This window comes from Mesoplodon densirostris, chromosome X (assembly GCF_025265405.1).
Source record: "Mesoplodon densirostris isolate mMesDen1 chromosome X, mMesDen1 primary haplotype, whole genome shotgun sequence".
Taxonomy (NCBI): Eukaryota; Metazoa; Chordata; class Mammalia; order Artiodactyla; family Ziphiidae; genus Mesoplodon; species Mesoplodon densirostris.
In genome coordinates, this window is record NC_082681.1 from 48,593,849 (window position 1) to 48,732,367 (window position 138,519).

At 40.5% G+C, this 138,519-nt stretch overlaps 2 protein-coding genes and 1 pseudogene across 2 annotated transcripts; 1 reads left to right on the forward strand and 2 right to left on the reverse strand.

Moving 5' to 3' along the window:
* Positions 1-12,860: 12,860 nt before the first annotated feature.
* Positions 12,861-15,166, reverse strand: LOC132481926 (small ribosomal subunit protein uS2-like; annotated as a pseudogene).
* Positions 15,167-30,157: 14,991 nt separating this feature from the next.
* LOC132481443 (nuclear RNA export factor 3-like) lies at positions 30,158-61,857 on the forward strand. The gene is made up of 20 exons (XM_060086308.1): positions 30,158-30,240; positions 32,541-32,715; positions 32,934-33,087; positions 33,709-33,792; positions 33,900-34,004; positions 34,129-34,209; positions 34,316-34,414; positions 34,751-34,858; positions 35,023-35,132; positions 36,009-36,045; positions 36,411-36,479; positions 36,565-36,620; positions 36,761-36,868; positions 36,975-37,033; positions 37,142-37,257; positions 37,353-37,395; positions 58,401-58,473; positions 59,015-59,182; positions 61,588-61,648; positions 61,784-61,857. The coding sequence occupies exons 1-20, from the start codon at positions 30,237-30,239 to the stop codon at positions 61,826-61,828; spliced, it is 1,755 nt and encodes a 584-aa protein (XP_059942291.1). The 5' UTR covers positions 30,158-30,236; the 3' UTR covers positions 61,829-61,857.
* Positions 61,858-79,153: 17,296 nt separating this feature from the next.
* Positions 79,154-81,837, reverse strand: LOC132481564 (melanoma antigen preferentially expressed in tumors-like). The gene is made up of 3 exons (XM_060086430.1): positions 81,548-81,837; positions 80,491-80,817; positions 79,154-79,661 (listed from the first exon to the last, which is right to left on the reverse strand). The coding sequence occupies exons 1-3, from the start codon at positions 81,835-81,837 to the stop codon at positions 79,154-79,156; spliced, it is 1,125 nt and encodes a 374-aa protein (XP_059942413.1).
* Positions 81,838-138,519: the final 56,682 nt, after the last annotated feature.

A 138,519-nucleotide genomic window follows, 5' to 3' on the forward strand; every position in this document is an offset into this window, starting at 1 on the left:
CCACAACATCCCCAGTGAAATGAGGGGATCTCCCATCTCATCTGTGGCCTACATGAGTCAGCCACTTCAGAACACTTCGAAGATGAAGATGCCCTCCGCACTAATGTGTTTCTCAGTGCTGTGGGGAAGGGAGCCTCCTCTGAGTCCCTAACAACATATGTTTGGTGCATGGACACATTGACTTCAAAGGCATTTCATTCAAGTGACCACAGGCAACAACTCCTGCAACTGTTTCACCATTGTGTGCCATGGGACACCAATATTTCATCCTCTAATGTCAGTTGGATCCTTACTGTCTTCAGATGCACCTAAGCCAAATAACTTTTCTCAGCTTCCCACTTCCTCCAGGGCTCTTGGCTTGAACCAATTTTGGTGTCAAGGACTCTATCAATCAAAGTTCCCACTTGCCTATGCCAGCTATTCATTCTAATAGCTATTTCATAAAAATAAGATGTTGTTAATAAAATATATTACATAGCTGACAAAAACTCTGTGAGGGCCAGAAAAGCCGGCTTGGATGCTGTGCAGCCAGGGGAAGTCCACTCACGCTTTGGGACTGCTATAGCTGATACACCACTGCTGCCTGTGTGCTATCTGATATGTATGTATTCCAGGCACTCTGATGTGACTGCTCCATAAGAACCAGAGACCCCTCCCATCATACACAGCTAATCAAGTCACTGAGCCATACGTGGCTCCCATGTCATTCAGTTACACCTCCAATTCTCAGGATGGTGCATATGCTTGATACAACCGAGATCCCACTTGGAATCCAAGCTGTAAGGGGTTCTGCTTAATGTGTACACACACACGCACACACACACACACACAGACACTGGTTTCACGTCTTTAGCTTTTTGTACACTAAAGAACAGGAAAGCATATGAGTGTTCAGGTATGTCTGAAGAGTTGCCAATGGAATCCGATTCATCGTTGATTTTATAGAACGTTATAATTTTTGCTTCTGTAAATGGTACATTCAAAATGGAAACGGGACTTTGTACTTGTCACAATTATTTTGTGTATATTTGTCTTATACTCAACAAACTTATTAATCTCTATCGTTAATCTTAATTTCCTTAGCCTCTCTTGAATTTGCATGAAGGTAACTGTGTTATCTTGACAGCTTTATTTTCCCTTGTACACATTTATTAATTCACATGTGTATAGATGCATATATACATTCTGGCTCACTGTACTGCCTAGTAGATGTAGTGTGATGCTAAAACAAAGTGGTCATGTAAGTCATCTTTGTCTGTCTTCTGATTTTAAAGGGAATGCTTCCAACGTTTCGCTCTTGTGTATGATGTTTGATGTAGTTTACTCTTTTTTAAATAATTGTTGTCAGTCTAAAGAAACATCTTTCAATTTATGAGTTGCTGAGAATTCCCTTTATTGTCAGTTTTAGTGCTGATTGGCTGTTTCAATTTTTGTAGGCCTTTTTTTTTACTGAATATTTAGTGATAATCTTCCTTTCCTCCTTCCTTTATTTCACTAATGGGCTAAATTAACTTCACAGATCTCCTAATGTTGAACCAACGTGGCATGCTTGGGGTTAAACACGACTTTGTCATCCTGTGTTTCCTGTCTTGGCCGTGGCAGGATTTAGCTTGCTATTCATTTATGTATACTTTTTGCATATGTGTAACTATCTGAGGTTGGCTAATCATTTTGCCTTCTCGTGTATTCTTTGTCAAGAATACTTTTAATAATATTAAGATTTTCTGTTTCTTTAGCATTGAAAATCGTGTTTTTCCCTGGGATTTTCCTGTTTTCTGTAAATTTTAAATTTATCAGCATATCTTTTCCATAACACTGTTGTATCTTTTGAATCTTTGCTGAAACTGAAAGTGTGACAGCTTTTCTCATTTCAGAGTGGCTTCTCCATGCCTTATCTCTAATTTTCTTGAGCCTTGTTGCCAGATGTATCCTTATTTTCTTATCTCTCTAAACTGTTTGCAGCTAGCATTTTGTTGTTGTTGTTGAACTCTGTCATATCTCCTATCAGTTCCGTTAATTTCTGTTCTTATTTTTATTATTTTTCCTTGACAAGAGTGGAAAGACATGAGATTAATTTTTATACATTAAATGATCCATGAACAGGCTTTGCATCTAACTCCAGGTTTTATTTTCTAAGTTTTATGTTTGAATATAATGAACACACAAATATCCAATCCATTCATCTGTTTGGAGGAGGCCCAAAGCTTTGCAATGCTGCCACTGCCACGACGTCTATTCAGTTCCACTGTTGGCACATCAGATGATTGAGGAAGAGGGAACTGGAGCACTGAAGTAATAGGCTCTCTACTCTAAGTACAGCTGACCCTGGAACAACAGGGTTTGACCTGTGTGGGTCTGCTTATATGTGCATTTTTTTTCAACAAATATATAAAACAATACACGTGTAGAACATCGTGTACAAGACAGGTATTGAAGTGGATAGCCTATCCTAACACAGTCATAAGGTGAGGGATATTTAATAAAAAATTAATGACGTGTTAGTTTTCTTAATGTTTTACAACTTTGCTTTCAAAGAATTACATACCCATTCAGTACGTCTCTCTGTCTCTCTCTGTCTCTGTCTCTCTCATAATTGGAGAAACTACGCATCAGCCTATCATCACCACAGGTATGTGCTTTTTTTAGTATAACAATGTTTCCATGTTATATTATGCATATGACTGTGATATTGTATGCCATAAAAGTTTTATAATGATTCATTCATCTGTTTGTTCATTCATGCATATATTCACTCATCTAGTAGAAAGAGGAATATTGCTGGCTCAAGGGAAAATGGGGATAATCACACAATCAGAGTCCTGGAGTAGGTGATCCATTGCAAGGAGAAGGGCTACCATAGGAAGATTTGTCACTGCAGGGAAAGTAGGGAGCATAGGTGCTGAGGCAGGTAAATTGGTATGGGGGACATATAGACAATCTCTTCTGTGATAGCATGTATTTTTCCAAAGAAGCAAGAAGCCAAAAGAGCAGTTGAGAATGTTGGGGAGTGAGAGAGTGTTGAAGGTTTGTGCACAGAATAGATGTTGTGCCCCAGTGGTCTCAGATATTGAAAAAGTATACTGACTATGGAAATGTGGTAAAATTGCCTGCTAGGCCTGAGTTTTTTTCCAGATCTTACAATAGCTATCTTTCTGCTTTGTCTCTCACAACTCTCCCCAATTTTCCCACCAGGCTCCCACACTGGTTTTTGTCTTTTTCTGGAACAAGTCATACTCACTCCCACTTCAGAGTGTGCTGTTCCTTAGGCTAATATTAAAGGTTCTTCACACACACAGTCAGCTCATTCTTATCATCCAAGTCTCAGCTGAAAAGTCACATCCATAGCATGACCTTCTCTAGTAACAAAGCATGGCACAGCCCCAGGGATCATCATGTACGGTGTAGTCAAAGTAAGTGATGGTCTTTGAAGTTGTCAAACTGGGTGGCCCTGGAAATCCTTGACTGCCTTCTCCATAAATGTTGTTTTTGATCCCATTTCTCTTTTTTATTTTCTTCATGGCATTCTTCACCCACTGAAATTACATTAGTTATTTTTTTTATGTTATGTGTATCCAAAAGAGAATGTAAACCCCATGAGGGGAAGGGCCTTTCTTGCTTAAGGACTCAGTAAACAAGTGCTGCAAGTCTCAATTGTTATCTACCAGATACACCAAAACAGAAACATAATTAAAGTTGAATGGCAAAACCAATTGACATTGGAATCAGAGATCACAGTATGCAAAATATTTAAAGAAATCTTGGACATTTGCTATCCAGCAGTTCTCAAACTATAGTGAACATCAGAATCTACCAGAGAAATTGTTCAAAATACAGATTCCTGAGCCTCAAACTCCAGGGAAAGTTCTAGGGTAAGGTCTTAAAAGTTGCGATTTTAACAAGAGCCCAGATGACTCTTATAAAAGTGGCCTGTACTTCATGCTTAGACCAACAAATACCTTTTAAAATGCTGTTTTCCTCATTCTCAGACATAAGTCGTAGCAATATTTTCTTAGGTCAGTCTCCCAAGGCAAAAGAAATAAAAGCAAAAATAAACAAATGGGACCTAATCAAACATAAACTTTTGCACAGCAAAGGAAACCATAAACAAAATGAAAAGACAACCTACAGACTGGGAGAAAATATTTGCAAATGATGCAACCAACAAGGGATTAATTTCCAAGATATGCTAACAGCTCATACAACTCAATATCAAAACAAACAGCCCAATCAAAAAATGGGTAGACGACCTAAATAGACATTTCTCTAAAGAAGACATACAGATGGCCAACAGGCACATGAAAAGATGCTCAATATTGCTAATCATTAGAGAAATGTAAATCAAAACTACAACGAGGTATCACCTCACACTGGTTAGAATGGCCATAATCAAAAAGTCTACAAATAATAAATGCTGGAGAGGCTGTGGAGAAAAGGGAACCCTCCTACACTGTTGGTAGGAATGTAAATTGGTGCAGCCACTATGGAGGTTCCTTAAAAAACGATAAATAGAGTTATCATATGATCCAGCAATTCCACTCTTGGATATATATCCGGAAAAGATGAAAACTCTAATTCAAAAAGATACGTGCACCCGAATGTTCATAGCAGCACTATTTACAACAGTCAAGACATGGAAGCAACCTAAATGTCCATCAACAGATGAATGGATAAAGAAGATGTGATATATATATATATATATATATATATATATATATATATATACACATATATATGTATATATATGTGTGTATATATATATATATATAATGGAATATTACTCAGCCATAAAATGAATGAAATAATGCCATTTGCAGCAACATGGATGGACCTAGAGATTATCATACTAAGTGAAGTAAGTCAGACAGAGAAAGACATATATTGTCTGATATCACTTACATGTGGAATCTAAAAAATAGTACAAATGAACTTATTTACAAAACAGAAACAGACTCACAGACATAGAAGACAAACTTGTGGATACCAAAGGGGAAAGCGGGGGAAGGGATAAATTGGGAGTATAGGATTAACAGATGCAAACTACCATATATAAAATAGGTAAGCAACAAGGATGTACTGTATAGCACAGGGAACTATATTCAATATCTTGTAATAAACTATAATGGAAAAGAATCTGAAAAAGAATATATATATATATATATATGTACATATATAATGGAATCACTTTGCTGTACACCTGAAACTAACACAATATTGTAAATCAACTATACTTCAATTTTAAAAATGGTATTTTCCTAGGGGAAATTGCTTCTATACCATTAGTCTGTTACCTATTATGCAGAGTTCTATGATATCTTCAGTTTGACTGCTGGTGTAATTACTGGGAAGCACAGTGTTCATCTAGAACCTCAGATTGCTTTTTCAGATGGGATTTCATTTAACTCTTGGTAAACTATCAGGGTCCACTGCACCCAATTTTTGTTTTTGAGCTTTTCTTTGAGCATTTCTAAGTATTTTAAAGGATTGCTATTTTATGTTTTCTATCCTTTCTTAGAAATCTTCCTAAGAATGAGGAGAATATTATCTCTTATTTTTAAATAGAGATAATAATAATAGAGATGGTGTGTGCATTCTACCTTGCACAATCACGTGGGACAATTGGGCCCTTTTGTAAAATTAACATGTGGGATCTTATTGATCTCATTTTTTCTATATCTTGAGACATTTTGCTATTCATCATCCTAAGAATTCTTTTATTATTAGCTAATTATTCCCAGGTATACTAAAAAGACTAAAAAAATTGAGATAATGCAAGAATGATGGACTAGCTTACATTAAGAATGACACAATGCTGAAACAAGTCATATCACATCACCATTTAGTTTTTTACTGCATTGTCCAAAGTATTACACTATCTCTCAAGAAGGTATAAAAGAAGTCAAAAGACTCCATTTTTGCATTTATTTAATCCAGCTTTCACTGAACACAGGTGAGATTTTTTTTTCCATTTTCTTCCCATACGGACGGAAATTGAGAGAGGAATTCATTTTATGGTTATTAGACAGATCAGAAGATGAAAGTACAGTGACAGCAATATCAAACTGTGAGTCTTCAAACGACAGTATCTTAGATGAACTTTCTCAAACTCAAAAATCAACCAGTGAATAATGTACTTCTAAGGACCAAAATGATAAATGGTGTTCTCAATCAGTTTGACACTAGTCATACAATATGTTGTGACAAGAACTAGAAATGCCGTGTTTTGCTCAAAGGATATGGGGAAACTTTCTGTCATCTTTATGATATTGTATATTTAATATATGTCCAACATTTAATCAGTAATTTTCTAAGTAGACAAATGCTGAAATCAAGTAATTAGAAGGAAATAGAGCATGTATAATTGGAAAAAAGTCATTGGATTCATCATTCTAATTGGTGTTCATCAATCTAAAAATGAAAATGTTTTGCAACTATGGAGCAGGACAATGGCTGTCTTCCCTTAAATGAAATTATGAGCTGTCAAAGTTTTGAAAAATTTTGTTTTGATGATTTAAGTACAAGATGAACCAGAAGTATGATAAGACAGAATTTATTGGGGATGTAAGTGAGATAGAAGTGAAGAATCGGTATCTACAAGATGTATATATTCCAGATTCAGGCATGAGAGTTGATGAGTAAGTTACATTCACAGGATGATGGCTATTTTGTGTATACCTATCTTCAAAGCCAGGAAAGTGAGGAATAAAATTTGGGTTTGATATGTTTAAATTCTTGTTAAATGTTCTGATTTAGTTGTCCTCTGTTATCCCTTTTCTTTCACTCTTGTAAATTATTCATAAATTGACTTAATACACAAAACATCAAATGAGTATTTTGTATCCAGAAGGTGATGATGATTTTGTCTTGGTATTCTTCTTTTTTTAATATATTTACTTATTTGGCTGCTCCAGGTTTTAGTTGTGGCATGCGGGATCTAGTTCCCAGACTAGGGACCAAACCTGGGCCTCCTGCATTGGGAGCACAGAGTCTTAATCGCTGGACCACCAGGGAAGTCCCTTGTCCTGGTATTCTGAGTGGTAATATTCCTGAGTGTCTAGGAGAACTCAATATTTTTATCTTGTTTAATCAATGCGGCTGGTGGGAGTGACCTCTCCAGAGTGCCTTTATGATGGGAACCCCTGACTCTCATTTCAGTGTTCTACTTAGCCAAGTCAGTAACACACCGTGTGCTTCCTTATCAGCTTCTGTGCCTCAAGATCAAAGTTCACAAACTTTTCTGATGTTAAATCTAGAAGTCAAAATAAGACAACTGGAGAGCTTATGAAATGGGGGGGGGGAGATTTTCTTCTCCTATCCTAGACTTGACTGGAGATCCTTCAATTAAATGGAAAAGATATAATGACATTCCTTTTTTAAAATTTATTTTATTTATTTATTTTTATTTTTTTTGTCTGTGTTGGGTCTTTGTTTCTGCGCACAGCTTTCTCTAGTTGCGGCGAGCTGGGGCTGCTCTTCATTGCGGTGCGCAGTTTTCTCATTGCAGTGGCTTCTCTTGTTGCAGAGCACAGGCTCTAGGCGCACGGGCTTCAGTAGTTGTGACACTCGGGCTCAGCAGTTGTGGCTCACGGGCTCTAGAGCGCAGGCTCAGTAGCTGTGGCAAACGGGCTTAGTTGCTCCGTGATATGTGGGATCTTCCCGGACCAGGGATCGAACCCATATACACTGCATTGGCAGGCGGATTCTTAACCACTGCACCACCAGGGAAGTCCCTATAATAACATTCTTTCTCCAGGACTCCATCAGGCAGCCAATTCTGACATAACAAATTGGCACAGAAACTCATGTGGGCAGGTAATGAATTTGTATGCATATCCCTTTATTGTTACATTTTCAAGTATTCCCTCTAGTAGTCAAGCTTTTCAGTTCATGTCCAGGACACCTCTTCTAAGAAGGGAAGAGTCAAAGTGGGAAGCAAATTGGCATCTCCTGAAGTGCCCTACTAGGTGCCCAACACTGGTGGTTTAAAAATGAGGAAGGCTGCGGGTCAGAGCAGTTAAATATCATTCCCAAGCCCCACAATTAGTAAAAGGCTGAGGAGATCTTCTCACCAAGGGTTGTCTGACTCTGGTGACCATAGTCTCGCCACTCTCCCACTTGGACTTCTCTTTTAGATGGTAGCCTTGCAAGGATGAGGAATGCTTGAGTTTATGCTTTTTTAGGTAGGGGAATCCGTGCTGAGTGGTACAGGTTACCAGGGGATTTGTACTAATATTTATCTTCCTCCAGTTGAAGATTTCTGATAGATACACAGGATTAGAGCTCATGTAAGAAGTCTGGAATGAAATGTGAATTGGAGCCTGCGTACCTTGATCCCATTAGGTGCCTAATACATGCATGGTGACCATGTTCTACTTTACTCTTTCTGAGTCTCATTACTCTCTCTGCAAACTGAAGTTGCTGGACTAGGTAACTGCTAAGGTCCCTTTCTGCTCTGTTTTCATAAGGGCTAAAGATGACCAGTTAGTAGTTTTTTGATGCTGCAAAGTGAGTCAGAGTTCCTCATCAACTGCCCCATCCCTCCTTGTAGGCTGCACTTCAGCCATATCAGACTGTCTCCTGGATGTGTACCCCAAGCACATTGGGTACATTTCCTCTTCCATGCCCTGTGCATAGCCAGGAATGTCCATATATGTATTCCACTTCCTCTCACAATCCTACTCTTCCTGTACGATTTAGCTCAAAGCCCATCTCCTTCTCTGATGATTTTGACTGGCATTGCCTGGCACACAATATTTTCTCAAGAAGGGCATGACAAAAGAATGAGGCCATTAACCAGTGAAGGTTTAATATTCTTAATGCATAAAAAACAATAAATATCAGAAAAGGTGGTTAATTGTATCAGTAATTAGGCAAATGGAGGTGAAAACAACAGAAAGCAATATTTCAGAGTCATCAGTTGCAGAAGACTTATTTTACAATTCTCTAAATACCAAAGTTCTGGTTTGTTTTTGGTTTTATTTTTTTGTTAGGAGTATGATGTATAAATTGAGAATTTTCACCCCCTGCTGGTGGCAGTTTAAAAAGGTGCAAACATTTGGGGGAACAAATTTATAATTTCAAGTAGAGCTTGTTCATATCCTAAGACTCAGACATTTCATGGTTAGGCACATAACAGCTGGAAACTCATACATACATACATACATATATTCATAAAACACTATACCATTTAAGGAATAGTGCAAGTATTTCGTAACAATTTTCAAGGCCACATAGCTTGGTAAGAGGCATTACAGGGATTCTAACCCTGATTTTTCTCACTCTACACGAGCACGCTGACTCCCCCGCAGTCAGTCACCTTCTAGGGCTCAGTGTCGGGTTCGTGTAAACTTATTCGATGTGAAAACTCTGCTAGAATCTTGCAGTTGTAAAGGACAGGGCCACTAATTAGGCAGTTGTATGGACAAGTTTAGGGCTGAACAGAGAGAGAGAGAGGTGTGAAATAGGAGTTTGAATACAGGTTGCCAGTGCCTGGCACATAGAGGTTGCTCAAAAATATGTAGTGAAAGGATGAATGAAATGTCAGTTTTGGAACGATCAGCCTCTGGCAGTGATCATACATCTTTACGACCTTTTCCTAATTGTATATGAGATAGAGGCTTGTTTCATACTTCCAGTTTTATAACCTGCTTTGTAAAAATTATTTTTTAAAATCTTTATACTTTTGACAACGTGAAATATGGACTTTGGGTGATAAAGTGTGTATAGATATAGGTTTATTGATTGTGACAAATGTAACACTCTGAGGTGGGATATTGACAGTGGGGGGGGATTGTGTGGGTTTGTGGGAGCAAGGGGTACATGGGAACTCTCTGTACTTTCTGCTCAATTTTTCCTTGAACCTAAAACTGCTCTACAAAATAAAGCCTATTTAAACAAACAAAAATCTTTATTGCTTTGGTTTTCTTTCCTTGCTAAAAATTATTATATGCTTGGGGAAAATTTAGAAAGTAGAGGTCTTCACCAGCTAGTGAGGAGAACTGAAATTGCAACTTGAACCTCACAGTTGAGGAAAACAGAATAGGTGGGGAGGAGGGAGGACCAGGGGTTCCCTTAAACCTACTTGATGGACTTTTCTAGATGTGAAATGTGGCACAAGACCCTGTGCTTCCACTGCTATTACCTGTGCAGTCTCTGAGCCTCATGACAGACGGATCCTGTCTGATGAGTAAAATTTGGGATGATGCTATATATAGTTTCTAATTTGCTTCCTCCCCAGCCCCTTCACTATTAATTATGGACATATTTTCAGAAAAGTAAATCTCTCTGTACAACAAAAAATTTGCAAATAAATTTAAGACCAAATTCAAACCTCCTGTTTTAAAATGTTATTTTTATTATAATTACATAAGTAGTAAATCTTGGATGTAAGGTAAATTCAAACAACACAGAAGTGTATATAACATCTATATTTCGCCACAACCCTGGAAATATCCATTACTGTAATTTGGTGTATGTATAATTTATATATATTATACGTTATTTGAAGAGCTTTATAGAAAGACCTTTTTGTAGGAGAACATCCTCCACACCCAGCCACCTGAAAATACTGAATTCAGTGTTTGTACACTGTCCTGGCAATGCAGAAGAGTCATAAAAACTAAAGGCTGAGCATTTCTTATCTTCATCAACTTTTAGACCTTGAACCCTCTATTTTCTTTACAAGGCCTTTCCTTTTCAACATTAATACGAACTGGCTTATGCTTCTCCTTCCAATGAATAGCTAAACGAATATACCCAAAATCCTTCCCTACAAATCAATATTCCTAAGCCACATCCTCCCCTCTCTCCTCTCATTTTCATAAACAACAAACTTCTCAAAGCAGGGGGAACTGTATTCACTGTCTCCACTTTCTAACCTCCCTGTCATTCCTCAACCCACCCCTGTCTATTGCCTCTCCATTCAGCTGAAGCTGCTCTCAACAAGGTCACCAATAGCATCATTGTTATAAAACCCAAAGGAGTTCCTTTCAGCCCTTACCTATATAAATGAGCCCATGTTTCGGATGAAAACAATACATGCTCCTTGTTTTTGGTTGTTGTTAAAAACAAATCACAAACTTACAGAAAATTTGCTGATATAAAACAAAGAATCCCCTGTCCCACCCCCTTCCCTGGACCATATGAGAGCAAGTTGCCAACACGATGCCCCATAGCTCCCAAATACTTTAGAGTGTATGTCTTACAGACAAGACCATTCTCCTGTATAACCAGAAGACAACCATCAAAATCAGGAAATTATCATTAATAAAATTTATCACAAGCTAATCCTCAGATCCTGTTCAAGTTTTGCCAGTTGTCTTAACGATGTCCTTCATAGCAAAAGGATCCAGGACAGAATCTTGTACTGTGGTGTCTCTTTAGTTTTCCACAGTCTAGAAAAGTTCCTCCATTTTGTCTTGACTTTCATGACCTCGACATTTTTGAAGACTGTGGGCCGGTTATTTCGTACCCTCTTCTCCCTCCCTTCCCCTTCCATTGCCCGCTGCCCTGAGACTTTCAGAGCTACAGTTCTAGATCTGACCACCAGGGGAGTATCTATCAACATTGACTACATTTTACAAAGGAAAAGCCATGATTCTGTTTTTTTTCCTACTCTTATTACAGTGACTCACCAAACTGTTTGCTAATTCCTTTCTACTTTCCAGGTCTGTTTTGTGTATGAGCTCTCTGGCATGTGACTGATTTGAACCAACACTTCACCTAAGAAATTATATAAATGGCAAATTGGTACATGAAAAGGTGATCAACATTATTCGTCAATATGGAAATGTAAATTAAAATTACAGTGAGATATCACTACACCCCTATGAGAATGGCCAAAATTAAAAATGCTGACCATACTAAGCACTGACGATATTCTGGAGGATCAAACCCTCATACACTGCTGATGGGAATGAAAAATGGTATAACCACTTCAGAACCAGTTTGGTAATTTCTTACAACATTAATCTTACATCTACCCTATGCTCCAGCCATTGAACCCCTAAGTATTTACCCTACAGAAAGAAAGCATGTGTCCCTGTAAAGACTTAAACCCAAATGTTCATACCAGTTTTATTTAAAAGAGCTTCATGTTGGAAACAACCTCATATCCCTCACCAGGTTAATGGATAATACAAACTGTGATATATCTGTATAATAGAATACTACTCAGCAATAAAAAGAAACTATCTATACAGGCAGCAAATGGATAAATCTAGAAATAGGCTGAATGAAAGAAGCTAGGGAAAAAGTACATTCTATACAATTCTATTTACATAAAATCACAAACAATGAAATTAATTAATAGTGACAGAAGTTCAGTGGTTGCCTGGGAACAGGAAAGGTCCAGGGGAGGAAGTTGGAGGCCAGAGGCAGGTGAGTGGGAGATTACAAAGGGGCATATTATCTCCACTGTAGTGTTGGTTTCATGATGTAGACATATACAAAACCTTATTAAAGCATACACTTCAAATGTGTGCAATGTATTGTATGTCAATCATAGGTCAATAAAGCATTTAAAATATATTTTTCTAAGTCTTTGATGCAATTAGAATAACCAGGAGAACAATACCCATCAATATGCTCTTATCATATTAATAGGTCAACACCATGTCTCACCAAAATTCGTCTACACCACATATTACCAAAATACAAATCATCTTTTGCAATGAGGTATGTTGAAATATTTAGTGAAAGTTGATGAACATGTCCTTCTGACGTACAGACTAAAAATATTATTTCTTGGAAAATAATCATAAAGATATTTTAGAATATCTGGTTATTTTAGGGGACATGGCTGAATATTATTATAATAGGGAAGCTCTAGAGTAATTATTATTTTTCAAAATACTAAATCCTCATAACTGACATTTTATACTAACAGTTGGAAACTTTTGGGCATTTAAACATTTCGTTATGCAATGGATAAAAATGTGGTGAGTAGGGAAGACTCCATGGTACAATCACAGATTGCTAGGAAAAACAATGTAGCATATTTCTTTTGTTTTTTCTTTGTTTTTTTAAGAAACTGTTTATTTTCCATCAACCTATTTCCATTTTGAGTTTATGGAAGAACAGTTTAAGACCACTCAGTGGTTGTTCCTACCCACTCAATGGCCTGAGCAGTGGGAGCTGCAGACCAGTCTTCAGTGGCAGGCTGAGCAGTCCAGTCTTCAGTGGGGAACTGCTGAATAGGCACAGAGGGCACCTGCACACCTTCAGACCAGTCCACCACCTCAGGCTGAGTAGCAGTGAACTCAGGAGCTGGAGCAGTCCATTCACCCTGAAATTCCTCCTTGGCCACAGCCTTCTCAGCTGCCGCCTGCTCTTCCTTTTCAATCTCTTCAGGATCTCTGTAGAAGTAGAGATCAGGCATGACCTCCCATGGGTGTTCATGGGAGATGGTGCCACACATGTGCAGAACTTCCCGGGCAAGCATCCACCACATCAGACCCACTGAGTGAGCTCCCTTGTTGTTGCATGGGATGGCAATGTCCACATACCTCAGAGGAGAGTCTGCGTTACACAGAGCAATGGTAGGCAGGTTAGCGTAAGAGGCCCCAGTGAGAGGCTGGTGGTCAGCCCTGGGATCAGTAACCACTAGAAGTCTTGGCTCCCAGAACGCTGCCTGGATCTGGTTAGTGAAGGTTCCAGAAGTGAAGCAGCCAGGAATAGGAGTGGCTCCAGCAGCAGGAGCAAACTTCAGGCCAGCTCACTGGCCAGTATTCCTGGAGGATATGAAACTGACATCAGCTGGGTTTTCAATGGCAACAATGGCACGAGCTTCCAACAGAAGCTTCTCCCAGGTTCCCTTCAGATTTATGATGTAGATGTCATCACTTTTCCTTTTGTAGATGTACTGTTCCATTTGGAAGTCAAGGTTGGTGCCACCTAAGTGGGTTTCTGCTGCAAGGAATTTCAGGACATCCTTCTCCTTCATTTGCAGAACTTCAAGGGCTCCAGACATTGTGAAAGTTTCCCTTTAAGTTCCGGTGGGAATACAGAACAATGCCGTATGGACCCCTGTCTGGCTGGCACGGAAAAGGCAATTGCATATTTCAATACCCATCTGAGACATACGTGAGAATCACTGACTATTATTTACACAGTTAGAAAATATATATGTAAACTTATTGCATATGCATATTAAACATCAAGCAGCTCCCTCAAGCTATAGAATTCATTGCTTTTGCACAAATAAGGCATTTCTAAGATGGGCCTCAGGACTACTACAAAGCAAGTAGCTGCTGATGGAATGACATTCCACCTGCTAAACCTCTTTCCCATGATGAGATCAAAGTAGCTTCTCTACTTTTAGGCTAGAATCTCACAGGAGCTATTTCATAACATGCTTTTGTCCAGATCTATGAACTCACTAGAGCCAGGCGTCATATTCCACCAGGAAGTGAAGTGTTGTGGTTTCCTGAGGACTGCTGACCTTGAATCTGGAGTAGAAGCTCCAGCAGCCATCAGGACACATGCTCAGAACCTGCCCCCTTCAGACACCTGATATGACCAAGGCCACCGGCATGAGAAGCTGCACAGGGAGAGACAGATCCAGCAATTACCATCCTTTACTGGTAACTGTGTGCCCTGCACCATGCTAGGCACTGGGTTAGTGACATAGACAGTGAAACAACTGGGCAGTGATCCAAACTACCAGATGTTACAGTGGGTTTCTCACCAGGGCCTTTTTATTTTCCTTTCCTCATCTCTCCCCCAACAACGAAGTTGATAATAAATAAGAAGTGGCCAAACATTCATGATCCCACAGTAACCACAGGACTATAGGCTTACTCATGTGTTATCACTGAATGTTCACAGCGATCCTGTGGGGAAAGCATTCTTATCCCCATTTTACAGAGGGGAAAGCTGAGGCTTAGAGTCGTTACCTGTGTCACCTCCCGCGCCCCTGCCTTTAGAAGGAAAGTAGCTCCAGGACATTCCTGGAGCAGGACACCGCACCCACTGGGGCCGGGCGGGACCCCAATGGCTTTACCTACGAGACAGCGGAGGCACCTAGCCCCAAAGCGGGAAACAGGCGACATGGAAGCGGACCCCTTTGTCTCCCCACACCCTAGGGCGGTCCAGCCGCCACCGCCGGGACGCACACCCTCAGCTGAGTCCCAAACACCTGAAGGCGGGACCTGTGCTACTTGTCAGGTCACGTCAGTCATGCAGAAAAGTCGTCACGGTCGCCTTATTGACGTCAGGTTTCCATGGCAACCGCGAGGCGCAGACTACTCCCCCACACCGGAAATGCCTCTTGCACACTCCTCCACTCCCTGGATTTCGGTGAAAGCAGAGGACCTTAGTTAGCTCTGGCTACCACCAGAGAAAGCATACTAATTAGAGGCACTAGACTGGGATCCGGAAAATTGGCGAACTCTGCCCAGGCTGATGGAAAAAATAGTCCCTGTTGTCAGGAATATGTTTGCTTTAAAGAGACAAGAGCGGAGTTATTCTCAGTATACAGAGACCCAGGGAAGTATCCTAGGATTCTTGGAGATGAGCTAGCCCTCAGAGGGCTAACAGAAGTTCGTCATCTGTGGTAGAACATTAACAGAATGTCTATAATCGTGGGATTGAATGATCTAGGAAGTCGGAAAAAAGTCATTTATTTATTTATATATTTATTAAGTAATTTAAAGAAACATTCAGAGGTGCTTCAGGGAGGCAGGCCTAGAAAAATATAATCATTTAATAGGCAGAAAGAAACCTAGTCAATTCCCCATACAATTGGCTTCTGTTGGGGAAATTCTTATTCTCCATTCCTGATATTTTCTTCCATGAGGAGGGACATCCATGACCAAAATACTTCTAGCCTCTCTGTAATTCACTTCTCTATTGTGGGAATCACTTATCTGATGAGTGACTTTGGAAGGAGGAACACACAGCCCAGACCCTTTCCCTTCAAAATTCTTGAAGCAAGCTGCCTTTATAGAACACATGTTTACTCTGCTCTCAGGGGTGGGTCTAACAATAGATCCACAGCTCTTCTCCCCTTTTCTGAGTCCTGCTGGCTCCCCAACTTTTCCCATGATCCATTACAAAACGCTTGTGTCTTTAAGGGGTCCCCCAAACACACCCTTTATCCACATCTGGGCTCTAACTCAAGAACTATGACAAAAGAATAAAAAGAACAAAACATCAATTCTATTACTTATAAAGGTGATATTGGAGAAAATGACTTAGATTTGCAGGCAATTGGGCTTCTTTTTTAATGAACCCCAGAATCATACTGACTTGACCAACTAAAAGTGCTTCATGAGGCAGTCATAAAGGCCAAAGACTACAATGCAGAGCTATTTACTGCTGGTGAAGAAGCTCTGTCTATATGTGCTCAAGGAAAGTAACTTCCTTGCCAAAGGTTATCCCTGTAGCAGGAGAGTGTTTCAGGAAACAATCTGAGAATCACTTTTCAAAGTGAGTAAACACCCCCTTGTTCTATTACTCACCAAGCAACGTTCTCAGGGTATGGTGTTCCATGTGGTTCATGGAGCCAATTGTAGCAACAACCTCTCAGTTCCTTAACACAGGAGATTGCATTGGAGACTCCCCTTGTGGAGGGGGATTGGAATTAGGTTCTAAATTCCAAAAGTAGGGTGAAAATCATATGTCATGAAAATTTCCTGTGGAAATCCCTTCAAGAAGGAATAGAAATGTTCAGAAATCGATACTCACATATAAAGCTATATGCAATCTATAGCCGAAACTATAATGAAGTCCTACCAAGGCTTCAGGAATCAGTGAATCCCTATCCTTTCCAATGATTACAGACCACAGAAAAAAAGTACACCCCAAATGCATGTTTTGGATATCCATTTCTACTTAATAAAGTCCCCCAAATAATAGTCATTTATTATCTCTCAGGATTCAGTATGTTGACTCAGCTCAGTTGAGTGTTTTTCTGCTCCACATGGTCTCTGTCACTTTAGGTCACAGTCATCTGGAGGCTTAATTCAGCTAGGACATCCAAGAAGGTGTACTCACATGGATGATTGGTGCTGATTGGGGGGCTCAACTGGGGCTGTTAAACTTAGATTCACAGTCTCCTACCCCAGCGTGTCCAGATTTAGCAAATAAAAATAAAAGACACCAGGTTAAATTTCAATTTCAGATAAACAAAATCACATTGCATTTGACATACTTATGCTAAAAATTATCCCTTAGTTCTCTGGAATTCAAATTTAATTGGGTGTCCTGATTTCATCAGGCAACCCAACACAAAGAAAGCTTTGTGGAGGAGAACCAAGGTGCTGGTGGTGAGGTATGGCTGTCTTGTCTTCACGATGTATGTGACGAAAAAGCATGGGCTCCTACCAGAAACAGGTGGCAAAGAGGCTTCTCCCCAAGCCCACTGCCGTAACTATGGATATAACCAGCAGCCTGGGCACCTTTCGTTGCTGGTGACAGATCTGTACAAAATGTATCAGGACACATACTGCTGGGGTGGTCATCTCTGTTCTTCCTGTGTTTACCTTCCCTGCAGCAGGGAGCCAGGCTTGATGCCCCTTCCCCTTGCCTCCAGGGAAGTTTGTGACAGGGTTTGGAGCAGGAGCTGTCTGACACCTGTGTTTCTTCCATCTTTTGTAAAACCTTAAACTTACAGTAAGGATTGGGCTGTTTCTACATGCTAGAGTGGAAGGCTTCTGAGAGCCTGGAGAGGGAGAAGAAGGGAGATTTCTCCCACACTGGGATGAGGTCAGAGATCTACATGTCCCTCCAGGAGCAGGGACGTCCCTAGCACTGCTCCATATCAATGCTTGTGGTGGTTCTGTGGATGGTTCATCAAGTCTGGGCAGCCAGCAGTAAGAGAGAGTTTCTCCTTTGAATCAAGGAGTCAGGGGGTCTGAAGACATTGAGTCATCTGTGTTGATGGTTCAACCCTGAACAGTGTGGACAGATGGGTCATGATGGCAGGGGTCTCACCTGGCTGCCTCAGGAAGACAAGATCCCACAAGTGGGACTTCTTTGTCAAAGAGTATGGACATTGAATATTTTTAATATTTACTGTTTAGTTGACCTTTATAATCTTATTAGTATTTAACACAAACAACCACAAGACAAGAGCACCTGTTTTTGCAGATCTGAGTTCATGATGGGTTTTACGTTTTTGTTATTTGCTAATCTGATATCCTGGTACTAGAACGTTAGATCATTTTAATCTGTCTTTGTTATATTTTCCTATAAATGGCATATTTCACATTTGTGCCTCAGAATATATCCTGAAATAATTCCAGAATTTGAAAAGAAAATCTGATCAGTGACTTTATGTTTATGCTGCATCCTCTTTAAGTGGAAAATGTGGGGCTACAATAACTCCATTCATTGCTGGTGGAGGACAGATTGGTACAACTTCTTTGCAAAGACATTGGCAATATCTATGAGAGAAGAAACAGTGAGGTCCCCATCAGCTGCTGCACTCTTGGACACTGGCTACAGAACTTCTTGGGCACCTGTGTCCCAGGAAATATGTGAAAGAACGGTCAGGGCAGCATGGAATCATATCAAAGCAACCCCACAGTCACCTTACTAGAGAAATCTAAAAAAAACCCCACTATTTTCAGATTTTAAAAAGGTTGCTAAAGGGAACTAGCTCTATGATAGTACTTATATATTTATAGCTGAAACATGCACACAATTATATACCTTACATTATTCTCACAACAACTCTGGGAGGATGGCATCATTATTCCCATTGACAGATGACAGATTCATTCACTAATGGAAGATCAATCTTCCAGAGGCATCTTTTAAGGAACAGGAATGGGATCTACCTCCTACCCTCCCCAAAGGGCAGCCAACAGTCTCCTTGACAGATGATGCCCTTCTAGAACTTAAAACTTGTAGTTTTACATGTTCCTAAACTGTGCCCACTGAGGTAATACTCGCTCCCCATCCCCTCTCTTTGAAGAAGCTGATGGTGCAGATGAAATCCTAGTGCATGGTCCTGTAGAGGGTAATGGGTCTGATGTCAAAGTCAAGGGTTTGTGATTCATGCCTCCCCTTTATCTGCACTCTCTTCATCTAAGGGCTCAATGGGAAACTGTTTTTCCAATATCAATCTAAAGGGTAAAATAAAGGGACATAAAATAATGGGGAATTAAAGAGAATGGTTTGATGATCTTCTTACCTCACCCTGGATTCCTCAGCAAAGCCATCCTGCAACACAGAAATGGCCCCAAACCTCCTTTATTACGGAAGTGTGAATATGTGTTATTTCTGACTGCCATGTTTCCAGGTGATTTCTATGGCAGATATGTCTCAGGGTCTCTCACAAGGCTGCAGTCAAGGCAAAGGTAATGGCTACAGCTACCTGAAGGCTAAACAGGGGGAGGCTTAGATAACAGTCATCACTTTCTAGGAGGGAGGAGAAAAGTGGGCCATGTCTCACATTTCTTGAAGTCCTACAATGTGCCATATACTCTGTGGAGGGTTCCCCATTTACTCCTCCTTATAGTCCTGTAAGGAAAGCATCATGGGTGCCCTTTTACAGATGAAAAATGGCAGGCTAACAGAGGCTAAGCAAGCATTCCTGAAAGACACACCACATAATGGGCAGGGATTGCGTTCCAGGTTTTGTCTCCATCACAATTTTCCATTCATCCTCAGTGAAGCCAATATGGCCTCCCACCAAGAATCTGAAAATTGGTTCTTGAGAATAGGGGAAGGAAGTAGACATTACAATGGTTTTGGGACCTCCAAAGGTCCACAGTACATAAACAGATATAAACTATATCTATGGTATTAAAATTTCACATTCTATGCAGTAAAGTGTTGGCAAAGAAAAACTGTCTAAAGAGCCTCCTTGAGGGAGTAATAATGAAAGTAAGTTGAGATACATTGTGTATACCCAGGGATCTCTTATGTAGGTGACAGGGCTTAAGGATTGGTCATTTTACACTCCCCTATGGGCACTCACTCAAACACCCCTCTTGGGGATGATGATGACGATGACAGAAATGAAATCCTGTCCCTGGGGCCAAGACACCTGTGAATGGGGACCAAGTGAATTGACTGGTTTTAAGGTGGTAGACAAGGTCTCAGTCAGAACAGGTGCTTCCTCTAGCATAGGTGGTCTGAAGAGTAGGATATTAATGTTGACAAAACTATTTTATGCAAGTGGAACTCTAAATTGTATATCCTTTAATCTTTACATTTATTTGAGTAAACTATTATTAAATCCACTGTTTACATCAGAGTATAGGAAGTTTGGAGAAGTTAGATAAAAGGGGGAAACTGCTTTGTTAATGCCTGCTTAGTAGTGTAACCTGGACTTCACTAAAGCTTCTCCTACTGTGTATTGAAGTCACCAGGACATGTCCTAATCCTAATTCTTTCAGTGCTCATATTTCATGCTGCCTAGGCTATCAATTTTTTAAATATAATGAGCCATATTACTTTTAAATTATAATATTAAAATTTAAAAGACTGTATTACAAAATAATCATTAAAACTTGCTTGACAAGGCTGGAGTAAATACTTGAAAATTATATGAAGTGAATTCTCATGATACTGAAGCATTCCCAGGAACAAATATAAACAGATAATCTAATGATGTTGTGGTAGGCAGCCCCTAAAACAGTCTCTAATAATCTTCGCCTCCTGGCATTCACTTCCTTATATAATTTGGCCTATTGTGTGTGGGCTGGAGTTAGTGACTTCCTTTAATGGCTGGAATATATGAGAAGAGATGGGGTTCAATTTTGAGACAAGGTTACAAAGAGGCTGTGTCTTCCTTGTTGGTCTCATGCTCATTCTGAGAGAAGCCAGCTGCCATGTTGTGAGCTACCCAAGTAACAAGGAACCCAGGTCTCTGGCCAGAAGTAGTGAGGCCCTGAGACCTGCCAGTAACCAGCTACCTTTGCCTTGATTGCAGCCTTGTGAGAAACCCTGAGCCAGAGCCTTCCACTTTAGCTTCTCCCTGATTCTTGATCCAAAGAAATGGTGTAGTATTATATATTTGTTATTTTAAACATCTAAATTTTTGAGTAATTTATTTTTCACCAATAGATAACTAATATAAATTAAACAGAATTCATTCAAAGAGCAATATACATGTCTTAGAAACATTTAAAAACACAGCTAATGAAATAAAAATGAAAACATAAAGAGATACTATTTTTGATGCAATAAAGCAAGTTGCAAAATATGAATAAGGTGATTCCAATATTGAAAAAATCTATGTATGAATAAATATTTTTGTGTATCTGTGATTACGATAATAATTCACCTATAGAGAAACACATCTGGAGAACATGCACCCGCCTGTTGATAATAGACACCTTTGGATCAGGAGACAGGAGTCAGGCAGGAGGGAGATTCAGGGTAATTTAATTTTATACATGTACAGTTCTATATCGCTTGAAATTCTATAAACAGAAAAATTTATTGATAAAAATTTGAAAACACAAAATACTTTCACAGATAAAGTAGTTATGGTTTTATTGTTTTGGAAATGTATTCAAAGAATACTGATTTATACAGAAAAGAATCTGATTACAATTTTTGACAATGGATCTGTACACGTAAGTGTGTGTCAGTGTGGGTTTCTCTGGCTGAAACTTGATAATATCTGTGTGCTTCCATGTCTCAAATTCTATCAGCTTATATATTCATGGGCTGTGGATCCTTGTTATTTGGATTCAAAATCCTTGATGGGTCCCTTTTTAAGTTTGCGAGCTTACGCAAAGTACTTAACCTCTTAGTTTCTTGTCTATTTCATCGATACAATAGGGATGAAAATGTCACATAATAGTTTTATGAATAAATGTTGCCTGGGCCAAAACAAATGTTACCTAATTTTGATATTGTGATATGTTTAAAGGCCACTAGTATTTTTGCAAGCATAATAATATAGTTGATTTATATCAGTTTCAGGTGTACAGCATAGTGATTCAACATTTTTATAGATTATATTCCATTTAAAGTTATTATAAAATAATGGCTATGTTTCCCTGTGCTGTACAATATACCCTCGTAGCTTTTTTATTGTATACATAGTATTTTGTACCTCTTAACTCCCTACCCCTATCTTGCCCCTCCTCCCTTCCCTCTGCCCACTTAGTGAGCAAAATTGGGCACCACTGTGCTATAAGGTAATGGTTACCCACTGGTAACCACTAGTTTGTTCTCTGTATATGTGAGTCTGTTTCTTTTTTGTTAAATTCACTAGTTCATTTTATATTTTAGATTCCACACATAAGTGATATCATACAGTATTTGTCTTTGTCTAATTTACGATGATAAGCATAATATGTTCCGAGTCCATCTATGTTGTTGCAAATGGCAAAATTTTATTATTTTTTATGGCTGAATGACATTCCATTATATATATACCACATCTTCAATAACCATTCAGCTGTTGATGGACACTTAGGTTGCTTCCATATCTTGACTATTATAAATAAGGCTGCTATGAACATTGGGGTGCACGTATCTTTTCCAATAAGTGTTTTTGTTTTCTTTGGAGATAGACCCAGGAGTGGAATTGCTAGATCATATGGGAGTTCTATTTTTAGTTATTTGAGGAGCCTCCATACTGCTTTCCATAGTGTCTGCACTAATTTACATTCCCAAAAACAGTGTACAAGTGTTCCCTTTTCTTTACATCCTTGCCATTTGTTATTTGTAGAATTTTTGATGATAGCCATTCTGACAAGTGTGAGGTGATATCTCATTGTGGTTTTGATGTTCATTTCTCTGATGATTAGCAACGTTGGGCATCTTTCCATGACCTGTTGGCTATCTGTATGTCTTCTCTGGAAACAAGTCTATTCAGGTCTTCTGCCCATTTTGTAATCAGTTTGTTTGGTTTTTTGCTATTGAGTTGTATGAGCTGTTTATGTTTTGGATATTAACCCTTTATTGGTCATATCATTTGCAAATATTTTTCTCCCACTCAGTAGGTTATCTTTTTGTCAAACTGGGTTTTGATGCACCACCAAATTAATCAAATTCAAGGGTTTTGCTCAAAGTATCCATGAGTATGAATGAAAGCATCTTAATTCTGACCTCAATTACTATAGTTTGTTACCTATTAGCAAACACGTTGTAATGCAGATTTTAATTGTAATGATTTAAAAGGAAACTCTCTAATTTTGAGAATATAAATTATTTTTGAGAAACGTGTATTTCTACTTGGTTTTGCCAATGATATTCTTACAGCTGTTAATTCATTTCCATTGAGAAATGATATATAGCTTTTCTGTTAAAAGAAATATCTGGGTGATATGGTTTTTGTGTGTGTGTGGGGGGGGTCTATAGGTATAATTTGCTACAAATTGTAACAATTTAAAATTATTATAAATTGGAGGAATAGTCTCCCGTGATCTGAAACTATTATACAGTTCAGCAAAGAAATCACTAGTCATTGAAAAACTAGTGAACATAGTAGTTTGCAACATACATCTTTATTGTTTCACTTTTATAAAACTAATTAACATAAACAAAAATACCAATCAGCATTCATGTAGGAATTATACTTGATCATCACTGTCTGTTTATGGATACAAACATTGCACCAAAATCAATGAAAGCCTTTTGTGAGAATCAATTGGCTATACGAATTTATAATAAAGAAGATTTTATATTGCATTATTTGTAAGTAGAATGCTGCATATCTTTTTATCAGTGAATTTATAATACATATATGAGTGTGTGTGTGTGTATGTGCATGCACATATTTTTTCAGAGAACATATTGTTAAGCTAAACACACCACTGTGTACCTAAATGCTATAATTTCAAATAATCTCTTCTAAATTTCCTGCCACTTACCTATTCTAGGCCTCAAATTTACTCCATTAAAGATTATCCCATTAGCTTAAAATGTTGAGCCCTTTCAAAAGGCAACTATTTCTCAACAGGGTATTGATGGAAGCTCAATTATATATACTTTTTTAAACATCTTTATTGGAGTATAATTACTTCACAATGGTGTGTTAGTTTCTGCTTTATAACAAAGTGAATCAGTTATACATATACATATATCCCCATATCTCTTCCCTCGTGCGTCTCCCTCCCTCCCACCCTCCCTCTTCCACCCCTCTAGGTGGTCAGAAAGCACCGAGCTGATCTCCCTGTGCTATGCGGCTGCTTCCCACTAGCTATGCAGCTCAATATCAAAAAAACAAACAACCCAATCCAAAAATGGGCAGATGACCTAAATAGACACTTCTCCAAAGAAGATATACAGACTGCCAACAAACACATGAAAGAATGCTCAACATCATTAATCATTAGAGAAATGTAAATCTAAACTACAACAAGATATCATCTCACACCGGTCAGAATGGCCATCATCAAAAAATCTACACAGTAAATGCTGGAGAGGGTGTGGAGGAAAGGGAACCCTCTTGCACTGTTGGTGGGAATGTAAATTGATACAGCCACTATGGAGAACAGTATGGAGGTTACTTAAAAAACTAAAACTAGAACTACCATACGACCCAGCAATCCCACTACTGGGCATATACCCTGAGAAAACCATAATTCAAAAAGAGTCACACAACAAAATGTTCATTGCAGCTCTATTTACAACAGCCAGGACATGGAGACAACATAAGTGTCCATCAACAGATGAATGGATAAAGAAGATGTGGCACATATATACAATGGAATATTAGCCATAAAAAGAAACGAAACTGAGTTATTTGTAGTGAGGTGGATGGACCTAGAGTCTGTCAAACAGAGTGAAGTAAGTCAGAAAGAGAAAAACAAATACCGTATGCTATCACATATATATGGAATCTAAAAAAAAAAAAAAAGGTCATGAGGAACCTAGGGGCAAGATGGGAATAAAGAGGCAGACCTACTAGAGAATGGACTTGAGGATACGGGGAGGGGGAAGGGTAAGCTGGGACAAAGTGAGAGAGTGACATGGGTGATATGGTTTTAAAGCAGTGGAAATAAAAACAAAACTTGTCTCAAATCGTCACAGTAAACTGAAACTAGCTTTTATATTGTTTTCAGTTGTCAACAAGGAAAACCATAAAGTTAACTATGTATGTCAGTGTTTGGTAGTGTTGCTGTTATTTGCAATTTCCCTCCATCCTTGAATGTATTTTCTACATTGTGTAAACTGAGTGTGAATTCCTGTTATGGTTGTAAACAAAGTCCATAAAATTATATCCAATAAATAAAGAAAGGCCTGGTGAATCAGTAGGAAGAGTAAAGGCCGGGTTCAGAAGACATGGGTTCCAGTCTGGAATCAGCCAATGAGTAGGAGCATGACATGGGGCAGTGTGGAACATGAAGGTCCCAAACCTCAGGTTCCCCATCCCGGGAATGAGGATTCTCCCCCTCATAGGGTCCTTGTCAGGATCTATTGAACTCACAAGACAGTGAAGGTCACAAAAGTGCCTTAGTCTCAGCCAGGCCTGAAATCTGAGGCTCGGTTTCCTTATCAGTAAAGAATGAATCACAATATGGAGTTTGTAGTTATGTCAAAAGGATTAAGTGTTATGTGTAGAGGAAAAGATAAGCCAGTGTCCTATTATGCACATAATTAATGAGAATATAAAAATGATGATAACTCATCAGGGGTTAATGGAACGTTTTACTTCCTTCCTTAATTTTTCTTTTACTATTTGCCAAATTCATTTAAATGTTTTGAAATGTATTTAAGAGTATTCCACGCAGCAAATTATTCAAAAACTTTCAAGCCTGGAATTTTACCTCTGGAAGGTTCATTTGGTCTTTGCTATGCAAAACTATGCCTGCTAAAAATCACAGACTCTCGTTGTAGTACTCATGGGCTCTTGTAGAGGAAGGAGCATCAATCCACAGCCTCCTCAACTTCTCTGAACTACACGCTCCGATTGCTGTCTGTGGAAGAACTCTGCATTTCTGTTGCTGAACTGACCTGTGTCCTCAGCATCCCTCTCAAAAGTGGCAGAGAGAATCTGAGGCAACTCTTCAGACAAGATATTTGAAAATTTCAGCGTCTTAAATCCACTGTGTGATGCTACAGCCTATGAAACATTGTGAGCTCACATTCTTTGGTCCCCTTTCGCATGAAACATATGTCTGGAGATGGTAAAGGTGGTGGAGTTACTAGATGCCTAGTGGTAATCACACCAGTAGGGTATGTCTGAGACTTCTCACGTGAAGTGAAGTTTAAGCTGAGATCTGAGCCTAAGGAGGCTTTAGCCAGCAGAAGAGGAGAGGGTGGAGACTAGCCAGATATAACAGGAAGGAAATACCCTGTAACCTGGTTTATCCATTTGGAAAATCCAGAGTGGCAATCCCTTACCCAGAAGTTTGTCACGCTGGGAAAAACTTTGTGAAACCTAACAGGACAGTTGTAGAAAGTACCTGAACCCCTTCTGCCCTCCTTGCTCCCACCTCAGGCCTTTACTCACCACCAGCCCTCTAAGAGGAGTCCTATATTATTACTCTGATTTCTATCTGTGAAACCATAGAGAAGAAGAAAATCGTTAGGTAAAGCAATTTGAGCATGATTTTATTTTACATGTTCTTCCACCACTCGCAATGCAAGGTAACTTTTAATAGATTTTTCTTTCCCTTTCCCAAATAACATTTTTCACTGGAGAAAACACAGAAATTGGAGGTCTGTGCCACCTGGTGAGCATATCTGGAATGGCAGCTTGGATGTCACATAACAGGAAGCCTTGGCAGGAAGAAGGGAGAAAGGTGCCCATCGGACGGAAATATCTGGAAGATTTTGTGGCGAATGAAGCGTTAAGGGTGAGTTAGAGCCCAGGTACATTAAGTCTAGTGGCAAGAATTTTATTCAGCCCCTTCCTCCCAATAGTGACCGGAAACATTTATATGTATAATTGAGAGACAAGGGTAATGTGAAAAAATATATAGATTTATATATAAACACAGTTAAGTCACATACATAATTATTTTGCGATAAAATTCCCAGCTAGGTATATACTATAATGTTATAAAAATTTGCATCATTTATTCTTCTGATTTCAAATTAATATCTTTCTTTCCAAAACTAATGAAATGCAGGAATGTGTATATGCTAGAGAAAATATTTTTCTATTTTTTTTTCATCTTTTTACATAGCAAGATGTATATTTTCGGTAATTTAGTTTATATTTCCAGGATGTATTTCTCTGTGTACAGTACTATATAAGTAAGTTTACATGAACATACTTACTCTTCCAAAATTTGCTCACAATATGTATACATACTATGTATACATATGTTATATGTGTATGCTTATGTGTATATGCATACGTAAATATATGTACACATACATGCATATATAATTGTTTTTGTTTAATCTTTATATGTTTGTGATTCATAGTTCTTATTTAAATTTTTTAATAGACTTTGAATGATGCTCTTTTACTAATCAGATTTATTTATATAATATAATATTAAACATTTGGCTATAAAATATGTTCCAAACACTTTCCCAATAATTCGCATTCCTTTATATGTGACATTTCTGTTTGGGAGACATGGGGTTTTTCTAACTTTCCTTCAATTTCTCTAATTAAGTTTGTGACAGAGTTAAAAGCTTTTCTTGGGTCACTTATATCGTTTTGGTTGTCCTAGTGTCAATGCCACGCTGATAGGGTACTCAAACAGCCCTCTCCCCCATGTCTTGGTCTTGAAGGGGAAGTAGATGAAATCTACTCCCTTGAGCCTAGAGGCCTGGATATGGGGCTACAGAGATTGAACTGTCCTGGGGAATTTGTGTGGGGCTCAAGTTGAAGCAGAGGAAATTAACCTCTATGGAGGGAAGGAAATGATCATTTATGGAATTATTTTAGGCCAGAGGCACTTTACATGGTGTCTCCTATAAGCAAACATGTATTCAAATATTTTCCCCAATATTCACCAATGTAGAATTTGGTCTAAAGCTCTTTTCCATTTTGCCCTGAAGCCATCAAGACTTTGAATCTAGAATTCCCAGTGGACTAGTATTTGATGCAACCCTATGTATTACTCATTTTTTTGTCATAGCTGTGTTATTTTTAAATTTAAAAAATCCATGAAAATTAAAGCAATTTCTGTACTGTCAAAAGAAAAACAATTAAAAGTTTGAAAAGCTGGGAGACAACATTTCAAATAGTATTACAGATTTTGTGCTCATGTGCAAGAACAAACAGGATTTCTATTAATCATCAGAGAAAGGGACAAAAGATAACCAGAAATAATTCAATTCATCTAAAAATAAAAATGCTTCTTCAGTAAAGATCTGGAAAGATGCCAAACCATTAACTGAAGAAGCGAAAATCGAAAGATGTCATAATAAATGAAAAAAATCAATTTGCATAAAATTGCTTATGAAATCGAAAATTTTAATTTATTTGTTTATTTATTTTTACACCTTGCAGCATGTGGGATCTTAGTTCCCCAACCAGGGATCAAACCTGTGTCCCCTGCATTGGGAGCACAGAGTCTTAACCATTGGACCGCCAGGGAAGTCCCTGTAATGGCAAAATTTAAAAAGAATATGTACAGAACTGCCTAACTACACAAATGTTTTAAGTTAGGTATTCACATCACCTAAAGAGAAACACATCTGGAAAATGTGCACCAATCCTTTTACATTGGATATCTTGGGTACCTGTGAGTCATGGTGAGGGGATCACGTAGATGGAAGGTGCAAAATGATTTTATTTTCTAAGTATACATTTTTAACGTCTAAGATTCTGTGATTAGGCTAATCTGTCGAGAGGAACACTTGAAAGGATCTAATAATCGACTGACAAAAAAAAGTTCACGGATATTTACCATGTTATCAAAGAGTTCACATGATACTCTTTCATAAAAAGTCAGAATTTTCAATTTTTTTTTTTTGGTAGGCGGGCTTCTCACTGCTGTGGCCTCTCCCGTTGTGGAGCACAGGCTCCGGACACACAGGCTCAGTGGCCATGGCTCACGGGCCTAGCAGCTCCGCGGCATGTGGGATCTTCCCGGACTGGGACACGAACCCGTGTCCCCTGCATTGGCAGGCAGACTCTCAACCACTGCGCCACCAGGGAAGCCCAGAATTTTCAACTTTTGACTTGACAGTGTATCTGTGTATTCATATGCATTTCTGTCTTACATTTCCCTCACCTCAGATGTTCACACTCTCATGTACAGATTTTTCTTCACCTCTCTCAGGCATTGGATTTCAGGGCATAGAGATCTAGGAAGGGAAGGAGGGCAAGTAGTGGAAAATTCCAGAAGGTATTGGAAAATTCCACAAAGTTCTGGCTCATAAACTGGAGACCAGGCTCCTCCCTCCTTCCCTCTTTACAAATCCCTGTGACTTGAGACTTTCAGGGCTACAGTTGTGGTTCTAGCCACTAGGTGATATCTGCCTACAGTGACTACATTTTTTTTAAAAAAGGAAAGGTTACGGGTTTTTGTTTGTTTCTTTGTTGTTTCTTTTAACTGTCCTTACAGTGACCCACCAAACTCTGTTTGATATTTCCTTTATATTTTCAAGTGTCTTTTGTTGTTGTTGTTTTGGTATTATCTCTCTGGAATGGGTTAGAGTTAATTCTAGCCATTTGATTATTTTTAGAATATTCAGTTACTTTGTGTAAACTTCAGAAAATCCCCTATATTTCACCAAAAATTTAGTAAAGCTATGCATGGAGAAGTCATCTTCCATTGCATGGAGCTCAATTCCAGTCTCTGTTTCCCCAGGTAGCATCTGAATGACACTAGACAAACTCCAGCACCTCAGTAAGCCTCAGCAACCTTGGAAAGTTGGTGATTCTGATATCAGAGTCCCCTTGTGAGGAATTCATGGAAGAATAGAGGCAATGTAGCAAGTACAGAGCCTGGCCTACAGCTGGCACACAGAGTTCTCTGGGTTTGCCAAACGAAGGAACACAATGTAGTGTAGCTGATCCAGAGTCTGGCATACAGAGCTCCCTGTGTTTGTAACCAGAAGTACCAAGGTCCCCTAAGCCTCCTGATTCCAGATGCCCTCCTCTGCAAGGGTGGTACAGTTGGAAAGAGTTCCCTGGGTGTTAGGCTGGTAGCAAACTCAGGGGGCAGTAATTACAGGAAGTTAAGTCTCCTCTGGCCCCCAGGGCTGTCCTCCTCTATGCTCTTGGGGAAGGGACTTCCTGTTAGGACTCCATCTTGTTTGTGTGGCTCTGACAGAGTGGTTTGGGGCTTGCACTCTCCTTCTTCGGCAGCCCTTCCTGATATTCTCCAAACCTCCAGCTCCAGACCCACAGATTCTCTTCACGAGCAGCCTGTGAGGAGGGTGGTGACAGATCACTGCCTTCAGGCCAGCCCATGGGTGAGTTGGTCAGCATGAGACCTTGTCCTCAGATCCCCACAGGGCAGGAGGGGTTCTGGGTTCCCTCCCTAACCCCAACCCACAGGACCCCCAGCAAGCTGACCCCCCTTTAGAGAAGGCATGCAGAGGGCTCAGGCTCACTATTTCCCACTCTCTTGAGGAAATGGGCCAAGTGGGCTCTGACACACCCATCCTGATTCCATGGGGAAAACCTCTTCTCTTATGGAAATGGCCATGGCTGAGGTGAATTATTTCCCCTGGCTAAGGAAAAGGCAAAAGTCATGTGATCTTCTCCGGTCTAGGGTTTGGAGAGTAGGGAGGGCCATCTAGGTGGGGCGTGGGATTGTGTAAACTAATATTCCTTGGATTTATATGAGGTGGGGGAGGGGCAGAAAACCCACCATTACCACTGAGTATTACATTAACTAGTCAGGGTAAATTGTATTAGTCCATAGAAGCTTACTGAGGCTTGCTTTGTTGCCCAGCATATGATCTATCCTGGAATGTTCGATGAGTAGTTCTTATGTGCATTGTTCTATGTCACTTAAATACATTTGTTAACTTAAGTCACATTTTGAAACCTTCTCCCTCTAGCTGAGTTTTTGTCTGCCATTTTGTGCATCACTCAGTGAGCTGTGTAAAAATTTCCCACTGTGACTGTGAATTTGTCCATGCTCTATTTCTGTTAGATTTTGCTTTGCATATTTTGGCTCTATTTTAGGACATGCATACAAATTTAGAATTTTATATTAATATCTCCTTATTGCATTGAACCTGTTATCAAAAAGAAATCTCCTTCTTTCTCTAGTGATTCTTTTTTCTTTAAACTGTACCTTTACTTTTACTAATAGGGTTATACCAGCTCTCTGTAGGTTACTGTGGAAAAGGTATACATTTTGCCATCATTTTTTTATTTTAAAATTTCCTAGATATTAAAATTTGCATGTGTCTCTTTTCAGGAGCATTTGATGGAGGGTTTCTTGTCCAGTCTGATAATAGCTGTCTTTCTATTTGGAATAATAATCTCAAATTTTTAATGTAAAAGTAGATGTAATTTGGTTTATACATACTATCTTACTGTATATTTATTTTTGTCTCTTCTAAGTTCTTTTTCCTTTCCTTTCCTTTGAAATGATTAACATTTTATAACTATTAAATTGTTACCTCATGTGGCTAGATAAACATTCTTTTGCCATTCTTGTAGTGTTTACCCTTCAGATTACAATGTACATTTTTGCACTTTCAGTCTAATGTTAATTAATTAGTTCTTTAGAACTCCTCAGACAATTAGGGGACCTTGAGACACTTTGATTCCATATACTCCCTCCAAATTTATTGTCATGCATTTTCATTGTCTATATATTTAAATCCCCAGAAGAAATTACTATCATTGTGTTATATAATCAGCACTCATTTAAATTTGCCTACATATTCACAAATGTCATTAGTCTTTCTTTCCTGTATCTATGTGCCTCCACCTGGGAAGATATTTCTTCTGCCCAAGAAAGAGTCTATAATATTTCTTTTAGTTTGAGTCTTCTGGTCACAAATTTTCCGAGTTTTTGTTACAGGATGAAGAAATGAATGCCTTTTTTTAAAGAATGTTTCTCTTTAAAGCATACTTTTTCTCCTGTTACAATAATACTGTTACACTGAGTTGATATCTTGTTACTTTTGGAAACTTCTCAACAAAGATCTCTTCAAATACCACTTCTCCACTGTTCCCTCCCCTTCTTTCCGGGACTCACATTAACCATGTGTTAGCTATGTTCACTGCATCACCTTTAATTATCTCCCCCTCGCTTTTGGTATTCTCCATGCTATGTCTCTCCAGGCTGCATTCTGGATCTTTTCATCGGACTTATCTTTCATATCTCTAATTCTTTCGTCAGGCAGGGAGATCACCTTTGACCCTTGAACCACCACACCAGGCTAGATTTCAGGGTAGGTTTTATTGTGCCCCTAGAGCCGAGCAGAGAAGAGAGAGTTAGAGGTGAAAAGCCACTTGTCCCAGGTCACATAACCTGAACCAAGCAGAGCAGGGACTAACATCACAGACTAAACCCTGGGTCCAGACCCTTTCGTCTGTGCTTGCTTTCTTCTTGGCTATGAACACTCCCCACCTATCATTTCCTGAGAATTGGAACCACAGTGAAGTCTCTCAGCCTTTTTTTTTTCTTCCTAACTATGATAATTTCCTATTTAGATTATAAAGTTGGTGGTATTTCTTCATTAGCCGTGATATTTACCCAGGAATTTTTCTGGTACTGAGACCATTGATGTGATATTCTCAATTTCAGGGTACAATAAGCAAGTAAACTCCTTACAAAGAAGAGCAAGATGCTGTCGTATTTACAGAAGGAGGTATAACAGCTGGTCTGAACAAGTCAGGCCTGGTATTCATCCTTCATCCCAGCAACAACAAGATGGAGATCAAGCAGAAAGTGATGTTCACAAGGACACTGGAGTAAGATAGTAAGTGACCAGTCAGAATAGCTGAAGTGCACCAGCTAGTGGAACAAAACCATGTAGCTAAATATGTCACTCTTCTCTCTAACCTGGAAGAGTGAGGAATGATGGGATAAGGTTAACGGTTGAGCAATCTTTATTGTAGCTCTGCTATCATTGGGGAAAATGTAGAGAGGACTTCCCAAGACTATACGGACCACTTTCTTCTCTGCACTTCCCCACAGTGCTCCCTATGCCCTTCCATCCTGTCATCGGAGAGGCAATTTTCAGGAACAAGACGAAACCCCTGTTAACAAGGAGACAGAGCAAAAGCCTCCAGAGAGAAGAATGGAGAGAAACAGGCAGGATGAGACCTTGGGGAGCTGGTTCAAGATCAGAGTGAGTGTGCTGGCTAAATGGACCTAACATGTAGAAGAAGATGACAGAGAGAGTCATGTTGGGCGCATGTAGAGATGCTGGGACTTTTCTCTCGTGGCAGTGGAGCTGGTAATCTGTCTTGTTATTACTAGGAGTTAACTTCCTAGATCATGTGAGGGCAGGTTCAGAGAAGCAATATAAAGGGAGCAGACTGACTGCAGGGACCATGGGAGACGCTGTCTAAAACAAAGGAGGAAACTACTGCCAAGGAGATGGAGCAACTCCACACCAGAAGACGCAGTTTGGCTCAAGCTGAGTGTAGGAGGAGGTTGAGTCTCTGGGATCCTCGTCAGAGGGGCAGGCCAGGTCTGCCTTAGGTAGGATCTCTTAGAACTTTATAAAAGTAAGTACGTGTGAAAGATATGAAGTCGATTATTTCAGGAAAAGTATTTAAATGGAAAGAAAGGATATATAGGAAGCCCATGTCTGGTGTAAAAGTTAGCGATAACAGATATTGTCCTATCTTAAGAAATTACCTAAAGCCTGAAAAAAGGTCCTAAAGCAAGACACAACTGGGTCTTATCTTAACCTTGGATTCCATTGTATCACTTTTCTTTCCCCAATTATTTCTTTGCCTCTTAGGTTCCCTTCGGTATTAAATATGATGAGAAGTGGCTGCTGAATTTGATTCACAAGCAATGCAGTGTCCCCTTCACCCCAGTCGAAGTAAGAGAGGACATTGAGGCCAATGAGAGGAAACGGGGTAGATGGCAGGCCCAGATGAGAAATGGCTCTGGTCTCATATTATGCTTCTCTTGTCACTCTCCCTACAGTTTCACTATGAGAAAATGGAGGCCCAGTTCTTCGTTCAGAATGCCAACATTGCCTCCGCACTGAAGAATGTCAACGGCAAGATTTACAATGAGGTTAATGAAAGGGTGTGTGTCAAGGGCATGAGCAGGGCTAGCTGGGAGCCAGAGGGCAGGGCAGGGGCATGGTCTTGCTTGATCCCAGAGCTCAGATTTCCTGGAGCTTACCCAGCCCCTCTTGTGTTCTCAACAGATATCTATCTTTGTTGATCCCTGTGATGCACCCCACTCTGTGCTGAAGGAGCTGAGGTCAGAAAAGGTGGAGCAGATAAAGGTAATGCAGACTCAACACAACCTGTGCACTCACAGCCAGACCCACCTATTGCCCCCGATCACCACCTCAGACTCAGAGCCCCTGAACCCCATCCCTAACTCAGCAGCTGCCCGTGAAGGAACGATATGATGCCTCCCAGCAATCTCGTGACATCCAGGGAGTCCGCTCTGACCCTGGTATGGCGACAGCAGCAATTGTAGAGCAGGTGAGAGCAGAGGGGTCTAGCTGGGAAGGATACTCAGGAATGGTAACTCGGGGAGGGGTTGGTGCTGGAGCTGTACCAGCCAGGAGCCTCTCAGCCCCCGATTCCCTCCTCCTGGCTTCCTGGAGACTTGATGACCCGTGATACTGGAATGGCGCAAAACCCTAGAAATGGCATGGCTGCCTCCCTGCAGACCCATCCAGGGAATATGCCCAAGATGAGGACCTTAGACCCAGTGTTGGGGCTGGTGGTGATGGTGGGAGAGATTAGGTAGAAGAGGCAGATTGGTCTCAGGTATCCCCTGCTGGGGTCCTCACTCTAACTCTTTCCTCATCATAGCTTTTGGCCTTGGACCTGAGCGATAAGAAACCCTACCAGCTGCACGGCCTGTCCAACACTATGCCGAATGCTTCCAACACCAAGAACTGGAACCTCTCCAACACTGAGGTGAGGTGTGGTACCCAGATCCGTCATGGAAGGGAAGGTGGGAAGGCTCATGTGATGGTGACAGAGGAAGGGAAATGGATTTGTAGGAAAAGGAAGGGACTAGGGGTGCACGGCCATCCTGGCTCTGTTTCTCTGGCCCATGTGGTTCCTCCTCATAATCACAGGTGAAGTCTGCAGGGGAGATGGACAAGGGTGAGCGGCTGGAGCCAGAAGGGATGTGTGCAGAGAGAAATCCCCTGTGCACCACCTTCCCTGATAAGTCAACCAACATAAGGTCAGATGTATCCTCTGTTTCCCGCTGGCAGCCTGAGCTATTCCCGAAAGTGCCCGTTTGCAAGGGGCAGCTGACGTGGACCTCAGGGAGGACTATAGACCCTATGCTCTCCTCTCTGCATCACAAAGTGGACAGAGTTTCAACCACAATCCATATGGGCCCCCAGCCCAACATGTGCATATTTTACATTCTTACCTGCTGTGTCTGAGCCATTCTGGGGCAGGTGAAGAGCTGCAAAAGGGGTGCCATTTCACATTTCCTCTCTCTTCTTCCCTGACCCCAACCACGGGAGAGCTTCTTTCCCTTCCCTTTGTTTTCTCTCTCTCCCTTGTCTCTAGGCCCGTATGTCTCTGTCATCTCACCCCTCGTACCTTCACTCCCTTTCTGTCTTCATCCCCTCCATCTCCCTCCCTGAGCCCCACCTCACTCACCTCCCTGCCCCAGCATGCTGGGCCACCCATGGGGGGAGTCAAGCTCTTGGTCCAGGCCTTGGCAGAGTGCAGGACCCTAAGTGAGGTGGCAGAGCCTTGAGCACACACCCCATTCCCTCTTCTCCCCACAGCCTTCAGCCGGGCCCTGGAGGAAGGAAGGGAGGGGAAGGAAGCCCTGCAGCATGAGTTTGAAATGCTGGTCATGGTGGCACTGGAGAAGGGAGTCCGCGCATTCTGCGGGGAGCTACCCAGGGGAAGGAGAGGAAGGGAGGGAGGGAGGTGGGGAGGGAGGCAGGGCATGCTCTCCCTCTGTATCAGTCGATGGGGGCCGTGTTCAGGGCCCTGGAAGGCTGGGACACTGGGGTGTGGGTGTACTTGCTCCCATGAGGAAGAGGGTCACCTCCACAGTTTCGCTGACTTTTCTGTTTTGTCTTGATTTTGGCAGCTCCATCCTGGAATTGTTCCCCAAGTTACTAACCTTGGTAAGTGTATTCCTTGTTCACAGACTCCTCTAACTGGCACTGACAGCACCCACAAACTACTCTGCACCCCATTAGGTCTTGCCACAGTTACAGTTTTGAAACTGACCCTTAAACGTCCTGGGCGGAGGGGGATGGTACAGCCCCTGTGGTAGCCTGACAGAGGCTCTGGATCTTCTTCAACCACGTTCTTCACAGGCTTTGGGGAACCCCCGGTGATGATCCAAACTGTAGTCCTGCCCATGGAATTTCCGGGGCCCTTTCACCCCTGACCTCTGACCCTCACCGTCTCTTGGGCCCATCCTTTTCCCTGATCATCCAACACCACCTCCTGGTCTGCACTGCTGACATCATGTTATCTTCCCCAGGATGGCCAGGAGACATCCCCACAGGCTAAGTGTGGTATTGAAGCCTGCAAGCACTTACCAATCTGCAAGGTGAGGATGGAGGATCAAGCCGGGTTTTAAGTGGAGCATGAGAAGGGTGTGTCAGCCCTGGTCCTGAGGACTGTTTTGATTCCAGGGAAGCTACTTTGGATCTGATGAGCTGAAGAGCCTAGTCCTGCAATTCCTGAAGCAGTAAGTACCTCTTGGAAGCTGAGCAAGGGGAGGGCTATGAGAGGTGAGGCCACCTAAGCACAGATCTGCTCAGGGGAGTTTTCAAGTCTCATTTGAGGTCCAGACCACAGAGATAGACTGCCTTCACTGCCCTCCCTTAGATACTACTTGATCCATGACTACGGAGACCGACAGGTTCTCGCAGGGGCTTATCACGAGGAGGCCTGCTTCTCCCTGACCATTCCCTTCCACCCCGAGGACCCAGCCCCGTGAGTATCACAGCACAGACTCTGCTCCTGGGCCGTGTGGCTCCCCAGCAGACCCAGGCCAGCTCCTGCAAATACGCACCACCCACTGTTGCTCTTTGTCTCCTAGAAGCAGCTTGTGCGAGTACTTCAAGGACAGCAGGAATATGAAGAAGCTCAAGGACCCCCGTGAGTGTGCGATGGGAAGACTGGGTGGGAAAGGGCGGTGAAGGGGTCAATCATAGGGCCCAGGGCGTGGCAGCCCCTGACCTTCGCTCGCTTGCCCTCCCCTCACAGACCTGCGGGTTCAGCTGCTGAAGCACACAAAACGTGTCATTGTGCACACCCTCTGTGGGTTGCCCAAGACTCAGCATGACTTCAGCTCCTTCCTGGTGGACATTTGGTTCCAGACGGTGAGCGCCTGCTTCCTCCCTCGGGCGGGCCCAGGAAGCCGCAGGTGGGTAGGAGGTGGAGGTGGTGACTGGGCGCCTGGGCTCTTCCCTTTCAGGAAATGATGCTCTGCTTCTCCGTCAGCGGGGTGTTCGAGGAAGGTGAGTGTGTGTAGACCCCCACCCCTGATGTCTCATTGCTGCCTCCCCTTGGCCAGGCTCACTCCCAGACCCACCCAGCTTCCTGGACCCCTTCCTTTCCCTTCCCTTCCCTTCGCTCCACTCCCCACTTCCCTCCCCACCTGCCCTCCCCCACCTCCCCTCCCCTCCCCTCCCCTCCCCTTCCCCACTGTGTTCTCCAGCCCTCAGGCTTCCCACAGACAACCCAGGTCTGAGCTGTGTCCATGTTTGTCTGCCCTGCACACCCTGGGCGTTGGGGACATAGGCTGTGGAGTTTGGTGCCTCTCATCCCAGATCCTTACTGTGAGAACTTGGGCCGCTATTGAACCTCTCAGTTTCCTCATTTGCACAATGGGGTAGAAGTATCCACCTCTTGGGCGGCCGTGAAGAATGCATCCCGTGAACTTGTGTAGTGGTTGTCAGCGGCCATGTCACTGGGCGCAGACTGCTCCTATAGCTGCCCTCCCCATTCGCGACACCCTGGCCCCCGTTAACAACTGCCCTCTTAGCATGAGTGTCCAGTCACTCCCTGACTGGGGACCGCCGTGTGAGCATGTACAGCACGTGCGGCTCTCAGGGGTACTGTTGTTTGTTTGCTGTTGAAGTGGAAGGAAGTTCTCAGGGCTGTGTGCGTGCCTTCACCCGGACCTTCATCGCTACCCCTGCCAGCTACTGCAGGTGAGAGCCCTGTCGTGGGTGGGAATACCCATCCTCGCCTGGGCTCAGGGGCGTGGGAATGTGGTGGCACAGACCTTAGGTTTACTCGGTATTGTGGAAAGCCAGCAGTGAGATCCCAGGAGCAGTCTAGCCTAGTGGTTAAGAAGAGTATGGGCTCTGGAATCGGCCTATGCATTCACTCCTTCCCCAACACTCACTCGCTGTGTCCTTGGTCAAGTCATATGACCTCTATGTGACTCAGTGTCTTCCTCCGAGAATGGGGATCAGAGTGTCCAGCCCTTGGGCTGTGGTAAAGGGTAAATGTGAAATTGCCCGTGAGTTGGGGATAAACCTATAAATCGAGTGAAGGTGGTAGACAGTCTCTCCAAAGGTGGGCTCTGTGGGGAGGGGCAGAGGTACCAGTCAAGGAACCTGGGAGACAGGCACAGGAGGGACGTGGAAGGAATCTGGTTGCTGAGTGCCAGTGGGAGCAGAGTCAGTATTTGGGGTGAGGGTGTCCATCCATCAGTTGTCTGGGGGTCCATTTTTCCTTCAGTCTGTGCATCGTGAATGACGAGCTGTTTGTGAGGGATGCCAACCCCAGTGAGACCCAGCGGTTTTCTGCATCCCAGTGCCTACACCCACCTCCAGCTCCATGTATACCCTCTCCCAGCTGCAGCAGGACATCATGCAGACATCCTCTACCCCATCTGAGATGAACCTCTAGTGGTCTCAGAAGTGAGTGCTGAGTTTGCATGGGGATAGGAGGGAGCTGGGACGAGTAGAGGAGGGATTAATGGGAATTTTGAGGTCATTATTTTAAATCTATTTTTTCTTACAAACGTTTACTTGTGAAAAAGTCCCTAATTTCATACTAATACATTTCCATGTACTATAAAATACAGGTTTCCTATCTTATATACTGTTCTGAAACTTCTTTTATTAGCAGTACCAGCATAGTTTCTTCTCAGTATATGTGAAGCTACATTACTCTTTCTAAGATCAATATATCAAACAATTGAATTCCTGGAAGCCATAAGCTATTATTGATCGCCATTTACCTTTTCGCCTCTTTTTCAGCATTACATGCAGTGGCATCTGCTCCTTCTGGTACATACATGTTGGTAAACTTGAAGGCTTGCTCTTGTAGCATAGATTTAGCAGTGAAGTTGTGTGGTCAAGTGTCTCCAGTTTGGTCCTAAGGGAGGTCATCTATCCTCCCCCACTACAGGTGCTTTCAGTACAATGACTAGACTATACCAGAAATAAAAACTTCTTTACTCATCAAAAAGTGAATTCTGAGAATTCAGCGATAAGACGAAATAGACCTCTAGGGTTTCAGGAAGGTGCAGGCGGACAGAAGTCAGGTGCCCTGGGGTTGACACTCACGGCTGCTGGCTCTGCTGACATCCCAATTCTTTCTCTTTACTTTCTTCAGTCCAAGGGCAAAATTCCAGATGAGACCCTCACCCACTGACCTGGGATCTTGAGAGCAAAACTCTGCAAATGAGCCTTTAGATGTCATTCTCATCCTCATCATATTTGTTACCTCTCTTCTCTTAACTGAAGCCACATCCATGACTAAGCTTGCAGTCCAGCTAATCAGGAAGCCAAAGTTTACCGTGTAGGCCTGCCCGTTGCTCTATATTTTTCCCACGCATGATCCTTGTTTATCTTTATATTAAAGAGTAACATTGCACATTATATGTTGTGTGTCTTGGATTGCTTTTCCCCTGACCCAACCATGAGTTACTGGGGCCAGGACCAAAAGGTCCCATCTCCTGCATCATCCCTGGCAGTCTCTAGCATTTATATCTGACCTACACAGTGCTTGAAAATTATACAGTAACGACTCCATTCCTGGACTACCCTAAAATCCACGCTTTGCCTCCTGATAACCTTCTCTCCACCACTTCAGTACTCACAAGTTGTGACCGTTCTGATGTTCACTTCTATAAACAAATATAATGGATTTAGCAAGTAAAGTACCATATTTACTCCAATAATTATGGGTTTCTTAATCATTTAACAGGTCTAAAGCTTTGTTAACATTTTTATTAGGTTCTTAGGCTCTGTACCTAAGACTGTATTCCCCACAAATCCTGTGTTGTTTTTTTAACTTTTTAAATTTGAAATAATTATTGATTTACCAAAAGTTGCAAAAAAAATGTGTAGAGAGGTCATGTATACCCATCACTCACCTTCTCCTATTGATAACACCTTGTATTACTTTAGTACAGTATTGAAACAAAGAAATGGACATTCATACAATCCACTGAGCTTACCACAATTTCGCCATTTTACATGCACTCATTTGTGTGTTAGAACACTTGTGTATAGTACTTATATATATAATTCCATGCACTTTTACCAGCTGTGTAGGTGTTCTAAACATCACCACAAAAAAGATAAAAAACTGTTTCATCACCACACGTTTCCCTCATGTTAGCCTTTATAGTCACACCCACGTTCTTCCTGATCCCACATCCCTAAACTCTGTCAAACAGTATTATAATTTCCTAAATGTCATAGAAATGGAATCGTATGTTACATTACCTTTAGCAATGAATTTCTTTCACTCAGCATAACTCTCCTGAGATCCATCCAAGTTGTAAAGTGTGTCTATCGTCTGTTCCTTTTTATTGCTGAATAGGATTCCATGGTGTGAATGTACCACACTTTGTTTAGCCATTCCCCCATTGAAAGACATCTGGGCTATTTCCACTTTTTAAGTATTGTGAGTAAAACTGTGATGAACTTCATGTAAAGGTTTTTGTGTAAACATAAATTTTCATTTCTCAGGGTAAATTGCCCAGAGTTCAACTGCTGTATCGTATGGTAATTGCATGTTTCGTTTGGAAAGAACTGCCAAATTGTTTTCCAGACGGCCTGTACCATTTTGCATTCCCTTTGGCAATGTATGAGTGACTCAGTTTATCCAGTGTCACCTACTTTTGATTTTGTCACTGTTTTTCTCAGCCATTCTGATAGGTGGGTTTAACATTTCATTGTGCTTTTAATTTGCATTTGCATGATGGCTAAAGATGTTGAATAGCTTTTCCTAAGCCTATTTGCCCTCTGTTCATGTCTTTCGTCCATTTTATAATTGGATTAAGAGGCAAGAAGTTACCTCTAGAGAGCTGCCCTGGCTCTGGCTAGCAGGCAGAGTAAGAGAATGTGAGGCCCCTCGAGACTCACTTTTCTTGACAGGGAGGGCAGAAATGGGGATGAAGCTATTAAATGTTCCTCAAATTAGGACTGAACTTGGATATGGAACAGGATTAAGAGGTGGGGGCATCTCTGGGTCCATCTGTGGAGATCTGGATAGGGTAGAAAATGAAGGGGGATATGGGGTGGAGGAAAAACAGTGGAAGGAGGGAGATACGGGGGGATGCCTTCTAAATGATGCTAGATACATCACTCTCAGCCTGCTCAATGGAGTGCACAAAACTATTCTCCTAGACATGTGGTTTTCAACTCTGGATATCCATTAGGATCCCCTCTAATTCTCAGATTAAACCAACAGAATCAGAGCCTCTAGGGATAAGCCCAGTCAGCAGTATCTTCAAGGTTCACCTCAGTTGATTCTAATGAGCTGTCAGAATTGAAAACCTTATCTGATGGTGTATTAGTTTGCTATGGCTGCCATAACAAGATACCACAGGCTGAGTAGCTTAAACAACACAAATTTATTTCTCACATTTTAAAGGTTGGAAGTTCAAGATCCAGGTGTCCACAGGTTTGGTTTCTTCTGAGACTCTCTCCTTGGCTTGCAAATGGCCTCCTTCTTAGTCCTTCTTCACATGGTTGTCCCTCTGTGCATACACACCCTGGTATCTCTTTATGTGTCCTAAACTCCTCTTATAAGGAAACCAATCATATAGGATTAGTGTCTATCCTAAGGGCCTCATTTTAATTTAATCACTTCTTTAAAGACCCTATCTTCAAACACAGCCACATTCTGAGGTACTGGTGGTTAAAGCTTCAACATATGAATTTGAGTAGGACACAGTTCAGTCCACAACAGATGGTATGAGAAATACCTTGGTCTGAGAAATTCGTCTCCCTTTTAGCTACCTTCCTGGAACTACTATACAACACTTCTGCCATCACCTCATTAGGTAGGAGTTGGTCATATGACCATTCTTGCCTGCAAAGCAGGCTATAAATATGTTCTTTTACTGGAAACATTACTGTACCAAATAAATGTGGGATTCTTTTATTAAGAAAGAAGGAGAATTGGTATAGAACATATGCTACACTTTCATACCCAAGGCAGCTAGAAGCACTACCTCAATTATCATGTCCTTTCTACCCAGTTTTCCAACGACAGTTTTCATGGGTTCAAACAAAACTGCTGCTTCAGAGACACCTGAGCTCACTCTCCCATCCTCCCAAATCCCATGTCCCAGACTATGCCTGAGTCCTCACAACTTAGCGTGCTTAATCTACGTCATTCACTCACTCATTCATTCATTCAACAAATATTTATTGGTTACCAATGATATGTGAAGCACTGTAATAGGCACTGAAGATAAATCAGAGAACCTGACAGACAGGGTCATGGCTCTCATGGAGCTCACATTCTACAGGGGTTCATTCACTCAAGATTTAAAAGCCATTAAGAAAATAATATGGGAAAATATGACAGAGAATGACTAGGGTGGGGAAGGCAAGGAAGGATTTTCTGAAGGTGTAACTTAGATTTAATATTCAAATAACAAGAAGTACACAGTCAGCAGTGGGAAGATATCGGAGCTGAGCCCTCGAGACAGAGGGAAGAGCAAGACGAAAGGCCCTAAGATATGGGCAAGCTTGGCAGTTTTAGGGAACAGCTTGTATGCCAGTGTGTATTGGGAGGACAACGTTAGAAAATGAGGTGAGAATGGTAGGAGGGGCCCAATAACAGAAGGTCCTGTGAGCCATGGTAAGGACTCTGGCTTTTGATCTTATTATGATGGGTGCTTTCTGAAAGGAAGGGAAGTTATTATTATAATCTACTTTATTAAAGCTCATTCTAAATGTTCCTTGGAGGACAGACTGAACTAGAGCAACTGTAAGATCAAGAGACAAGATTAGGAGTCTACGACATGCATGAGAGTGAGAGGTTACAGTCTCGTAGACCACAGTCGTAGCAATGGAAGGGGTGAGATGGGGTTTGAAATGACATGTATCTTGGAAGTACTGAACTTGTTGATGAAGTCCACGTTTGTGGTAAGGGATAGAGAGGAAGTAAGCGTGTCTCTTGGAATGTGGATTTTGGCAGCTGGGTTAGGGCGGTTTTCTTCGATGGGGAAATGAATGGAGGACCAGCTTTGGTGCAATGCCAGGAAACTGACAGTTCTGTTTTGACCATGTCGTTTGTGGAGCCTATGAAAAATCTGGGTGGGGAGCATGTGGTTGGATGTATAAGTCAGGTGATCCTGAGAATATTCTTGGCTGTGGCAAAAACAAAAAAAAATCAAAAAACAAACAAAATAAAACAAAAGAACAAGCATGCAAGAAAACAAACGAAAACCCCAACTATACAGTTCAATCTGAAAATACAGGTTGATTCCACATATGAGTATGATGCAGGTCTAGAATCTGGAAGGGATACAACGACATAATAAAAACCTACTTCACTGAGTTATAATTTACGTTCAACAGAATGCATCAATCTTTTTTTTTTTTTTCCGCTGTTCTGCACGGCTTGCAGGATCCTAATTCCCCAACCGGGGATCGAACCTGGGCCCCTTGCAGTGAGAGCACCGAGTCCTAACCACTGGACTTAGCTATAAGGCTAAGGCTCTGGCCTGCCAGGGGCTACTAACTGTCAGAGAAAGAACATGTATGTCTGGAACATAACTATCATTCACCCACCTATTCATTCATTCATGCACCTAGCGCATGTCAAGCTCTGTGCTAAGAAGGGAAGATAGGACCATGAAAAAATTCAGACAACGTCTCTGTCTTCCTGAAGATTAGGAGGCGAAATAGAGAACTGCAAGTGGCTCTGGTTGCTAAATAGTAAGGGAGGTATTTGGTGAGATAATTGGGCCCCCAAAAGGTCTAAGCCCAGTGCACAGATGCAACTCTTCCCCTTCTGCATGTCTCATAGACAATGCTGTGGCATGACCTAGAATATAGAGCTGTTAGAATAGAATGAGCCTGAACATGCTGTGCATAAATGGCTGAGGAAACAGCTTTCCAAACCTTCCACCCAGCAAACAGCCCTGATTATGTGCAGAAGTCGATCTCAATTTCATGTAATTCTCACAGTTGGAGTTGTATGACTAATTATTTTGTCTCTGTGGCTAATTAATAAGCTGAGGTTAAGAAGGGTCAAATATCTTGGAAGAAAACAGCAGATCTACTGATAATAGGAAAGTGTTAGATTTTAAGCTGTGAGCTCTTAACTAGTGTGGATGACTCGTTCCCGTCCTTTAGGTCCAGGCTGAGGTAGTAGCAATGCAAGTTTCCCAGTCAAAGGCCTGGGATTCATTGGCCATTAGAGGATTTTAGGAACTGGAGAAGCTACAGGAAAATGAAAGCCTAACATGCCATCCTCCTGCCTGCTCCGCATCATTGCTCCTGCCTCTGCTCTCTTGTTTTCTATGATAACGTCATCTTAACATTAGGTTTTGTTATTGACTGAAGTGTGTTCTTCCAAAATTCATATCCTGAAGCCCTAATCACCAGTGCCTCAGAATGTGTCTGGATTTGGAGATAGGGCCTTTAAAAGGTGATTAAGTTAATTTAAGGCTGTTAGGGGATACCTTAATCCCATCTGACTGGTGTGCTTACAAGAAGAGGAGTTGAGGACACACAGAGAGACAGCAGAAGTGTGTATACACAGAAGGACAACCATGTGAAAAAGAAGCAAGAAGATGGCCATCTTCAAGCCAAGGAGAGAGGCCTTAGAAGAAATCACCCGACTCACACCTTGATCTTGTACTTCCAGCCTCCAGAACTGTGAGAAACAAATTTCTGTTGTTAAGCCACTTATCTGTGGTATTTTTGTGTGGCAGTGTGAACAGTCTAATGCAGGCATTATGAATGTGTTTTAGTAGGTTATGAAGCAGGTAGAGTAGACTGTCAGAAAGGATGAAAATAAAGTGATGGTAAAACATACCAATGATCAGTAAAACTGAAAGGAATGTGGTTAATTTGTATTACTATCAGGCAAAATAGACATCAAGCAATTGCAACAAAGAAGGCTGCTATCAAACCATAAAAGAAAATGTATTAAGATTACAAATTCTGAACTTACATTCACCTAATAACATATCTTCAAAACAGATATAGCAGTAACAAAGTTACAAGTAACAGAAAGTAAAATCCACTTTTGTGTATACCATAAGGAAATATACTTGCTTATATAACTGAGAGCCCAGAGGTAGAGGAGACTTTAGGTTAGTTGATCCAGTGGCTCAAAGATATAAAGACTCAGGCCCAATCTTGAACCAATGACTGTGGCTAGGGACATAGGATTATTGTGTGAGATCTAGAGTAACTCTGGTCTCACCCTTGGAACTAGCAGTCAAATTCCCCCCAAACATGAGACTGTATGAGGGAGGAAATGCACTAATGAAAATCTGAGACCAGTTAGGAAGATGAGGAATGTATATTGCATAGGTAAACAAAAATGTCACCTTCAGGCCCCATTTGAAAGCACAATTATCAATATGAGCATAATACCCACAGTACTCAAGCTCAAACGGTTTTCAACTACTATGTCTTTCCAGGTAACAAATACTTCTACTCAGGAAATACCTACATTGAATTAGTGAATGGGTAGTTACAAAGCACTAGAGCTCTCATCCCTGCAGTAAGTTTAGGAAGAACCACAAAGGCATCCATGGTAGCATACTTAAATCTCATTTTCTTTCTCAAATTTTTGGCAAAGCTTTTTCTTTACTACCGTAACTTGATATTATTGTGTCAGGATAGTTTGGCTAGAAGGGAATGGATTCTTCATAGTTACAATTTTATCAAGTATTACCATTCTGTAAACATACAACACAGAGTTCATAAAGATATGAAAGATGAGAAGCAAGAAAATTGTCAACATTTATGATCAGCAACAATTTTCTTTAAAGAGCACCATTAAATTTCAATATGGAATATCTTTAAACGCTTCAAACTGGGCTTCCCTGGTGGCGCAGGGGTTGAGATTCCGCCTGCCGGTGCAGGGGCACGGGATCGTGCCCCGGTCTAGGAAGATCCCACATGTCGCAGAGTGGCTGGGTCCGTCAGTCATGGCCGCTGAGCCGAAGCCTGTGCTCCACAACGGGAGAGGCCACAACAGTGAGAGGTCCACGTACCTCAGAAAAAAAAAAAAGCTTCAAGCTTTTAGAAGAAATTCACTCTTATAAAAATGTAATAACATTAAAGAACATCTTCTGTTAGTGTACATATTTGTAAATATGTAAAAAGGAATATTCCTCTGGGAACACTAGCCCAAGAACCACCACAGCCCTGCCTCCTGGCATACCAGGACCCAGCCCATACACCAACAGCCTGGCACCAGCTCTGGGACACATTGGGCCCCTCAACCAGCTGCTCCTGGATCTGGCCCCACTCACCAGTGGGATGAAGCCAGCCTTGGGACACCCCAGACCCCATACCCAGCTATGTCAGGAACTGGCCCCACACACCAGCAAACTGACACTAGCTTCAGGACTCCGAGGCCCAGCAGTCAGAGACCCAGGAACCTGGCTGTGCCCACCAGCGAGACCACACTAGCTCCAGGACTCTCTGGGCCACAGCCCCACCCACCAGCAGGCCAACCCCAGTTCCAAGACACCTTGGTCCCCACAGCCAACTGCCCTGGGATCCAGCCCCACTCAACAGTGGGCCAACACTAGCTTTTGGACACCCCCAAACCCGGCAGCCAGCCATGTGGAACTGGCCCTGCCCACCAGCAGGCTGACACTACATACAGGACCTCTAGCCCCACCACCACCCACTGCAGAGCCTAGAACCACCCATCAGTGGGCCAGCGCTAATCCCGGAACTTCTTGAGGCACTGCAGCCAGTAGCATCAGGACCCAGCCTCACTCGCCAGTGGCCAACAGCCTCTGCACAACGCAGGGCCTGGCAACCCACTGGAACAGGGGCCAGCCACACCTACCACACCATGCACAGTAGTGTGCTGTTCACAACAGAAGGACACACGCAGCCCTAACAGGGGGCACCCTTAGAGCGTATAGCTCTGGTGACCAGAGGGTAAAATTCAGCTGGGACACAGAGGACGTCTCCTACAAAAGCCACTTCTCTATGGTTGGGAAATGGAGCCAACCTACCAGATACAGAGAAATAAAATAGCAAATTGGACAAAATGAGGCAACAGAGGAATCTATTCCAAACAGAGGAACACAATAAAACCCCAGAAGAAGAACAAATTTAAGTAGAGATAGGAAATCTACCTGATAAAGAGTTCAGGGTAATGATCATAAAGATGTTCAAAGAACTCAGGAGAAGATTAGATGAACAGAATGAGAAGTTTTTAACAAAGATTTCGAAAATATGAAGAAGAACCACACAGAGAAGAATACAATAACTGAAATGAAAAATACACTACACGGAATCAACAGTAAATGAAATGATGCAGAGGAATGGACGAGCAAGCTGGAAGACGGAGTAGAAGAAATAACTGAAGCAGAATAGAAGAAGGAAAAAAGAGAAAAAGAAATAGGGCAGTTTAAGAGACCTCTGGGACAACAGCAAGTGTACTAACATTTGCATTATAGGGGTCTGAGAAGGAGAAGAGAAAGAGAAAGAGAAAGGGGCAGAGAACATATGTGAAGACATGATAGCTGAAAACATCCCTAACCTGGGAAAGGAAAGAGATATCCAGGTTTAGTAAGCACAGAGAGTCCCAAACAGGGTCAAGCCAAAGGAGACCACACCAAGACACACTGTAGTTAGAATGGCAAAAATTAAAGATAAAGAGAGAATATTAAAAGCAGCAAGGGAAAAGCAACAAATAACATACAGGGGAACTCCCATAAGGCTATCAGAGCAACTGGAATGAATCCAACTGGATCACGGTGTCTGATCCTTTTTAATGTAGTGTTGGATTCGGTTTGCTAATATGTGGTTGAGGATTTTTGCATCTATATTCTTCACAGATATTGGCCTGTAATTATCTTTTTTGATAGTGTCTTTGTCTGCTTTTGGTAGCAAGGTGATGGTGGCTTCATAGAATGAATTTGGGACTGTTCCCTCCTCTTCAACCTTTTGGGAGAGTTTGAGAAGTATAGGTATAAGTTCTATGTATGTTTGGTACAATTCACTGGTGAAGCTGTCTGGTACTGGACTTTTGTTTGCAGGGAGTTTTTGTTTTGTTTTAATTACAGATTCTATTTCACTTCTAGTGATTGGTCTGTTCAAATTATCTGTTTCTTCTTGACTCAAATTTGGCAGGCTGTATATTTCTAGAAACTTGTCCATTTCTTCTTGGTTGTCTAATTTTCTGGCCTATAACTGTTCATAGTATTCTCTTAAGTGTTTTGGTTTTTGTGAGTTTATTTTTTTTTGTATTTTTCTGGTATTAGTTGTTGCTTCTGTTTCATTTCTTATTTTGTTTATTTGGGCCCTTTCTCTTTTTTTCTTGGTGAGCCTGGCTAGAAGTTTGTCGATTTTGTTTGTCTTTTCAAAAATCTAGCCCTTGGTTTTATTTATCTTTTCTATTTTTACCTCTATTTTAATTATTTCCCTCTGATCTCTCCCAAAGAACTGACTTTGGGAATTTTTTCGTTCTTCTTTTTCGAATTTTTTTTCTCTTTTTGTTTATTTGAGATTTTTCTTGTTCCTTGAGGAAGGCCTGAATCACTTTGTACTTCCCTCTGAGAATTGCTTTTGCTGCATCACATAGATTTTGGAAGGTTGTGTTTTCATTGTCATTTGTCTTGAAGTATTTCCTGATTTCTTCTTTGATTTCATCACTGACCCACTGGTTTTTTGGTAGCATGTTGTTCAGTCTCCATGTATTCATTCTTTTCCCATTTTTCTTTCTGTGGTTGATTTCTAGTTTCATAACATTGTGGTAATAAAAGATGCTTGAAGTCATTTCTATCCTCTTAAATGTGTTGAGGTTTGTTTTCTGTCCTAGTATGTGGCCTCTCCTAGAGAACGTGCCTTGCACGCTTGAAAAGAATGTGTATTCTGTTTATTGGGGGATGTAGTGTCCTGTAGGTAAAAATTAAGTCCAAGTGGTCTATTGTGTCATTTAGGGCCTCTGTTGCCGTACTGATTTTCTGTCTGGAAGATGTGTCCATTGTTGTCAGTGAGGTGTTAAAGTCTCCTAGTATTAGAGTATTCCTGTTAATTTCTCCCTTTATGTCTGTAAGTATTTGTTTTATATATTTAGGTGCTCCTATATTGGGTGTATATATGCTAACAAGTGTAATATCCTCTTCTTTATTGATCCCTTTATCATTACATAATGTCCTTCTTTGTCTTTATGGACTTTGTTTTAAGTCTATTTTGTCTGATATGTATATTGCTCACCCCGCTTTCTTGTTTTTTTCGATTTGCATGAAATAGCTTTCCATCTCCTCACTTTCAATCTGTCTGTGTCTTGTGCCCTGAAGTGAGTCTCTTATAGGCAGCATATTGTAGGTTCTTGGGTTTTTTTTTTTTTATCCATTCAGCCACTCTGTCTTTTGATGGGAGCATTTAGTCCACTGATATTTAAAGTAATTATTGATAAGTATGTACTTACTGCCATTTTAAACCCTGTTTTCCAGTTGACTTTGTAGTTCTCTATATCTTTCACTTTTGCCATTTTAATTATGCTACGTCTTGCTGTCACTCTATTTGGGTTCTTCTTGTGTGGGACCCTCTGTGCTTCCTGTACCTGGATATCAGTTTTCTTCTTTAGGTTTGGGAAGTTTTCAGCCATAATTTCTTCAAATACATTTTCTATCCCCCTTTCTCTCTCCTCTTCTTCTGGTACCCCTTTTATGCATATGACTGTGCCCATTATGCATATGATTATGCATATTACGCATGCTTTATATTATCCTATAGATCTCATATGTTTTCTTCACTTTAAAAAAATTTGTCTTTCTGTCTGCTGTTCTCATTTGGTGATTTCCATTATTCTATCTTCCAGATCACTTATTTATTCTTCTGCTTTGGTTAGTCTGCTATTTATTGCTTTTAGTTTGTTTTTTATCTCAGCAATTGAATTGTCCACTTTGATTGATTTCTCTTTACAGTTTCTATTTCCTTGTTGCAGTGATCTGCATTTCTATCAATAATCTTCCTTAATTTCTTTAGCCTTTTCCTTACCTCCTTTCTGAATCTGGGGTCTAGTAAAGTGGTGAGGTCTCCTTCATTATTTGTTCCTTCAGGGGATTTCTCTTGTTCTTTTTATTGGGAATAGTATCTCTGTTTTTCTTTCTACTTAACTTTCTTCGTCTCTGAATTTAGGACAGGCATCAATCTACTGTGTTCTTGAAGGGGTGTTTTTAGGTTGGAGGATCCCTCTGTAGACGGTATGAGTCCAATACTTTTGGTGCAAGGGCTGGTTTTGGTGTGGGTGCTTGCCACGTATTTCCTTAAAGTGTGCTGGCCCTTCTTCCCTTGATAGGGTGTGTGCTTGAAGTTGTGTTGACCAGAGCCTGCACTGGTTCTTGGCTGGGGCCTCCTCTTTGCATTATGGCTGTCACAGCCCTGTTGGGGCTGGGGTCTGATTCCCAGCTGTTGGAGCAGAAGCCCTGAGGGTCAGGTTCAGTCAGGTTCCACTGCCCCTGAGCCCATGCCCTGATGCAAAGGAGGTGACCACTGAAGCTAATGAGGTCCGTGTGGTCACTGCAAACCTATGTGCCTCCAGTGCAGGCATCCATGGCTCTGCCCAGAAGCAGCCCATGGTTGCATCTCTTTCTCTGTTGTGTTCACCCCAGACCTAGTGCTGGGCTGTGGTGTGCAGTAGGCTGGTGCTGGGGGCCGGGGCCCTGTGGCTGCAGGAATTGAGGTGGTTGTGCCACTGCCTGGAACCTGGGCTGCCTCTGTGTCAGACCTGTCCCAGGACCTGTCAGCTCCAGATCTGGCTCCAAGCTATGGTGTAGAGTGAGCGGGGCCAGTGTGCTCCCACCGTGAAATGAACAACTGCATACTCCTGCCCAGCGCCCATCCAACCGAGATGCAGTGCCCAGCTGCTCTGCCTTTCCATGGCGCCATCTGGCGCACGTGCTGGCAAAGTCCACCATGGCCAGACCTGCCCCCACTGTGTGCACACTGATAATGGGCACTGTGGCAGGACCTGCCCCCACTATGTGCAGGCTGACAATGGGCTCCTTGGTTTGGCCCAGACCATACCCCAGGTCCTGCGGTCTGTCTCCACACATCTAGATCAGGTCCTCTCCCTGGACCTGTCTACCTAAGATTCAATGCTCAGCTGCTGTGTGCATCTGTGGCCCCACCACCTTGTGTGTGCTTTGGATTGGGGAGTGCAGCAAGGCAGCAGCGCCAGTGCCTGTCTCTCTCTGCCCTGATTGTTAGAAAGCCAGCATGCATGCACTCCTTGTGAGCAGAATTTAGGCTTTTCCAGCCCCTCCATCTATCCCAGCGGCCTTTCCAGCAGGCAAGGGGGCTCCCCGGGGCAAGGGTCTGCCTATGTGGACCTTTTCTCCTTTACAGATCTCTCCCAGCGGTGCCAGGACCGTCCTCATGCCTTTAAAATTTTTTTTCTGTCCTTCCTGGATATGTAGAGATATTCCTTGCAGCTTTGGTTGTGTAGGAGATCTTCTGCCAGTTTCCAGTTGGTTTTCTGTGAGAACTGCCTCACATGTAGGGGTATTTTTAATGTGTTTGTGGGGAGAGGTGAGCTCCACATACTTCTACTGCACCATCTTGATACTCCTCCCTATTTGGGAGACTTTGAATTGCATCAACGTGTCCCATATAAAAACAGATACACTAGACTAAATTAGAATTTCAGAATCCAGAGATAGTTACCTATTGCAAGTGCCTGTCAGTTTTTAGAGAGCACAGGATATGCCAGGTTTTTCCAGATTTTGTGGGGGAAAAAGGTAGAGCATCATGTACATTTTAGATGATCTTTGGACCCAAACAGGCTACATGAATTAGATAATTAAAACATCATCTGGTGATGTGATGAAAATGCAGAGTTCATTGATATGACTTAGTCCGCAAAGCCTGCTTCTAACCTAAAGAAAGCTGGCAAATCTCACTCATTTACATCATATGGGAACATATCCACCAGCAGTAGATGGCAGTGTGATATCGTAACAAGAAAACAATGTGGCTGTTTACGTAAAAACACATATCAGAATACTTTCAAAGACTATAGTTAGAATTATTTGGGGATTGTGGCAAAAAAATAGTTACAATGAGTGGATAACAAGAACCACGCTAGGACCACTTCAATTCTCCCTGTCTAATAATTTTTAAAGCCTTGAAACACACTTATTTAATTTTTAAATGGTCTTCACCCGGAAGGGATTTTCAAACTGTACCAGAGAATCATACCATCACAAATGACATAGTTTATGAAAGGAATCCCTGCCTTCTCGACCCTTTCCATACTTTGGCCTCAAAAGAAGTTTTCACTGTGGATGTAATTTTTTGTTTCCTCGCTGTGGTAGTCCCCAAGAATGAGCTCATCACCTAGAGCTGTTAAAATTTACACTGGGCTGGGGGAAGGGAGCACACTGAGTACTCTGACTGGGCGCATTATCTCCAATTGTTTCTCTTCTTTCCCATTACTTGACACTGACAGTAAAGTCACTTCTAGTTAATTAAGGAGCTTCTTAAAGGAACAAAGAAAAACATGTTTCAATTACCATTTCTATAAAGGTACAGCAATATCTGATAAGTTCTCTTGGATAATGTTACCAGATTAAGTCAATTTTCCTTTCTGAACGTAAATTCACTTAGGACCTCTACTTGAGTTGTACATATTTGTGTTTGAACCAAAAGCATTTGAGTATTTGTGTTTAATTTAGCAGCATCACAAATGTCTGCTATTCTCCTTTCCCATTTCTCTGTGTTAAACAAAGCCACTAGCACTGACCTCCAAAACGTCCACCCCAAAACAGAAATATAAAAGAAGTAAAAGTTGTTCCCAGTAAACCTTGCCAAACAACATTCAAGAAGAATAGCTTATCAGCCTGCCTCACCTAAACAGACACAGCACCTGATATGTGCAGTGCCTAAACTGCCTAGCTCACATAAGCTGTGTTCATACAGGTGTTTATCCATAGCCTTAGCGTCCCTTCCCCAATGTATGTAAGAAAGAGCTGACAGGCACCCACTGGTGTAACTAAATATATTTTTTAATCCTAAAATAGCTCCTGGTAATCATCGCAGGGCAAGAATAAATGATACGACCATTAGTTCTGACAGGAGAATATGTAACCTTTCGCAAGAAAATTATAATTAGAACTCCAGGGTTTGCCTTTTGGTGAAAGAAGTTGACCTCAATCACCATTAGTGGATTTCTCCATTACAGAAGCTTCAGTTGGGACAGACATCAGGTCTTGATGGCGAATTCCATCCAGTGATTGTATACAGATGCTTCCTAATTCCATCTTGAGGTTTCATGATACGCTCTATTGTAAACACGTGGCTCCATTTTCATACCCTGCATTTACATTTGTCCCATAAATAATTTTCCAAAATTATCTAAGTAACACCAATGTGCCCAAACAGAGTCACTCCAAAAAATCACTACTTCCTTCAATAGGCTTACAACTACAAACAGTCTGTTATACTTACTAGTATATTCAAATTTAACCATGATGCAAAATTTGGTCTGTTATATTTTCTTCAGGTTATTTATGTAGCCATGCCACGATGCAGGGTGCCAGCAAAATAATCCCACTGCTTGTAGAGCATTAAGTTTGCCTAAACCAGCAAACACGCAAGTTCACTTCAAACCTCTTTTGGATATACAAACAGATCTTCAGTTTTCCACACAAATCAGCAAAAGAGGTGTTTGTAAAACTGCGATTAAAAAAACCCTGAAAATTCTATTGTATATTCTCCTTTCCCTTTCTCTGTCCTTTCTAGGAAGATGCAAACAAAATATAAGTGCAGTAATATCTAATTCAGATTATGCTTACTTTTAACTTTTGGAATTCTGTAAAGAGCCATAAAGTCTGCAATATTTCTCCTTAGAGAAAAAGAGCCATAAAGTCTGCAGTATTTCTCTTTAGAGTGTTTAAAAATAAAAGAAGGAAACGTTTTCAACTAACGTCTAGCATTTTATACCACCTTTTATATACACATATACTTCACTTATTAAGGATAAGTTTATATTTATACCATAAAATGAATCCAAGGGCCTTAACTGGCTTCAGCTACGATTAGTTCTAATTACTGGTAGTACAGGAAATTATTTAAATGGCATTTTAAAGAGGTCCTCTATGATCTCATCTTTTCAGTAACTGCGGATGCCTTTCTGCTTAGTCTGAATAAGGAAGACTGAATTATTCTTAATTTTCTTTGGAGGCTCTTGTGGGTGATCCAAACACAAAGTCTGGAGCCAGGGTGCCTGGGAGTAAAACCTGGTTTGGCACCTATAGGTTCAGTTACCTCTTAGGCAAGTGACTTAACACATCTGTGCTTCCACTTTCTCATCTGTGAAAACTGGAATAATAATCATAATACCTAGTTGATAGAATTGCCACTATTAAAGGAGCTGACGTTTTAACGTGCCTGACACATAGTAATCATTATATACATTTTCTTCAAATTAACAGCTAAAATTCACTTACTGTGTTTGCCTTAATTTCTCTTAGACTTGCATGAAATTATGGCAGCAAAGCTTACCTGTACCCACTGCTTAGGTTTTTGAAGTAGACTCTAAAATATGGTAATGGTTATGGATTTAGGGAGGACCTAGTCCATTGCTATGTGTTAATTTATGCATTAAATTTCACGTGTTATTAGGAAAAAAAATTAGCACACGAACGAAGCACATTAGCACATTAAAAAGGGGTTGGGGCAGGTGAAGCCAGCTTGTGTTCTGAGGAAGAACGTCTGGAGGCACCACCATCAATGGGAAGCCCAGGAATGAGGGCAATCTCAGATCTCCAGCTCTCGTGAAGAGAACGGCCTCCTGAAACACGCAGCCGGGAGAACCCTACTGTCACTATGCTACACTCAGGAGGCTGACCCAGCTTTTGAGCACCGTGGGCTCCTAAGGCTATGGTCACATGGATGCGGCCATCAAGTGGCAGGCCCAGACAGTTATGTGGCAGGCCCAGACCTACTGGCCATGTCAGCACCATGAGCCCTTAAACCCTGAGCTCGTGTAGTCTCTCTGGACCTATTGCCACTATGATCATGTGGTAGATCCAGCTTTTCAAGTCGCTAGAGCATGGCAGACTCCTAAACCCTGCCCATCATGTGGATTCATCCTGTCATGTGGCCCTCACTAGCTAGTGGCATGTGGAAGCCTCAGCCCTCCAAGTCACAAAGGTGACCTGCTTCTGAGTGTCGTATGGATGCTATGGTTGGTCACATATCCCCCTTGGTCACATATCAGGCTCAGCCATCTCTATCTCGTGAAGATTACTGCCTACCAGAATCTTCAGATCCCTGAGTCAACAGGGATGTGGCCTCTACCATCACATGGCAGGCAAAGCACCTGCTGTCATGTGAACACCGCACCTACCCTTCGGCTGTTGGTCGTGTATATTCTATGGTCATGGGACATGCTGTGGTCTCCTGAGGCTCAGTTCTCTCGATCACAGTTCACGATTGAGGGCACCTGAATCCTGAGGTCACATGCATCCTTCTACTCTGTGGCCTCTGCCAGCCAAGCCCCTGGAAGTCAGGTAGGGACCCACAGCGGCGTGTTACATTCTCCATAGTGTTCTCCATAGTGGCTGTATAATTTTACATTCTAAGATTCTTAGAACTATTCTTAGTTCTATTCTAGCCACTATGGAGAACTATGGGGACCTGGAGGAAGGAAGGGAGGGGAAGGTAGCCCTGCAGCATGGGTTTGAAATACTGGCCCCTGTGGCACTGGAGAACGGAATCTGGGTAGTCTGGGTGGGAGCTCTCCACGGGAAGGAGAGGAAGGTTGGGAGGGAAGGAATATTAAAGTGAAGGTATTGAGCGAGATTAGGAGACAGTGCCTTTCACACAGTACGATGACAGATACTCAGTGCTCAACAGGGAAGTGGACCAAAAACCCTTAAAATCAGAAGCAGAGGTGTGCAAATGGGGCTGCTGGATGGGCCAGAACACACTGATCTCTGTTTTTGGTATTAGCGTTTTAGCTCAAAGGAAGCATTGCAACCTTGAACTATCAACCACCTCTTCTCTATTTTTGGTTTTGGACAGGGCCATCAGAGAATGTTTCCCAAAGTTGTTATGCCTGGTAAGTGCCTACGAAAATCATTGTCTCTTACTAATGTCGGTGACCTCTGCACCTGCCCTCAAGCCCTTTGGTTCTTGCCTAGAGTACATGTTGGCATCAGACCCTTAACCATTTTGGGGCACATGGACTCCTGAAAATGACATGGATATACTTTCTGGAAAAATACCCATAAATACACACACACACACACACACACACACAAATTGCATATAACATTAGAGACTTCCAAGACCTCATGATGAAGACATCTACTGTAAGCTTTCCCATGGAATTTCCACCGCCCTTTCACACCTGACCTCTGACCCTCACCCTACTTGACCAAACTTTTTTCCCAGTCATCAAGGGCCACTCCCCTGGTCTCCACTCCTGTTTTCCTCTTCCTTTCTCCAGGATGGCCAGGAGTTACCCTCACCAATTATCATTGACGTTGACACTCCCTACATAATAAAGCCCTGCAAGGTGATGAAGAGGCTCAAACAACATTTGGTGAGTTGCAGGAGAGCCACAGATCCCTTATCAGCCACACAATCTCAAATGCCTTTTGATTCCAGGAATGCTATATAGGCTCTGTGACACTGAAGAGTCTAGTCCTGCAATTCCTGCAGCAGTAAGTACCCTTGGGAATCTGAGCAAGGGGAGGAGGGCTAGGAGAGTTGAGGAGACCTAAGCACAGGTCTGCTCATCGGACTTCTCAAGTCTCATTTGAGGTCCAGACCACAGAGATCGACTGTCCTCATTACTCTCCCTCAGGTATTACTTGATCCATGAGTGTGGAGACCAACCGCATATCCATTGTGCTTATCTTGAGGAGGCCTGCTCCTCCCTGACAATTCCCTTCCACTCTGAGGACCCAGCCCCGTGAGTATCACAGGCCAGACTCTGCTCCTGGGTCGTGTGGCTCCCCAGCAGACACAGGCCAGCTCCTGCACACACCCACCACCCACTCTTCCTTTTTGTCTCCTAGAAGCAGCTTGTGCAAGTACTTCAAGGACAGCAGGAATATAAAGAACCTCAAGGACCCCCGTGAGTGTGCGATGGGAAGACTGGGTGGGAAAGGGCAGTGAAGGGGTCAATCATAGGGCCCAGGGCGTGGCAGCGCCTGACCTTTGTTCGCTTCCCCTCTCTTCACAGACCTACGGGTCCAGCTGCTGAAGCACACAAAACGTGTCATTGTGCACACCCTCTGTGTGTTGCCCAAGACTCAGCATGACTTCAGCTCCTTCGGGTGGACATGTGGTTCCAGACAGTGAGCGCCTGCGTCCTCCCTCGGGCGGGACCAAGAAGCCACAGGTGGGTAGGAGGTGGAGGTGGTGACTGGGTGCCTGGGCTCTTCCCTTTCAGGAGATGATGCTCTGTTTCTCCGTCAGCGGGGTGTTCAAGAAAGGTGGGTGTGTGTAGACCCCCACCCCAGATGCCCCACTGCTGCCTTCCCCTGGCCAGGCTCACGCACAGAACCACCCAGCTTCCTGGACCCCTTCCCTTCCCTTCCCTTCCATTTACTTCCCTTCCTTTCCTTCCCCTCCCCTCCCCTCCCTTCCCCTTCCTCCTGTGTTCTCTAGCCCTCAGTCTTCCCACAGACACCCCAGGTCTGAGGTGTGTCCACGCCTGTCTGCCCTGCACACCCTGGGTGTTGGGGACACAGGCTGTGGAGTTTGGTGGCTCTCATTCCAGATCCTTGCTCTTAGAACTTGGGCCATTGCTTAACCTCTCAGTTTCTTCATTTGCGCAATGGGGTAGTAGTATCCACCTCTTGGGCGGCTGTGAAAAATGCATCCCGTGAACTTGTGTAGTGGTTGTCAGGGACCCTGTCACTGGGCGCAGACTGCTCCTATAGTTGCCCTCCCCACTCCCGACACCCTGGAACCGTGAACAGCTGCCCTCTCAGCATGAGTGTCCAGTCACACCCTGACTGGGCAACACCGTGTGAGCATGTAGAGCACGTGCGGCTCTAAGGGGTACTGTTGTTTGTTTGCTGTTGAAGTGGAAGGAAGTTCTCAGGGCTGTGTGCTTGCCTTCACCCGGACCTTCATCACTACCCCTGCCAGCTACTGCAGGTGAGAGCCCTTTTGTGGGCGGGGATGCACATCCCCGCCTGGGCTCAGGGGCATGGGAATGTGGTGGTGCAGACCTTAGGTTTACTCAGTATTGTGGAAAGCCAGCAGGGAGATCCCAGGAGCAGTCTAGCCTAGTGGTTAAGAAGAGCATGGGCTCTGAAATCGGCCTATGGGTTCTCTCCTTGACACAACACTCACTCACTGTGTGATCTTGGTCAAGTCACATGACCTCTGTGTGACTCAGTGTCTTCTTCCGAGAATGGGGATCAGACCATCCAGCCCTTGGGCTGTGGTAAAGGGTAAATGTGAAATTGCCCGTGGGTTGGGGATAAACCTATTAATCGAGTGAAGGTGGTAGACAGTCTCTCCAAAGGTGGGCTCTGTGGGGAGGGGCAGAGGTACTAGTTATGGAACCTGGGAGACAGACACAGCAGGGGTATGGAAGGAATGTAGTTGCTGAGTGGCAGTGGGAGCAGGATCGTTGTTTGGAGTGTGTGGTGGTCCATCTGTCCAGTTGTCTGAGTGCCCGTTTATCCTCCAGTCTATGCATTGTGAAAGACGAACTGTTTGTGAGGGACGCCAGCCCCAGTGAGACTCAGAGTGTGTTCTCCATCCCAATGCCTACACCCTCCTCCCTCTCCCAGGAGCAGCAGGAGATGGTGCAGGCTTTCTCCACCCTGTCTGGGATGAAACTCGAGTGGTCTCAGAAGTGAGTGCTGGGTGTATATGGGAATGAGTTTGGGTTGGAACGGTAGGGGAGTGAATCATGGAAACTCGAAAGCAATTTGGAAAAATAGCTTTTTGAATATTTTGCTTCCGAAAATAAAAGTGAGCCCATGAAAAAGGTATCATACTAGTATATGTGTAAAGGGTTTTCAAGATAGTATAATGCTCAGTGATATTATCTTGTATATGGAAAATCCAGGACAATCCACACGCACACCAACCAACCAACAAAAAAACAAAACACCCTACTACAACTGATAACCAAGTTCACCAAAGTTACAGGATACAAGACCGATATACAAAACTTATTTGTATTTCCATGTACTTGCAATGAACAACCGAAAATGAAATTAAGAAAGCAAGCCCAGCTACCATGGCATCAAAATAGTACAACGCTTTGAAACAAATGTAACAAAAGAAGTGCAAATCTCATATTCCAGAGTCTGTAAAACGCTGTTGAAAAAAATAAACCAGACCTAAGTAAATGGAAAGACACCCCATTTTCATGGGTTGGAAGGCAATATTATTATGATAGCAGTACTACCCAGAGCAAACTAGGTTCAGCGCAGTCCCTATCAGAATCCTTCTTTGCAACAGTTGACAAGGTTATCCTAAACTTCATATGGAAGTGCACCAAAACAATCTCGAAAGAGAAGAACAAAGTTAGAAGACTCACACGTCCCAATTTCAAAACTTGCTACAAAGCCACAGTAATAAAGACTACGTGGTACTGGCCTGTGGACAGTGTATGAATCAGTGGACTAGAACTGAGAGTCCACAGATAAACCCTCACATTTATGGTCAACTGATGATCAACCAGACGAGTGCTGAAAAAATCTGATGGGAAAATAATATTGATTTCAAAAAATGGTGCTGGGACAAGTGGGTATCTGTGTGCAAACCAAAGAATTTTGACCCCTGACTCCCACACCGTGTACGAACCTAGCCTGAAAATGGATCAAAGATCTAAAAGTAAGAGCTAAGACTATAAAAATCTGGGAAGGAAACACAGGTGTAAGTCTTCACGAATTAGGCAATCATTTCTTACATATGACACCAAAAGCACAAGCAACCAAAGAAAAAAACTAGATAAATTGTTGACTTCATCAAAATTAAAACCTCTTGAGCATCAAAGCACAGTATCAAAAAGGTGAAAAGCCCACCAACAGAATGGGAGGAAATATTTGCCTATCACATATCTGGCAAGAATATGTGAAGAACCCTTGCAACTCAACAATAAAAAGGCAAACACCCCAATGTTTTTAAACTGGGGAAAGGCTCTGAATGGACATTTCTCCAAAGAAGACATATAAATGGCCAGGAAGGAAATGAGAAACTTCTCAACATCGTTAGTCATCAAGGAAATGCAAATTGAAACCACAGTGAGTTACCAGGTCACACCCACTAAGGTGGCTTTAATTAGTGAAACGAATGATAACAAGCGTTGGTGAGGATGTGGAGACATTGGAATTCTCATGTGTTATGATGGGAATATAAAAGGGAGCAGTGGTTTGGGAAAACATTTTGGCACTTCTCCAAAATGTTAAACACGGAGTTACCATAAGACCCAGTAATCCCACTCCTAAGTATCCTACCAGGAGAAATGAAAACATGTGTACACTCTAAAACTTGTTCAGGAACGTTCATAGCAGCATTATTGATAATAGACGTAAAGTGGAAACAACCCAAATGTCCTGTAGCTGATGAATGGATGAATAAATCTTGGTACATCCATATAGTAGAATATTATTCAGTCATAAAAAAGAATACTGTTCTGATACACGTCATGACATGGATGAACCTTGAAAACATGATGCTAAGTGAAAGAAGCCAGTCACAAAAAGTCAAATATTGTATGAAATGTCCAGAATCGGCAAATCCACAGGGACCAAAAGCAGATTAGTGGTTGCCAGGGTCTGGGGGACGGGGAGGAATAGGGAGTGATCACGAATGGTTAAGGAGCTTCTTTTTGAGGTGGTAAAATGACTCTGGAATTAGTTGTGGTGGTTGCACAATCATGTGAATGTACGAAAAAGCACTGATTTGTATACTTTAAAGTGGTGTGTGCATTATATCTCAATAAAAGATGGTTGGAGACTTGTACTTTAGAATTTTTCATTTGTTATTTTCTTGAACATCTTTCTTAATCAGTATATATTGAATTCCCTTGTTCTTTAGCCCAGCTCTACTTTTCTGTTTTGAATTCTAGTGGGCATGAATGCTAGTGATAGATGGTTTGCTTTTCACTGGGCCTTTCTTCGTCATTACACATAGTGTTCATACTGGTACATGTGTCCCAGCAAGAAAGTGGCATACATTTAGCGGTGGCATTGCATGGTCAGCGTGACTGTACTGTGGTACTAATGGAGATCACCTGTTGCACTGCAGGTGCCTTCAGGACAACGAATGGAACTGCACCAGAGCTGGTCAGGTCTGCAGTATGCTCAAGGTGAGGTCTGGGAATCAAGTGGGGTAAAGATGAACATTTCTGGGCCTTCAGGGGGGCCAAGAAGGTGGAGGTCAGTGTCCTGGGAATGGAACTTGGGGAGCGGGCTCTTCTGACATTCCGACCCCTTCTCTCCAGACCGAGGACAAGATCCCAGAGGAGGCCTTCAAAGAAATCCCCTAAAAGGAGCCCTTGGATGCCATCCTTGTCTTCATCCACCTCATCTTTTATCTCCAGCCGCAGGCCACGTCCATGCCTGGGGTTGGAGGCCTGGCTGACCAAGAATCCAAAGTTACGTTGTAGGCCAGGTAACATAGCCACTTGAAGGGTCGGCTGTCCTGTGTCTTTTCCCCACTCACGATTGCTGTTTGGTTTCATAATAAAGAGTGCTGTTGCAAGCTGTATGTCGTGTGTCCTCCATTGCTCTTCCCTGCCCCAATCACGAGCCAGTAGGTCCAGGCCTGAACGTCCCTGCCTTCCTCCCCGAGGACGAGGCACCTTCTAACACAAATAAGTGGGGTTTTTATACAATTTTTTTCCATTTATAAAACATGAAGATTCTGCACAAAAATGGGATAGCAATGGGACTTAAAGTGCATGCGTCAAAACTCCTTTATGTCCCAGCTAGATGGGTTTACATATATCATGCATCAAGCAGGGAAATTTAAAAATACTTTTAGACAATTGAAAATGGAAACACAGCATACCAAAACCTGTGTGACACAGCAAAAGCAATGATCAGAGGAAAATCTATTAGTCGTTAAGTAAACGCAAATCAAAGCCACAATAGTATGCCACTTCACACCTACTACATTGCCTGTAGCTTTTTTTTAAAAAAGAGACATAACAAGAAGAGCTTTGGTGAGGATGTGGAGAAATTGGAACTTCTGTACATTGTTGGTGGGGATAAAATGGTTTCGCTGCTGTGGAAAACAGTTTGTTGGTTCCTCACAAAATTAAACACAGAAGTACCATATGACCCAGCTACTGCACTCCTAGCTGTATACCCGAAAGAAATGAAAGAGGTGCCAAAACAAATTATTGTACGTGAATGCACACAGCAGCATTACTCATTATATTCAAAAGGTTGAAACAACCCATCTGTCCATCAAGGCATGAGTGGGTAAACAAATTGTAGTACATACACACATTGGGATATGTATTTTTGCAAAGATTGAAATCCTTGTCATACGTGCTCGCAGAAGTTGTCCTTCTATTTCATCAGTGGTCAGATAGTGACTTGACAGAGATTTCCTGAAGGGCCTGGAGCCAAAAAGGAAAGGAAAACAATATTGTCTAGTCTTTGCAGATTGGCTTCTGATCTGGGACACTCCACCGATGCTTAGCCAGGCTGCCTCCAACTCTGCCTTAGCCTTCACCTCCAGCTTTTGAGGAGCCCAAAGGTCAGCCACATGTGCAAGCTTGGCTTCCTGTCAGACCTTTGCTGAGCCTGTGTCCTACCCTGTACATATGCATTGCACTCTGGAATCTCTGCTATGCCCTTCAAAACTCTTATTCCCCCAAGAATTTTCCTCATCACCCTCACCCTTCCCAGGCTTCGGGGGCTCTCTGCTGCTTGCCTTATCTTCTTTCCCTTGCCCCAGGCAGCTATGGGTACGATACGTTTTTAGATGTTTTTGAGAGACACAACCGAGAAAGCCACTCCATGCCTGGGATGGGCCATGGGAAACAAATCTCATCCTCTGTGCCATACCCTCAGGGGTCCTCCATAGAGGGCAGAAGGCACAATCACAGTTTTGGGGGAGAACAAGGTCCATATTATGACCCCTGGGACCAGCAAGAAGCACCGTGAATGTGGCTGCCAGTCTCATGGGAGAAGCAAGAGGGAAGAGATATGGGAACATATGTATATATATATAACTGATTCACTTTGTTATAAAGCAGAAACTAACACACCTTGTAAAGCAAGCAATTATACTCCATTAAAGATATTTTTTTAAAAAAGGAAACAGATTGGGTTTAAGTGGTAGGTTGCAAAATGCAAGACAGAATATTCCTGACACCGCATGATACAATGTGAAAAAAAAAAAAAACTCAGGGTATAAAACTGTATATTACAGTATGGTCCCTCAGAAGAAGATATTAATGAATGCTTATGGGTTTTTTTTTGTTGTTTTTCTTGCGCTACGTGAGCCTTTCACTGTTGTGGCCTCTCCCATTGTGGAGCACAGCCTCCAGACGCGCAGACTCAGTGTCCATGGCTCACGGGCCCCGCCGATCCGCAGCATGTGGGATCTTGCCGGGCTGAGGCACGAACCCATGTCCCCCGCATCAGCAGGCGGAATCTCAACCACTGCACCAACAGGGAAGCCCTATTTTTTTTATGTGTAATAATTAACATTAAGAAGTCAAGCCAAAGGAACGTGTGAGAGTGTCAACTATGTTTATAAATATGTGATTGGAATGCACAATAGTTATTCATTCAGATCTACGCTTTGCTTGTACAAAAGGATGTTTGTGTCTGGGTCAGCGTCTTCCCAGGTGCTTAGGGTGAAGCACTATACCTGTTTGCTCCTTACGCAGCATAACAAGGACAATTTATCATTGATAAGCAGATATGAGTATCTCCTCGCTGATTAATAAGCTGCAACACTTTACATGACTCACCCAACTTTTCCTGATGCCCGGTTCCTTACATGTAAAAATCAGGGGTTAGGGATAACCGCCAGCTTAATTAACATATAGAACACGTACCACTCTGCCTAAAGATTCCCAGTTAATCTCCTCTTCTTCCTCTGGTCCCATGCAAACTTTGATCTGATTTCCTTTTCTATATATTAGCTTTTCCTGCTCTAGAATTTCGTATAAATGGAATCACATATCCTGTACTCCTTTGTGTCTGGCTTCTTGAATTTAGCTTTTTTTTTTTCTTGAGATCCACCCGTGTTCTTGCCTTTTTATTGCTGGGTAATATACCATTGTATTGATTTGTTTACCTTTCATGTTGTCTTAATGAAGTTTCAGGAGGAAGTGAAAGTCCACCCTTGTGTTCAATCAGCCATCTTCCTGGTCAGTGTTCTCCTCTTATACAATGGATATAATTTCAACCTTTACCACTCCTTTATCTCTCTAGGGAAATTCTCTCTTTAGGTCTTTTCCAGGCTTTTCTCTTTTTCCTTTTCCCTCAGTGCCAATCACTCCATGTGTTGTGTTTGCTCTGTCCCTTCCACGCTTACCCTGGGTTGTGACCGTCTCCTGAAGAGAAGACTTCACTGTCGAGTCAGCCCTGGGCTCGTGGGTGCTTGGCTTTAACCCATACCTGGCTCTGGGCTCGTCAGTGGTTTAGCCTTCCTCCCTGACCCTACCACTGGCGGCCCCTGCCTTACCACTCATTCCCTCCCTCCCTCGCTCCCTCCCTCCCTCGCTCCCTCCCTTCCTTCTTTCCTTCCTTGAAGGAGAGCATTCTCCGTTTATTACATGGGAATTCTTATTTCATACTTTCGAGCACAGTTATGTATTTATTATGAATGGAATATTCTATGTATTCATTATTGGACTATTATTATTCCAAAACCACAATTATAAGGTTTTTAAACTAAATATTGTAAAATACTTGCAATCTCATCATTTAAATTGTTTAGGCACTTCTCAACCTTGTTTACACACTAGAGTCACTTGGGAAGATTGAAAAAAATCACTAGCGCCAGCCTACACCCACAACACTTAAAACAGATTTGGGGGCAGACCCAAGCAATCACATTTTTAAAACTCTTCATGTGATTGCAGTGTGCAACCAAGGTTGAAAACCACTATGTTAAAAGGCATCAGCTTTGGGGTTATGCTTGGCAGAAGACCTTAGGAATGCCTGCCACCTCACTTTGCTGACTTTCCACTCGGTGCTCTTTTTGGGGACCTAGTGATTCCATTAGCTTACAGTGGGGATTGGTAAACTGTGGTCCACGAGCCTGTTTCTGTATGACCTGCAAGCTAAGAATGTTTTACATAGTCGAATGGTTAAAAAAATCCAAAGAAGAATCATATTTCCTGGCATGTGAAAATTACTTGAAATTCACATGTCCCTGTCCATATATAAAGTTTTATTGGAAGAGAGACATGCTGTGTCAGTGGCAGCTTTTGCTCTACAATGCAGATCTGAATAGCACCATCGGAAACTGAAAGGCCTGCAAAGCCTCATATATTTGTCATCTGGCCCTTCCAGGAAAAGTTTTTTGAGCTCTGGCTTAGAGCAATTGTCCTTAAAGCAAATGCACAGTAATAGCAGTAAATGGCTGACGGTCCCTTTGGCTAAGCCTGGGAAGAAAATTTACTGCAGTAACTTGCGACTTCACTGTAGGGTCCTTCCTCAGTAGTCCACTCATTCATCGTGTTCTGGGTCAAGTGTGGGAATTGAGTAAGGGACTACCATTTGCCATCATGATAGCTCAAGTCACCAGATCTAGCGCTTGATTTATTAATTTTAATATTCTTATATTTTATTATAAATAAATACTTATTTATATTCTATATATTTTTACACTGATCAAATGCAACTTTGGAGTATGTTCAGATATTTCAAGATCCAAGGGATCTGTTGATCAATTAGCCACCTTCAAAGATTGCTGTAGGTCAAACCAATGTGACTACCCTTCCAGCCTTGCTGCTTATTAAGGTAAACAGCACTCACCTTGAGGCAGGAGGTTAAGTGCTCCTACTGGGCCTGCAACTCCACAACCACAACATCCCCACTGAAATGAGGGGATCTCCCATCTCATCGGTGGCCTACACAAGTCAGCCACTTCAGAACACTTCGAAGATGAAGATGCCCTCCGCACTAATGTGTTTCTCAGTGCTGTGGGGAAAGGAGCCTCCTCTGAGTCCCTAACAACATATGTTTGGTGCATGGACACATTGACTTCAAAGGCATTTCATTCAAGTGACCACAGGTGACAACTCCTGCAACTGTTTCACCATTGTGTGCCATGGGACACCAATATTTCATCCTCTAATGTCAGTTGGATCCTTACCGTCGTCAGCTGCACCTAAGCCAAATAACTTTTCTCAGATTCCCACTTCCTCCAGGGCTCTTGGCTTGAACCAATTTTGGTGTCAAGGACTCTATCAATCAAAGTTCCCACTTGCCTATGCCAGCTATTCGTTCTAATAGCTATTTCATAAAAATAAGATGTTGTTAATAAAATATATTACATAGCTGACAAAAACTCTGTGAGGGCCAGAAAAGCCGGCTTGGATGCTATGCAGCCAGGGGAAGTCCACTCACGCTTTGGGACTGCTATAGCTGAAACACCACTGCTGCCTGTGTGCTAACTGACATGTATGCATTCCAGGCACTCTGCTGTGACTGCTCCATAAGAACCAGAGACCCCTCCCATCATACACAGCTAATCAAGTCACTGAGCCATACGTGGCTCCCATGTCATTCAGTTACACCTGCAATTCTCAGGATGCTGCATATGCTTGATACAACCGAGGTCCCACTTGGAATTAAGCTGTAAGGGGTTCTGCTTAATGTGTACACACACACGCACACACACACACACACACACAGACACTGGTTTCATGTCTTTAGCTTTTTGTTCACTAAAGAACAGGAAAGCATATGAGTGTTCAGGTATGTCTGAAGAGTTGCCAATGGAATCCGATTCATCGTTGATTTTATAGAACGTTATAATTTTTGCTTCTGTAAATGGTATATTCAAAATGGAAACGGGACTTTGTACTTGTCACAATTATTTTGTGTATATTTGTCTTATACTCAACAAACTTATTAATCTCTATCATTAATCTTAATTTCCTTAGCCTCTCTTGAATTTGCATGAAGGTATCTATGTTATCTTGACAGCTTTATTTTCCCTTGTACACATTTATTAATTCACATGTGTATAGATGCATATATACATTCCGGCTCACTGTACTGCCTAGTAGATGTAGTGTGATGCTAAAACAAAATGGTCATGTAAGTCATCTTTGTCTGTCTTCTGATTTTAAAGGGAATGCTTCCAACATTTCGCTATTACGTATGATGTTTGATGCAGTTTACTCTTTTTTAAATAATTGTTGTCAGTCTAAAGAAACATCTTTCAATTTATGAATTGCTGAGAATTCCTGTTATTGTCAGTTTTACTGATGACTGGTTGTTTCAATTTTTCTAGGCCTTTTTTTACTGAATAATTTTTGATAATCCTCCTTTCCTCATTCCTTTATTGCACTAATGGGCTAAATTATCTTCACAGATCTCCTAATGTTAAACCAACGTGGCATGCTTGGGGTTAAACACGACTTTGTCATCCTGTGTTTCCTGTCTTAGCCGTGGCAGGATTTAGCTTGCTATTAATTTATGTATACTTTTTGCATTTGTGTAACTATCTGAGATTGGCTAATAATTTTGCCTTCTCGTGTATTCTTTGTCAAGAATACTTTTAATAATATTAAGATTTTCTCTTTCTTTAGCATGGAAAATCATGTTTTTCTCTGGGATTTATCTGTTTTCTCTCAATTTTAAATTTATCAGCATATCTTTTCCATAACACTGTTGTATCTTTTGAATCTTTGCTGAAAGTGTGACAGCTTTTCTCATTTCAGAGTGCCTTCTCCGTGCCTTATCTCTAATTTTCTTGAGCCTTGTTGCCAGATGTATCCTTATTTTCTTATCTCTCTAAACTGTTTGCAGCTAGCATTTTGTTGTTGTTGTTGAACTCTGTCATATCTCCTATCAGTTCCGTTAATTTCTGTTCTTATTTTTATTATTTTTCCTTGACAAGAGTGGAAAGACATGAGATTAATTTTTATACATTAAATGATCCATGAACAGGCTTTGCATCTAACTCCAGGTTTTATTTTCTAAGTTTTATGTTTGAATATAATGAACACACAAATACCCAATCCATTCATCTGTTTGGAGGAGGCCCAAAGCTTTGCAATGCTGCCACTGCCACGACGTCTATTCAGTTCCACTGTTGGCACATCAGATGATTGAGGAAGAGGGAACTGGAGCACTGAAGTAATAGGCTCTCTACTCTAAGTACAGCTGACCCTGGAACAACAGGGTTTGACCTGTGTGGGTCTGCTTATATGTGCATTTTTTTTCAACAAATATATAAAACAATACACGTGTAGAACATCGTGTACAAGACAGGTATTGAAGTGGATAGCCTATCCTAACACAGTCATAAGGTGAGGGATATTTAATAAAAAATTAATGACGTGTTAGTTTTCTTAATGTTTTACAACTTTGCTTTCAAAGAATTACATACCCATTCAGTACGTCTCTCTGTCTCTCTCTGTCTCTGTCTCTCTCATAATTGGAGAAACTACGCATCAGCCTATCATCACCACAGGTATGTGCTTTTTTTAGTATAACAATGTTTCCATGCTATATTATGCATATGACTGTGATACTGTATGCCATAAAAGTTTTATAACGATTCATTCATTAGTGTATGGTCTAGGCTACCATGAAGCAATGGTATCCATCACCTAGACAACCATAAAGCAATCATATTGCTGCTTCTTCGTTATCAATGCACTAATCCCTATACCTCTAAAAAATATGAATTTTTTTTCACACTATCTTTCTACTTTTGGTGTCTAGCGTTAGTAGTACATATAACATGTACCATGTTTTGTATCATATAAGACAGTATTGATGTTGGTACTGACGGACAGATGATTCATTTTGTAAGCAGATGATGCAAACTTTCGGTATCAATAAATACAGTACAGTACTGTAAATGTACTTTCTCTTCCTTATGATGTTCTTTATAACATTTTCTTTCCTCTGGCTTAGTTTGTTGCAAGAATACACTGTATAACACATATAACACACAAAATATGTGTTAATCCACTGTTTATGTTATCGGGAAGGCTTCCAGTCAAGAGTAGGCTATTAGTAGTTACATTTTGGAGGGACTCAAAAGTTATCTGCAGAGTTTTGACTGTGCAGGGGGTCGGTGACCCCAACTCCCGCATTGTTCAGGGGTCAAGAATATATATGTATTTCATTTAAGAGAATAGCATACAATATAGAAAAGAGTATGTAAAGAACCTCGACTTTGAAAACATACCTGTCTGGATTCAAATCCTGCTCTGTCCCTTACTGCCCATGTGACTTTACACAAGTACTCAATCTCTCTGCATTTCAGTTGCATCATGCAGCAGTCAGTGTTTGCCAAGTGTTTCCATTTCTCCCCTGTTCCAGGCCCCTGGCAGAACTGCACTTCTTGCTTTATCCCCTTTGTTTGGGCGGGGCCATAAATGTGACTAGTTCTGGCTAATGGGTTTGTGTGATATGTGAAATAATTCTGGGCCACAACATATGGTTGTTGGTGTGAGACCTCCCTCCAGGCCCAAGGCCCTCTTTCCCTCAGGCACTACAATCAACAACTTTCCACATGGTGGCTGCTCTGTCAGGTTCAGTCTCCACGTCATTCCAGTAAGAAGAGATCAGATCTCTGACATCCACCATCCTGTGATGGACGTGCACCTGCCATGGACATGTAGTGGGAGTGAGGAATAAGCCAGTGAGATTTGGAGATTGTCTATGACCACAACATAGCTCAGCCTCTCCTGACTCACATATCTCATCTGCCAACTGAAATAACACCCTCTCAGGATTTTTCTGAGGGTGAAATGACTTAACTTACCTGACGAGGTTATCACAGTGCTTGACACATTATAGGGACTCAAACCATGGCAGCTTTAATTATTACATAATAATAAAAGTGTTTTGGAAAAGTGTGGGATATTTGTATAAAGTGAGAGGTATTTTTTCTGCTCATCCTGACAGGTAAGTTGTACTTTGCTTTCCAGAGGGGGGCACTATGTTTGTTGCTATAGGTAAGACTGCTTAATGATTTGCACTTATGCACTTCTCTTTGCCACCATGCTATCAGACATATGTTTAGAAACTGAAATTACCTCTGAAGACTAAAAAGTGAATAGATCTAAGCAGGAGAAAGTCTGGCTGATGTGTTATGATAAAATGCATTTCAGAGCAATAAGTAATTTCTTAAAGAGAAGAAGAAGAGATTATAATAATTATAAACCTACATTCTCTTGCTCTTAGTAAGCAATGGCACAAGGTCTTAAAGTGGTAGGAGATTTAGTGTGGACAGGTCTTCACAGAATATTTTCTGGAACACTCGTTCTTAAGATGCTCTGTGCAAAAATGTATCATCCCCGCATAAGTTGGGGAAACTATCCCTCCCTTTGACATTCATATTGCATATTACCATATTATCTAAAAAACATCCTACGGTATGGAAATTCATTTATCTGTAGTCCTGTATGTTCCACACATCTCTGAAGTAGAGTCCAATTTCGCTGTTTTTTTGTGGCCCTAGTGTTTTGCAAAACAAGCTTGGAAATGCTGAAGTGAGAGAAAACTAAAGTGGATTATTTAAGCATCATGTAATATAAATTATCACAAGTGACAATATCCTTGAGCCATGTATCAATAAGTATTTCTCCCCCATAAATGTAAACACAATTTTCCTATCTGCTCACCTTGACTCATTCAACACCACTTTCATGACGGACCAGGGCCCTGCTGCTGAGAGATGACATCCAAGTCCATGAACCCCAGCCACCCCGTCCACGGCCGCCACACCCACCCTGGCCAGGCGATCCTCCTTCTCCACTTCACTCTCTACCAGAAGCTGCTCCTGTAAGTCCAGGTTCAGGTCGCACACACCCACAGGCTTTCTCTGCCAGCTGTACAACAGTTACGCCGTAGCCAGAAGACCCCTCCCGCCCCCACTTCCATCCAACACTGTTTCTCAGGCCCTCAGCTCTTTGCTGGACCTCGGTCTGATGTTGCTTGGACGCCTCTTAAAGCCCAGATCCCTGAGTAAACTTCTAGTACCGGCGGGGGCACCTCCTACCCGAGTACCACCCACCGTGGCAGGATATTAAAGTTGGTGGAAAGGTTGGGATCTGAGCCAGAATCGCCTCAAAGTGCCCCTTCAGCCAGAGCGACCACCACAGGTCTAAAGGTCTTCTGCACCTGTGGGTCTGACTCTTCTGGAGGTTAAGCCGAGCTGCAGTTCAATAGACCCTCCCCACTCTTAAATGGCAGCCCATCCTGCACGACCATAGGTGATCACATGACGTCGGAGACCACCTGAACTACCGAACTGAGGAGCCCTCAATCTTCACGTGACTCAGGGGCCTGAGTCTCACGTGACCACATGCTGGCACATGACCATAAGATCCACTTGACCAACAGCGGTCCAGAAGCTGCAGAGCTCACATGAGTGGAAGAACCTTGGGTGCCACATGTGGTAGGAGCCACACTGTTGCCCATACATGGATCTACAGTGTTTAGTAGCCCACAACCTTCACGTGATGGTGATTGCTGAACGTGACATGTACCATGCTGGGAAGGGTACCAGACCATAGCATCCACATAACCCTAAGCAGTAGATCACATCAAGGCCTGAGGCTACCACATGCTCTAGCTAGTCAGGATCACATGAGAGAAGGAGCCACGTGACATGCAGGGTTTAGGAGTCCACCATGCTCTAGTGACTTGAAGGGCTGGATCTACCACAGGGCCATGGCGGCAACAGAGCCAAAGGGACCACATGCCCTTTGGGTTTAAGAGCCCAGGGTTCTGACCGGACAAGAAGGGCTTGGCCTGTGAGGTAACTATTGTCCACAGGAGGGCAGCATCTACATGACCCACACCCTTAGCAACCCACAGAGCTCATGTGCCTGGGAGGGCTGAGTCAGCTTTCTGACAGTAGGGTCCAATGACAGTAGGTTTCTACTTGATCTGCAAGTTTCAGGGGAACATTTCCTTTGGGAGAACAGGAGATCTGAGATTGCCCACATTCCTCATCTCCTCCATGATGTTGGTGCCTCCGAGTAACCTTCTAAGCACACAAGCTTGGGCTTTACCTACACCCACCCCTCTCTAATGTGTTAATTTCATGTGCTTTTTTCCCCCCATAGCACATGAAATTTAACACGTTAGCAAATTAACACATAACGATGAAATAAGTCTTCCCCAAAACCACAGTCCTGGGCATGCTGTAGAAACTACTGTTAAGAGCCTAAGCAGTGGGTACAGGTAAGAGCTGTTGACTTAAGTTTCATGCAGATCTAAAGGAAATTAAAGCAAATCTAATGAGTTGTAGTTTTTAATTTCGGAGGAAAAGTGTATAGTGATGACTTCGGGCCACGCACTCTAGAAGGATAACTCATTTAAGAGAGGTAACTCTATAGATTACGTACTGTTACCGAACTTTACAGATGCGAACACTGAAGTCCAGAGGTATTAAATCAATCACTTGACTAAGAGGTCACGGATATTGCAGTTGGCACACCAAGAGTGGCCCACACGCCGTCTGGCTCCAGACTCTGTGTTCTGCTCACCCACCAGGTTCCTCACCGGAAGGTAACATTGGGCTCAGCTTTACTAATTCACAAAATCTGGGAAATCAGCCCAAATTACTGAAAAGTTGAGATCATGAGAGATCTCTTTGGGATGCCATGCTAATTAGACACAGTCAAATTTGAGTCTATTTCATGGCCTCTATTTAAGGTTTGTGTATAGATATAAACGTATATCTAATATGTGAATAGTGTATGTGAGTGGTTTATGAATTGCTTGATGATAGCTGAAAACATTTCCTTCTTTTAAATAAACACTGAAAAGTAGATATCATAAAGTTTAGTCACCATACTCCCCGCGCCTGAATTAAAAAAGTTACAAATGAGCAGAATCTGAATTCATTAGATTTTACAGTGTATATTCTGTCTGTGTCTCCCCAGAAAGAACAGAGAAAGGAGTAGGAGAATATATATTGTAGGGGTTTTTGTATTGCAAATCCAGAAACACCTATTTTGCTGATTTGTGTGGGAAACTGCAGGATCATCAGTTTGTCCAAAATAAGTGTGATCTGATCTTTCTGGTTTGTTGGCTTTGGTAAACAATGTTATACATTGTTCGGATTATTTTTCTAGGTTCCTGCAATGTGGCATGGCTGCATAAATGAGCTGAAGAAAATGCAACAGATCAAATTTTCCACTGTGGTTAAAGTTGAGGTATTTAGAAAAGACAAGAGACTCTGTGGTTCTAGGCCTACTGAAAAATGTCCTAGTTTGGGGTATAGAATAGTAAGAGAAAACTGTTATTCGTGCAGGTCACTGTGTCTCATGTAACTGTGGAGAAGTATTTGTGGAACACATAAATTCAGGAGACAAAAAAGGAGGCATATCTTTATTTAAAATAGAGCCTATTATGAAACTTTATGCTGGATTTAGGAAATATCTCCATGTAGTCATAGGAAGGAATCTGACACGAAGACTTGATATAGTTGTTATAATTAGATACAGATGAGCAGATCAACAGTGCAAGATGCAGAACAATTTTATCGAGCCTAACTATGCTCACCTGATGGTGACTGGGGTCAACTTTTTTGACCAAAAGACCAATTCTGGCCTCCTCATTATCCCTCTTACGTCAGATTTTGCTCCTGTCAGACCTGATAACTCAAATCAATCATTTTTTCTCTGAGATGATGATCAGTAGTTCCTCAGGACCTTTTAAAAACATTTAGTTACATCAGTGGGGCCCTGTCACCACCCTCTACTATATATCAAGTGGGCAGGGAAGAAACTCTATGGTTAAACACCTGTGTATCTGGAGTCCAGTTTAGGCATTACATTTATCAGGTACTGTGTTTAGGCAGCATGATAAACCATTTCTCTTGCATGTGATTTGGCAGGATTTCATGGGAACAAAATTTCCTTCTTTTATCTTTTTTGTTTTGAGGTGGCCACATTGGAAGTTGGTGCCAGTGGTTTTAGAAGGAGGAGTGGCTTTCTGTAACACAGAGAAGTGGGAAAGGGGAGCAAGAGAACAGTTGTGATGCTGTTTCCCTAAAGGTAAATACTCAAATTCTTCTGGTTCTAACACACTTATGTACAACTGAACTAGATGTCCTATGTGACTTTATTGTCAGAAAGCAAAGTTGACTTACCTAGAAACAGTACACAGGAGATAGCATCAGATGGGGCTGTATCATTATGCAAGTTGCATTCAGAACCTGTTTTTCTTTGTTCCTTTGTGAAATTCGTTAAGATATATGGAAGTAAGTTTACTGTCAGTGTTTTTTTTTTTAACTTCTTTATTGGAGCACAATTGCTTTACAATGGTTTGCCAGCCTCCGCCCTACAAGAAAGTGAACCAGCCACATATACACACGTTCCCATATCTCCTCCCTCTTGCATTTCCCTCCCTCCCACTCTCCCTATCCCACACCTCCAGGCGGTCACAAAGCACGGAGCGGATCTCCCTGTGCTATGCAGCTGCTTCCTACTTTCTATCTCTTTTACGTTTGGTAGTGTATATATGTCCATGCCACTCTCTCACTTTGTCACAGCTTATCCTTCCCCCTCCCCATATCTTCAAGTCCATTCTCTAGTAGGTCTGTGTCTTTATTCCCATCTTACCACTAGGTCCTTCACGACCTTTTTTTTTTCCCTTAGATTCCATATATATGTGTTAGCATACGGTATTTGTTTTTCTCTTTCTGACTTACTTCACACTGTATGACAGACTCTAGGTCCATCCACCTCGAAAGGAGAGAAACGGTTGCAGTTACTGTCCTGTGGCGAAGAGTTGAATATCCCTCCCCACCAACCATCACGATGTAAAATTCAACAGCCCTAGTTTGAATATAGTAGTTCGAAAAGAGTCTCATCCTGTGAGGATTACCATGTCATGGAAATAGGAAATTATATCCGCAATTAAAATTTATTCCGGGCAAAGGATGGAGAGAAGTGAGAAGATACGTATTCTGTACTGGGTGTTTAATCATGAGCTGTGTCGTTTGTCATGATATGACTCTCCAGTACAATTTGGAAACCCCTTCCACGTAAAAACAATTGAAAATAAAATTGTGGTTCATAGATTTTCATAGTACTAGTCGAGAATGAACTTTTTCCTGGGCTGCTTCTTTTTATCCAGTCAAACATTTTCCCATTCAGAACATAATTCTAGAGTGTGACGTCAGGAAATTGGCAGAATAGGAGTCTCCAAATAAACATTTTGCCTAATCAGTCATGGGCCAGTGTGTTTTTGTGGGGGCCTCAGTATCCAGTGATGAAGCCCCAACACCCTGATCCATTAAAAAGCAATCCAAGGACAGACACGTTGAAAAGAGTAGGAAGAACAGCTTCACCCTACCAATATCAAACTTCCCCCAAGGCTACACATATCAATGCCTCGATAGATGCACTAGGCCTGCAATTCCTCCCATGGGGGTTAGTGAGAGTGTGGTGAGCACCTGAATACCCAGTGGTGCTAGCCACTGCCCAGGAATCTCACTGCTGTCTTGCCAAAACTCAGAACCCAGAGGCGAGGAGCATGGCTGAATAGTCTTGGGATAGCAAGGAGAAGGGGAAAGAGCAAGGGCTCACAGCAAACAGGGCACCAAGCTCAACAAAGGGCTGCAGTTCTTCTAACTGCCTCACAGACTGTACCCTACAAACCTCATAGGTCCCATCATGTACAGAAGCCTGAATTTGCCCACGAGCATATCCAGCACTCCATGTTCCTGTCCCCCTGAGAACCGGCATTTCATGGACACCCCTGCACAAGGTGCGCTCATGCCTCAAAAGATCATGCACATGTGCATAAAGAGAACTGGCACCACTCTGCTGGATGGTGAGAACAGACATACCTTAAAAACTTCAGGGTACCAAAATGGGGAAAATAAACAGGAGGCCGTCTGTCAGCATGTGTCCTGGCTTTGTGCAATTGAGAAAAGGCATGTATCATCCAAACACTTCCTTCCCAAGATGGAACAAGAGGGGCAGAGTAGGTGAATCCACAGAAGAGGCCTCAGAGACCCCCCAGTATCCCTAGCTTGGCTGAGTGGTGCAGGAGTTTACAAAAAAAAACTTTGTTTGTGATATTTTATTATTAGTGTATAGAAATGCAACAAATTCCTGTATGTTAATCTTGGATCCTGAAAGTTTGCTGAATTCATTCATTAGTTCTAATAGTTTTGGGCTGGAGGCTTTAGAACTTTCTATACAAAGTATGTCATCTGCATAGAGTAATGGTTTTACATTTTCCCTTGCAGTGTGGGTACCTTTTATATCTTTTGTCGTCTGATTGCTGTGGTTAGGACTTCCAATACTATGTTAAATATAACTGGTGAGAGTGGGAATCCTTGCCTTACTCCTGAATTGAGTGGAAAGTCTTTCAGCTTTTTGCCATTCACTATGATGTTGGCTGTGGGTTTATCGTAAATGCCCTTATCTTGTTGCAACATGTTCCCTCTATACACACTTTGTTGAGAGTTGTTGTCATGAATGGATGTTCAACTGTGTCAAATGTTTTCCTGCGTCTATTGAGATAATCATGTGATTTTTATCTTTCATTTTGTTGCTGTGGTGTCTCACACTGATTGATTTGCAAATGTTGAATCATCCTTGTGACCCTGGAATAAATCCTAAGTGATTTATGGTGTATGGTCCTTTTGATGTATTGTTGGATTTGTTTCGCTAATATTTTGTCCAGGACCTTTTCATTTATATTCATAAAAGATATTGCCCTCTCATTTCCTTTTTCTGTAGTGTCTTTGTCTGGCTTTTGTGTCAGGGTACTGGTGGCCTTGTTGCATTCTTATTTTATGATGTCTTTGAAATGCCATGTGTTATCATTTCAACAAAGCAACAACATATACAATTCATTTAACATGTTTGTCTTTCTAAGTCAGAAATGCAGTAGCAAACTGGAGGTAAGAACAAGTTATTAACTATTTTTATTAAGTATTAATTAAATTTTACATCATTTTCTCTGTTTTTGAAATGCAGTTTATCACTTCAACATGTAAGCAACAAGAAAAAATAATTGTAAAAAATCTTTTACTGAGTCTTTAAAATGTGTGTGTTATCATTTCAACAAGGAAACAATGTAAACATCATTCATTACTTTTACATTCTTGTTTCTTACTAGGTCTTTAAAGTGCAATCTGTTTTCATTTCAACAAGGAAAATGCAATCTGTTTTCATTTCAACCAGGAAACACTATACACAAAATACTAATTATTTTTCCATTCTTTTCTGTTATCAGATCTTTGACATTTTCTATGTTACCATTTCAACATACAAACAGTAGGAACAACCTATTAATTAACTTTATTTTCTATCAATTAGTCTTTGGAATGCAATGTTTTATCATGTTGACATATAAACATATAAACAGGTAATTATAACATTTTTCTTGCTAAGTCTTTGAAATAAAATGCTATCATTTTAACACGTAAGGATATAAAGAATTTAATTTACATTCTTTTACCTTTACTGTCTTTGATATGCAGTATGTTATCATTTCAACATGTAAACAATACATGTAAATTAGCAATTAGTTATTCTACATCCTTAGTTTCTTGCTAACTCTTGGATAAACAGTGTGCGTTCAACACCTAGTGTACATCACATTTGAGAGTAGCCAGATTTCTAGAGTTCAGAAGCCACATATGGTTAGTGTGCACCATACTGAACAGTGCAACTCTAGTGGAAGAGCAGAGGGAGCAAATACATATGCAACAATGTGTACCATGAAGGAAATTCACATGGTACCTTAAGAAAAAGCAGTAGAAGAATAAATCTACTTAAATGGGGAAGTAAGAGAAAACTTATCTGAGGAGGTAATATTTAAGCCATGACCTGAGGCCTGAGAAGCTATCCAACAGCATTAAAAAGCCAATATTATTTGAGCAGACTATGTAAGGGGAAAAAGTGAAAAAAATACTATGTTGTGAGGGAATAAGTAATTTCCCAAGTCCTCTAAGAAAGAGTAGAGAAACTGATAAATCATAGGAATGTCTACACTCTGAGTGAGATCAGGGACTTTATCTTTCTTAGCACCTGGAAAAGTACCTAAATCATAACAGATGCTTGGTGAATGTGTGTGGAATAAGGAATAACGGAGCCAGGGATCTGAGAACTGGGAAATCAGGCAGCAATATGCTGATGAAGATACCAGTAGGTAGTGGGCATAGTTTGTTTGTTTCCTTTTATTTGCTTATAGTTTCTCATAAGCCACCTGAGGTAATCAGAAACACAAGAAGACTGCAGGTCCCTAGAGGGTAAAATTATTCAAAAACTACCACCTCTAGGAAGAGTTTCAATTGATCTGACTTGTGTCAAGTGCCCAAAATGGATAAGTGAACCAGTCAGTGTGGATAAGGAATTGACGTACCATGACTGGGTCAGCTTACATCACATACCCAGCACTGTGGTTAGTAACCAGAAGATGTAGAGGGCAGTGGGCAAGAGACCCAGTGGACCTTTCAAATTCCTCTATTTCCTTTTTAAAGTTCCTCTTTTATACAGATCAGTTTACCTATCCACTGTTCCTAACCCAGTTTCCTAGAACATTAGAACTTTACATATGTGTCTCTACAAACTTGGGTTTCAGGCAAAAAAAAAAAAAAAAGAAAAGAAAAAAGTGAACGCTTTAATGGCCACACATCAGTGTTGAAACACCTCCTTGTACTGTGGAAATCACTATGAACAAGTGGCCCAATTCATGTCGTCCCGCTGTGCCCCGTGCAGCATCGCCTCCAACTGAGCCTGAACTTCAGCAAGTTTCTGTCGGTCCAAACTGTCATGAAAATTCCCTTCCTCGTAGCAATGGAGAGGGGCAGGATAAATCACATACTTCAGCTTCATCAAGGATGTCAGGTGCTGCAGAAGGCTCTTGAACACGGGCATCATAATGGGATTGAAGGCAAAGCTAAGGACACGGATGTGGGTACAGTGGCTCAGGGCTGGGAGGATGGCAGACAGAGTAGAATCAATCATACAATTGTTTATCTCCAGATGTTGCAAGATGCTTGAGACCTTCTCCAGCAGAGCCTGGAAGGGCTCATAAACTTCTGAGAAGATCTTGTTGTTACTGAGACTCAGTTCCTTTAGGTAGGTGGCCTGAGAGCTCTCGGACAGGACAGTGATGTCTCTGTTAGAAAGGCTACAGTAAGGTAGATACAGTGTATCCAACTGACGTGGCACAACTCTATAGAGAGAAAACAGTAAGGTTATTTCAAAGAATGAGGGCAATGAGCCCCAAATTATAGGTACCTAAGGCTCTAGAATAAAGTACTGTGTTCAAGGTTTGCAATAGGTGGTTAACAATGTGGACTTTGGGATCAGACTTTATAGATTTGTGACCTTGAGAAAGTTACTTTGCAACTCTGAGGTACAGGGATTTAATCTTGAAAATGTGCACGGTAGTAATTATTATAAAGAACTGCAGGAAAGATTAAGTGAAGAAATTGCATGCACTTAGTATATACGACATAATCAGTGTTGCATCTGATTCACTTATTTGGCGAGGATGGGTCTGGGAAAGCAGCCAACTGAGGGGTTCCCTTGACTAGTTCCCAGATGACAAGCTCTCCATTCAGGGTCTAAGGCTTGGGGGAAATACAGGAGCAAAATTATCTGGCAGTGTTAACTATTGGGGCCCATCCATGGGCATGTGAATTAGTCCTATAGCTTAATGTTTCTCCATCTGAATGCCTCCCCTTCCTCTCCAGAGAGCTGTAAAGTCCAATAGGAGAAGGACTGAGTCTTTTTCACCAACATATTTACAGACTTATTATAGTGTCTGCCCAGGGTCACTGAATGAATGAATGTATGAGCACAGCTTCCTTTTCTAACCTCATCTGCTGCTCACCATAAGGTATCCCTCTCTCCCCTGGCTAGGTTCAAAGTCCCAGCAGTGCCTACGCTGAGGCAGAAAGAGAAATGTGTTACAAGGATCTTAGGAAGATCCAAGCATGGTCTCTTCTGTCTTAACAATGAGGTGTTCAAGAAACACAGGTTCCTCCCCTTCCCCTCACCTGAGCAGTTTGTGCAGTTGATTTGTGAGGCAGACGAAAGGCAAGCTGAGCTCCTGGAGGTTGTCCAGCTGCCCAAGGCAGAGGGGAATAGATATGAAATTCCTTCTCTTATAAGAGTTAAAGGGGATGTTACACAGAGTAAGGCTGTTCAGGTGGATCACCCGAGCCAAAAGGGTGAGGACTTCACTCAGATCAGCCTGATCCATTTCCAGGTGATCAATGCACCCCAGATCAAGAAACTGCAGGATACTTCTGTGGCCAGACATTCTATTGATTTGCAAATCTCTGCAGCAGACATGCAAGGACCCAAAGTTCTGCTGAATTTTACTACAAAGGAAAGAGAGGAATTGCTCTGTTCTCAAGGTACTATTGAGGGAAATATCCACTAGTAATTCCATGGGTTCCTGAGCTGACTGAGTCTCAGACCCGGAATTACCAATCCCGAGGCACCTGACACTATGCTGAGCTTCTTCTATCTTAAGGATAGAGTGCTGAGAGTATTTGCATGACTTAAAACAGAAAGGGAATGTGGTCCGAATCTCAGAGCATATTGTCTTACAGTCCGGGTCATGCCTTAAATCTAGGATCCTCAGTCTGGGCCCCCTCTAAGGAAAGGAAGAGAAAGAACACATGAGAGATAGTTGATTTTAATATAACCCAGCAAGATCAATGATGAGAAGCAGGGACGGAGCACTTTAACCCTGGTTTTCACTTCATTGCCATTCACCAAGAAGTTCTTTCCACACAAATGCAGCGTCTTTCATCCTTTCCCCACCCCCTCCTTCACCTCCAGGCTTTCCCTGTCTCAATGCCCATATTCCACTTGTGTGTAATCACACTCAAATCCATTCATAGTATCCTCAAGCACCTTTATTCTATAATCAACTGTATAAGGCAATAGAGTCCCGAAGGTGACCCCAAGTGCTGACTGACAGCTCTGCAAAGACTGCAGTGTTCACCATTGGCTACTGTTGGGAGATGGTTAGGTATTCCCTTGCCCCAGGCTACAGCATACCCTCCTGCTGACTCCCTGTGTCTCCACTCGTCATAGTCTTACCAAGAGGTTGAGTTCTGGGCAGGGTGGATCTGCAGACCATCAGTCATGGCTTCCAAGATGTCATAGTATGACTCCCGTGTGTTCAATGACCCAATGTGGAGACAGCAAAAAGGCCAAACCCTCACCATTGCCTTTAGTATCGTCTTATGCCCACCCAAGAAGGCAGCGTTGAACAATGGAACAAAGAGGTCTCTTGGGATTTCGCCCAGGGCATGGATAGCTACAGGCTCATTATTCAGCACACTCTTTGCAGCAAGCTCAAGGAGGGTGACTGTGGTCTTTTGGTCCATCTTCAAAAACCTGCTTCAGAGTGGAGAATATTGAGAAATCCTGAGAAGATATCTATAGTCACTTGTTTGCTTCCAGGGTTAGCTATGGACAAAATACTTATTGAATAAGTATGTGGTCAATCATAGGGCCAATTCAAGTGACCACTACTATAGGAATAGAATGAAAATGGACTTTTGTGTAATTTAATTATATATGTGTACACACATGCACACGCGCCCACACACACACACATATTTACATGAGATAAAATGCCATTAGAAATCAGAGGTAAGTTAGCAGAAGACAATGCTTACCACCTAGCTGACTTTGTCAAATTATTTCCTCTTGAGGAGCTTCAAGATGAAGGAAGAGTAAGACATGGAGATCACCTTCCTCCCCACAAATACATCAGAAATACGTGTACATGTGGAACAACTCCTACAGAACACTTACTGAACACTGGCAGAAGTCCTCAGACCTCCCAAAAGGCAAGAAACTCCCCAAGGGCCTGGTTAGGTAAAAGAAAAAAGAAAAAAACAGAGACAAAAGAATAGAGACAGGACTTTCACCAGTGGGAGGGAGCTGTGAAGGAGGAAAGGTTACCACACACTAGGAAGCCCCTTCATGAGCAGAGACTGCTGGTGGTGAGGGTGGGAGTTTTGGATCCATGGAGGAGAGTGCAGCAACAGGGGTGCAGAGGAAAAAGCGGAGAGGTTCCAGCTCAGGGGTTTGGTGCCGACCAGCACTCACCAGCTTGAGAGGCTTGTCTGCTCACCCGCCGGGGTGGGCGGGGGCTGGGAGCTGAGGCTCAGGCTTCGGAGTTCAGATCCCAGGGAGAGGACTGGGGGTGGCTGCATGAACACAGCCTGAAGGGGTATTGTGTTCCACGGCTAGCTGAGAGGGACTCAGGGAAAATGTCTGGAGTTGCCGAAAAGACAAGAGATTTTTACTTGACTCATTGTTTCCTGCTGCTCAAGGAGAGGGGTTTTGGAGCGCTGCTTAAAGGAGCTCCAGAGAAGGGGGCGAGGAAATAGTTAATCAAGTCCAGGAAGCACACAGAGTCCCATACAGGATAAACCCAAGGAGAAAAACACCAAGACACATATTAATCAAACTATCAGTTATTAAACACAAAGAACATATATAAAAAGCAGCAAGGGGAAAACAAAAAGTAACAGATAAAGGAATCGCCATAAGATAAACAGCTGATCTTCCCGCAGAAACTCTGCAAGCTAGAAGGGAGTGGCAGGACATATTTAAAGTGATGAAAGAGAAAAACCTACAACCAAAATTACTCTACCCAACAAGGATCTCATTCAGTTTTGAAGGAGAAATTAAAAGATTTACACACAAGCAAAAGCTAAGAGAATTCATCACCACCAAACCAGCTTTACAACAAATGCTAAAGGAACTTCCCTAGGCAAGAAACACAAGAGAAGGAAAAGACCTACAATACAGGAAAACAAAACAATTAACAAAATGGTAACAGGACCATACATATCTATAATTACCTTAAATGTAAATGGATTAAATGCTCCAACCAAAAGACACAGATTGGCTGAATGGATACAAAAAGAAGACCCATATATATGCTGTCTATAAGAGACCCACTTCAGACCTAGGGACACATACAGACTGAAAGTGAGGGGGTGGAAAGAGATATTCCATGCAAATGTAAATCAGAAGAAAGCTAGAGTAGCAATTCTCATATCAGAAAAAATGGACTTTGAAACAAAGACTATTACAAGAGACAAAGAAGGACACTACATAATGATCAAGGCATCAATCCAAGAAGAAGATATAACAATTGTAAATATTTACACACCCAACATAGGAGCACCTCACTACATAAGGAAAATACTAACAGCCATAAAAGGGGAAATCAACAGTAACACAACCATAGTAGGGGACTTTAACACCCCACTTTCACCAATGGATAGATCATCCAAAATGAAAATAAATAAGGAAACACAAGATTTAATTGATACATTAAACAAGATGGACTTAACTGATATTTATAGGATATCCCATCCTAAAACAACAGAATACACATTCTTCTCAAGTGCTCATGGAACGTTCTCCAAGAGAGATCATATCTTGGGTAACAAATAAAGCCTTGGTAAATTTAAGAAATTTAAATCGTATCAAGTATCTTATGCGACCACAACGCTATGAGACTAGATATCAATTACAGAAAAAAATCTGTAAAAAATACAAACACATGGAGGCTAAACAATACACTATGAAACAACCAAGAGATCACGGAAAAAATCAAAGAGGAAATCACAAAATAGCTAGAAACAAATGACAATGAAAACACGACGACCCAAACCTATAGGATGCAGCATAAGCAGTTCTAGGAGGGAAACTTATAGAAATACAATCCTACCTCAAGAAACAAGAAACATCTCAAATAAACAACCTAACCTTACACATAAAGCAATTAGAGAAAGAAGAAGAAGAACAACAACAAAAAACCCCACATTTAGCAGAAGGAAAGAAATCATAAAGATCAGATCAGAAATAAATGAAAAAGAAATGAAGGAAACAATAGCAAAGATCAATCAAACTAAAAGCTGGTTCTTTGAGAAGATAAACAAAATTGACAAACCATTAGCCAGACTCATCAAGAAAAAAAGGGAGAAGACTCAAATCAATAGAATTAGAAATGAAAAAGGAGAAGTAACAACTGACACTGCAGAAAGACAAAAGAACATGAGAGATTAGTACAAGAAAGTCTATGCCAATAAAATGGACAACCTGGAAGAAATGGACAAATTCTTAGAAATGCACAACCTGCCAAGACTGATCAGGAAGAAATAGAAAATATGAATAGACCAATCACAAGCACTGAAATTGAAACTGTGATTAAAAATCTTCCAACAAACAAAAACCCAGGACCAGATGGCTTCACAGGTGAATTCTAACGGACATTTAGAGAAGCTAACACCTATCCTTCTCAAACTCTTCCAAAATTTAGCAGCCAGAGGAAAACTCCGACACTCATTCTATGAGGCCACCATCACTCTGATACTAAAACCAGACAAAGATGGCACAGCGAAAGAAAACTACAGGCCAATATCACTGATGAACATAAATGAAAAATCCTCAAAAAAATCCTAGCAAACAGAATCCAACAACACATTAAAAGGATCATACATTATGACGAAGTGGGGATTATCCCAGGAATGCAAGGATTTTTCAGTATATGCAAATTAATCAACGTGATACACCATATTAAAAAACTGAAGGAGAAAACCCATATGATCATCTCAATAGATTCAGAGAAAGCTTTCGACAAAATTCAACACCCATTTATGATAAAAACCCTTCAGAAAGTAGGCATAGAGGGAAACTTCCTCAACATAATAAAGGCCATACATGACAAATCCACAGCCAACATCATCCTCAATGGTGAAAAACTGAAAGCATTTCCACTAAGATCAGGAACAAGACAAGGTTGCCCACTCACACCACTATTATTCAACATAGTTTTGGAAGTTTTAGCCACAGCAATCAGAGAAGAAAAAGAAATAAAAGGAATCCAAATTGGAAAAGAAGAAGTAAAATTGTCACTGTTTGCAGATGACATGATACTATACATAGAGAATCCTAAAGATGCTACCAGAAAACTACTAGAGCTAATCAATGAATTCGGTAAAGTAGCAGGATACAAAATGAATGCACAGAAACCTCTGGCATTCCTGTACACTAATGATGAAAAATCTGAAAGAGAAATTAATGAAACACTCCTATTTACTACTGCCACAAAAAGAATAAAATATCTAGGAATAAACCTACCTAAAGAGACAAAAGACCTGTATGAAAAAATTTATAAGACACTGATGAAAGGAATTAAAGATGATACGAATAGATGGAGAGATATACCACGTACTTGGATTGGAAGAATCAACATTGTGAAAATGATTCTACTACACAAAACAACCTACAGATTCAATGCAATCCCTATCAAACAACCACTGGCATTTTTCACAGAACTAGAACAAAAAGTTTCACAATTTGTATGGAAACACAAAAGACCCCAAATAGCCAAAGCAATCTTGAGAACGAAAAGTGGAGCTGGGGGAATCAGGCTCCCTGACTTCAGACTTTACTACAAAGCTACAGTAATGAAAACAGCATGGCACTGGCACAAAAACAGGAATAGAGATCAATGGAACAGGATAGAAAGCCCAGAGATAAACCCATGCACATATGGTCACCTTATCTTTGATAAAGGAGGCAGGAATATACAGTGGAGAAAAGACAGCCTCTTCAATAAGTGGTGCTGTGAAAAAGACAGCCTCCTCAATAAGTGGTGCTGGGAAAACTGAACAGGGACATATAAATGTATGAAATTAGAACGCTCCCTAACACCATACACAAAAATGGACTCTAAATGGATTAAAGACTTAAATATAAGTCCAGGCACTATAAAACCCTTGGAGGAAAACAGGCAGAATGCTCTATGACATAAATCACAGCAAGATCCTTTTTGATCCACCTCCTAGAGAAATGGAAATAAAAACAAAAATAAAGGAACGGGACCTAATGAAACTTAAAAGCTTTTGCACAGCAAAGGAAAGAAGATCAAAAGACATCCCTCAGAATGGGACAAAATATTTGCAAATGAAGCAACTGACAAAGGATTAATCTCCAAAATTTACAAGCAGCTCATGCAGCTCAATAACAACAACAACAAAAAACAATCCAATGCAAAAATGGGCAGAAGACCTCAACAGACATTTCTCCAAAGAAGATATACAGATTGCCAACAAACACATGAAAGAATGTTCAACATCATTAATCATTAGAGAAATGCAAATCAAAACTAAAATGAGATATCATCTCACACCGGGCAGAATGGCCATCATCAAAAAATCTACAAACAAAAATGCTAGAGAGGGGGTGGAGAAAAGTGAACACTCTTTCACTGTCGGTGGAAATGTAAAATGATACAGACCCTATGGAGAACAGTATGAAGGTTCCTTAAAAAGCTAAAAATAGAACTATGATGTGATACAGCAATCCCACTACTGGGCATATACCCCGAGAAAACCATAATTCAAAAAGAGTCATGTACCAAAATGTTCATTGCAGCTCTATTTACAATAGCCAGGACATGGAAGCAACCAAAGTGTCCATCAACTGATGAATGGATAAAGAAGATGTGGCACATATATACAATGGAATATTACTCAGTCATAAAAATGAATGAAATTGAGTTATTTGTAGTGAGTGGATGGACCTAGAGTCTCTCATACAGAGTGAAGTCAGAAAGAGAAAAACAAACACCGTATGCTAACACAAATATATATGGAATCTAAGAAAAAAATAGGTCATGAAGTACCTAGGGGTAAGACAGGAATAAAGCACAGGCCTACTAGAGCATGCAGTTGAGGATATGGTGAGGGGGATGTGTAAGCTGTGACAAAGTGAGAGAATGGCATGGACATATATACACTACCAAACATAAAAGAGATAGCTAGTGGGAAGCAGCTGCGTAGCAGAGGGAGATCAGCTAGGTGGTCTCTGACCCACTGGTGGGGTGGGATAGGGAGGGTGGGAGGGAGGGAGATGCAAGAGGGCAGAGATATGGGAACATATGTATATGTATAACTGATTCACTTTGTTATAAAGCAGAAAATAACACAGCATTGTAAAGCAATTATACTCCAATAAAGATGTTAAAATAAATAAATAAATAAAGGAGTGAATAAAGAAAGAAAGAAAGAAAGAAAGAAAGAGGGGCACAACGAGATTTGACACACACAGAAAAGGAAATGGCAATGTGACCACACAGGCAGAGGTTGGAGTGATGTGACCACAAGCCAAAGGATGCTGGCAGCCAAGAAGCTGGAAGAAGCAAGAATGGATTCTCTCCTGGAGCTTCCAGAAGGAGAACAGCCCTGCCCCCACCTTGATTTCAGCTCAGTGATATTGATTTCAGACTTGGCTTCCCGAACTCCAGAAGAATAAATTTCTTCCATTTTAAGCCACCAAAAAAATAAATTAAATAAATAAATAAAATAGCAAAAGATAAAAGAAAGAAAAAGAAAATGGTCGGAAGAACTTAGGGGTAAGACGGGAATAAAGATGCAGACCTATTAGAGGCTGGACTTGAGGATACGGGGATAGGGAAGGGTGAGCTGGGACAAAGTGAGAGAGTGTCATGGACATATACACAATACCAAACGTAAAATAGATCGCTAGTGAGAAGCAGCCACATAGCACAGGGAGATCACCTCGGTGCTTTCTGGCCACCTAGAGGGGAGGGATAGGGAGGGTGGGAGGGAGGGAGATGCAAGAGGGAAGAGATATGGGGACATATGTGTATGTATAACTGATTCATTTTGTTATAAGGCAGAAACTGACACACCATTGTAAAGCAAATACATTCTAATAAAGATGTTAAAAAAATGTTTTCTCCAAAAAGGATACAAACCAATAAGAAGGAAAATGTACATCTACACAAAAGCCACACCCTCATCATTATTTTAAAATGGAGAAGGCCAAAAATTCAAAACAATTGTGAGTAAAAAAAGAAAAATCATGAATTCTGGCATAAGATTTGTCACACTCCCATTACTAGGCTTTGTGGAAAGCAAAAAGACAGACAAAGAAATGCTGCCAAGAAAGAGGAAAGAAGGTGGAAACGGGCTGAAAGCTGGTCTAAAACTACAGCAGAATGACTAAGCCCAGAATAAATCTAAAAATATCAAAAAGGTGTCCTAGAATATGAGAGCCCAGACTACAGGGAAGGTACTCCAAAATCAGAGCTTATGAAGGGACAGGGATGATTTAAAGTGCAGTCTTTGAAAGATATAACTCTTACGGAAGAATAAAGGCAAAGAGTTAGGGAGAAGCATCCGTTGGCGCTTGGGTAATGACAGAGAAAATAAACAAAAGGGGAAAATTAAGGATCTTGCAAGACATAAGAGAACCGCAAAATCAGAGCACTCAGGACTTCTCCCTTCATCACCAAAACAAACAAACAAAATATAAAGGATCTGGACTTTGCCACACTAACAAGAATTCACATTATTAAACTAGGAATCTTGTCAAAAAAAAAACCCAATATCATACAGATGAACAGAATGAAGGGATTTCCATACAAAACGCTGTCAAAAAAATAGATGAGGAAACAAAAGTGCATACATATTAAACAACCATGAAGGAGAAAAAGACTGGAAGTCAACACTCCAAACAAATTTAATTTTACTCAAGCAAGCATTGGAGGATATGAAACCCACCTTAAATAGAATATTTTTAAAAATCAAAAGACAGAGAGTGACTAAAATGAAAGGCTGAAGCATAGATTTCATAACCAACTGGGGTGTCCTTTAAATATCACAGCCTACTGAAAAAACGTTTGAACTTGTAGAAACTTGGGAAATTCTGCACCCCTCAGCCCTTCCTAAGGAAGCTACTAGAGCAGGGGTCTGCAAACTGGCCCAATGATCCAAATCCATCCCACTGCTTGATTTTGTAAATAAAGCTCTATTGGAACAAAGCCATGATCAATCATTTATGTATTGTCTATGAATGCTTTTGCACTACAGTAGCAAAGTTGAGTAGAGAGACAGTGACACTGTGACCCAGGAACTTACAATACTTCCTATACTTCTCTTTACAGAATGTTTGCCAAGTAATTTAAAACAGGAACTGGGATTGTGGTCCCACTGCGATGAGAAGGAAAACTTCACCAAAATACCTAATGGAGAGTATTTTACATACAATAGTAAAATCAAGGTGGAGGAAAGGGGAGAAGACTAATGTACAAAAGGTTTATGCTGTGAAAAAAGAACACAGAAACTGTGCAACTAAACATGAGAGAAGGGAGAGAAGTAGAAGGAAATAGAACAAACACTTTATCATAATGCAGTAGGTGAGTGTTAAATGATACGGGAGGAAAAAGTGCATAGACCAGAGAGTAAAGTGTTAAGAAAACAGGTGGTTCAGGATGATTTTAAGAAAGCATTAAACGTGATGAAAAACATGTCTTAACGATAAAAGCCAAAACTCACAATGAAGATATAACCCTTAGGAATATTTATGCACCAATAACAAACAAACACCTTTATAAACCAAAAATGCAAGGAGATGTAGATAAAATAATAATAATAACAGGAAACAGTAACAGTAGGAGATTTAATACACAAAACTAAGTCTAAGGCTGATCAAGTCATATAAAAAAAGAGAAAGCTAATCAATAATGTTATATAGGGAATAAATTCTTCTCAAAAATGGATCATAATTATCTCACAGAGATTAGATAATCAATTTCTCTAAAGTAGAAAGAGTACAAACAATCCTCTCTAACCCCAATGCAGTACAAGTTAGTAACAAAAGTTGAAAACAGAAAGGTATTTCTACCTGAAAAGAATGTTTAAAGCTTCTCTTTAAAAATGTTGAATATAAGAGGAGATGCAAACTGAGGTTGTAAATAAATTTTTTAAAAGAATGACTATGAAAAACTACATATCAGCTTCTATGGGATACATTTAGCATGGTGACCTGAGGCAAATTCACACAGTACACACTTTTATGAGTAAAAATGGAAGAATGAAGATAAATGAATTAAAGTATGGCCTCAAAAATCGAAAAAAAAAATAACTAGGAAAAAAGGAACAACTAAAGAAAGCAAAACATAAAAGCAGAAATGAATGAGATACAAAATAGTAAAACAAAATCTTGTTTTTCAAAATGGACGAACCGCTAGCTGGCTGGATGAAGGAAGAAAGGGAGAGATCACACATAGACAAAATATTAAATGACAAAGGAGAAATAATCATTGAAACAGAAAAAAATAAGAGATTACTTTGCCAACCTCTAGGCAAATAAACTTGAAAATCTATATGAAATAGGTAAATTCCTAGATAAATACAGATTAACAAAATTCTGGTTGTAGTGTTAGAAAGCTTAAATTATGCAATTTTCATAGAAGAAATAAAGTTATTACAGCAATACCCCCAAGAAGCACCTTGCTCAGATGGTTTTACAGGTGAAGTCTAGTAAACCATCAAAGATCAAATAGTACCAATGCTCTATGAGTTATGTAAGTACATTAGAAAGGAAGGAAACTTCCCTAACTTCTTTTACGAAGTCAGTAGGATGCTAATAGGTAAAATGTAGATACCAAAATACTAAATAGAATATTAGCAAACATCCAACAATACATTTAGAAACTAATATACTGTGAGCAAGTGCAATTTATCCCATTAATACAAGGCTGGATCTATATTAGGAATTCCATTGATGTCATTCACCATAGTAATAAAATTAAGGACAAATATCATATGATTAAAACCACAGATGCCAAACAAATCTTTTATAAACTTCAACACCCATTCAGTGTTAAGAAAAGAAAAACCTCAAGAAATGGGAAAGAGGGATGCATTCTTAACATGATAAAAGACATATAATTAATTCCTCATGCAAGTATTTTATTTAGTGGGGGACTACCAGAGGTTTTCCAATAAGGTCAGGAAGAAGAAAAGTAGGCCCATTATATCATTCCTGTTCAGTCTTCAACTACAAGCATTAGTCAGTTGACTAGAGAAATCAATTATATTTATGAGAATGAATAACAAGAAGTAAAGCCACCTCTGTGTGCAGATGATATTACCATACACCTTAAAAGCTATATAGAAACAGTGACAGATTAAGGAAAACAATAAGAGAGATCAGCAAGGTAGTAGGATATAAAGTTACATACAAAAGTCAATGGTTTTTGTGTAGACACACACACACACACACACACACACAGCTGGAGGACAGTTTAGTAGAGAAAATTCCATATACAATAGCAAAAACAAAGCTTAAATGCATAGAAATAAACTTAATGAGAGCATCTATGCAAGGAAAATTTTTAGACACTCCTGAATGTTACAGAAGGAAACTTAAATAAGCGCAAAAACATTGGTCAATGTTCTTGGATAGAATAACTCAACATTAAAAAGATGTCGGTTCTCCCTAAAGTAACGTATAAATTTAATATAATCTCAAAAATATCAGCAAATGTTTTTACGTCGTTAGATCAATGGATAATTAAATTAATATTTTTTAAAAATCATGCAAGAATAGCCAGGATATAAGTGAAAAAGGAAACCTATAAGTGGGGAGAATTGATACCAGGCATTAACACATGCTATAAAGCCTCGGTAATTATAACACTGTGGTACATGAATAGACAAATAGTCCAGTGAAACAGAATAGGAATCCCAGAAAAACAACCATAATATATGGAAATTTCAGTATATGATGAAAGGGCATTTAAAATCACTGAGGCAAAGATGGACGTTCAATAACTGATGCTGGAACAACTGAGACATTTGGGAAAAGAATCAGTGTAGATCCATATCACACACTATACACAAAAATAAATTGTAAATGGGTTAGGAATCTAGACAAATGAAACCATAACAAAATCTTTAAGAAAATATAGCAGGACTCTGCTTTAACCTCAGCATAGGGAAAGGCTTTCTAACTGTGACTCAAATTTCCAGAGGCAATGAAAAAAAACAATGATCTGTGTGACTACAAACGATTTTTTTAATGTACGGCAAACACATCATAACTAAATCAAAGGGCAATGGACAAACTGAGATAAAGTATTTGCAGCATGCCTCCCGGACAAATGAATAATAGTCCAAGTATATACAGAACTCTGAAGTACGGAAGGACAAAAGGCTAATATTTCTACAGAAAAATGGGAAAAGATATGAGCAGATAATTCACAAAAAATATATAAAACAGTCCTCAAAATATAGAGTCAAACTTTCTCATAATTAGACAAATGCATACTAAGACAATGCCGAGATATCATTTCTCACCTACCACATCAACAAAGGTCACAAAAGTAGGGCAACATGTTCTGTTAGTGAGTCTGTGGGGAGACAGTCACAGTAGCTAGTGGGAGTGAAAACCAGTACAACCCTTCTGGAGAGAAATTTGGAAATACCTAACAGAAATACACATGCACTTCACTTTTGGCCCAACAATACTACTGCTGGGAATAAAACTTGAAGATCCATTTCCACCAACACAAAAGTACTTATGCCTAAGGTTATTCACTGCAGCATTGTTTGTCGTTGCAGAGTGTTGAAAACAAGTTAAATGTCCCTACATATGTCAGCGGAGTCCAATGCAGTTGTAAAAATCAAAGAAACAAAAACAAAAACAAAAATGCAATGAAGCCCTCTATGGCATAAAGAGTTTTTTTATGGAATGCTGTTAACTGAAAAAGGAAAAGTGCAAAGGAGCATTATAAGATCCCGTCCTTCATTTAATAAACAAGGGAATATAAGAAAACATATATGGATCAGTTCATTTGTGCAGAGTAAACACAGGAAAGATTAAACCAGAAACTAAAGAGATTGGTTATCTACAGGGGGAGTGTGGGAAATAAGTGGGGAATGGGAAGGGGTTAGGAGGCATGACGAAAGAGTGACACTTGTCTAATAGATGTTTCTGTGCAGCCCTGACTCTTTGAATCACAGTAATATTTCACATACCCCAGAATTAAATAAAAAATCAAAACCAACTAAGATGTGGGGAGGAGGCAAGCTCAAATACAAACACCACAAAATTAACCTAACTATATGACAAATGAATGTCTTAACCACAGCTGAAGAGGTGAGAAAGAAAATAGCTAAGCTAAGCAACGTGGGGAAATAGTACTTCTTTGATTGCATCCTCTGAGGCCTAAGGTATAAAGAACTGTACACAAACACGAGTTATCAAATCTGTTTCTAACAGGTGTATTGGGTAGCATTTGTGCAAGTACTTCATGTATATATCAGGAATGAACAAGTAAGTAAATATTGAAGATAAGGAGAGCCAGGTCACACAAAGAAGTTACAAACAAGGCTACAATGGATTAACATAAGAAGTATCAGTATGAGCTCCTGGCTTTCAATATCTATACATATAGGTAGAGAAACTGAGAAGTATCTGTAAACATGAGTATATACATACAATATATTTCCTTCATTTGTGGATGGAGAGGGAGGACTTAGCAGCAATGAAACTGCAATAGCAATGAACACACACTGAGATATTGGTTTCTAAATGTCATTTTCCAAGGAAAGGAAGCTTGGCTCTTTGCAGAAGTGTTTTTTTGATTTCAGGGCCGTGTTGGGGACAAAAACACAAGATGAATGGGAATACCTTACAGTGCCAGCAAGGAAGTACACAAAAAAGGATCAGGTCGTGCTGAAAGAACACAGACCCCACCAAAAGAAGCTTGCAGTCACCAAAGCTGGAACAATTCAAGAAACTAAATAATGATATAATTTGATTATAAGCCACAATGTAACACAGTTATTCATGATTCAATACTGACATAAATAATTTGATTAGTTATTTGATTCAATAATTTGAAATAAAACAATTTTTATAAACAACTTGAAAATCTATACATACATAAATGGGGGAGAAAAGACAGCTCTTCAGAATTCCAATGAACCAATGTAGTAGGAATAAGGAAATAGAAAGTCATCATTAAGTCATAATTGTTGTAGGCAAGATCAACAGATGGATTTTAAAAGTCGTGAATAATAGTCTGAGAAGAAATAGGATATTTTCATAGTCTGAAAGTATTTCCTACACGATATTTATTACTTACAAATAGGAAAACAGTACCATTACAATGGAGCCACACAGTTGTCCCTACCTTAATCAAGTGTTGCAAATGAATAGCATCATTAATACAACATATGGACATCATGTACCCCCTCACATGATGCTTGGAGAAGGGAACAGAATCGCTTTTGCAGCGCCGTGGTATAAGACCTAAAATTAAGGCACAGTGACATGCATGCCTTGACATTTGGGGGAAAACCCAGAAGGTCTCAAATGGACTCACCACAAGTTCCCATTCCCCTTTTGTGCTCCCAGGAAGAAGGTCCCCTAGCCAAAGAACCAGCCTTATCATGGGAACTAGCCACAGTGCCTGCTCGCCCCTGACTATCAGGTTTCAGTTCCCTACCAGCTCACAGAAGTATTCAAACAAGCCAATCACATCCTCCCATGTGAACCAAGGGTCACCTCGTCCTCTTGCTACTACAGACTGCCCCCCACAGCCCCTGCTTGTTCACTCTCTTCCAGAGAATGACTCCTGTGGGGCTCTACCTGGCCAGTAGTGTCCTCCTCCCCAGGCTGTGAGTAAATGTTACTAATAAGCTGCTGTGGGTAGTATCTGTCCAGTGTCAGGTGCCGTGTGTTCAGCCACCCCCATAACACTAGGGTGGAAATTCCTCCATCACCAATGGGATGAAGGGGAGGAGAATAAAACAGATATTGTTGCCAGAAATGTATAATTTCAATCAAATCACAAGAACACATCAGACAAACCCAAGTTGACAGACATTCTATAAAATACCTGACCAGTATCTTCAAAAGCGTCAAGATTGGGAAACATGCAGAAAGCTTAAGGAACTGTCAGCTTGGAGGAGACTAAGGAGAAATGATGGCCAAATGCAATGTGGTATCCAGAATGGGATGCTGGAATAAAAAATGAGATTACTGGGACAAATGGTGAAATTCAAATAAAGTATGTAGATTAGTTACTAGTACTGCATCAATGTTAATTTCCTAATTTTGATAATTTTTCTATGGCTATATAAGATGTTAACATTAGGGAAATCTGGGTGAAGGCTTTCTATACTGTTCGCAAAGTTTCTGTGAGCCTAAAATTCTTTCAAAATAAAAATTAAAAATAAAAATTCAGGGCTTCCCTGGTGGCGCAGTGGTTGAGAGTCCACCTGCCGATGCAGGAGACACGGGTTCGTGCCCTGGTCTGGGAAGATCCCACATGCCGTGGAGCAGCTAGGCCCGTGAGTCATGGCCGCTGAGCCTGCACATCCGAAGCCTGTGCTCCGCAACGGGAGAGGCCACTACAGTGAGAGGCCTGCGTACCGCAAAAAAAAAAAAAAAAAAAAAAAGAATTCAGTGGTTAAAGGAATGGTTATTGTATAAACGACACTGTTTAATAATAGTTCATCTAATTGAAATACGGTTAGGAGGATGGATAAATGATCGTGCTGCATCATCCATTAAAAAACTATTTCAAACTGCTTTAGAGAGCCTATTAAAATAAATGAAAGTGCAGTCAATTCCAAGATGTAGATGAGTATTTATCTGCTCTTCAGAAGATAACCATTTTAAGTATAAACGCAATGAAATACCATATATATATAGAGAGAGACCAGAGAGAGATAGAGAGGTGGGGGAGGGGGAGAGAGAGAGACATACATTTCAATACTTACAATTTAAAGTCTGAGGTATCAAAACAAACTGCAAACAAAACTGAGGTGCAAAGGAGAAATATAATTTTTTTTAAGAAGCAGAAGGCTGATCGAGGGATTTTAAAGAGAGAGCGGGAAATGATTAGCCACACAACTGAAGCGAATCACAGCTGAGGAAAGAGGAACGCATGGCGCGTGGACAGGACAGTGGACCCAGCTATCCGTTCGATTGCCTTTCTTATTAACCCCCAAACCTTGATCCTGGGTAATTTAATTTAGGTCAATAGAGGCGTAATTTATAGAAAGAATGCTGTTGTAATTTACCTGATTGGAACAAGAGTTGGAAAAAACTTGAGCTGTCCAAGACCACAGCAGTAGGAGCACGTTCCTCCCTCTCCAGAGCCCACAGTGGACAAGCCTCAGTGTTGCCAGCACTGGGCGTCTTAATGGTTCCCTCTCAAAGTTAAGCTTGCCAGAAAAGGACTTGGATTGTTGCAGCTCAGGTCACGTGACCCCCTATCACTCAATCTACTCTGTACTGGGAGGCGTGGCCAGATTCCCGACCCCACCCAGAGGGACTGAGGGGAGAGAGCCTTAAGCGTGAGAGGGTTCTTCTCAGGTTCTTCTCAGCCCCCCCGTCCTATATCTCCTTGGCACAGTGGCCTTGGCACCGCCTGGCCAGGGTTTCTGCCAGGCTGGGTTTCAAACCTAGAGAACTGACGTCCAAATTGATAGGCTACACAACAGAGGGTGTGAACTTAAAAATGAGTGGCGGGCTTCCCTGGTGGCGGGCGCAGTGGTTGAGAGTCCACCTGCCGATGCAGGGGACACGGGTTTGTGCCCCGGTCCAGGAAGATCCCACATGCAGTGGAGCGGCTGGGAGCGTGAGCCATGGCCACTGAGCCTGCGCATCTGGAGCCTGTGCTCCGCAATGGGAGGGGCCACAACAGTGAGAGGCCTGTGTACTGCAAAAAAAAATCCCACAAGTGGCCAATGATGACAAAAAGCCGTCTGACTTTAGTGTCCCTGGGGCTCCGCTATATTAAATAAGTGGTCGAGTCCCCACCAAAAGATAGGAAAAATGTATTCTTGCCTCTGTTCAGTAAAGCCAGCATAGCATTTACATTGATATTTGACAAAAGCAACGTAATGGAGAAACTGCCACCCACTAATAACTCTCCTATCAATTGCAAGGATAGCTAATAGTATTTCTTTCCAACCCTCTCCCTGAACTCCTGCTTCCACTTCTTCCCTGCCTGTTTCCTTTTCTGGTCCTAATTGTTTACCACCTTTTTGAATACAATACACTTTATTCATATGCTATTTTGTAAAATGGCTATCCCCCATGGTAGAAAAATATAAATTCCAGGAGGGCAGGAATCTTGGTTGGTTTGTTCATTAACATATCCTAAGTGCCTATAGTAATGTCTGGTTCACTGGATACTTGAATATTTGTTGAATGAATTTTTCTCCAGCCACACTAACCTCTTTTTTGTGCCTCTAACCCTAACTCAACAAACATGTTCCCCTCCAATTATGTGTTTTCCTGTAACAACCTGCCCCAGATAGCCCTATAACCACCTTCCTTTCTAAACTCACATCTCTGTCACCTTATCAGACAAGCCTTACTTTTCTTCATGACACTTAGAATTCGATCATAGCGTTTCTGGGTTGTTTTCCTTTGTTTGTTTGTTTTATTTTTTGTTTTTATTTTGCTTTAGTTTACTTTTGTTTTTTTCTGTTTTCTTTCTTCAACACATTTTCTATTTTTTAAATTTTAATTTATTTTTGGCTGTGTTGGGTTTTTGTTGCAGTGCACGAGCTCTCTCTAGTTGCAGCGAGTGGGGGCTACTCTTCATTGCGGTGTGCAGGTTTCTCATTGCAGTGGCTTCTCTTGTTGCAGAGCACGGGCTCTAGGTGCACGGGTTTCAGTAGCTGTGGCACACGGGCTCAGTAATTGTGGCTTACACGCTCTAGAGCACAGGCTCAGTAGTTGTGGCACAGGGGTTTAGTTCCTCCGTGGCTGTGGGATCTTCCTGCTTGAACTTGTGTCGCCTGCATTGGCAGGCAGATTCTTAACCCCTGCGCCACCAGGGAAGACCAATATTTTTTCTTATACTCTAATTGCAGATAAAGAAGTAGACCAGCCACGGCCATTTTAATTTTTGCAGTACAGTGTCATCTTTCAGTAGATGGGATAATGGCATCAAATATCTTAAGACTGGATCCCTGGTTTTATGGCTTTACCACCTAGTGGTACCACAAGCTACATGACCTTGGCCAGGCACATCAACTTTTCCAAGATTTCATTATCCATATTCAAAAGGAGAATGGCATTTTTTAAAATTTTATTTATTTATTTATTTTCAGCAGGTTCTTATTATTTATCTATTTTATACATATTAGTATATACATGTCAATCCCAATCTCCCAATTCATCCCACCCCCACCCCACCACACACTTACTCCCCTTTGTTGTTTGTTCTTTCCATCTATGTCTCTAAATCTGCCTTGCAAACTGGTTCACCTGCACTATTTTTCTAGATTCCATATATATGTGTCAATCTACAATATTCATTTTTCTCTTTCTGACTTACTTCACTCTGTATGACAGTCTCTAGTCCATGCACATCTCTACAAATGACCCAATTTTGTTCCTTTTTAAGGGTGAGTAATATTCCACTGTATATATGTACCACAACTTCTTTATCCATTCATCTGTCAATGGGAAATTATGTTGCTTCCATGACCTTGCTATTGTAAATAGTGCTGCATTGGGGTGCATGTGTCTTTTTGAATTATGTTTTTCTCTGGGTATATGCCCAGTAGTGTGATTGCTGGGTCATATGGTATTTCTATTTTTAGTTTTATTAGGAACCTCCATACTGCTCTCCTTAGTGGCTATATCAATTTACATTCCCTCCAACAATGCAAGAGGGGTCCCTTTTCTCCACACCCTCTCCAGCATTTGTTGTTTGTAGATTTTCTGATGATGCCCATTCTAACTGGTGTGAGGTGATATCTCATTGTAATTTTTATTTGCATTTCTCTAATAATTAGTGATGTTCAACAGCTTTTCATGTGCCTCTTGGCCATCTGTATGTCTTCTTTGGAGAAATGTCTATTTAGGTCTTCTGCCCTTTTTTTTTTTTTTTTTACCGTACGTGGGCCTCTCACTGTTGTGGCCTCTCCCATTGCGGAGCACAGGCTCCGGATGTGCAGGCTCAGCGGCCATGGCTCACGGGCCTAGCCGCTCTGTGGCATGTGGGATCTTCCCTGACCGGGGCACAAACCCGTGTCCCCTGCATCGGCAGGCAGACTCTCAACCACTGCGCCACCAGGGAAGCCCTTCTGCCCATTTTTTAATTGGGTTGTTCGTTTTTTTAATATTCAGCTGCATGTGCTGTTTATATATTTTGGAGATTGATCCTTTGTCCATTGATTTGCATGCAAATAATCTCTCCCATTCTGAGGGTTGTCGTTTTGTCTTGTTTATAGTTTCCTTTGCTGTGCAAAAGCTTTTAAGTTTCATTAGGTCCCATTTGTTTATTTTTGGTTTTATTTCCATTACTCTAGGAGGTGGATAAAAAAGATCTTGCTGTGATTTATGTCATAGAGTGTTCTTCTGATGTTTTCCTTTAAGAGTTTTATAGTGTCCAGTCTTACATTTAGGTCTCTAATCCATTTTGAGTTTATTTTTGTGTGTGGTGTTAGGGAGTGTTCTAATCTCCTTCTTTTACATGTAGCTGTCCAGTTTTCCCAGCACCACTTATTGAAGAGACTGTCTTTTCTCCATTGTATATCCTTGCCTCCTTTGGCATACATTAGTTGATCATAGATGCATGGGTTTATCTCTGGGCTTTCTACCCTGTTCCACTGATCTATATTTCTGTTTTTGTGCCAGTATTATATTGTCTTGACTACTGTAGATTTGTAGTATAGTCTGAAGTAAGGGAATCTGATTCCTCCAACTCCGTTTTTTTTCCGTCAAGATTGCACTGGTTACTCAGGGTCTTTTGTGTCTCCATATAACTTTTAAGATTTTTGTTCTAGTTCTGTAAAAATTGCCATTGGTAATTTGTTAGGGATTGCATTGAATCTGTAGATTGCTTTTGGTAGTATAGTCATTTTCACAATGTTGATTCTTCCAATCCAAGAACATGGTATATCTCTCCATCTGTTTTTGTCATCTTTGATTTCTTTCATCAGTGTCTTATAGTTTTCTGAGTACAGGACTTTTACCTCCTTAGGTAGGTTATTCCTAGGTATTTTATTCTTTTTGTTACAGTGGTAAATGGGAGTGTTTCCTTCATTTCTCTTTCTGATCTTTTGTTGTTAGTGTATAGGAATGCAAGAGATTTCTGTGCATTAATTTTGTACCCTGCTACTTTACCAAATTCATTGATTAGCTCTGGTAGACTTCTGGTGGCATCTTTATGATTATCTATGCAGAGTATCATGCCATCTGCAAACAATGATGGTTTTACTTCTTCTTTTCCAATTTAGGTTCCTTGTATTTCTTTTTCTTCTCTGATTGCCGTGGCTAGGACTTCCAAAACTATGTTGAATAATAGCGGTGAGAGTGGACATCTTGTCTTCTTCCTGATCTTAGAGAAAATGCTTTCAGCTTTTCACCATTGAGAATGATGTTTGCTGTGGGTTTATCATATATGGCCTTTATTATGTTGAGGTAGGTTCCCTCTATGCCCACTTTCTGGAGAATTTTATCATAAATGGGTGTTGAATTTTGTTGAAAACTCTTTCTGCCTCTATTGAAATGATCATACAGTTTTTATCCTTCAATTTGTTAATATGGTGTATCACATTGATTGAGTTACATATATTGAAGAATCCTTGCTTTCCTGGTATAAATCCCAGTTGATCCTTGTGTATGATCCTTTTGATGTGTTGGTGGATTCTGTTTGCTAGTATTTTGTTGAGGATTTTTGCATCTATATTCATCAGTGATATTGGTCTGTAATTTTCTTTTTTCTGTAGTGTCTTTGTCTGGTTCTGATATCAGTGTGATGGTGGCCTAGTAGAATGACTTTGGGAGTGTTCCTTCCTTTGCAATTTTTTGGAAGAGCTTGTCAAGGATGGGTGTTAGCTCTTCTCTAAATGTTTGATAGAATTCAATTGTGAAACCATCAGGTCCTGGACTTTTGTTTGTTGGAAGATTTTTAATCACAGTTTCATTTTCATTACTTGTGATTGATCTGTTCATATTTTCTATTTCTTCCTGGTTCAGTCTTGGAAGGTTATACCTTTCTAAGAATTTGTCCATTTCTTCCAGGTTGTCCATTTTATTGGCACAGAGTTGCTTGTAGTAGTTTCTTATGATCCTTTTATATTTCTGCTGTGTCTGTTGTACCTTCTCCTTTTTCATTTCTAATTTTATTGATTTGAGCCCTCTCCCTCTTTTTCTTGATGAGTCTGGCTAAAGGTTTATGAAATTTGTTTATCTTCTCAAAGAAACGCTTTTAAGTTTATTGATTTTTGCTATTCTCTTCTTTGTTTCTTTTTCATTTTTTTGTGCTCTGATCTTTATGAGTTCTTTCCTTCATCTAACTTGGGGTTTGTTTGTTCTTCTTTCTCTAGTTCCCTTAGGTGTAAGGTTAGATTGCTTATTTGGGATTTTTCTTGTTTCTTGGGGTAGGATTGTATTGCTATATACTTCCATCTTAGAACTGATTTTGCTGCATCCCATAGGTTTGGGGTCATCGTGTTTTCATTGTCATTTCTTTTAACATCTTTATTGGGGTATAATTTCTTTACAATGGTGTGTTACTTTTTGCTTTATAACAAACTGACTCAACTATACATATTCATATATCCCCATAGCTCCTCCTTCCCTCTTGTGTTCATTTTCATTTGTCTCTAGGTATTTTTTGATTTCCTCTTTGATTTCTTCCTGATCTCTTGGTTATTTAGTAACATATTGTTTAGCCTCCAGGCATTTGTGTTTTTTACATTTTTTCCCTATAATTTATTTTTAGTCTCAAAGCTTTGTGGTCAGAAAAGCTGCTTGGTATGATTTTGATTTTCTTAAATTTACTGAGGCTTGACTTGTGACGCAAGGTGCGATCTATCCTAGAGAATATTCCATGCGCACTTGAGAAGAAAATGTGATCTGCTGTTTTCGGATGGAATGTCGTATAAATATAAATTAGATCTATCTGGTCTATTGTGTCAGTTAAAGCTTGTGTTTTGTCATTAATTTTCTGTCTGGATCATCTGCCCATTGCTGTAAGTGTGGTGTTAAAGTCCTCAACAATTATTGTGTTACTGTCGATTTCCTAGTTTATAGCTGTTATCATTTGCTTTATGTATTGAGATGTTCCTATGTGGGGTGCATATATATTTATAATTTTTATCTTCTTCTTGGATTGATCCCTTGCTCATTATGTAGTGTCCTTCCTTGTCCCTTGTCACATTCTTTATTTTAAAGTCTATTTTGTCTGATATGAGTATTGTAACTCCAGCTTTCTTTTGATTTCCATTTACATGGAATATATTTTTCCATCCCCTCACTTTCAGCCTGTATGTGTCCCTAGTTCTAAAGTGGGTCTCTTGTAGACAGCATATATATGGGTCTTGTTTTTGTATCCATTCAGCAAGCCCCTGTCTATTGGTTGGAGCATTTAATCCATTCACATTTAAGGTAATTATCAATATGTATGTTCCTATTACCATTTTCTTAATTGTTTTGGGTTTGTTTTTGTTGGTCCTTTTCTTCTCTTGTGTTTACCACTTAGAGAATTTCCTTTAGCATTTGTTGTAGAGCTGGTTTGGTGGTGGTGAATTCTGTTAGCTTTTGCTTTTCTGTAAAGCTTTTGATTTCTCTGTCGAATCTATGCTTGCTGGGTAGAGCAATATTAGTTGTAGGTTCTTCCCTTTCATCAGTTTAAATGTATCATGCCACTCCCATCTGGCTTGTAGAGTTTTTGCTGAAAAATCAGATGTTAACCTTCTGCAAGTTCCCTTGTATGTTTTCATTTTTCCTTTGTTGCTTTTAGAAATTTTTCTTTGCCTTTATTTTTGTCAGTTTGATTACTATGTGCCTTTGTGTGTTTCTCCTTGTGTTTATCATGCCCGAGTCTCTCTGTTCTTCCTGGACTTTGGTGGCTATTTCTTTTCCCATGTTACAGAAGTTTTCGACTATAATCTCTTCAAATATTTTCCTGGGTTCTTTCTCTCTCTCATATCCTTCTGGGACTCCTATAATGCAAATTTTGGTGCGTTTATTCTTGTCCCAGAGGTCTCTTAAGCTGTCTTCATTTGTTTTCATTCTTTTTTCTAAATTCTGTTCCACAGCAGTGAATACCACCATTCTGTCTTCCAGGTCCCTTATCCAGTCTTCTGCCCCAGTTATTCTGCTGTTGGTTCCTTCTAGTGTATTTTTCATTTCAGTTATTGTATTGTGCATCTCTGTTTGTTTGTTCGTTAATTCTTCTAGGCGTTTGTTCTTTCATTTTTCTCGGTCTTTGTTAAACATTTCTTGCATCTTCTCAATCTTTGCCTCCTTTCTTTTTCTGACATCCTCGATCATCTTCACTATCATTATTCTGAATTCTTTTTCTGGAAGGTTGCCTATCTCCAATTCATTTAGTTGTTTTTCTGGTGTTTTATCTTGTTCCTTCATCTGGTATGAAGTCCTCTGCTTTTTCATTTTCTCTATCTTTCTGTGAATGTGGTTTTTGTTCCACAGGCTGCAGGATTGTAGTTCTTCTTGCTTCTGCTGTCTGCCCTCTGGTGGATGAGGCTATCCAAAAGTGGCAATTGATGTGACTTCTTAAGACTGTTGATTGTGTTCTATTCAGATAATGCATATATAAGGCTTAGGAGAACACTTGACAGTGATTATAAATGGATAATTATGATCATTATCATTGAATTATGTTATCAGAATTGAGCATCAAGAGATCTAGGGTTCTTCCTAGTCTCTATTGCTTAAAAATATATTTTGCAATTTCCAAGAAGTCACTTTAAACCACACTGTGCTTTAGATTGAGTTTCAGTCCAAGGGAATAATAACCCCTGTCAATACTATTTACTAAAGGTGGTTTTAGGGAAATGTAAGTATTTAACGCATCTCAAACCCAGTATCACTATTTTAATGGGTAATTGCCATTTGAAGTGCTTGGGGTGTCCAGAAAAATTTCTAAAGAGCCCCAGACAAGGATAACGAAAAGCCAGTTCTCCCTCCATCAAAGGACAAGACATTAGCTCAGCCTAATATCAGGATCTGCCCAGACAATCCTGAACAGAAAACAACTGATAGGTTGAATTGGTGTGCCACTTATACAGACAGCAACTGGGTAGGGTGCAATGATAATGCACTTAACATCTTCCTCTAGGTGGACCATTGCTGGGTGAAGATCCAGAACAGCAGAAACTTTTCAAAAGAAGAATTTTAAGGTAATGTTTTCCTTCTCATACCCCAACAAGAATCTTGAAAACAGGCTTCTCATATTTTTAATTTGCAAAGGATGTAATTTCTGGTATATTGTAGATATACCAGATGGATACGTTTTAGATATCCTTTTTCCAAATCTTGGCACTACAAGTATAGTTCACTCAGTTTATGGAAAATGTTTAGCATATGACTGAACAATTGGAAATATTGTTCTCACCGAAAAAAATTTCAAATATGAAGAGAATTACCTTTTATAAGTAAAAGTCTGACTTCATTTGTCAATTTCAGTAAATCTATAAATGACACTCTATTGTATCTTCCTTCTGAATTCCAAATCTAACATTAATCGGTGGATAGTAAGGTAGAAAGCAAGGTAGAAGAAACCCACTTTGTGGTCTCAGAACTATCTCCCAGGATCCATGCAGTTTCAATGAGAGAGACAAGATTTTGAATTATATAGTTTCCACTTGTTTCTTTCTTTTTAATCCCACTTCTTTGCTGAGATCTTCATTTGTTTTAAGAGAATTTGTAACTGCTTCATAATTACTTTTAGGATGGTCACTTCAAAATTCTTGTCATTATTCCAACATTATTCACTTCAGCATTGGCATCTGTAGGTTGTCTTTTATTATTCAAGGTGTGATTTTCTTGATTCTTGGTATTGTGATCTCTATCATATCCTGGGCATTTTGAATACCACATTATCAGACTATGGACCCTATTTATCTTTATTTTTTGCATGATTCTTGGGTGTAACACAGAGTGGTATGGGTTATATGTTCAGATTCCTGTTCTGATTCCACCCTAGCAAAAGTGGATTACTCTGTCACACTGCCTCAGTAGTAGCTGAAATCCCACCCCAGCCCTGCCTACCTTTCCAATGAATGAGAGGCACCAACTCACAACATTTTGTTGCCTCAGAATGGGAGTATAAGCTCAGTTCCCCTCTGGGCGTTGGTGACACCATGGAAGGGGGAAGGGAATGGCAGACTGAATAACTTGTGGCTTCCTGCAGGGCTGGGGGAAGAAGCTTGGCTAGCTTGCCACTGGTCTCTGAGACATCAAGGGAAAAGGGGGGAAAGCTGAGTGCTAAGCAACCCTGCCTCCCACTACTGGGTTTTGTCTTCATGATGGGTGGAGGTGAGGCTCAGTTCTCAAAAGGGCCCAGCACACAAAGAAGTGTGAGGGAGAAAGTGGAGTGTTGAGTAGTCCCACCTGATACCACGTCATTAATGCCGGGAGGATGTGGAGGTTCAGCTAACCACTGGCATCATTGACACCAGAAATGGGGATAAATGGAATGCTTACTAGTCCCAATCTGCACTGCCTCCTTCAGTGTCATTGTTGTTGAATGGGAGAAGAGCCTTAGGTTGCTGCTGGACCCCTCTGACATTACCCTGATGGGTGAATTGAACGGTCATCACCTGCTTCAGAGAGGCAGGGTGGCAGATTAAACCCCCAGCCCGGCCTCTGAAACCTCAGGGGTTGGGGTAAAGTTTTTTCCATTGGTGTTTGTCTGGAGAGGAGGTGAATTACTACCAAACAGGTTTTCTGTGTTTAGACCACCGTTTTCATGATCCTTTGGCTAGAGGAATAGACTTTTCTTAGAGATTTGTGTGTATCATTGTTGGTGGTTCTGAGTTGGAGGCTTCTGCAGTGCCCTATCTGGGACATTTTGGAGGAAATAAGAAAACTGAGGGAACTTTACTCTTGTGTCCTTGTTCAAATCCCAAGGACAGTAAGCAGTTTGTCTTCTCCTTTCTACCCTTTACCTTTTCCTTTGCTTTTTTGCTATGCTATAGCCTGGTTGTTGTTATGATGTTCTCAAGCTTAGCTGGCATTGGAAGTTTCAAGGAAATTTATTTTAATCAGTATTTTTTTTATGTGAACCATTTTTAAAGTCTTTATTGAATTTGTTACAATATTGCTTCTGTTTTACGCTTTCAGTTTTTTTGGCTGCGAGGCATGTGGGATCTTAGCTCCCCGACCAGGGATCAAACATGCCCCCCTGCATTGGGAAGCAAAGTCTTAACCACTGGACCATGAAGGAAGTCCCTGGTTGTTATATTTTGACGACTCTGTTGAGCTTACCAAAATCTGCTCATCCTTTGATCACCCAGTGGATTGGAGAGAAGTTCCTCAAAAAGAAAATGTAGCATCAAGCTTGCCTTTGCAGTCCTTTGCTTCTCCTTGAACTTCCTGATGCCTGAGCTGCCATGGCCCATGATGGGCTCTTTCTGAAATGTGGCAGATCAAATTCATTTTCTGTGTTTTCAGATTTCCAAGTATGATGCTCGTTTAACTCTCTAAGTTATATATTATTTTTAAAATATGTTTCTCTGAGTAGTAAGACAATACTAGTAGCAAACCACTGAGTTTTGCTTATTTAAAAGCTTTCTTTACCAGTGGGAGTCTAAAATATATGGTCTGGTTTGCTGATGGAATTCATGAATGAAAATTTCAGCTACAGAGAAGAGACTGGTAAACTTTTCTCTCAGTTTAGAGACTGGTGTCCTAGTTTTGATAACTAGGTTCAAGACTGGAAGCCTGTGAAACCTTCAAAATGTGAAAAAGAGTATTATGTTTTTTTGTTTAATGAATTCCATGGGTTGGGAAGGGGGTCATGAAATTCTTGAGTGAATGTGAGAGAATGGCAAGGATATTATATGAAGAACACATAAAGTTCCTATACGAATGAGTAAAAAGGCCAAGTATCCATTCTCTGTCATCTCCTTGTAATGTTTTTTTTTTTTTCCTGCAGAACTTGTTTGCATATATATTTGTGTCTGATTTAGCATTAGACTCATTGGTCAGGTTGTGGAGCCAAAGCTGTGAGCTCTCTGTCTGTGAATCTGTAAATGAAAAGCTTTTCTTCCTAAGACTGTGAGGGTTTAATATTTTTTATACTTAAAAGTATTTAATAAGTCAGATTATTTTCTTAAAATTAATCATATCTTAGTTTGTTTGGCTTATTGCATCTGAAAAATGTTTAAATAGTTTTAATAAAAAGAAATACAATAAGTCCCAGAGAAGAAACTAATCTTCCACTACTTTCAATTTGCTGGCCTTTCAATATAAGATCAATATACAGAAGTCACTTGTCTTTCCACACACTTGCAATGAGCAATCTAAAATGAAATTTAGAAAACATTTCCTTTTACAATGGTATCAAAAAATAAAATACTTATGAGTTAATTTCATAAAAAAATTACAGAATTCACATTTGAAAAATACAAAATATTGTTTAAAGTTATTAAACAAGATCTAAATAAATGGGAAAATATCCCATGATCGTGGATCAGAACACTTAATATTATTAGGATGGCAATACTCTCCAAATTGATCTACAGATATAATGCAATGTCTGTGAGAAACACAGCAGATTGCTTTGTAGAATTTAACAAGCTGACTTTAAAATGCATAATATGGAATTGCAAGGAACTCAGATTAGTCAAAACAAAGTTGAAATAGGATAAACAAGAGGACTCCCAGTTCTCTATTTCAAGGCTTGCCACAAAGCAATGGTAATAAAGATACTGTGATACTGGCACAGGGATATACATACAGCTCAACAGAATAGAATGGAGAGTCCAGAAACAACACCAAGCACCTTTGGTTAAGCAATTTTTGACAAGGGTTTCAAGGCCATTCAATGGGAAATAAGAATAGCCTTTTCTGCAAATGCTACTGGGACAACTAGATAGCCACACACAACAGAATGGAGCTGGAACTTTAATCTCACAAGATATACAAAAATTAACACCAAATGGACCAAAAAACTAAATGTGAGATATAAATTCATAAAATCCTTAGAAGAAAATATAGGGGTAAATCTTGATGACCTTGGATTTTGCAACGAATTATTAGATATGTCAACAAAAGCACAAGTGAGAAAATATAGACATTAGGGACTTTATCAAAAGTGAGACTTTTCTTCAAAGGACATCATCCAGAAAGTGAAAATAGCACCCACAGAATTGAGGGAACTATTTGTAAATCATATATCTGATAAGAGAATTGTATCCTTAATATGTAAGTAACACTTACAACTCAATAATAAAAAGACAACTAACCCAATTTTTAAAACTGGGCAAATGAACTTAATAGACATTTCTCCAAGCAATATATAAAAATGGGCAAAGAGATACTCAACATCATTAGTCATTGGGGAAATTCAAATCAAAACCACGAGATACCACTTCAAACCCACTAAAGTAGCTGGAATGAAAAAGTCAGGTAACACCCAACATTAGTGAGGATATGGAGAAATCAGAACCCTCATATACTCCTGGTGGGAATGTAAAATGGTACAGCCACTTTGTAAAACAGTCTGAAAGTTCCTGAAATGAACAAACAGAGTTACCATACAACCTAATAATTCCACTCTAAGTATATATCTAAGAGAAATGAAAACATAAGTTCACACAAAAATTACAGATTAAAGTTTATAGTATCATTATTCATAATGGCCAAAAGTGGAAACAATCCAATTGTCCATCAACTGACTGGCAGTTAAACAAAGTGAGGTATATCCACACTACAGACACTTATTCAGAAATAAAAATGAGTGATTTACTGATATATCCTACAACATGGATCAACATTGAAAATATATACTAAGTTAAAGAAGCCAGTCACAAAAGACCACATATTATATAATTTCATTCATGTAAAATGTCCAAAATATGCAAATCTATAAAGACAAAATAGATTATTAGTTTCTTAAGGCTTAAGGGATAGGAGTATAAGCGGTGACAGCTCAAGGGTTGGGTGCTTCTTTTTGAAGTGATGAAAAAGTTATAAAATTGGCTATGGTGGTGGTGGCTGTGAATATCCTAAAGACAACTGAATTGTACAGCTTGGGTGAATTGTATGATATGTGAATTATATCTCACTAAAGCAGTTAAATACACAAACAAAACAAAACAAAAAAACCCAAGAGACATAAATCTATATATTTCAAGCTTAAAATATATTTCAAATAGACATTTTTATAAGCCTATATCTGTTGAAGAAATTGAATCAATAACTAATAACTTTTTATAACAGAAAGCATCAAGCCCAGATGGCTTAATTGGTGATTTATACCAACACATTTATGTAAGAAATTAGACTAATTCTCTATAATCTCTTCCAGAAGACAGAAGCAGAGAGAGTACTTCCTAACTCAGTCTATGAGGCCAACATTAACCTAACATCAAAACCAGACAATCAACATTACAAAAATAGAAATCTACAGACCAATATTTCCCATGAAGATAGATGCAAAAATCCTCAACAACGTGTTAGCAAATAGAATCTAACAATATGTTTAAAAATTATACACCATGACCATGTGGGATTTATTACAAGTGTGTAAGGTTGATTCAACATTTGAAAATCAATCAATGTAATCCTTCAAATCAACAGCGTAAGGAAGAAAGCTCTCATGATTATATTAATGCATGCAGAAGAACTATTTGACACAATCCAATACCCATTAATGATAAAAACTCTCAACAGACTGGAAATAGGGGATAATTTCCTCAACCTAATAATGAACATCTATAAAAACCCTGCAAATATCATTATACCTAATGGTGAGAAACTAGAAGCTTTCCTGCTAAGATCAGGAAGAAGACTAGGATTTCCCCTCGCACTTCTCATTTTCAACTGTGGACCAGAAGTCCCAGCTAACTCAATAAGGCAAGAAAACTAAAGGTATACAGATTGAGAAGGAAGAAATAAAAATGTCTTTGTTCACAGATGATATAATTGTCTGTGTGGAAAATGTGAAAGAATCAACAAAAAACTTCTGGAACTAATAGATACAGCAAGATTTCAGGATACAAGATTAAGATACAAAAGTCACTCACTCTCCTATACAGTATGAGGTCATCTACCAAACTCTGATGAATAAAATCAAGAACTAAATAAATGAAAATGTTCCATGTTCATGAATAGGAAGATTCAGTGTTATCAATATGTCATTTCTCCCAAACTTCATCTATAAACTCAGCACAATCCCAATCAAAATACCAGAAAATTATTTTGTGTCTACCAAAAATCAAATTATAAACTTTATATGGAGAGGCAAAAGACCCAGAATAGCCAACATAATACTGAAAAAGAAGAACAAAGTTGGAGGACTGACACTACCCAACTACAACACTTATTATAAAGCTACAATAATCAAGACAGTGAGGAAATGGTGAAAGATCAGACAATAGATCAGAGGAACAGAATAGAGAGCCCAGAAATAGACCCGCATAAATAGAATCAACTGATCTTTGACAAAGATGCCAAGACATTACAGTAAACATAGTCTTTTCAGCAAATTGTCCTGAAACAACCAGACAGACACATGCAAAAAATGAATCTAGACACAAACATTACACTCTTCACAAATATTAACTCAAAATGGATTACAGACCTAAATGCAAAATGAAAAACTGTAAGATACCTAGAATATAACACAGGTGAAATTTTAGATGACTTTGCATTTGGCAATGATATAATACAAACACCACAGTCCGTGAAAGAAATAATTGATAAATTGGACTTCATTAAAATTAAAAACTACTACACCGTGAGTGACACTGTCAAGAGAATGGGAAGACAAGTCTTTGAGAAAATATTTGCAAAAGACATATCTGATGAAGGACTATTATCCAAAATATACAAAGAACTCATAAAACTCAACAAAAAGAAAATGAACAGTGTGATTAATAAGTGATAAACTATCTGAACAGACACTTCACCAAAGAAGATATACAGAGAGAAAATAAAATTATGAAAAGATCTTCAATACACTGTGCCATTAGGGGATTACAATTTAAAACAACAATTGCGTACTACTACAAAACTTTTGGAATGGCAAAAAACCAAAACACTGACAACACCAATTGCTGTCAAGGATATGGAGCAATAGGAACACTCTTTTATTGTTGGTTGGGATGTACAAAGGCAGAGCCACTTTGAAAGCTAGTTTGGCAATTTCTTTCAAAATTAAACATACTCGGGGACGGAGGAAGATGGCGGAAGAGTAAGACGCGGAGATCACCTTCCTCCCCACAGATACATCAGAAATTCATCTACACGTGGAACAACTCCTACAGAACACCTACTGAACGCTGACAGAAGACCTCAGAACCCCCAAAAGGCAAGAAACTCCCCACATACCTGGGTAGGGCAAAAGAAAAAAGAATAAACAGAGACAAAAGGATAGGGACCGGACCTGCACCAGTGGGAGGGAGCCGTGAAGGAGGAAAGGTTTCCACACGCTACAAGCCCCTTGGCGGGCGGAGACTGCAGGTGGCGGAGGGGGAAGCTTCGGAGTAGCGGAGGAGAGCACAGCAACAGCGGTGTGGAGGGCAAAGCGGAGAGATTCCCGCACAGAGGATCGGTGCCCTCAGGCACACACCAGCCCAAGAGGCTTGTCTGCTCGGCCGCCAGTGCGGGCGGGGCTGGGAGCTGAGGCTCGGGTATCGGCTTTCAGTCGGAGCGCAGGGAGAGGACTGGGGCTGGCGGCGGGAAGAGAGCCTGAAGGGGTTAGTGCACCACGGCTAGCCCGGAGGGAGTCCGAGGAAAGGGTCTGGAGCTGCCAAAGAGGCAAGAGGCTTTTTCTTCCCTTTTGTTTCCTGGTGCGCGAGGAGAGGGCATTAAGAGGGCTGCTTTGGGAAGCGCCGGAGACGGGCGTGAGCCGCGGCTAAAGGCGCGGACCCCGGAGATGGGCGTGGGACGCTGGGGCTGCTGCTGCTGCCACCGCCGCGGGGCCTGTGTGCGAGCGCGGGTCACTGTCCACCCCGCCTTCCGGGGCGCCTGTGCACCCCGCCACTGCAGGGGTCCCGGAACCCAGGAACGGCTTTCCCGGGAAAGCGCACGGAGCGCCTCGGTCTGGTGCAACGTCACGCCGGCCTCTGCCGCCACAGGCCCGCCCCACTCTGCGCGCCCCTCCCTCCCTTCTGCCTGAGTGAGCCAGAGCCCCCGAATCAGCGGCTCCTTTAAACCCGTCCTGTCTGAGCGAAGAACGGACGCCCTCCGGCGACCTAGGCGCAGAGGCGGGACCAGGTCCAAGGCTGAGACCCGGGAGCTGTGAGAGCAGAGCAGAGACAGGGAAATCACTCTGTGCAGCCTCGGAGGCAGCGGATTAAAGCTCCATGGTCCATTTGATGTGCCCTGCGTCTGTGGAGTGCATGAATGGACAGCGAACCATCCCAAATTGAGGAAGTGGACTTTGAGGACAAGATTTAAGACTTTCCCCCCTTTTCCTCTTTTTACAACGAATTATCCCAAATTAAGGAGGTGGACTTGGAGAGCAAGATTTTTTATTTTTCCCCCTGCTCTCTTTCTGTGAATGTGTATGTGTATTCTTCTGTGTAAGATTCTCTCTGTATAGCTTTGCTTCCACCATATGTCCCAGGGTTCTATCTGTCCGTTTCTTTATTCAATAATTACTTTTTAATTTTAATAACGCTACTATATTTCATACTTTATTCTATTTTACTTTACCTGCTTTTTCTTTTTTTCCTACCTTCCCTTCCTCCCTCCCTCCCTCCGCCCCTCCTTTCCTTCTTTCTCTTTCTTTCCTTCCTCCCTCCCTTCTTCCTTTCACTCTTTCTTTTTCTTTCCTTCCTCCCTCCCTCCTTTCTGTCTTTCTTTCCTTCCTCCCTCCCTTCTTCCATTTACTCTTTGTTTTTCTTTCATTCCTCCCTCTCTCCCTCCTTTCTTTCTTTCCATCCTTCCACCCTCCCTCCCTCCTTCCTCTCTTTCTTCCTTCCTTCCTTTCTTTCCTTCTTCCTTTCTTTCTCTCTCTCTTTCTTTCTTCTACTAATTCTTTCTTTCTACTTTTTCTCCCTTTTATTCTGAGCCGGGTAGATGAAAGGCTCTTGGTGCTACAGCCGGGAGTCAGTGCTGTGCCTCTGAAAAGGGAGAGCCAACTTCAGGACACGGGTCCACAAGAGACCTCCCAGCTCCACATAATATCAAGCAGTGAAAATCTCCCAGAGATCTCCATCTCAACACCAGCACCCAGCTTCAGTCAACGACCAGCAAACTACAGTGCTGGTCACCCTGTGCCAAGCAACTAGCAAGGCAGGAACACAACCCCACCCATTAACAGAGAGGCTGCCTAAAAACATAATAAGGCCACAGGCACCCCAAAACACACCACCAGACGTGGACCTGTCCACCAGAAAGACAAGATCGAGCCTCAACCACCAGAACACAGGTACTAGTCCCCTAGAATGAGTTTGGGAGTGTTCCTCACTCTGCTATACTTTGGAAGAGTTTAAGAAGGATAGGTGTTAGCTCTTCTCTAAATGTTTGATAGAATTTGCCTGTGAAGCCATCTGGTCCTGGGCTTTTGTTTGTTGGAAGATTTTTAATCACAGTTTCAATTTCAGTGCTTGTGATTGGTCTATTCATATTTTCTATTTCTTCCTGATCAGTCTTGGCAGGTTGTGCATTTCTAAGAATTTGTCCATTTCTTCCAGGTTGTCCATCTTATTGGCATAGAGTTTCTTGTACTAATCTCTCATGTTCTTTTGTATTTCTGCAGTGTCAGTTGTTACTTCTCCTTTTTCATTTCTAATTCTATTGATTTGAGTCTTCTCCCTTTTTTTCTTGATGAGTCTGGCTAATGGTTTGTCAATTTTGTTTATCTTCTCAAAGAACCAGCTTTTAGTTTGATTGATCTTTGCTATTGTTTCCTTCATTTCTTTTTCATTTATTTCTGATCTGATCTTTATGATTTCTTTCCTTCTGCTAACTTTGGGGGTTTTTTGTTCTTCTTTCTCTAATTGCTTTAGGTGCAGGGTCAGGTTGTTTACTCGAGATGTTTCCTGTTTCTTAAGGTGGGATTGTATTGCTATAAACTTCCCCCTTAGAACTGCTTTTGCTGCGTCCCATAGGTTTTGGGTCATCGTGTTTCCATTGTCATTTGTTTCTAGGTATTTTTTAAATTTCCTCTTTGATTTCTTCAGTGATCACTTCGTTATTGAGTAGTGTATTGTTTAGCCTCCATGTGTTTGTATTTTTTACAGATCTTTTCCTGTAATTGATGTCTAGTCTCATAGCATTGTGGTCAGAAAAGATACTTGATACAATTTCAATTTTCTTAAATTTACCAAGGCTTGATTTGTGACCCAGGATATGATCTATCCTGGAGAATGTTCCATGAGCACTTGAGAAAAATGTGTATTCTGTTGTTTTTGGATGGAATGTCCTATAAATATCAATGAAGTCCATCTTGTTTAATGTATCATTTAAAGCTTGTGTTTCCTTATTTATTTTCATTTTGGAATATCTGTCCATTGGTGAAAGTGGGGTGTTAAAGTCCCCTACTCTGAGTGTGTTACTGTCGATTTCCCCTTTTATGGCTGTTAGTATTTGCCTTATCTATTGAGATGCTCCCATGTTGGGTGCATAAATATTTACAATTGTTATATCTTCTTCTTGGATTGATCCCTTGATCATTATGTAGTGTCCTTCTTTGTCTCTTCTAATAGTCTTTATTTTAAAGTCTATTTTGTCTGATATAAGAATTGCTACTCCAGCTTTCTTTTGATTTCCATTTGCATGGAATATCTTTTTCCATCCCCTTACTTTCAATCTGTATGTGTCTCTAGGTCTGAAGTGGGTCTTTTGTAGACAGCATATATATGGGTCTTGTTTTTGTATCCATTCAGCCAATCTGTGTCTTTTGGTGGGAGCATTTAGTCCATTTACATTTAAGGTAGTTATTGATATGTATGTTCCTATTCCCATTTCCTTGTTTTGGGTTCGTTATTGTAGGTATTTTCCTTCTGTTGTGTTTCTTGCCTAGAGCAGTTCCTTTAGCATTTATTGTAAAGCTGGTTTGGTGGTGCTGAACTCTCTCAGCTTTTGCTTGTCTGTAAACGTTTTAATTTCTCCATCAAATCTGAATGAGATCCTTGCTGGGTAGAGTAGTCTTGGTTGCAGGTTTTTCTCCTTCTTCATTTTAATTATGTCCTGCCACTCCCTTCTGGCTTGTAGAGTTTCTGCTGAGAGATCAGCTGTTAACCTGATGGGGATTCCCTTGTGTGTTATTTGTTGTTTTTGCCTTGCTGCTTTTAATATGATTTCTTTGTGTTTAATTTTTGACAGTTTGATTAATATGTGTCTTGGCGTATTTCTCCTTGGATTTATTCTGTATGGGACTCTCTGTGCCTCTTGGACTTGATTAACTATTTCCTTTCCCATATTAGGGAAGTTTTCAACTATAATCTCTTCAAATATTTTCTCAGTCCCTTTCTTTTTCTCTTCTTCTTCTGGAGCCCCTATAATTCGAATGTTGGTGCGTTTAATGTTGTCCCAGAGGTCTCTGAGACTGTCCTGTGTTCTTTTCATTCTTTTTTCTTTATTTTGCTCTGCATCAGTTATTTCCACTATTTTATCTTCCACCTCACTTATCCGTTCTTCTGCCTCAGTTATTCTGCTATGGATCCCATCTAGAGTATTTTTCATTTCATTTATTGTGTTTTTAATCGATGCTTGATTCATCTTTAGTTCTTGTAGGTCCTTGTTAACTGTTTCTTGCATTTTGTCTATTCTATTTCCAAGATTTTGGGTCTTGGAAATAGAATCTTGGATCATCTTTACTATCATTATTCTGAATTCTTTTTCAGGTAGACTGCCTGTTACCTCTTCATTTGTTAGGTCTGGTATGTTTTTATCTTGCTCCTTCACCTGCTGTGTGTTTTTCTGTCTTCTCATTTTGCTTATGTTACTGTGTTTGGGGTCTCCTTTTTTGCAGGCTGCAGTTTCGTAGTTCCCATTGTTTTTGGTGTCTGTCCCCAGTGGCTAAGGTTGTTACAGTAGGTTGTGTAGGCTTCCTGGTGGGGGGGACTAATGCCTGTGTTCTGGTGGTTGAGGCTCGATCTTGTCTTTCTGGTGGACAGGTCCACGTCTGGTGGTGTGTTTTGGGGTGCCTGTGGCCTTATTATGTTTTTAGGCAGCCTCTCTGCTAATGGGTGGGGTTGTGTTCCTGTCTTGCTAGTTGCTTGGCATAGGGTGACCAGCACTGTAGTTTGCTGGTCGTTGACTGAAGCTGGGTGCTAGTGTTGAGATGGAGATCTCTGGGAGATTTTCGCTGCTTGATATTATGTGGAGCTGGGAGGTCTCTTGTGGACCCGTGTCCTGAAGTTGGCTCTCCCACTTCAGAGGCACAGCAGTGACTCCTGGCTGCAGCACCAACAGCCTTTCATCTACCTGCCTCAGAATAAAAGGGAGAAAAAGTAGAAAGAAAGAATTAGTAGAAGAAAGAAAGAGAGAGAGAAAGAAAGGAAGAAGGAAAGAAAGGAAGGAAGGAAGGAAGAAAGAAAGGAGGGAGGGAGGGAGGAAGGATGGAAAGAAAGAAAGAAAGAAAGGAGGGAGGGAGGAATGAAAGAAAAAGGAAGAGTGAATGGAAGAAGGGTGTGAGGGAGAGAGGAAGGAAAGAAAGAAAGAAAGACAGGAGGGAGGGAGCGAGGAAGGAAAGAAAAAGAAAGAGTGAAAGGAAGAAGGGTGGGAGGGAGGGAGGAAGGAAAGAAAGACAGACAGGAGGGAGGGAGGGAGGAAGGAAAGAAAAAGAAAGAGTGAAAGGAAGAAGGGAGGGAGGGAGGGAGGAAGGAAAGAAAGAGAGAAAGAAGGAAAGGAGGGGCGGAGGGAGGGAGGGAGGAAGGGAAGGTAGGAAAAAAAGAAAGAGCAGGTAAAGTAAAATAGAATAAAGTATGAAATATAGTAGCATTATTAAAATTAAAAAGTAATTATTGAATAAAGAAACGGACAGATAGAACCCTGGGACATATGGTGGAAGCAAAGCTATACAGAGAGAATCTTACACAGAAGAATACACATACACATTCACAAAAAGAGAGCAGGGGGAAAAATAAAAAATCTTGCTCTCCAAGTCCACCTCCTCAATTTGGGATACCTCGTTGTAAAAAGAGGAAAAGGGCGAGAAGTCTGAAATCTTGCTCTCTAAGTCTACCTCCTTAATTTGGGATAATTCATTGTAAAAAGAGGAAAAGGGGGGAAAGTCTTAAATCTTGTGCTCAAAGTCCACTTCCTCAATTTGGGATGGTTCGCTGTCCATTCATGCACTCCACAGACGCAGGGCACATCAAGTGGACCATGGAGCTTTAATCTGCTGCCTCCGAGGCTGCACAGAGTGATTTCCCTGTCTCTGCTCTGCTCTCACAGCTCCCGGGTCTCAGCCTTGGACCTGGCCCCACCTCTGCACCTAGGTCGCCGGAGGGCGTCCGTTCTTCGCTCAGACAGGACGGGTTTAAAGGAGCCACTGATTCGGGGGCTCTGGCTCACTCAGGCAGAGGGGAGGGAGGGGCGCGCAGAGTGGGGCGGGCCTGCGGCGGCAGAGGCCGGCGTGACGTTGCACCAGACCGAGGCGCTCCGTGCGCTTTCCCGGGAAAGCGGTTCCTGGGTCCCGGGACCCCGGCAGTGGCGGGGTGCACAGGCGCCCCGGAAGGCGGGGTGGACAGTGACCCGCGCTCACACACAGGCCCCGCGCCAGTGGCAGCAGCAGCCCCTGCGTCCCACACCCGTCTCCGGGGTCCGCGCCTTTAGCCGCGGCTCACGCCTGTCTCTGGCACTTCCCCAAGCAGCCTTCTTAGTGCCCTCTCCTCGCGCACCAGGAAACAAAAGGGAAGAAAAAGTCTCTTGCCTCTTCAGCAGCTCCAGACCCTTTCCTCGGACTCCCTCCGGGCTAGCCGTGGTGCACTAACCCCTTCAGGCTCTCTTCCTGCCGCCAGCCCCAGTCCTCTCCCTGCGCTCCGACTGAGATGAGACCCGATACCCGAGCCTCTGCTCCCAGCCCCGCCCGCCCTGGCAGTCGAGCAGACAAGCATCTTGGGCTGGTGTGTGCCTGAGGGCACCGATCCTCTGTGCGGGAATCTCTCCGCTTTGCCCTCCACACCCCTGTTGCTGTGCTCTCTTCCACTACTCCGAAGCTTTCCCCCTCCGCCACCTGCAGCTTCCTCCCGCCAAGGGGCTTGTAGCGTGTGGAAACCTTTCCTCCTTCACGGCTCCCTCCCACTGGTGCAGGTCCGGTCCCTATCCTTTTGTCTCTGTTTATTCTTTTTTCTTTTGCCCTACCCAGGTATGTGGGGAGTTTCTTGCCTTTTGGGAGGTCTGAGGTCTTCTGCCAGCGTTCAGTAGGTGTTCTGTAGGAGTTGTTCCACGTGTAGATGAATTTCTGATGTATCTGTGGGGAGGAAGGTGATCTCCGCGTCTTACTCTTCCACCATCTTCCTCTGGGCCCCTGTTTTCCTGATTTCTTTACATTGTCTTTGTTTTCTTGTAGGTCACTGACCTTTTTAAAAAGCAACTCTATTAAATACTTCATTGGGCAAATCACAGATCTCCATTTCTTTGGGATCAGTTACTGGAAAATTATTGTGTTCCTTTGGTGGTGTCATGTTTCCTTGATTTGTCATGTTCCATGAAGTCTTACAATGCTGTCTTCACATTTGAAGGAGGAGTCATCTCCTTCAGTCTCTCCTGACTAGCTTCAAATAGAAATACCTTCCTTAATCTTTGTTAAGGATTCTGAGGTTTTCTCAGTCCTTTTTTTATGATTATGCCTGCTCCACACTCCTTGTTCTCCCTTGAGGAGGAATTCTTAAGATTGTATGCCTTCTTTTCATCCTGCAAAGCTACCTACCTTCTGTAGTCTCCTGTTTTCTTGCTTTCCTTAGGGTGGTGCTGAATTTTTAATTTTTTGTGCTTTCTCCCAGGGTCCTGCCAGCTTTCTGCACATGTTCACTAGCCATCTGCAGATGCTTACTCTTGCTGCCCTTGGGGGCATGCACAGGGAGCCAGCTATGTGATGCAGGTGGGTGTGGAGCATTGGATGTGCCCATGGGCCAGTTGGGGGTATCTCCAGGTGAGGAATTGCCAACAGCAGCTCAAAGGCAGGCTTCCTGATGGAATGCATGAAGTGGTTAGTAGGATCTGCATCCCTCAGATGCCCTTTGAGAGCCCTGGCTGCTGGTCTCCCAGCCACTCCTTGCCACCCAGCCATACAGTACACTTCAGTCTTCTGGATGGGGTGAAAAAGAAGAGGGTCTCTTTGTTGTTGGGTCTCTTTGTGGGTCAGCAACCCACAGAGCTGGGGGAGCTGGGTGCTCACTCACACACTCTTAATTTCCCCCATGGGTGAAATCACGTGCTCAGAAGTTCTCTCTTGGCACTGAGCTGTGCTGCATTGGGGGAGGGATGATATGGGTAAAGTGAAATTGTTCTGCTTACCATCTTCAGTGGGTCCAATCTCGACGTTTTTTACTCTCTGTGTGTGTGTGTGTGTGTACTCCAACAGTATGCTGGAATTTCTCTGCTTTACTCCTGGACTTTAACTCATCTGTGAGTGATTGTCAAAATGAGTGTTCTTTGAGGGGAAGACAGTAGAACACTCTTTTTACCATTGTGATGATGTTACTCTCAAAATGTGAACTGCTTCTGATTCTCTTTTCTAAGTAGATACAAAGAACACATTCACCAAATGAATAGCTACATAACATGTACCTTAGGCCTTATAACTCTGCTAGAGCAGTGATACAACATCCAGCACAGCAGCTCTGGGGCTACTACTTGGTTGAACTTGTGGTATTATACTGTTCTTCTCCAGGATTGAATAAGTTTCTGCAAGAGCAAGACTGGCAAAGTAAATGGAGATATGATAGAGACCATGCCCTTGTATCCATTAGGTCTTTAACAGTGGCATTAATTTCCTTCTTTATCCCAAGGATGTTATATTATTTAGTATTATTTAATTCATTTTCCAAGTGGAAGGACATTTTCATAAGTTTCCACTTGACTTTTCCCACTGTGAGAGCTCATACTCCACAGGCCAATGACTCAATAGGGCTGTTACTCCAAATACAAAATATATATTACAATTTTATAGTCAGGGAGTGGGGGAAAGACCATGGAAGCTGTGACCCCCAGTGTGAACTAGACTTTACAGAGGAATTCATTCATTACACGGTCTCTCTAAACCCTTGCTCTAACAGTTGTGCCATGATGATGCTTTAGGTCTCCAGATATCAATGTCAAACACAGGACCTGTGGTCAGTAGTTGTTGAAATGTCTGGGTATTCTTACTTTCCTTGTATACAGTCACCTGAGTGAATAGCTATAGTTCCCTTTGGGGAAGGACTAGCGTAATCATTTTAGTATATATTTATTATGATGTGCAAGGTCCTTCCTTCTAGAGACCTGGCTCCCTCTTTAATAAATGTGTTCTGGATGTTAAAATTTGGTTGGGTCCAGAAACTAAGCAAGGGGTCATGACTTTTTATTGGGAACACTTCCCTCAGCCTGCTTCTCTTACACTCTTAAATTTTTCAGCTGATAGATATTGAGCAACACCCTTTATTTTTTACTTTTTTTTCTTTTTTTTACACCTTTATTGGAGTATAATTGCTTTACAATGGTGTGCTAGTTTCTGCTTTATAACAAAGTGAACCAGTTATACATATACATATGTTCCCATATCTCTTCCCTCTTGCATCTCCCTCCCTCCCACCCTCCCTATCCCACCCCTCTAGGTGGTCACAAAGCACCAAGCTAATCTCCCTGTGCTATGCGGCTGCTTCCTACTAGCTATCTATTTTACATTTGGTAGTGTGTATATGTCCATGCCACTCTCTCGCTTTGTCACAGCTTACCCTTCCCCCTCCCCATATCCTCAAGTCCATTCTCTAGTAGGTCTGTGTCTTTATTCCTGTCTTACCCCTAGGTTCTTCATAACATTTTTTTCCTTAAATTCCATATATATGTGTTAGCATACTGTATTTGTCTTTCTCTTTCTGACTTACTTCACTCTGTATGACAGACTCTAGGTCCATCCACCTCATTACAAATAGCTCAATTTCGTTTCTTTTTATGGCTGAGTAATATTCCATTGTATATGTGTGCCACATCTTCTTTATCCATTAATCTGATGATGGACACTTAGGTTGTTTCCATCTCCAGGCTACTGTAAATAGAGCTGCAATGAACACTTTGGTACATAACTCTTTTTGAATTATGGTTTTCTCAGGGTATATGCTCAGTAGTGGGATTGCTGGGTCATATGGTAGTTCTATTTGTAGTTTTTTAAGGAAATTCCATACTGTTCTCCACAGTGGCTGTAATAATTCACATTCCCAGCAGCAGTGCAAGAGTGTTCCCTTTTCTCCACACTCTCTCCAGCATTTATTGGTTCTAGATTTTTTGATGATGGCCATTCTGACTGGTGTGAGATGATATCTCATTGTAGTTTTGATTTGCATTTCTCTAATGATTAATGATGTTGAGCATTCTTTCATGTGTTTGTTGGCAGTCTGTATATCTTCTTTGGAGAAATGTCTATTTAGGTCTTCTGCCCATTTTTGGATTGGATTGTTTGTTTTTTTGTTATTGAGCTGCATGAGCTGCTTGTAAATTTTGTAGATTAATCCTTTGTCAGTTGCTTCATTTGCAAATATTTTCTCCCATTCTGAGGGTTGTCTTTTGGTCTTGTTTATGGTTTCCTTGCTGTGCAAAAGCTTTGAAGTTTCGTTAGGTCCCACTTGTTTATTTTTGGTTTTATTTCCATTTCTCTGGGAGGTGGGACAAAAAGGATCTTGCCGTGTTTTATGTCCTAGAGTGTTCTGCCTATGTTTTCCTCTCAGAGTTTGATAGTTTCTGGCCTTACATTTAGGTCTTTAATCCATTTTGAGCTTATTTTTGTGTATGGTGTTAGCCAGTGATCTAATCTCATACTTTTACATGTCCCTGTCCAGTTTTCCCAGCACCACTTATTGAAGAGGCTGTCCTTTCTCCACTGTACATTCCTGCATCCTTTATCAAAGATAAGATGACCATATGTGCATGGGTTTTTCTCTGGGCTTTCTATCCTGTTCCATTCATCTATCTTTCTGTTTTTGTGCCAGTACCATGCTGTCTTGATTACTGTAGCTTTGTAGTAGAGTCTGAAGTCAGGGAGCCTGATTCCTCCAGCTCCATTTTTGGTTCTCAAGATTGTTTTGGCTATTCAGGGTCTTTTGTGTTTCCATACAAATGGTGAAATTTTTTGTTCTAGTTCTGTGAAAAATGCCAGTGGTAGTTTTATAGGGATTGCATTCAATCTGTAGATTGCTTTGGGTAGTAGAGTCATTTTCAGAATGTTGATTCTTCCAATCGAAGAACATGGTATATCTCTCCATCTTTTTGTATCATCTTTAATTTCTTTCATCAGTGTCTTATAATTTTCTGCATACAGGTCTTTTGTCTCCTTAGGTAGGTTTATTCCTAGATATTTTATTCTTTTTGTTGCAGTGGTAAATGGGAGTGTTTTCTTGATTTCACTTTCAGATTTTTCTTCATTATCGTCTAGGAATGCCAGAGATTTCTGTGCATTAATTTTGTATCCTGCTACTTTACCAAATTCATTGATTAGCTCTAGTAGTTTTCTGGTAGCATCTTTAGGATTCTCTATGTATAATATCATGTCATCTGCAAACAGTGACAGTTTTACTTCTTCTTTTCTGATTTTGATTCCTTTTATTTCCTTTTCTTCTTGAGCAACACCCTTTTGGGCTGTCCAGCTATGTTCCTCCAAGTGACATCACGTTCCATTAACCATCTCCACAAGTCCCTATTGGTAAAGTCCCTTGGTTGTCCCACTGATGTAGCTGATTGTTATTGTAATTGTGGCCTCCTGGCTTCAGGAAGTTAAAACCTGCCTTCCTCCTCATGGATATTAATGAACCCAGCTCTGTGACTGCCTCTCCTACCGTCATCCCTGGTCTGCAGAGAGCCACCAATAAACTTCTTATTGATGGCCTAGATGAATGGTGTGTCCTCTGGGACTCTATCCGCAGCTGGGTCTTTCCATCTCCCATGAAATAACCATTCCATCTTTGCCACCTCCCTGAGACTTTGTATTTCTTCCTCTATTGTATACCAGGATATCTCAAGCATTTCCACTTCATTAAGCATGGGCCATTGTGTTCTCCAGGCTTCTAAGAATCACACTGACAGCAAATTTGCCCTGTCTCCTGGGGTCCTTGCTATCGTTAAATCCTGTGTCCCTAGAAAGTGCTCCCAAGTTAATGAATTCTTGCTTATCCAGTCTTACATTCAGGTCACCTTGATCAAGTACCTGCAAAATCCAATTCCAGGAGTATATCCCTGGCTTCTTCTGGTACATGCTCGGTAATTCTTACATGAAGCAACTTCGAGGTATTATCTCTTTTCTTCCTTATCATTCCTTACTCAGAATGTTCCCAGATGGGCTATTCTGTGACTTAATACTAATTAATGGTCTGGCAGCCTTGTGAGTATGTAGGTGCAGCTCCTGAGTGCAACACCTATTGCATTGCTGGGGCGAGGCCTCTGTAGTATAGGGGAAGCGCTTACCCTTACTAGACAATCATGGGCCATCTCTGCAGCTTCTGAGGGTTCATAGTAATCTGCAGAACCAACATCCTCAGGGATGCCCTCGGGGACATTAATCCAGATGTACCCACACCATGTTTCCATATTTTGAATTTTTTCAACCAGGGTCCTGACATTAATATAACACACTTGCTCTGGTTGAGTACTTAAATGTCTCTGTAGCTCTGCAACTCTATTAGGGCCCAAGTCTGCTACTCAGCTGTTTCTGCTCTTCTGCTGAAGGCAATAAGAGCCTCTTTAAAAGCTACCAGAAAGGTCTCAGGTTCTCATGCTTAGCTTTAATTGTTTGTCGATGACTTTCTCATTGTTGCTCTGCAGAGCATCAATAAAACTTAGCCAACTATTAATTCAGACTATTAATTTTAGACTATTAATTAGCTAACTCAACTCTCCTGATAGGTATTATCCCTCCCCTTTCTTTTAAATGTCTGTACACCAGTAAGGGCGGTCTCATACGGATTTTTTTCCCAGCTCAAGACTAATGAAATCTCTAGCCATTTGGCCATCTTCTTGTGCCAAAACCTCTCTGTGTCCCCATACCATTCAGGATATTGATTTGCCTGTTGGGCAGTAAGTGAGCCAGAACACAAACTCCTCCTTACCCTCAATTTTCTTGGACAATTCCTGACACCATTTGTGTTAGCACTGGTCCTCTGAGAAGTAGCCACCGAAATGGGAATAGATGAGCAAGACATTAATTGTGGTAAACACTGCTAAGGGTAAAAGGGAAAGAGTGGGAGAAGGTGAGGAGAGGCTTTGGATGACAATACAGATCTGATGCTGATGAAGGAGAGGAGGAAAAGAAGGAGGATTTAATAGGAAGAAGCCTAGACTACAGTGCCATCCTAGGGTTTCAGCTAGGCTGAAGGGGAGCTCTGGAGCCAAAGACTCTGGTTAGAGAAGTCTCACGTCTCACAGAAGTGCAACTACATTAGTACCATTTATTGGCAAAGATTAGCCCATGGGATGCATGGCCTCAACATGATTGTGGTGGTGGATTCAGAAGGTCAGCAGCTGGGGCCATCAGTCAACGATGCTCTCCATCACAGGAGATCTGTGGTATGTTTTAGTGGTTGTTAATAACAGAGGTAAAATTCCAGTTATATGGTTGCTTTACTACTTATGATCCCTTGAGTTTTTTCAGTTTATATTGATCAATGATGCATTATTCCAATCTTGTAAGAATATCTAATGTATTCATGTGTGAATTTACATTTGAATCAGCCACCAAATTGTACCTAAAAATCATCTCACCACAGATATAAGACATAAACTAAAGGTGTCATACAAGCAAAACCAGAACTTTTATCAGCTTGGATTATAAAATATGTACCAGACTATAAATGTATTCTCTAACAAAATAAATTCAATGAGGTATTGTGTTATGTGTTGTGATAATTTTATTTATTCAAGTTTTAAACCAAAAATCTTATGCATCATATCCAGATTGGCTGGTCATATATTTATTTCAGCAGCTGTTATACCATTTTCTCTTTTGCCACACAATATGGAACTACATATGGCAATGATAAAATTTTCTCACAACAGGCATTTAGCAATTAGGAAGAAATCTCAACATGTTCATTTTTTTTCATTTTTTGATAGTGTATACAAGGCTTACTGACAAGCTTAGCCTTCTGTGTTTTCAATCATCTTCTAAATTTTGAAGGCTTAGAACATTCATTTGTGGAAAAAACATTAAAAATATGTTAAGGCCTTCATTTTCACTGGGTTTTGTACATTTGAAAAAGCATGTTTTAAATATTTTTAATATAAGCAAGTATTTTTTTAGGAATGATATTCAAACAAAGTTGAAGTTTGCTGTCTATAGGGGAAAATGTCCTCAGTGTTTTTTTTTTAATTTTCTCATCCAGATCCAGGATTTGACCATGAATATGTCATTTTGTTTTTGCTCCATCATTAAAATCATCCAATATAAGGACATTTGTATTAATTAAATTAAAATGTTACCGAGTCTCAAGCATCAAATACATCCCATTTGATAAGATTCATTTCTTAAAAACCCCAACATTTCAAAACTGATATGTTGCCAAAAGTGAAAATAAACCTTCCCCACACCTTACTTCACAAATAACTGAATTGAGTTAATAAAAAATAAGACTCTGCCTTTTCAATTCTCCTATTAAAGTGATGTTTAAATCGAAAAATAATTTGAGACACTAGTGAGCATTCTATGGGAGGGCAGGCATTCATCATACCACTGCTTTGAGACTCTCATTGGCTTGGATGGCTTCAGTATTTGTTGCAATGTGCACAGTTGTTGCTACACCTGTAATGATTTCTAATTTTCCCCTTTTCTATTGTTTTCTAACAAAATCCTAGTCATCACCCACTATGTTGGTTTAATGGCCTACTAATGGGTCTCAACTTGTACTTTTGGAAAAGTCTCTCCTGGGAAATGAACTACATGTTGCTAGTGTTTGGCAAGCTGGCATATCGGTTACATTTAAGAGAAGGAATGCAGATTCTCCCGAATTCTGGCAAGGTAGGTAAGTGGAAACTGGTTAAAGAGGCTTCTACTATAGTTTTATCTGGAAGGTTTCTTCCCCACCTTCTCCTCTGTCTAGTGTCATTCTGGGGATTATATCAAGAACCAAAATAAAAAAAAACAATAACAAACAAAAACCAGCAATGGCTAGAACAAATAATACAGTATGACAAAGTTGTGCTTATCCTAAGAGTGCAATGTTGATTTAATATTAGTGAATCTTTAATGTAATTTGCCACATTCATAGACTAAATGAGGGGAGAAAAAGATGATTTTCTTTTTAAAAAATTCCAGAAAAAAGTATACAATGAAATTAAACAACCATTCTTTATTAATAAACAATTTAGGGACTTCCCTGGTGGTGCAGTAGTTAAGAATCCGCCTTCAAAAACAGGGACATGGGTTCAAGCCCTGGTCCGGGAAGACCCCGCATGCCCCGGAGCAACTAAACCCGTGCACCACAACTACTGAGCCTGCGAGCCGCAACTACTGAAGCCTGCACGCCCAGAGCCCATACTCTGCAGCAAGAGAAGCCACTTCAATGTGAATCCTGGACACTGCAATGAAGAGTAGCCCCCACTCACTGCAACTAGAGAAAGTACGCGTGCAACACCAAAGACCCAACACAGCCAAAAATAAATAAATGAATAAATAAATTTATATAAAAATAAACAATTTAAAAACAATAATAGACTTCAGCAAACCTGGAATAGAAGGCTGGTCTTTAAAATGATAAATGGACATCAAACAAACTATAGTAAACACCATACTTAATAGTGCAATTAGAAGCATTCTCTTTAGACAGAAGGATGACTCCTATAACCATTCTTGTTCAGCATGGTACTGAGTGTCTTAGCCAGTGCAGTAAGACAGAATAAATATATGTATACATATATACATTATTAAGTGTATAAAAGTGAAAAGTAAACTGTTAATATGACTGTCTTCATATAAAACTCAAGAAAATCTACAGAAAATTATAATAATAGTATATATTAGTAGTTTGCTGGATGTAAGACATGCACAAAAAAATTGCAGCAAATACAATTTTCATTGTGAATATATAATTTACAATAGCAAAAAAAAATTTTTTTAAGAATTTGAAATATACTATGAGTTAGCTCACTTGGAAACTATTCCAACTCTCTTATTTGCTTTCTTGTTCTATAAAGTCTGGAAAGCTAAAAACAAGAAAGTATACCTATATGAGTGTGTGTGTGTGTGTGTACACGTCAACCAGAATGCCTTACATTTGAGTTCTAAATGGGATCTTGGTTGTATCAAGCATATGCACCATCCTGAGACTTGGAGGCGTAACTGAATGACAAGGGAGCCACGTATGGCTCAGTGACATGGTCAACTGTGTATGATGGGAGTGGTCTCTGGTTCTTATGGAGCAGTCACAGCAGAGTGCCTGGAATGCATACATGTCAGTTAGCACACAGGCAGCAGTGGTGTTTCAGCTATAGCAGTCCCAAAGCGTGAGTGGACTTCCCCTGGCTGTGTAGCATCCAAGCCGGCTTTTCTGGCCCTCACAGAGTTTTTTGTCAGCTATGTAATATATTTTATTAACAACATCTTATTTTTATGAAATAGCTATTAGAATGAATAGCTGGCATAGGCAAGTGGGAACTTTGATTGATAGAGTCCTTGACACCAAAATTGGTTGCAAGCCAAGGGCCCTGGAGGAAGTGGGAATCTGAGAAAAGTTATTTGGCTTAGGTGCATCTGAAGACAGTAAGGATCCAACTGACATTAGAGGATGAAATATTGGTGTCCCATGGCACACAATGGTGAAACAGTTGCAGGAGTTGTCGCCTGTGGTCACTTGAATGAAATGCCTTTGAAGTCAATGTGTCCGTGGACCAAACAGATGCTGTTAGGGACTCAGAGGAGGCTCCCTTCCCCACAGCACTGAGAAACACACTAGTGCGGAGGGCATCTTCATCTTCGAAGTGTTCTGAAGTGGCTGACTTGTGTAGATCACAGATGAGATGGGATATCCTGCCATTGACATGGTCACCCTCATTTCAGTGAGGATGATAGAATATAGAACAGTTCCATCAAGTCAAAGCATTTCCCCATGCCACTTTGTAGTCACAACCTCTATCCACTGATCAGTTTTTTATCCCTATAGTTTTATCTTTACCAGATTGTCTTATAAATGGAATCATATTATAGCTGTTTTAAATGTGTCAACCTGGGTAGAATGGACTAAATTTTCTAGGATTCACTTACCTATATGTCTGTGGTTAGAGTTAGTCACAAGAGAAATTATTAAGGGTGATTTTGAGGGTGGAAGTGAAGACATTGCCTCTTTGTAGTTCAAAGACATTGCTGGCACACCTCAATGGTGTGAGACATCAGCCAAGCCTGAGACTGTTCCAAATTTCCCCTAGATCCGCTTTGCTTTTCTGACTCCTGGGTCTGGCACGTGTATTTAGATATACGTTTAGGGGCCCCAGATTCTTCACGACACCCATGCCAGTAAGTATAGAGACCCTAAGAACATACTCAGTCTGTTCTCAAGGGCTCCAGTTTGTTCTTATGCATTATGTTCTGTACTTGTTCTCCCCCAGGTTACACCTAGTTTCTCTTTCTGACTGTTTGCACTTTGGTCTTCAAGCTTCAGCATCAGATGTGAAGAGACAGCCTTACAGAAACTACTTAGCTCCCACAGTTGTGTGAGCTCCAATATCCGTAGTGATGAGCTGATTACAAGGAATACCAGCCCTGAAGAGACACAAAGTAATTTCTCCAAGTCAGCACCCACACCCTCCTCCAGTTCCGTGCCCATCTTCCCCTACGAGCAGCTAGAAATGGTCCAGGCTGTCTCCACTCAGTCTAAAATAAAATTTGTTTGGTGTTATAAGAGAGTGATGGGAATATACAGGGATAGGAGTGAGTTGAGAGGATCAGGGGAGTACAAAATGGGATCTCATAGATTTTTAAAAAATCTCTATAAATATATCCAAATTAAATTATACTATATGTAAGCAAATTTTAAACCAAAAAGATGTTCCACTATTCATACTACTATAGTCATTCCCTTTTTTATCACTCAGTACCCAGAACATCTTTCTCTCTCAGTAAAAATTAAGCTACCTTTCTGCTTTGAACATGTGTACAGTAATGTTCTGAACTCCATGGACTGTGTACCATGACTGACATTTAGATTTACACAAGTTTTTCCCCAATACACACTGTGCTACAGTGTCCATTCCAGGGCATATGTCACGGCAAATTTGAAGGGATGTTTTTGTCACATAGATTAGGAAACGGCACTGTGCAGTCAGTGTGTCTCCACTTTGGTCCTAATGGATGTTGTCTGTCTTTCATCCACTCCAGATGCCTTCGTGACAACCACTGGACTACATCAGAGCCACAAAATTTCTTGCTCTGCCCAAGGTGAGATCTGGGAATTGAGTTGAAGAAAGTAGAGGTTAGATGGCTTGGGGATGAACCTCAGGGCTCTGGGCACTGATGATCCCCCAACTCCCTCCTTTCACTTCTTACAAACTGTAATCAAGATCCAAGAAGAGGCGTTCATGAAATGATCCACAGTCCTAAAAACAAAAACTCTAAAAGAAGCACTGGATTTGTAATCATCATTCTAATCTTTCTCTTTTCTCTAGCCTGTGACTGAAGTGAGAGGTACAGATTGTCCAGAAAGCAAAAGCTTACGTTGGAGGGCTGACACTCATCCACCCAAAAGGTCAGTTGTTCTGTCTATTTGTCCTACCCAGAATCCCTACTTCTTTTCTAATAAAGAGTGATGTTGTTTGTTCTGTAAGTGATGTTAAATGTTGTATGTTGTATATCCTGGATTACTTTTTCCAACCATGAACCAACAGGGCCAGGACCAAAAGGTCCTGCCTCACTACTCAAATCTGGGCAATCCCTAGCACTCACATTACTTCAGTGTAGCCCCAGAGTGTTGTAAATAAAACCTGATGAATGAGGACACACATTGTTCTGGGGAGGAGACTTGGAGAAAAGGTGACTAAGCCAGATGCCATATCTGGAGACTGGCAGAAGCAGGGATGTTATCTGGCTAACAGGACTTTTGCAAGGGATTCCCACTATCTCAATGGAGTAAGTGGAAGTAAGGCAATTCCCACTGTTAATTCACACACTTTTTATTGTTTGAATTATTTCTCAAAGAACATATAGCACATATTTTTAAGATTTACAAAAATAGGAATTGTATAGTGGCCTTATTAAACTTCTCACATACCTTTCATCAGTCTTCATCCTAAATACCTACCAATAAAATACTGTACTCCTTATCCATGTACCCAAGAAATTTTGACACAAAACAATATGAATAAAAAACATCAGTCAAAGTAACTATATGGGTAAAAACAAAAGTCAAAATTTTATTATGCTTTTGGCTTGTAACTCCTCTTTTTTTCCCCTACATTATTTAAAAGACAAATACATAAAGTAATCATTATAAATCTATATTAAGGGGCAAAAAATGTATATAGATGTAATTTGTGACAATAATAACATAAAGGGAAAGGATAAAATTGTATAGAAGCAAAATTTATGTAAAGTATTGAAACTAAGTTGGTATTAATTCAAACTAGATTGCTATAAATTGAAGTTACTAACTGTAATCCCCACAGTAACCTCTATGAAAAAAGTATATAAATGGCTTAAACACAAAAGAAAGCAATGGGGTAACTGAGGACAAAGTAGGTATAAGATATACAGAAAGCAAATAGTGAAATGACAGAGAGAAGTCCTTTCATATTAGTAATTACTAATTAGTAATTAGCAAATGTGAATGGACCAAACTTTCCAATTAAAGTACAAACATTGAAAGAATGGATAAAATAACATGATCAAACAATATGCTGTCTACAAGAGACTCATTGTAGATCCAAAAACACAAATAGTGTGAAAGTAAAATGATAGAAAATAGATTTCATGAAAATTGTTATCAAAGAAGATCTGGGTAGCTATACTAACAGTAGAGGAAATCAACATTAAGTAAAAAGAAAAATTACAAGAAATGAAGAAATATATAATATATTGATAAAAGGGTCAACACATCAAGAAGATAACAATTATAAACATATGTACACCTAACAAAAGAGCCCCAAAATATAAAAAGGAAGAACTGATAATTGAAGGGAGAAATAGTTCTAGAATGATAGTTGGAGAATTTAATACTCCATTTCCACTAATGGATGGCACAACTATACAGAAGGTCAATAAGGATAATAGAGGACTTGAAGAACACTAAAATCCAGTAGGCCAGATAAGTATATACAGAACACTCTACCCAACAACACCAGAATACACATTCTTCTCAAGTACATATGAAACATTCTCCAGGATAGACCATATATTAGTCCAGAAAACAAGTCTCAAAACATCTAAAAAGATTAAAATCATACAAAATATCTTCTAAAACAACAATGGATGAAACTAGAAATCAGTAACAGAGGAAAACTGGAAAATTTACAAATATGAGGAAATTTTAAAAAGCACTTATAAATAACCAATGGGTCAAAGAAGAAATCACAAGGGCAATTAGAAAATATTTTAAGGGCCTCCCTGGTGGCGCAGTGGTTGAGAGTCCGCCTGCCGATGCAGGGGATACGGGTTCGTGCCCCGGTCTGGGAGGATCCCATATGCCGCGGAGCGGCTGGGCCCGTGAGCCATGGCCGCTGGGCCTGCGCATCCGGAGCCTGTGCTCCGCAGCGGGAGAGGCCACAACAGTGAGAGGCCCGCGTACCGCAAAAAAAAAAAAAAAATAAAAAAAAAAATAAAAATAAAATAAATAAAAAAAAAAAAAAAAAAAAAAAAAAAAAAAAGAAAATATTTTAAGAATGAAAACAAAAACACAATATACCAAACTTATGGGATTCAGCTAAAACAGTGCTGAGGGAAATGTACAGCTGTAAACATGTACATTAAAAAGAGGGGCACACTAAACCCAAAACTAGCAGAAAGAAAGAAATAATAAAGATTATATTAGAAATAAATAATGACTAGAAATCAGTAGACAAAATCTTCAACATGGAATTACCCTGTGACCCAGCAATACTGTCCTAGATGTATACAAAAAAAATTGAAAACAGGTGTTCAAACAAGAATTTGTATACAAATTTTTATAGCAGCACTATTCATGATAGCCATTAGATGGAAATAACCCAAATGTCCATCAGCTGCTGCATTAATAAAGACAATGTGGCATATCCATGCAATATAATATTACTCAACCATAATAAGGAATGAAGTAGTAAAACTACATGGGTGAACTTTGAAAACATGTTAAGTGAAAGAAACCAGAAACAAAAGGTTATATATTGCATGATTCCATTTATATGAAATATCAAGAATAGGAAAACCCATAGAGACAGAATGCAGATTTGTGGTTGCCAGAGGTTGTGGTGAGGGAGTAATAGGGAATGATCGCTTAATAGATATGGGATTTTCTTTTGGGGTGATGAAAAAGTTTATGGGACTAGATAGGGGTGATGGTTGCAAAACACTGTCAATGTACTAAATGCCACTGCATTGTACACTTTCAAATGGTTAAAATGTTGAATTTTATGTTAGATATATTATATCTCAATTTAAAAAGAAAAATGGTTTAAGTAGTGTGGTAGAGAGAATTCTAAGACACCCCCCACAAGATTCCAGACCCCTGGTTATTCTATCACATGCTAATCAAGGCACTTCTGCAATTCAAGTTTGCACATGTAATTAAAGTCCCAAATGAGTTGACTTTAAAAGGTTAAGATTATCTAGGTGGATTGGACTTACTCACATGAACCATTCAAAAGCAGAAAACTTTCTCCAGCTGGAAGCAGAAGTGCAAGTCAGAGCAATTCTAAGTGTGAAAGGGATTTGAAGTAAGGGCAGTTCTCTCTTGCTGGGATTGAGAGAATCACATGGTAAGATATGAGAGCAATCTGCAGTTGCTGAGAGCAGTCCCTGGTTGACAGCTAGTAAGAAAACTGAGACTTCAGTCCTACATCCTCCAGGAACGGAATTCTGACAATAACGAGAATGTGTTTAAAAGCAGATTTTTCCCTAAGTTTGTCACCTGATGAGGACACAGCAAGCCAACTTCAGCCTTGTGATTCTCTGAGCAGGGAACCCAGCCTTGTTGTGCCTGATTTCTGACCTATGGAAACTGTGAGATGAATTTTGTTGTATATGCCTCTAAGTTTATGGTGATTTGTTACACAGCAATAGAAGACATGGAAATATGTCCAAATATACTGTTAAGTTTTTTAAAAAAGTCTCAGAAAACTACACATGGTTCAACTAAAATGTGTGTATATATATTGTGTTATTTTAGTAACATATTTTAATAAAGAAAACAACTTTTGTAATGTGTTTAAGATTGGGAAAGCCATTAGAATCTCCTTTATTTCTACTACAGAAGGGAGATTTATTTTAAACTATTCTTATTAATATTATCAAGAAAAACTGAGTTTTAATAGCATTTGGGTACAAAGCTTTCTTTAACAAAATCTTACTAAGCTTAACAAAGGGTTGTTTTACATTAGCCAATAGAATTTTTTAAACAATAATTTTCCCACTAATTTTCCCAGCATGCTGTATGACTCATGCTGTATTACAATGTTTCAAAAAATTTTAAAGCTTTTGAAGTAACAAAAGAACAAATAATCTTTTATGACCATGAAATTTTTACAACTTTTAGCATTAGAAAAAAATTGTAATCATTAAAAAAAAAACTAGTTCAGTGGTGAACAATAGTTTCTTGTGTTGAGTAAATGGGGAAAAATGTAGTGACTTTAAAATTATTTTTCTTCAAACTTTCATCTTGCTGTTAAGCATAGTTCTGTACCTTTCCTAAAGGAGAAGCTCACATTTATATAATTCTTCCCTGATTTAATAACATTTTTCTTTATATAAGTATATGCATAGAAAATGATTTCCAATAATATACACCAAAGTAGATGGTTTTATTTTTGAAAAACAATTCAATCATTAAAATTAAACAATTTAGAAAGAACAGAAACTGAAATAAAAGTAGAAGAAATGGAAATTAGAGATCAGTGAGGGACATGTGTGTGTGTTTGTGTGTGTCTTAATCAATTTCAGGGTTTACCAAAATAGATTGTTTGCTTGTACAGAAATCTTAGGGAAATGTATTCAGTTTGAAACTTTTCCCTTCAACCTAAAAATCTATTCTTAAGTGTTACTCTATTTAGAAGCTATGTTACATCCTAAATATTAAAGAACAATTTTAAGTATTATTTCATCCTTGCTTGAGCTAAGAAAGCATTCCTATACATAAATACATACAAAATAAAACTTCTGAAAGACTATATAGCAAACTCATGCACTTTCTACATTATTCATATCTGTATTACTCTACTTTAAAAAAACCCAACCATTAAGGATAATAAAGATATTTAAAAATAGAAGTTGAACTACACTAAGAATTAAAGAAAATAAATCAGCAAATTAATGGGATAATTTTTAAAACCCATCAAAGTGTTTCCCAGACTTGCCTGATCTTATAAATTACCTGGGGTACTTCTGAAAATACACTCTCATGTCCCATCTGAGACCTACTAAATCAGAACTTCCAGAGAAAGAACTTGTGTCTCTAGGTGTTATTTCCATATCTAGGATGACATCCCAAAAGGGGCAGCTTTGGAAAATCCTGGCAGATGAGGCTTAACAACAACAACAACCCTAAAAACTAAAAACAAATAAATGCAACAAAACCAAAATTTTGCTGTTCAAATGAAGTACAAAGGAGCCATACACAAGGATGTTCACTGAAACTATGGCTATATTAGAAAAACATAGGGAAAAATTTAAATGTGCATCAACAGGAAAACAAAAAATGAATTACAATACAATTATACAATGGAATACTATACTTCTGTAAAAATAAAGGACCTACATCTATATATATATCAACATAGATGAATCTCAAAAAATGGACTTGAGGATATGGGGAGGGGGAAGGGTAAGCTGTGACAAAGTGAGAGAGTGGCATGGACATATATACACTACCAAACGTAAAATAGATAGCTAGTGGGAAGCAGCCGCATAGCACAGGGAGATCAGCTCGGTGGTTTGTGACCACCTAGAGGGGTGGGATAGGGAGGGTGGGAGGGAGGGAGATGCAAGAGGGAAGAGATATGGGAACATATGTATATGTATAACTGATTCACTTTGTTATAAAGCAGAAACTAACACACCATTGTAAAGCAATTATACTCCAATAAAGATGTTAAAAAAAACAAGGGCAAAAAAACCCCAAAAAACATGATTTCTAAGAAAAAGTAGGTTGTGTAAGAAAAGTAGGTTGCATGTTTGTGTATGTATGCATATATATGTGTGTACGTATATATACAGACACATTTAAAGTACATAAAATAACTATGTATGTGTTTATATACATACACATGTATGTATTTATTATATATATTTTCAAACTATATATATTATATAAGTATGGATGTGTGCTATATTCTCTCAATCTAGTTTTATATGATTCCAATATTTCATAAATTAGTATGATTGATTACAACCTGTGTTGGTGAGGGTGTGAACAATCTTTTTGGAGGGCAATCTGCATATACACATTTATTGAAACAGCACTGGTTACCGTAAATATATGGAAATAATACCCATATGAATCAATTGGGTATTGGTTAAATAAATTATGATAATTTGAACAGTTTTGAGACATTAAAAACAGGGAGAGTAGTAAAATTGTTACTAACCTGAAAATATTTTTAAGCAAATAAATAAGCAAGTAGCAGACCAGCTTATGGTATATTATTCCATTAAAATAGATGCATGAATAAATTATGTATAATACTGAGTAGAGAAAATTTACTAAGATTATACACTAAAATATTTATCTTTATACATTACAAGTTTATATATATATATATATATATATATATATTTTTTTTATATAAGAAATCTCCAAAGACCAAAAAATAGGCTCATCTTTAAGAAAATTTTATATGGAATGAACTGAAGTAAATATTTTTAAATGACCATTCGATCTTCAACTGACTCAAATGGTTCAGGAAATAATATGTCCTTCTACATGAAGAGAGAATGATAAAGCAAATGTAGCAAAATGTTAAAACTGGGGAATACAGTGAAGGACACGTGGGGGTTCTTTGTGCCATTTTCAAAACCATTCTGTAATTTTGAGGCTATTTCATAATAATAACAATGGAAGCTTTTAGGTTTGTTTCATTTTGTTTTTTGCCCATGGCATGGATTCCCAACCCTACCTAATATTAAGAATTGTGTAAGAACCCTAAATGCAAGTTCTCAGGCCTGGCTCCAATCTACTGAACTAGAATCTTCAGAGAATAGTATGGGAATCTTAATCTCAGGTGTCTTCTATTATCTGGCAGGTTTAGAAAACATTACCTGATGACTATGACAACACTTTTTAAAGAATAAATGAAATAAGGCAAAATGAAACAAAATATAAAATAAAACAAAATTTAAAAAATATAATAAACCAGTGTTGGTGAACACATAAGAAAACAGGAATGCTCATACATTATAGGTGCCAAATTGGGACAATATTTTTCAAGGCCAATGTCTATGCCAGTTAAAAGCATCCATAGTTATGTACAGCAATGACCATTCTAGGAATTTAATACCTTCATATTATTATCAAAAATTTATATACAAAGAAGTTCATTCAACATTGTGTCTCATAATGAAAACTACAGACAGCCCAATAACCATAAACATGGGAATCAATGTGTGTGTATTATCTTTATTTTGAAGGTAAATATTTGGACTGATTTAGAGTAAAATGTGAATAGTATAATTCCTGAGGCAGGGATAAAAAGATATTGTCCTTCCACTTTATCTTATTTCTAAATTTTACTGAGGGCTTTTTCTGGCACCTTGGGAGGTTGCTCAGCCCAAGCTTAGGACAACCTAGATGTGCCAGAGATTTTAACATTCCTAGGGTAACATCCACCAATAAAGGACCCACATCTGTGGATAAATGCTCCAGTTTCCCATCTCTTATTGGGATAATTCTGAGGAGCATTGTACATGGTTCCTTAGACTTAGAGGGTCCCCAGCAGGATTGGACCAATTGCCTTTTGGCTATGTCTGTCTCTGGTGCTATATTTAAAAAAAAAAAATTTCCATCCTAAAATTATATACAAAATAACATTTGTTATATACTATTTCAATGATTTATGTCTTTTTATCTAAATATTTAGTGTCTGTATTTAAGTGTATAACAGGAATAACACACTTCGTTTTTTTCCAAATAGTTAACCAATTATCCCAGCACCATTTCTTCAGTAATCTAACCTTTCCCCACTAATTCAAAATATTTCAATCACATTACTAATATTTCTCCATATTTGGGTTTGAAAATTGGCTTTCTCTTCTACTTCATTTGTCCTATATTTATTCTGGTATAATATTGTTTTAATATTGTGGCTTCACAATACTCTTTACCTGTCAGCATAACTTTCCCAAATTACTGTTCTGAATTGTTGGAAGACCTCAGTGTTGCTCTATTTTAGAAGCTATGCTAGAGTCTTTTTGTAAAGTGAAGTTGTACTAATATAATTTAAATATAATTTAGAGGAAATGATACATTTGTCACAGGTTCTCAAAATCTGAAAATCCACCATCAAGACTCCATTAGACTCACTGCCTCATCTCATAAAAGGACTGCACAGAGGCCCTTCATAAGGGAAACCAGCAGCATAGGTTTATATCTCAAAGTCCTTAAAAGGGGGTGAGGGTGCAATCTGGAGGGTCTATATTTATAGGATGATTCAACAGCAGAAACATGTTGCCAAGTTTTTGCAACTTGAATCGGTTTTCAACTGAAAATAATTGTATTGTCTAATTATAACAACCAAAAAATGAATGCATGCTGATGGGAAACAGAACAAAAACAATCACCCACCCCTTCAAAAAGTAAATAAACAGAAAGGGAAATAATTAGAGTGAAAGTGATTTTTAAAATGTTACCTCCTACCTATTTTCCAGACTCCCTAGCCTTGCACCCCCCTCCCCCGTCCCGGTTCCAGCCTGGGACAAAACCAACAAGACTAATAGGGTCAGTTCTAGGCTTTACTTGCCGGCG

Coding starts and splice junctions, on each gene's coding strand:
- LOC132481443 (XM_060086308.1), top strand. Junction 34,210..34,315: donor AAAAGGTGGAGCAGATAAAG/GTAATGCAGACT, acceptor CTAACTCAGCAG/CTGCCCGTGAAGGAACGATA. Junction 34,859..35,022: donor GGAACCTCTCCAACACTGAG/GTGAGGTGTGGT, acceptor TCATAATCACAG/GTGAAGTCTGCAGGGGAGAT.
- LOC132481564 (XM_060086430.1), bottom strand. CDS start 81,837: ATGGACCAAAAGACCACAGTCACCCTCCTTGAGCTTGCTGCAAAGAGT. Junction 80,818..81,547: donor GCCCAGAACTCAACCTCTTG/GTAAGACTATGA, acceptor TTTCCTTTGTAG/TAAAATTCAGCAGAACTTTG. Junction 79,662..80,490: donor CAACTGCACAAACTGCTCAG/GTGAGGGGAAGG, acceptor TTCTCTCTATAG/AGTTGTGCCACGTCAGTTGG.